Source organism: Procambarus clarkii, chromosome 6, assembly GCF_040958095.1.
Source record: "Procambarus clarkii isolate CNS0578487 chromosome 6, FALCON_Pclarkii_2.0, whole genome shotgun sequence".
NCBI lineage: Eukaryota > Metazoa > Arthropoda > Malacostraca > Decapoda > Cambaridae > Procambarus > Procambarus clarkii.
In genome coordinates this window covers 6958947-7103125 of record NC_091155.1, presented here as the reverse complement: position 1 = coordinate 7103125, position 144179 = coordinate 6958947, and the positions used below count along the sequence as shown (strand labels likewise).

At 46.6% G+C, this 144179-nt stretch overlaps 2 protein-coding genes across 2 annotated transcripts; both read left to right on the top strand.

Annotated features, from left to right (window-relative positions):
• The first annotated feature begins 13358 nt into the window (after positions 1-13358).
• On the top strand, positions 13359-14111 carry LOC123754173 (uncharacterized protein in mobD 3'region-like). The gene has a single exon (XM_045736381.2). It carries the CDS (start codon positions 13359-13361, stop codon positions 14109-14111), a length of 753 nt encoding a protein of 250 aa, XP_045592337.2.
• A 9588-nt stretch (positions 14112-23699) lies between these two features.
• LOC123753482 (probable glutamate receptor) lies at positions 23700-142956 on the top strand. The gene is made up of 10 exons (XM_045735471.2): positions 23700-23908; positions 24059-24148; positions 34385-34547; positions 34735-34927; positions 68399-68520; positions 102962-103057; positions 132317-132448; positions 134582-134709; positions 134952-135112; positions 141204-142956. Exons 1-10 carry the CDS (start codon positions 23757-23759, stop codon positions 141284-141286), a joined length of 1320 nt encoding a protein of 439 aa, XP_045591427.1. The 5' UTR covers positions 23700-23756; the 3' UTR covers positions 141287-142956.
• The last annotated feature ends 1223 nt before the right edge of the window (positions 142957-144179 follow it).

The following is a 144179-nucleotide window of genomic DNA, read 5'->3' as shown; positions in this document are numbered from 1 at the left end:
CTCTCAGCTCCTCTCCGCCTCTCAGTACTCTCCGCCTCTCAGCTCCTCTCCGCCTCTCAGTACTCTCCGCCTCTCAGTACTCTCCGCCTCTCAGCTCCTCTCCGCCTCTCAGTACTCTCCGCCTCTCAGTACTCTCCGCCTCTCAGTACTCTCCGCCTCTCAGTACTCTCCGCCTCTCAGCTCCTCTCCGCCTCTCAGCTCCTTCTCCGCCTCTCAGCCTCTCAGTACTCTCCGCCTCTCAGCTCCTCTCCACCTCTCAGTACTCTCCCGCCTCTCAGCTCCTCTCCGCCTCTCAGTACTCTCCGCCTCTCAGTACTCTCCGCCTCTCAGCTCCTCTCCGCCTCTCAGCCTCTCAGTACTCTCCGCCTCTCAGCTCCTCTCCACCTCTCAGTACTCTCCGCCTCTCAGTACTCTCCGTCCTCAGCTCCTCTCCGTCCTCTCAGTACTCTCCGCCTCTCAGTACTCTCCGCCTCTCAGTACTCTCCGCCTCTCAGCTCCTCTCGCCTCTCAGCCTCTCAGTACTCTCCGCCTCTCAAGCTCCTCCTCCACCTCTCAGTACTCTCCGCCTCTCAGCTCCTCTCCGCCTCTCAGCTACTCTCCGCCTCTTCAGTACTCTCCGCCTCTCAGCTCCTCTCCGCCTCTCAGCTCCTCTCCGCCTCTCAGTACTCCTCCGCATCTCAGCTCCTCTCCGCCTCTCAGTACTCTCCGCCTCTCAGGTCCTACTCCGCCTCTCAGTACCTCTCCGCCTCTCAGTACTCTCCGCCTCTCAGCTCCTCTCCGCCTCTCAGTTCCTCTCCCCTCTCCCAGTACTCTCCGCCTCTCAGCTCCTCTCCGCCTCTCAGTATCCTCTCCGCCTCTCAGCTCCTCTCCGCCTCTCAGTTCCTCTCCGCCTCTCAGTCCTCTCCGCCTCTCAGTCCTCTCCGCCTCTCAGTACTCTCCGCCTCTCAGTACTCTCCGCCTCTCAGTTCACTCTCCGCCTCTCAGTACTCTCCGCCTTCTCAGCTCCTTCTCCGCCTCTCAGACTCTTCTCGCCTCTCAGCTCCTCTCCGCCTCTCAGTACTCTCCGCCTCTCAGCTCCTCTCCGCCTCTCAGTACTCTCCGCCTCTCAGATTCCTCTCCGCCTCTCAGTACTCTCCGCCTCTCAGCTCCTCTCCGCCTCTCAGTACTCTCCGCCTCTCAGCTCCTCTCCGCCTCTCAGTACTCTCCGCCTCTCAGCTCCTCTCCGCCTCTCAGTACTCTCCGCCTCTCAGCTCCTCTCCGCCTCTCAGTACTCTCCCGCCTCTCAGCTCCTCTCCGCCTCTCAGTCTCTCCGCCTCTCCCTCTCGCCTCTCAATACTCTCCGCCTCTCAGTTCCCTCTCCGCCTCTCAGTACTCTCCCGCCTCTCAGCTCCTCTCCGCCTCTCAGTACTCTCCGCCTCTCAGTCCTCTCCGCCTCTCAGCTCCTCTCCGCCTCTCAGTACCTCTCCGCCTCTCAGCTCCTCTCCGCCTCTCAGCTCCTCTCCGCCTCTCAGTACTCTCCGCCTCTCAGCTCCTCTCCGCCTCTCAGTTCCTCTCCGCCTCTCAGCTCCTCTCCGCCTCTCAGTTCCTCTCCGCCTCTCAGCTCCTCTCACCTCTCAGTACTCTCCGCCTCTCAGCTCCTCTCCGCCTCTCAGCTCCTCTCCGCCTCTCAGTACTCTCCGCCTCTCAGTTTCCTCTCCGCCTCTCAGTACTCTCCGCCTCTCAGCTCCTCTCCGCCTCTCAGTTCCTCTCCGCCTCTCAGCTCCTCTCCGCCTCTCAGTTCCTCTCCGCCTCTCAGCTCCTCTCCGCCTCTCAGCTCCTCTCCGCCTCTCAGCTCCTCTCCGCCTCTCAGTACTCTCCGCCTCTCAGCTCCTCTCCGCCTCTCAGTACTCTCCGCCTCTCAGCTCCTCTCCGCCTCTCAGTACTCTCCGCCTCTCAGCTCCTCTCCGCCTCTCAGCTCTCTCCGCCTCTCAGCTCCTCTCCGCCTCTCAGTACTCTCCGCCTCTCAGCTCCTCTCCGCCTCTCAGTACTCTCCGCCTCTCAGCTCCTCTCCGCCTCTCAGTACTCTCCGCCTCTCAGCTCCTCTCCGCCTCTCAGTACTCTCCGCCTCTCAGTACTCTCCGCCTCTCAGCTCCTCTCCGCCTCTCAGTACTCTCCGCCTCTCAGCTCCTCTCCGCCTCTCAGCTCCTCTCCGCCTCTCAGTACTCTCCGCCTCTCAGCTCCTCTCCGCCTCTCAGTACTCTCCGCCTCTCAGCTCCTCTCCGCCTCTCAGTCCTCTCGCCTCTCAGCTCCTCTCCAGCCCTCTCAGCTACTCTCCGCCTCTCAGTACTCTCCGCCTCTCAGCTCTCTCCGCCTCTCAGTACTCTCCGCCTCTCAGCTCCTCTCCGCCTCTCAGTACTCTCCGCCTCTCAGCTCCTCTCCGCCTCTCAGTACTCTCCGCCTCTCAGCTCCTCTCCGCCTCTCAGTACTCTCCGCCTCTCAGTCCTCTCCGCCTCTCAGTACTCTCCGCCTCTCAGCTCCTCTCCGCTCTCAGTACTCTCCGCCTCTCAGCTCCTCTCCGCCTCTCAGTACTCTCCGCCTCTCAGCTCCTCTCCGCCTCTCAGTACTCTCCGCCTCTCAGACTCCTCTCCGCCTCTCAGTACTCTCCGCTCTCAGCTCCTCTCCGCCTCTCAGTACTCTCCGCCTCTCAGCTCCTCTCCGCCTCTCAGTACTCTCCGCCTCTCAGTTCCTCTCGCCTCTCAGACTCTCCGCCTTCAGCTCCTCTCCGCCCTCTCAGCTAAATCTCCGCCTCTCAGTTTCCTCTCCGCGCTCTCAGTCCTCTCCGCCTCTCAGGCTCCTCTCCGCCCTCTGAGTACTCTCCGCCTCTCAGCTCCTCTCCGCCTCTCAGTTCCTCTCCGCCTCTCAGCTCCTCTCCGCCTCTCAGTTCCTCTCCGCCTCTCAGCTCCTCTCCACCTCTCAGTACTCTCGCCTCTCAGCTCCTCTCCGCCTCTCAGCCTTTTCTCCGCCTCTCAGTACTCTCCGCCTCTCAGTTCCTCTCCGCCTCTCAGTACTCTCCGCCTCTCAGCTCCTCTCCGCCTCTCAGTTCCTCTCCGCCTCTCAGCTCCTCTCCGCCTCTCAGTTCCTCTCCGCCTCTCAGCTACTCTCCGCCTCTCAGCTACTCTCCGCCTCTCAGCTCCTCTCCGCCTCTCAGTACTCTCCGCCTCTCAGCTCCTCTCTGCCTCTCAGTTCCTCTCCGCCTCTCAGCTCCTCTCCGCCTCTCAGTACTCTCCGCCTCTCAGCTCCTCTCCGCCTCTCAGCTCCTCTCCGCCTCTCAGCTCCTCTCCGCCTCTCAGTTCCTCTCCGCCTCTCAGTACTCTCCGCCTCTCAGTACTCTCCGCCTCTCAGCTCCTCTCCACCTCTCAGTACTCTCCGCCTCTCAGTACTCTCCGCCTCTCAGCTCCTCTCCGCCTCTCAGTACTCTCCGCCTCTCAGCTCCTCTCCGCCTCTCAGTACTCTCCGCCTCTCAGTACTCTCCGCCTCTCAGCTCCTCTCCGCCTCTCAGTACTCTCCGCCTCTCAGTACTCTCCGCCTTTCAGTACTCTCCGCCTCTCAGTACTCTCCGCCTCTCAGCTCCTCTCCGCCTCTCAGCTCCTCTCCGCCTCTCAGCCTCTCAGTACTCTCCCCCTCTCAGCTCCTCTCCACCTCTCAGTACTCTCCGCCTCTCAGCTCCTCTCCGCCTCTCAGTACTCTCCGCCTCTCAGTACTCTCCGCCTCTCAGCTCCTCTCCGCCTCTCAGCCTCTCAGTACTCTCCGCCCCTCAGCTCCTCTCCACCTCTCAGTACTCTCCGCCTCTCAGCTCCTCTCCGTCTCTCAGTACTCTCCACCTCTCAGTACTCTCCGCCTCTCAGTACTCTCCGCCTCTCAGTACTCTCCGCCTCTCAGCTCCTCTTCGCCTCTCAGCCTCTCAGTACTCTCCGCCTCTCAGCTCCTCTCCACCTCTCAGTACTCTCCGCCTCTCAGCTCCTCTCCGCCTCTCAGTACTCTCCGCCTCTCAGTACTCTCCGCCTCTCAGCTCCTCTCCGCCTCTCAGCTCCTCTCCGCCTCTCAGTACTCTCCGCATCTCAGCTCCTCTCCGCCTCTCAGTACTCTCCGCCTCTCAGCTCCTCTCCGCCTCTCAGTACTCTCCGCCTCTCAGTACTCTCCGCCTCTCAGCTCCTCTCCGCCTCTCAGCTCCTCTCCGCCTCTCAGTACTCTCCGCCTCTCAGCTCCTCTCCGCCTCTCAGTACTCTCCGCCTCTCAGCTCCTCTCCGCCTCTCAGTACTCTCCGCCTCTCAGCTCCTCTCCGCCTCTCAGCTCCTCTCCGCCTCTCAGCTCCTCTCCGCCTCTCAGTACTCTCCGCCTCTCAGCTCCTCTCCGCCTCTCAGTACTCTCCGCCTCTCAGCTCCTCTCCGCCTCTCAGTACTCTCCGCCTCTCAGCTCCTCTCCGCCTCTCAGCTCCTCTCCGCCTCTCAGCTCCTCTCCGCCTCTCAGTACTCTCCGCCTCTCAGCTCCTCTCCGCCTCTCAGTACTCTCCGCCTCTCAGCTCCTCTCCGCCTCTCAGTCCTCTCCGCCTCTCAGCTCCTCTCCGCCTCTCAGCTCCTCTCCGCCTCTCAGTACTTCCGCCTCGCAGCTCACTCTCCGCCTCTCAGGACTCTCCCTCTCAGTTCCTCTCCGCTCCAGTACTCTCCGCCCCTCTCAGCTTCCTCTCCGCCTCTCAGTACCCTCCGCCTCTTCAGTCAACTCCTCTCCGCTCTCAGTACTCTCCGCCTTCTCAGTCCTCTCTCCGCCTCTCAGTACTCTCCCGCCTCTCAGTTACTCTTCCGCCTCTCAGTTCCTCTCCGCTCTCTGCTCAGTACTCGCCGCCTCTCGAGCTCCTCTTCCGCCTCTCAGCTACTTCTCCGCCTTCTCAGCTCCTCTCCGCATCTCAGGCTACTTCTCCGCCTCTCAGCTCCTCTCCGCCTCTCAAGTACTCTCCAGCCCTCTCAGCTCCTCTCCGCCTCGCAGTACTCCGCCGCCTCTCAGCTCCTCTCCGCCTCTCAGTACTCTCCGCCTCTCAGCTCCTCTCCGCCTCTCAGTACTCTCCGCCTCTCAGCTCCTCTCCGCCTCTCAGTACTCTCCGCCTCTCAGCTTCCTCTCCGCCTCTCAGTACTCTCCGCCTCTCAGTCTCCTCTCCGCCTCTCAGTACTCTCCGCCTCTCAGCTCCTCTCCGCCTCTCAGTACTCTCCGCCTCTCAGCTCCTCTCCGCCTCTCACTCTCCGCCTCTCAGCTCCTCTCCGCCTCTCAATACTCTCCGCCTCTCAGTTCCTCTCCGCCTCTCAGTACTCTCCGCCTCTCAGTACTCTCCGCCTCTCAGCTCCTCTCCGCCTCTCAGTTCCTCTCCGCCTCTCAGCTCCTCTCCGCCTCTCAGTACTCTCCGCCTCTCTGCTCCTCTCCGCCTCTCAGCTCCTCTCCGCCTCTGAGTACTCTCCGCCTCTCAGCTCCTCTCCGCCTCTCAGTTCCTCTCCGCCTCTCAGCTCCTCTCCGCCTCTCAGTTCCTCTCCGCCTCTCAGCTCCTCTCCACCTCTCAGTACTCTCCGCCTCTCAGCTCCTCTCCGCCTCTCAGCTCCTCTCCGCCTCTCAGTACTCTCCGCCTCTCAGTTCCTCTCCGCCTCTCAGTACTCTCCGCCTCTCAGCTCCTCTCCGCCTCTCAGTTCCTCTCCGCCTCTCAGCTCCTCTCCGCCTCTCAGTTCCTCTCCGCCTCTCAGTACTCTCCGCCTCTCAGCTCCTCTCCGCCTCTCAGCTCCTCTCCGCCTCTCAGTACTCTCCGCCTCTCAGCTCCTCTCTGCCTCTCAGTTCCTCTCCGCCTCTCAGCTCCTCTCCGCCTCTCAGTACTCTCCGCCTCTCAGCTCCTCTCCGCCTCTCAGCTCCTCTCCGCCTCTCAGCTCCTCTCCGCCTCTCAGTACTCTCCGCCTCTCAGTACTCTCCGCCTCTCAGTACTCTCCGCCTCTCAGTACTCTCCACCTCTCAGTACTCTCCGCCTCTCAGTACTCTCCGCCTCTCAGCTCCTCTCCGCCTCTCAGTACTCTCCGCCTCTCAGCTCCTCTCCGCCTCTCAGTACTCTCCGCCTCTCAGTACTCTCCGCCTCTCAGCTCCTCTCCGCCTCTCAGTACTCTCCGCCTCTCAGTACTCTCCGCCTTCAGTACTCTCCGCCTCTCAGTACTCTCCGCCTCTCAGTACTCTCCGCCTCTCAGCTCCTCTCCGCCTCTCAGCCTCTCAGTACTCTCCGCCTCTCAGCTCCTCTCCACCTCTCAGTACTCTCCGCCTCTCAGCTCCTCTCCGCCTCTCAGTACTCTCCGCCTCTCAGTACTCTCCGCCTCTCAGCTCCTCTCCGCCTCTCAGCCTCTCAGTACTCTCCGCCTCTCAGCTCCTCTCCACCTCTCAGTACTCTCCGCCTCTCAGCTCCTCTCCATCTCTCAGTACTCTCCGCCTCTCAGTACTCTCCGCCTCTCAGTACTCTCCGCCTCTCAGTACTCTCCGCCTCTCAGCTCCTCTCCGCCTCTCAGCCTCTCAGTACTCTCCGCCTCTCAGCTGCTCTCCACCTCTCAGTACTCTCCGCCTCTCAGCTCCTCTCCGCCTCTCAGTACTCTCCGCCTCTCAGTACTCTCCGCCTCTCAGCTCCTCTCCGCCTCTCAGCTCCTCTCCGCCTCTCAGTACTCTCCGCCTCTCAGCTCCTCTCCGCCTCTCAGTACTCTCCGCCTCTCAGCTCCTCTCCGCCTCTCAGTACTCTCCGCCTCTCAGTACTCTCCACTTCTCAGCTCCTCTCCGCCTCTCAGCTCCTCTCCGCCTCTCAGTACTCTCCGCCTCTCAGCTCCTCTCCGCCTCTCAGTACTCTCCGCCTCTCAGCTCCTCTCCGCCTCTCAGTACTCTCTGCCTCTCAGCTCCTCTCCGCCTCTCAGCTCCTCTCCGCCTCTCAGCTCCTCTCCGCCTCTCAGTACTCTCCGCCTCTCAGCTCCTCTCCGCCTCTCAGCTCCTCTCCGCCTCTCAGCTCCTCTCCGCCTCTTAGTTCCTCTCCGCCTCTCAGCTCCTCTCCGCCTCTCAGTTCCTCTCCGCCTCTCAGCTCCTCTCCGCCTCTCAGCTCCTCTCCGCCTCTCAGTACTCTCCGCCTCTCTGTACTCTCCGCCTCTCAGCTCCTCTCCGCCTCTCAGTACTCTCCGCCTCTCAGCTCCTCTCCGCCTCTCAGTTCCTCTCCGCCTCTCAGTACTCTCCGCCTCTCAGTGCTCTCCGCCTCTCAGCTCCTCTCCGCCTCTCAGCTCCTCTCCGCCTCTCAGTTCCTCTCCGCCTCTCAGTACTCTCCGCCTCTCAGTACTCTCCGCCTCTCAGCTCCTCTCCGCCTCTCAGTTCTCTCTGCCTCTCAGTTCCTCTCTGCCTCTCACTACTCTCCGCCTCTCAGTTCCTCTCCGCCTCTCAGTACTCTCCGCCTCTCAGCTCCTCTCCGCCTCTCAGCTCCTCTCTGCCTCTCAGTACTCTCCGCCTCTCAGTACTCTCCGCCTCTCAGCTCCTCTCCGCCTCTCAGTACTCTCCGCCTCTCAGTACTCTCCGCCTCTCAGCTCCTCTCCGCCTCTCAGTACTCTCCGCCTCTCAGTACTCTCCGCCTCTCAGCTCCTCTCCGCCTCTCAGTACTCTCCGCCTCTCAGTACTCTCCGCCTCTCAGTACTCTCCTCCTCTCAGCACTCTCTGCCTCTCAGTTGCTCTCTGCCTCTCAGTACTCTCCGCCTCTCAGTACTCTCCGCCTCTCAGTACTCTCCGCCTCTCAGTACTCTCCGCCTCTCAGTACTCTCCGCCTCTCAGTACTCTCTGCCTCTCAGTTCCTCTCTGCCTCTCAGTACTCTCCGCCTCTCAGTACTCTCCACCTCTTAGTACTCTCCGCCTCTCAGTACTCTCTGCCTCTCAGTTCCTCTCTGCCTCTCAGTACTCTCCGCCTCTCAGTACTCTCTGCCTCTCAGTACTCTCCGCCTCTCAGTACTCTCTGCCTCTCAGTTCCTCTCTGCCTCTCAGTACTCTCTGCCTCTCAGTACTCTCCGCCTCTCAGTACTCTCTGCCTCTCAGTTCCTCTCTGCCTCTCAGTTCCTCTCTGTCTCTCAGTACTCTCTGCCTCTCAGTTCCTCTCTGCCTCTCAGCCTCGCGGACACTTTGCCTCTCAGCCTCGCCCCTCTGCCTCCCAATCCCTGTGTGTCTTTCGGCCCATTTGGGCATCTCACCCCAGCTCTGCCTTTCACCCTATCCGTTGCTCCCAAACTCCTATTACCTCAGATCTCACCACCACTCATCACAGTTAATATTGCAGCTGTCTCTAATTCACAACTTACACCAATAAAATCAAATGGGCAGAATTGCTCTAACAATTCTAGAAAGAGTGTGTTAAAGACGAACCTTAAGTTTTGGTATGCAAATGTTGATGGAGTTATAAACAAAGCAGAGAAAATAAAAGAACCTGATTTAATTGTAATAGCGGAAACAAAATTAAATTATATGATCTCTGATGCTATATTTCCAGGGAAATACTGTGAAGATGTGAATCCCATCTGTTGAGCTCACCCGACCCCATTTCCTGTTCCCTGGTGGAAGGCTGTGATCTTACTGATACCTGTGTTGTTATCTTAATAGACAATTTGTACTCCTCAGAAGTGATATGGATGGTACCTTGGTCGACAAAAGCTAGTTCACCCATGACAGTCCTGAACTCAAGACCTGTTCCAGTGGGAACAAGTTGGCCGAGTCGGTGGAGACTATCAGATGTCTGTGATAACCAGTGAAATGGCTCCAGACCAGAGGCATTGACAAAACTTTCTATATTCTGTTTGGCAATAAATCCTCTAGTCATATAAATCTCAAAATAAACAATACCCAAATTTGTAACAAATTAGATGGCAAATTCCTTGGCATTCTCATTGACCACAAGCTGAATTTCCAGGGACACATTCTAAATATATCAAAAAAAGTTTCAAAAACTGTGGGCATTCTTTCTAAGATCAGATATTATGTACCACGCCCTGCCCTGGTGACTCTCTATTACTCCCTTATCTATCCTTATCTCAACTATGGTATTTGTGCTTGGGGTTCTACTACCCAAAATCACTTACGTCCTCTAATTACCCAACACAAAGCTGCTATTAGAACAATATCCAACTCTGGCCCCAGACATCACTCGGTACCCCTACTCAAATCTCTGAATATGTTAGATATTAAGTCACTGCACATTCTCTCATGTGTATTATACATATATAAAACGCTAAACTATAATGCCAATCCTGATCTTAAAAGCTTCATAGAAGGTTGTAACAGAACCCATGAGCACCACACCAGAAATAAATACAGTTTTGATATTCCTAGAGTACGTCTTAATCAAACTAGAAATGCTCTGCAAATCAAGGGGCCCAGAATGTGGAATGACCTTCCCAACCATGTTAAAGACTGTACCTCTCTCAACCAGTTTAAGATAAAAACTAAACACTACCTAATAAATTCCCTGTAATCTACCTCACTCCTCTATTGTCAACCCATGTCTGTTATTTTCTTTTTTTTTTTTTTTTTTTAATCAACACTGTTTGTCAACCTATTGTATTTGTGCTGCTTTTTCAGTCATGTTCCCCCTTTTTTTATCTTTATTTGTATTTGTTCTCAACACTTTTTATTCTTTATGCTCAATTAGTATTAAGTTCTAGATATTTATGTTTTTCTTGCCCGAAACGCATTGCGTAATAGTGGCTTTAGGCATTGTATGTACTAGCTCTATCTATATATCAATCCATTAATGTAACATCACTTGTATGTATATACCTTACCTGAATAAACATCTGAATCTGAATCTGAAAATATTGGTGATTTTACTGACATATCCCGGGATTGCCAAGTTGAGTTACTAGATGGAATTAACGTCCGTCTGTCCTCTAAGTTAAGGCTTGGTATAGATGAAGCCTTTAGGAGAAGCCAGCCAGTGTGTTATTAAAGACCAGCCAGCATGTTGCTGGAGAGTCGAAGTGGTGTTTTGACACTGGTCAAACACTGAACCACAAACGTTGGCACTGTGGAGGACTGGCTTATGATTTTCTGAGAAAGGTGGACTCGCCGGCAAGAGTACTTGAGAAGAAAGTCTCAGGGAAAGTACATTGAGTGTTGTATGATAGGAGTGAACTCGCCGGTATAGAAGATCGCAAAAGTTCTTTTGTACTGTCCTGTGTGAAAGTGACACCTGCGGTGTTATGTGTTGTATACATGTAGTAAGTGTATATAGTTAAGAAGTTTACGTGGTAATGGTTTTGTTTAGTGTTGTGTACCCCCATTCCGGTTACATTGACCATTACTGCAGTCCTTAATAACTTGCCTATGACTTAGGGTTGGATCTGGACAGAAGAGGCATTAAGGCCCGATAGAAAGTTTGAATGGAAAGAATCCGGTTACTGGCTAAGTGAGGCCGTAACAAATACCAAGTAATAAGGGAAGGAAGAAAACAAAGACTAGGAAGGGAAGCTGCACTCCTAATCAAATAAAAGAAGAAATTTAAATAACTATAAAATCAAAACACAAATAGATACTCAGGCTCTGTCACTGGGATCCAGACAGCAGATGGGAAAAGGACAGTGGTCATGACAATTTACAACCACCCAGCAAGCAACTGAATATCCAGACAGGAATGTGATGACAACAACAGCGCACGCACAGATGAATTGTAGAGAACTGCAACAACAGCACACAGAATGACAACTATACTACTAGTCATGGGGAAACCTAAATCACAAAGAGACCGATTGAGAATCGAGAAATCCCCATGGTGGTGAAGAAACATGGAGAGCAAGGAAAATGGATGTTGTGGAAAGAAACTTCTTAACACAGCATGTAAAGGATGACACAAGAGGGGTACCAAGTCGACAGGACCTGATCTTCCTCCAGAATGAGGAGGATATCGGAAATTTGGAGCATGAAATACCACTAGGAGCCAGTGATACTGGTATTTGACTTCATGATCGAACATAAAAACAATGACCACAAGACATGGGATCAGGGAAAGATTGAAAGAGAAATAGGTTTATTGAGGTATAAATTACACATAAAGAGATGATGTAGCTCAAGCTATTCTCATCCCGTTCAGAACAACGTGTTCATATATATAAACACACATCACAAACAATAAGCATATTATCGAACACTCTGAGTGATAAATATTTACATTTCTTCATTTACACAGATGTTACTACTGCTCGGCTTAGACTCGGTTACAAGTATCTCTGGGAATTCTCATTATTTGCTGATGTAGACCTGACCAAATGCAAACTGTGTCAACAAAATCATTCGCACACCCTCCGTTCCTATGTGATGGAGTGCGAAAAGATACGTGAATTTAGAGACAATTCTATAACCAATGTTCCAGCGATGTGTCAATATTTCATTCAAAATGATCTGCTACCAGAAATGTTAGCCAAATATTCCCAGTTTGCAAACTGTAGGTAGTAACTAAGTGATTGTAACCTATCCACCGCTGCCCACTGGATGGGGGGCGGTGTGCAGGACAAACATATCAATTGTGACACTAGCTCTCCACATATGTCAGTTGCTTAATTTAGAAACTGTACTTGTGGTCGGTCTCGAACCCATTGCTGATGTGACAATATGTATTGAATTTTGTAACTAGCTCATCAAGATTGTAACTTGCTTAGCTAAATGAATTGTGGGGTTCAGTCCCTGAGCCCATTATGTGCCTCTGTAACCCTTTCCTCTACCGCCCATAAGATGGGTATGGGGTGCATAATAAATGAACTAAACTAACTTCTTTTACACATGTAGTATGTTACCAGACGTACACACAAATAATTTTATGACTAGGTACACAGACAATTATCTCAGTGTTTCTATATACATTAATCAACGGGCAATCTAGAACATAATGGGTGAGGGTGTGAAACCTTAACATACCCCATAGTTTACACTTCGTGTCATTACCATTAACACCTATTTCATATTCCCAGTAATATTTGTACCCAAGCCTGAGCCGCATATGTACAACCCTGATCGAGTCGCATATGTACAGAGACACTCCAAGCATTTCTCCTTTTACCATAATGAAATGGGTGTTGTGGTTCACAAACATGTAATGTTGCAAGGTTTGACTTCCTTCATACACTATACCTCTTCTCGCCACTTCTGACTGTGCCTTAATATGTCTTATTTTGCTTCTTATTTGTCTCACTGTTAAAACGCATTCAATGTCAACTTGTAGTTTTTATTAGACTATAGAAAAGGGGATTACATGAATGTAAGAGAGTACCTTTGAAAGTGTGCAATGGAAGGAAGAATTTAGTGGGAAGACAGTCATGGAAATGATGGAGCCAAGTCAAACGGAGATGTAAAGAGGCTGAGATTTATACCAAACAATAAGATAAAAAAGTATGAGAGAATATAATAACCCGTGGGTCAGTAGGCAATAGCAAGAAGCAAAACTAAGAGCAACTATCTTCTTGAGGCTATCGTGAGATGATTTCGGGGCTTTTAGTGTCCCCGCGGCCCGGTCCTCGACCAGGCCTCCACCCCCAGGATGCAGCCCGTGACAGCTGACTAACACCCAGGTATCTATTTTACTGCTAGGTAACAGGGGCATAGGGTGAAAGAAACTCTGCCCATTGTTTCTCGCCGGCGCCTGGGATCGAACCCAGGACCACAGGATCACAAGTCCAGCGTGCTGTTCGCTCGGCCGACCGGCTCCTCCACCGGAGCAGGAGGAAGTGTAATGAATACAGAGCTCAAATAACAGAAGAATCATAATAGATGCAACTGGGGAAGGTACGCATAATACATAAATATAAGAAGTGTGTAGAAAGTAAATTATGAAAGTGATATTGCTTCTAAAGTAAAGAAACAACCAAAACGCCTACATAATGTTCATATTCTCCTACATAAGAAGGAAGATGACAGTGAACGACTAAGTAACTAGGTTACGAAAAGGGAGAGGTTAATATATAGGAAATGATAAGGAAATTTGTGAGAAACTCAATGCCAGCTTCCTTGTAGTGTTCACAACTGAGCCTGAACAACTTCCAGTGCTAGAAAAGGAGGTAACCCAAGATGAGAGACTGTTAAATATTGAAGCAACAACGGATGAAGTAAGGAAACAACTAAAATCACAAGACGAAACTAAACCTATTATACGAGATAATGAATCGCTATGAATGCTAAACGAAGCGGTGCAGGTCCTCAGTGTACCCCTAGTATTGAGACCTTTAATGAGTTACAAATGGTGAATAACCCAGATGCGGTCCCGCATGGAAGCTTTCTAATATGACATACGTTGTTGATGCGAATAATTGACTTTGTGGATGAATCTTCCTGATGATGATCTGACTATGGATGACCTTCCTGATGATCATTTGACAATGAATAACCTTCCTGATGATGATCTGACAATGGATAACCTTCCTGATGATCATCTGACAATGGATGACCTTCCTGATGATCATCTGACAATGGATAACCTTCCTGATGATCATCTGACAATGGATAACCTTCCTGATGATCATCTGACAATGGATAACCTTCCTGATGATCATCTGACAATGGATGACCTTCCTGATGATGATCTGACTATGGATGACCTTCCTGATGATCATCTGACAATGGATAACCTTCCTGATGATCATCTGATAATGGATAACCTTCCTGATGATGATCTGACAATGGATAACCTTCCTGATGATCATCTGACAATGGATAACCTTCCTGATGATGATCTGACAATGGATAACCTTCCTGATGATCATCTGACAATGGATGACCTTCCTGATGATCATCTGACAATGGATAACCTTCCTGATGATCATCTGACAATGGATGACCTTCCTGATGATGATCTGACTATGGATGACCTTCCTGATGATCATCTGACAATGGATAACCTTCCTGATGATGATCTGACTAAGGATAACCTTCCTGATGATCATCTGACAATGGATAACCTTCCTGATGATGATCTGACAATGGATAACCTTCCTGATGATGATCTGACAATGGATAACCTTCCTGATGATGATCTGACTAAGGATAACCTTCCTACATCTATCGTTGCATGCTGAGCACCTGTGAGGGAATGTATATACATTATGTTGCTGTGATATAATAGTTACAAGGATTGAGTGTCAGCTCGACATTTATTCTGTTCATCTCCTTACTAGGAAAAATAAAATTTATATCAAGAAATTTATTTCAAATCAATACAACTGACGGTGTAAAGTAAATAACGATTCATTTTCACATCGTTTCTATTTGATGAGAAAAATTAATCTAAATATATTAATAAAAACTAAGATTTATAGATATATTAAGGAATTTAGATTATGCGAACTGCCGATGAGAAGTGTTTCTTAATGTTATCCAAAGTATCGATAAAGTTAGGTTGGGAATTTATGCAAAATAGATGATTGATCAGGTATTTAGTATAGCGTGCGTAAGCTGGAGCTACAGATGAGGGGTGAGAAGGAGTCAGGTGTGCAGGTGAATCAGAAGAACTGGTTGGAGATAGACTGGATAGGCGGGGAGGAAATAGATTGAAAAGGCCGGGTTTGATGGTGGGTGGAGTGAGTGACAATGCTAAGAGTCCGCTTGACTCCAGCAGGAGGTACAGTTGGTGAGCGTGCGGGGGAAGCAGCAGACACTCTGCTCTCGCTACACACACTGCTTACCTCACAGTGATCACGGAGAAGTGAGGTCTAGCTCTCTATTCTTCTAGCTCTCTATTCTCCGCCTACTAGCCTTCTACCTGCTGCGATATCATTTAACTATTCTAATATTCGAATTATTTCTGGAGTCTGGTCTTACAGTTGTGGATGGTGGTGACTTCCACAACTTTGAGTGCGTTCCATTCGAGAAGTCAAGGATGACAGTGAAACTATACCCGTAGAGGGTATTAGTATTTCACAACATTTTTACGACTCATTTGTGTTTGCAGCTTTCACTTGTGCCCTCACGTTCTACTTTCTCAAAATTTAAAGAGGCTCTCTTTGTTCACATTGTCAATTCCTTTCAGTATGTTGCGATCAATTAAGTTCAGGTTCAAGTAAGTTTATGGGAATAATATAATCCAAAAGGATAGAGAAGGTTAGGCTATTACTACCATACTCTGTTTAATTCAGGTCCCTCAAGGGGCTCACAAATCCATACAGTACACAATTAATAATCATATTGTATATTACACATTCATTTACACTAATTAAAAGTCCTCGCATAATACATGCAAATTATATTACAATAATTTTAGTATTATATTCTTTGGGTAAAGTGTTTAAACCTCCTAAGAATTGTCCCTATCATATTATTATCACACATCCAATAAATTTGCTGTGGTACACTACTAATTTCCAAATTTTGTAGTGATCAAGTAATTTATTATCAAATATAGTTATCTAGCGTGTGCATACCTGAGTTTACCTGAAAGCCACTAACACTAGTGGCCTCGACAAGGACAGGAAGCCGGCGGCTTGTCGAAGTCCCCTCATTTGCATTGATGATCTTTTCTAGCTGTACTTTAAAAGTTAACAGAATTTTGGAATTTGCGGCTTCGTCGGGTAGGCGGTTCCATTGATTAATAACCCTATGCGTGAAAAAGCATCTATTGTTCTCAGTCCTACATTGTGGCTTGTTGACCTTGAAATCGTTGCTCCTTGTGTGTGTTATATTTGACCTTTTGAAGAAATTTTACAAATCAACATTCTCCAAATTGTTCAGTATTTTTACAGTTTCAATAAGATCCGCCATGTCATGCCTGGTTTGCAGTGTTATTAGCCCTGTGGCACCTCAATCGTTCCTTGCACGTGAGTTGACTTTGCTCTGGACTGATTTTTATTGCCCGGTGTTGCACTTTCTCCAGAACAACTATGTCCTTCTCAAGATGAGGTCTCCATGCTTGGATACAGTATTCCAAATGGGATCGCACCAGAGATTTATACAGTTGAATCGCTACCTTCTTTTCACTAAAGTCAGAGGTACGCTTGTTTATTCCAAGTGTTTGGTTAGCTTTTTTGACTGCCTGGGCAACTGCCTGCTGTGCAACTTTCACTGAGTGGTGGATTTTGACTCCGAGGATCTTTCCTTCATCAATCTCTTGTAATGTAATGTTAATAGTTTGGTAGTTTGGCGTGGGCTATTATGCCCCACATGCAGGGTCTTGAATTTGTCAATATTAAAAAGTATTTGGCAGTCTTCTGACCATTTTTGGAGTTCATGTAGATCTCTTTGTAAGGCTTCAATATCATTATAATTTCTCACTTTACCATATATCGTTGTGTCATTGCATATTTGATGATGTGATTTGTAATATTCTCATCTGTCACTGATAAATATGACAAAAAGGTTTTGCCCCAAAATGGACCCCTGTGGTACCCCACTTACCCCATTTCTCCAATCAGATTCATTCCCATTTATCACGACCATTTGTTTTCTTTGTTTTAACCATTGTTTTACTTATTTTTATTTTTTTATGTATACAAGAGTTCTTACATTTTTGTACAACTACTGGCACGTATAGCGTTTCGGGCAGGTCCTTAATCCTAACATTCCCCGGATTACGACCTGCCAAATCGCTTAACAATCAGGTACTTATTTTACTGTTGGGTAAACAGAGGCTACAGTTAAGGATTGGCGCCCAGTAAATTCTCCTCGGCCAAGATACGAACCCAGGCCAAAGTGCTCGCGAAACGCCAGACGAGGGAGGGAGGGAATTATCAAGGGAAAGCGCCAAGCTATTACGACTATATAGCACTGGGAAGGGATCAGGATATGGATTTGGGATGGGACGGCGGGAAAGAAAGGTGCCCAACTACTTCAATGGTCGGGGATTGAACGCCGACCTGCTTGAAGCTAGACCACTGCTCTACCGTCCAGCTCAAGTGGGACGCTAGGCGAGCGTCTTACCACTACGCCATGGGGACTAGATTAAGTTATTAATTCTAGTATTCTTCCATTTATTCCATGGGCCTGTAATTTCCTTACCAGTCATTCATGTGTTACTTATCAAAGGCTTTAGCAAAATCCATTTATACTACATCAACAGCAAGTCCTTTGTCTGAGTAGCTGGTTACCGTTTCCAAAAATGTAAACAGATTTGTAAGGCAGGATAATGTTTATCAAAATCATGTTGTGTCGATTTTACAAGATTGTTCACTGAAAGATGGTGAATGATTCCCTCACTTAAGATTCTCTCCATGAGCTTGCAGGAGTGTGATGTCAAGCTGATTGAGCAGTAGTTCTCCGCTGAGCTCTTTCTGCCTTTTTTTTTTTAAATAGGGGTGACACTTGCATATTTCTAATCTAGAGGGACTATCCCATGGTCCAGAGACTTTGTGAAAAGTAATTTCAGTGGAAGGCAAAGTTCTTCTGTCAGTTCCTTCTATGACTTTGGATTGTATTCCATTCACACCTGCGGGTTTATGAATATATTAGTTTGTCAATGTTCTTCCCGGTTATGTCGCATGTTATATTGTGCCATCTTTTACCATCCTCGAGGAAAACTCTGGAGCTGGAGCCCCGAGGGGCAGTTCGTTGTGTCCTTCAACCTCGTTCTGACAGTTCCCGCAACAGCACTGGAACCAATCGTATTGGCGTTTGCCTTTCCATTGGAGACTTTCGGCGCCGTGGAGAGGGGTGACCTGGTGCATGGGTGACAGCTTCTCCCCCGTATGAACCTACCCTGGCTTTGCACCCCGGAGAGGTCTCTCCAGACCAACAACCATAGCGCAACTCCATAGTCTCTTGAGACTGATGGTTGTATACTTCTATGGTTATATTCCTAAATTCATTCTGTTCACCTCCTTGAAACATTTGTGTGGGTGATGGGATGTCATATAACTTTTCTAGTGTGAACACTGATGTAAAATATTAATTTAGAGTGTTTGCTGCCCCCAATCACCTCCCTGTAGGAAATGTTTTGCAGTTCCTTTCTCATTCCTTGATAGTTACCTCAATGGTAATCTAGAAATTCATCATCAAGGCCCTTTATATGGGTTCCTATATTTGTAGTCCATCTAAAAATATTGAGACAGAAGGGGTTAGCTTTTCCCCTTCCTAAATTTTGAATCATACCGTCTTCTGATGTTAGCACAAGGTCTAGAATGCTGCTACCCCGTGTGGGCTCAACCACGTGCTGTATGAGAAAGGAGTCCTGTACCAGGTCTGGAAATTGTTCTTCCTCTGCTTGTGACGTTAGACTTACACAATATATGGTCTCATGGTTAAAATCCCCAATTATTAGAGTTTGGGTTTTGGATGCAACATTGATCACATTATGCAAACAGGAACATCCTCAGCGGCTGCTGTGTCAGCCGTGTAGCATACTCCCACAGTCATTTTGCCACCATCTTAAGTTAGTATGTTGCACCATACAGACTCTGAGGATCCCACAGTGTTAGGTTCCTTATTATTTGTTGTATCTAGGTCCTCTTACACGTACAGCATTACCCGCCTGCTCTTGTTGATCTGTCCTTTATGAAAGGTGGGATGGTATCCCGGGAGATGGAATTCCCCCTTCAATTATGTCCTCTTGTCTCCATGTTTCACTGATGCCAGTGATGAAGGGATTTTCATTGGCATCAGTGAAAATAACGGTTTCAAGCTCAACAAGCCAGAGTGTAGGACTAAGAACAGTAGATGCTTTTGCGCCCATAGGGTTATAAACCCATGGAACCGCCTACCCACCGAAGACGTAAATGCCAAAACACTGCTAAATTGTTGATCAAACCACACACAAGAAAGTAAAGGGAAGACGACGTTTCGGTCCGTCCTGGACCATTCTCAAGTCGATTGTGACCTTTGACCTCTGGAGAGGTCACAATCGACTTGAGAATGGTCCAGGACGGACCGAAACGTAGTCGTCCCTTTACTTTCTAGTGTGTGGTTGGTCAAAATATTTCAGTCACGTTATTGTGACTCCTCGACTGCTAAATTATAAAATCCAGCTTGAAAAAATCCTCAGGGCAAATTGGGAGACCTTTGACAGGTTTCCGGCTTCATCCCCTCCGTGGTGCCTCCTTGCCGTGGTGAGGGGCTCACGTACACCTCCCTGGGACCGGTTTGGGTTGCCTGTGCCCCCTCTTTGGGTGGTGTACATGCTGAAGGGTACCATGTAGGGGCCTTGTGAGCCATCGGACCACCCGCTGGAGGGGTCGCCTGTCAGAGGCCGCCCTGAGTGGATAGTTGGGTGTCCAGGCTGGGGCGATAGGGGGGACTGGGGTCTTAGCACCAGTGTGGGAGAATGGACGAAGTAGTAGGACTCTCCTGTTGAAAAGGGGGAACACCGCTGGGGACGACGCACCCTTCTTGCACTGGCCCGCACTCAGCCTCCCTGGCTGCCCTGGTAGGTGGTATCCCTTGGTTCCAGGTCCCATTCTTTAGATATTGGTTTGCTGCATGGATAACGACTTGACTTCTCTTACCCAGGCTCATGGGGTGGGCGACCAGGCACCTTAGTCGGACCGTCCTGGAAGACCGGGATCTGTAGCCCCCACTACAGGACCCGGTTTAGGCCCAGACCAGACTCTTCCTACCTGCTCCCCTCCCTCCTCTGAGGTTGGATCGAGCCCCAAGCCTGCTGTGGTGACCGTCTCGTCCCCTTGCACGGCTCCATCTCTTCTTGTGACTACTGCACCTTTTGACCCATCTCTTTCTATAGGTTCTCATCGCCGTCCCCACCATGGCCGCTCTCGTATGCTCCCTTCCCATACTAATTCATTCCATGCTTTGTTTGAACCTGCTCCGTGGACTAAGTACTTTGACTTCCATCCTTTGGATTCCACTTCTCCTGATGATTTTTCCCTTCAAATGCATCTTGTTGATTCCATAGTTGCCTCTGTCACCTTCAACCCCACCCGTCTTGGTACCCGTGTCGTTGCTGCTCCCTCTCAGGATGCGGCCTCCCGCTTGGCTGCCTTATCCTGCCTTGGCGAGACCCCTGTTCGGGTCTCGAAGAACGCTCAGTTGAATGCCAGTGTTGGCACTATTCTCCTCCCGCACCATGTTGTGACCGGTATTAGGGATCTCAAGGACTGCCACGAGGATATCAAGCATATCCTCGAGGCCCAGGGTCATTCTGTCCTCCAGTTGGATACATTTACTCGTCCCCCTCGTGGTCATCGCCGTCTGCCCCTTCGGGTTGTGAAGATTACCTTTGATGGTAGGACCCTTCCGCCCTCTGTCATTTTTGCTGGTGCCAGATGCTCCGTTCAGGAATATATTCTATCTCCTCGGCTCTGCAGTAAGTGCTGGAGCTTTGGGCATGGTGCCCTCAAATGTTCTAGTTCTGTCTCTCTCTGTCCCTTGTGTGGAGGCGAAGGTCACTCTAAGTTGGAGTGCATTTCTCCCCAGGCCCACTGCCTCAATTGGGGTGAGGCCCACCCTACCTTCTCCCGTACGTGTATTCATTACAAACTTGAGGCGGCTGTCCTCAACTTGAAGCACAGGGACCGTTTGTCTTTTCCTGAGGCTCGGCGCCAAGTTCATCGTCTTCCCTCTTTTGCTGGCTTCTTCTATGCTCGCGTGGTGCGCTCTTCCTCTCCTCGTCATTCCCACCTTCCTCAGTCTCACAACCGTTTTCAAGCCTTAGACCCCGACACGCCCACCATCACCTCCCCCGTTTCCCTCCATTCTGTCCCGGAGGGTCCCCCTTCCTGGTTCTCTGTCTAGGGCTCCCCTTCTTTCTACCCAGTCTGTCACGTCTCCTATGTCTTCTTTCTCCTCTCCCTCTGGTCCTCCTTCCCGTCATTTTCCTCCATCTCTTGGCTCTCCGCGCCGCCTGACTGTGCGGGCCGACGTCCATCGCTCTCCTGGTGGTCGTGTTGTTCGCTCTCGCTCTTCTTCTCCTATCGAAATGCTGGAGTCTGTTGCCCAGTACATTGCTGCTGGGACGCCTATCTCTTTGTGTCAGAAGCGGAAACCTGGCTCCTTTCCTTCCTCCTCCCTAGTCGGTAAGAAGGCTTCACTTTCTTCTTCACCCCCTATCTCTGATTCTATCGTTCCTTCCCCTCCCGCTTCGGTGGTGGGGCCCCCTGTTCCTACTGTGGGGGTTTCTTACGCCCCCAGTTCCATCTCGGTTACTGCCCTTGCTGAGGTGTGCTCCCCTCTTTCTGCCCCTCCTCTTCCTCCTCCAGACCCTGCTCGTTCACCTCTGGTCCGTCCTCCCGCTTCTTTTCCTCCTTCTTTACTCAGTATTACCATGCCCCCTAACCCTGACTTTGCAGACCCTGATCCTGACCCTGTGCTTTTTTAACGTGCTGTTTTCCTTCTTCATCTTTGTTTTTTTCTTTGCTCTCTGTTGCTCTCCTCTCTCTCTTTGCCGATGTCTATTCTTCAATGGAACATTCGTGGATATTACGCCAATTTCCTTGACCTCCAACTTCTCATTTCACAGTTTTCGCCCCTTTGTGTCTGTCTCCAGGAGTCGATGCTTGGTGCTCGTCCTGGTCGCTTCTGTGGCTATTCTTTTCTCTCCCACCCCCTAGCTGTTGCTGGGGCCCATAATTCTTCTGCTCTCTTGATTCGCTCCGATGTTCCCTTTGTCCCCTTACTTTTTTCATCGCCTCTCCACTGTTCGGCTGCTCGTGTCTTTGTGCGTAGATGGTACATGGTTTGTTCCATTTATCTCCCCCCCCCACTGTCCCACTTTCTCTTCCCGATCTTAAACACCTCCTAAACTCCTTGCCGGAGCCTGTGCTCCTGCTGGGTGATTTCAATTGTCGTCATGCCCTTTGGGGTGATGTGCTGACAAACACCCAGGGTCGCCTCCTTGTACCTTTCATCCTCTCTTCTTCCCTGTCCCTTCTTAATTCTGGTGAGCCCACTCATTTGGACTCTCGGACTCGCTCTCTTTCTTGTCTCGATCTTTCTCTGTGGTTGTCTTCCCTTTCCTTCGATTTCGGGTGGCAGGTCCTTGATGACCTCCATGACAGTGACCATTTTCCTATCCTTGTTACTTTTTTCTCTTTTCACGCTCCTCTCTCCTTCCCTAGGTGGCGGTTTGCCGAGGCTGACTGGCGCCTCTTTACTCTCCAAGCTACTATTTCCGATCTCTCCGTTCTGCCTCTCCCTCGTGCCCTCCTTGTTTTTCATGAGACTGTCTTTGACGCTGCCCTCCACTCTATTCCTTGCTCTTCCTCTCGGGGAACGCGGAAGTGCGTTCCCTGGTGGAATGTGGACTGTGCTCGGGCTGTCCACTGTAAGCGTGCAGCCTGAAAGAGACACCGCCGCCGGCAGACGGTTAAGTCTTTTCTTTTGTTTCGGAATGCGAGTGCTGTGGCCCGTAGGACCATCCATGCGGCTAAACGTGCTTGCTGGAAGTCTTATGTCTCCTCCGTTACGTCCTAAACTCCACTCCCACTGGTCTGGAAGTGTATCCGCAAGATTGCGGGTAAGTTCGTTCCCGATGTCTCACCGGTCCTTCGCCTCAATGGTGCTCTTGTGGCGGACCCGTTGCAGGTCGTGACCAAACTGGGTTCCCATTTTTCATCTGTTAGTTCTGGTTCTCATCTTCCCCAATCCTTCCTTCTTCGTAAGCCTATTCTTGAATCTCATCCTTTAAATTTCTGTACTTATCTTCGCCTTCCCTATAATGATCCCTTCTCGCTCTCTGAGCTTCAGTCTGCATTAGCCCTTTGCGGTTCTACCTCAACGGGCTCTGATGGCATTCATTATGAAATGCTTCGCATCTCCCTCCATGCACGTCTCAATATTCTGTATAATCGGGTCTGGGAGTCGTCGTCAGTCCCTGAAGACTGGCTCGATGCTGTTGTCCTCCCTGTTCGGAAACCAGGGTCTCTCGGGTCATCCCCCAAGGACTTCTGCCCTATTGCCCTGAACCACATCAAACGTTCGTTTGATATGGTTCTTACAACACTATCACCACCTCTCCCCTTCTCAATTTGGTTTTCGCAAGTGCCGCGGCACAACGGATGTCCTGGTGAACTTGGAGGTCTATGTTCGTACTGCTTTTGCTGCGAAGACCTCCGTTGTTGCCGTCCTTTTTGACCTGGAAAAGGCTTACGACACTACCTGGCGGTATCATATTCTGTCTCAACTTCATTCTTTTGACCTTCGTGGAAATCTCCCTCTCTTCCTCCAGAGCTTCCTTGTGCCATGACTTTTACTCGGAAGCATGTAGTTCTTCGTCCCTCTTTGTCGCTTTATGGTCATCCCCTTGTGTACAGGGATTCCGCAAAGCTTTTGGGGTTAGTCTTTGACACTCGTTTGTCTTGGTCAGCCCATATCTCTTACCTCCGAGTTGAATGCTCTAAGGCTCTTAACCTACTTAAGGTTTTGTCCCATACTTTTTGGGGAGCAGATAGGCACACGCTCCTCTATTTGCACTCCTCTCTCGTCCTGTCTAAACTCGATTATGGTTGCCCTGCATACTCTTCTGCTATTCCTTCTACTCTTCGCCGTCTTGATGCTTTGCACCATACTGGGTTACGTCTCAGCTCTGGTACCTTACCTTCCGGCATCATGTCTTCGTCGATGCAAGTAATGAGTTAGTGGCCCTCAGATAAATTCAGGTAAGTAACGTTTGGGGTTAAGGAAGACTACTGTTGGGCGACTCGGAGGACTGCTGAGTTGCGTTTTCCTTGTCATTTTATGTATATATATCTAATGTACTGTTTGTAAATCTTAAATAAAATAGAGAAAAAGTTAGGTGGTAGTGTGGGCATCGAAGCAGCCAGCAGAGCCAGCAGTGAGCCGGTGTGATGTATGAAGAGAGCAGAGTGCATCTGGTGGTAGGAGCCGAGCAGTGGGTGCCCTGGCTGCGCATCACAGAGCACCCGGTCACTAGGGAACTCACCTACTCAGGAATCATGTACAACCTTCTCCTCGCTCTCTCTCAGACCATGAATTTCACGTGAGTAGAACTGTCTCCTGAAATACGCACGGTAACAACTTGACAAATATGTGATTAAATCATTCGAAGCTTTTCGTTTTGGACTATTGATGGTTCAATAATGGATTTGCTTAGACTCTGATTATGGTTAATGTATTTTTTTTCTGTCAGGTATGAGCTGAGGCGACCTGCAGACGGACTGTGGGGCGTGGGGTTCCCCAACGGGTCGTGGAGCGGCATGCTAGGCATGGTGAAGAGGGGGTAGGTTGCATCCCTCTGCTGTTCGAGAGAAAAAGCTCTCAACCTTTCTCTCAGCGACCCACAGCGGAAACAGGCTTCCCTTCCTGTCAGACTCGGGGCCTCAGCATTCGTACAGCAACACAAATTGCTATACCAGCGTTCCTGTCCTCTTCAGTGGCGTCTGACAACCTGGTGAAGGAAATCCTACCTGAATACCTAGGTCAACAAGCAGGGGGTACATGATTCCAGCGGTACAGACTGCACCACCAAATGGGTATCTCTCTTACAGGACCAGCACCCCAACCACTACTTTCTGAAGCCCAGAAGCAATCCAGCTGGGATCGCCCCATTGCTGACCAAGAAGCTGCGACATTGCTAGAAACTGCAACAACACCATATGACACTGCTTGACTTAAAGCTGTAGCAGCTCCCCATGCAGGGGACTTCCTATTAGCAACCCCAATGTCAGCAACCGGCACTTGTCTCACACTGCAGGCTCTTCGAATTGCTGTGGCTCTCCGCCTCGCTGCCCCAATCCACACCGAATACAGGTGTAATTGCGACGAGGCAGTGACCAACAGGTACGGACGGCATGACCTTCTATGCCAAAGGACAGGAGGATGGCATGCAAGACAGGGGTGAGGTTAATGACATTATTACGAGAAGTCTTACTACAGCCGGTTGTCCAGCAAAGCCTCTCATTAGGTAATGAGAGAGCCCCATTACCTAATGCCCCGCAACTCTAATGAGCCTGTCGGTCGCCCAGATGGGATCAAGGTGAACCCCTGGAAGAATGGTAGACAGTTGGTGTGGGACTACACTTGCGTTTCAACTTTAGCCAATACCTATGTTGCTGTCAGTGCTGCACAGGCAGGAGGTGCTGCCAATCACCGAGAAGCAGCCAAGTCACGAAAATACAGAGACCTTGATCACCACTACAATTTTGTCCCCATTGCCTCAGCAACTCGTTCTCGCAATTTCGTATAGTCAATATTGACTTATTAAATACGTGCATATGTGACATACTAAACATGTGTATGCTGCCATATACCTATTATAGGTATAGGTTAAGTAATAATTGAAATTACGAAGCAATAAGATGCTTATCTTAACGTACTAAGAAGGTTAGGTAAGGTCGGTGTTTTCTATGAAGCTTTTCAAGGTAAACTAGTATGTTTAGTATGTCACATATGCACGTATTTAATAAGTCAATATTGACTGAAGGAAGTGCGAGAACGGGTTGACCTCAGAGACACTTGGTGCCTGGGGTAAAAGTGCTACTAGTTTTTTGAAGGAGCTGGGGTTCAAGCTAACTGAAGCAACTAGAGAGCCTCCAGTTTTCTCTTTCAGCGCGTTAGTGTGACGATCCTGAGAGAAAATGCTCTCTGCATCAATGGTTTCTGTCTGCCATCTGAGGAGCTGGAGGAGGTCTACAACCTGTGACAAGTAGCTTTGTACCCTGCATGTAGCTAATGTTGTAACCCTTTTTGTGCAATGAAATTTTAAAATAAAGTTAGATATATATACACACATACAAAAAGAATTGGCGTGGTAGGGGAAGAAAATATCAGTGTTCAGTGAGGATCCACAAGATCTTCTCTGAGTACTCTTTATTTTCTTCTCCGAGGCTATATAATATATATATATATATATATATATATTAAATATATATATATATATATATATATATATATATATATATATATATATATATATATATATATATATATATATATATGCCTAAGGCATATATATGTATATAAGGCATATATAAGGCATATATATCTAAATACTCCGAAATTACCATCTCTTTTAAGGGTCTGAGTGGGTGGTGGAGCGGGTTAAGGCGTACCTGTTATGCCAGTTGCTGGAAGGCTTCTGTGCTGGCTAGGGTTCGAGTCTCCTGGTGGGAAAGTGTTCTAAAGTTGTATATATATATATATAAATATATATATATATATATATATATATATATATATATATATATATATATATATATATATATATATATATATATATATATATATATATATATATATATGTCGTACCTAGTAGCCAGAACGCACTTCTCAGCCTACTATGCAAGGCCCGATTTGCCTAATAAGCCAAGTTTTCCTGAAATAATATTTTTTCTCTATTTTTTTTCTTATGAAATGATAAAGCTACCCATTTCATTATGTATGAGGTCAATTTTTTTTTATTGGAGTTAAAATTAACGAAGATATATGACCGAACCTAACCAACCCTACCTAACCTAACCTAACCTATCTTTATAGGTTAGGTTAGGTAGCCGAAAAAGTTAGGTTAGGTTAGGTAGGTTAGGTAGTAGAAAAAACATTAATTCATGAAAACTTGGCTTATTAGGCAAATCGGGCCTTGCATAGTAGGCTGAGAAGTGCGTTCTGGCTACTAGGTACGACATATATATATATATATATATATATATATATATATATATATATATATATATATATATATATATATATATATATATATATATATATATATATATATATATATGTCGTACCTAGTAGCCAGAACGCACTTCTCGGCCTAATATGCAAGGCCCGATTTGCCTAATAAGCCAAGTTTTCCTGAATTAATATACTTTCTCTAATTTTTTTCTTATGAAATGATAAAGCTACCCATTTCATTATGTATGAGGTCAATTTTTTTTATTGGAGTTAAAATTAACGTAGATATATGACCGAACCTAACCAACCCTACCTAACCTAACCTAACTTATCTTTATAGATTAGGTTAGGTTAGGTAGCCGAAAATGTTAGGTTAGGTTAGGTTAGGTAGGTTAGGTAGTCGAAAAACAATTAATTCGTGAAAACTTGGCTTATTAGGCAAATCGGGCCTTGCATAGTAGGCTGAGAAGTGAGTTCTGGCTACTAGGTACGACATATATAAATATAAATAAATAAATAAATGAATATATATATATATATATATATATATATATATATATATATATATATATATATATATATATATATATATATATATATATATATATATGTCGTACCTAGTAGCCAGAACGCACTTCTCAGCCTACTATGCAAGGCCCGATTTGCCTAATAAGCCAAGTTTTCACGAATTAATTGTTTTTCGACTACCTAACCTAACCTAACATTTTCGGCTACCTAACCTAACCTAATCTATAAAGATAAGTTAGGTTAGGTTAGGTAGGGTTGGTTAGGTTCGGTCATATATCTACGTTAATTTTAACTCCAATAAAAAAAATTGACCTCATACATAATGAAATGGGTAGCTTTATCATTTCATAAGAAAAAAATTAGAGAAAGTATATTAATTGAGGAAAACTTGGCTTATTAGGCAAATCGGGCCTTGCATAGCAGGCCGAGTACGACGTTCTGGCTACTAGGTACAACATATATATATGTATATATATATATATATATATATATATATATATATATATATATATATATATATATATATATATATATATATATATATAGATATATATACACATGTATAAAATAAATCTTCTCGACAGAAGTGGCGAGGGCGTGCCTCTGGAGCCTTAAAACCAGCTGCTCCAGGTAGATGAGACTCGATAGCCTGGGAAGGCAGCCCATCTAATGGAAGGAAAACCCTGATTTTAAGCCTCCGCTGCCTTTCTGCCATACCCCTTTTTTGAGAAAGGCTTCAGGAGTCAACCTCGAGGAAAAATCCGGAGTAGGAGCCCCTAAGGCAGTTTGTTGTTGACTTCGACCTCGTTCTGGTAGCTCCTGCGACGGTGCTGGAACCATGTCTATTGGGATTTGCCTTTCCATTGGATAATTTCAGCAAAGTGGAGAGGGGGGGGGGGGGGGAAAGAACCTGCTGTATGGGTACCAGCTTCTCCTCCATATCTACCTACCCAGGCTTTGCGCCCTGAAGAGGACACTCAGCGTCGCCTCACAGCGTCGAACCAATACGGGAAGCGACAGTCTACCGGTTTTAAGTCTTCTGCTCGATTGGCGAAGAGTGTGACGCCAGGGATTGTTTCGGACAGTGGGAGGGGTTATCGCGCCCCACTGGGCAGCTACAGGTCGCCTCAAGCTGGGCAAACCCCAGCAAATAAGGTGTTGCCTCGCCACGGTCCGTTAACCTCACTGGGTGCGTAGGGTTTAGGATGAAAACTGACAAGCGGCCCGACAACTTTGCACCAAGCAATATTAAACCTAAAAAGAAAATATCAACTGCCCTAAAGCTGGGTACATGGAATGTCAGGACACTGACACCAGGTTTCTCTGACGACCTGCAAAAAATCAACGACGCCCAAAAAACAGCAATCATCGATAGGGAGCTGAGCAAACTGCAGATGGATTTTGTTGCTCTCCAAGAGACCAGGCTTCCAGGATCAGGATCTGTGAGAGAGAGGGCCATCTCTTTCTTCTGACAAGGAAAACCTCCAGATGAGTACAGAGAACATGGTGTGGGATTTGCATCAGGAATGCACTGTTGGGATACATTATGCCACCGATGGGGGAAACCAAACAAATTCTGTCTCTGCAACTGCACTCCCAAACAGGACCAATCAATGTAATTAGTACATATACACCAACCCTGACTTCTCCAGCAGAGGCAAAGGAAAAATTCTACGATGACCTCAACAGAGTCATAGCGAGAATCCCTGTAAAGGAGCCACTGCTCATCCTCGGCGACTTCAGCGCCAGAGTGGGTGCCAATCACAACTTTTGGCCCACTTGTCTGGGACAATTCGGCATAGAGAGGATGAATGGAACAGGCAACGTCTGCTAGAATTCTGCTGCCTTCATGGTCTCTGTGTCACCAACACGTTCTTCGGCACAAAGCCTCAACACCGAGTATCTTGGAGACACCCCAGATCCAAGCACTGGCACCAGCTTAACCTGATTCTTACCAGGCGTGTAAGTTTACCTAGCGTTAAGATTACGCGTAGCTACCAGAGTGCTGTCTGTGACATTGACCACTCCATGGTATGTAGCAGGGTCAAGATGCAAACAAAGAAGATTCATCACTCGAAAAAGGAGGGCAGACCTCGCATTGACACCACCAAGACCCGCAATAAGGAAAAGGTGGAAGATTTTGCAAGTGTGCTCGAGGAAGCTCTCCCTGGCCCAGCCGGGGTCACTGCCTGTAAAAGATGGGATCACTTCAGAGACGCTGTGTTCAACGCTGCTATTTCCATTTTTGGGGGGCATGAGTTCCTGAATTCCAAAAAAATGCATTAAATGAAATGTAGTTCGATTTCAATCAAACTTTTTTGACTAATTGTATATGAAAAGGGTTTCATCTGGTCCAAGTCTCAGCATCGTAGCAAAAATAGGAAGGGAGAAAAAATATTGAAGTAGGTGTCCATTCCAAATAATTCCAAAATGGTCAAAAACGATTATCAAACACAAGTGTCAACTGAAATCATATCTATGACTCTCAGCTATCACAATAGCATATAGTAAAAAATATTATAATTAGTTTATTAGAAAAATAATTAAGTAAAAGAAAAAAATGATATTTTTTTTTTCATTTTTTTTAATCGGACGATTTGCATGAAACTTATACACCTGACTGCACATAAGCCTATCTGTAAGGTTGCCAATTTTGGAGAAAACTGGTTGATGTCAACCTCAGCCACAGATGGCAGCACCTTAGACTTTATTTTTTCTTATTTATTTTCAATATTTTCAAGTAACATAAACGTTCAAATATCTCTTTCATTTTTTATTTAATTTACATGAAACCTACACCTTATATGTAGAGTTTATGTCTCCAAAATCTCTAGTAAGCGTTTTTTCCTAAGTTCATTTATTGATTTTATAATAGCAATAAACATGACATATTTGCATAATTTTGGGGGGAACTTTGACTATTTGTATTAGGAAAACTAAAGATGTTTTGGAAATTCCATAACTCCATATCCTTTATTATATACTAATGTGTCAGAAAAGTGTCATATAATGATTATATCTGAAAGGTGTGTTTGCTTATTTACACTTGAAAATGTGTAAATTCGCTGAAAAAAATATAAAAATAAAAATCTCCCTTTCTATTTATGCTACAGTACTGAAACTTGGAACAATTGCAGCCCTTTTCATATACAACTAGTCAAAAAATATTGGTTGTTATTGAACAACTTTTCCAAAACCATTCAAATGGCTCCTGCATCATAACTGCAAAGAAAATCCCGAATAGGGTTGGAGCCAGTACGCAGCCCTGCTTTACTCCACTTCGGCTGTCAAAGGCGTCTGATGTTAGGCTATCAAAGACCACGGTGCCCTTCATGTTCTCATGGAAAGATCTGATGATGCTGAGGAGCCTGGGTGGGCATCCGATCTTGGGGAGGATCTTGAACAGGCCATCCCTGCTGACGAGGTCGAAGGCCTTCGTCAGATCTATGAAGGCTACGAAGAGTGCCTGCTTCTGTTCCCTGCATTTCTCCTGCAGTTGTCTGAGGAAAAAGATCATGTCGATGGTGGACCTGCCAGCTCTGAATCCGTATTGTGATTTTGGATAGACTCTCTCTGCAAGTACTTGGAGCCTCTTTAATGTGACTCGAACAAACAGCTTTCCGACAATACTGAGAAGTGATATTCCACGGTAATTGTTGCAGTCGCCCCTGTCACCTTTATTCTTATAAAGCGTGACGATGTTGGCGTCCCTTATGTCCTGTGGCACCTCTCCTTCTTCCCAGCAGAGGCAGAGAATTTCATGCAGCTCCATGAGCAGGCTACCTCTGCAGCACTTCAAGGTCTCAGTAGGAATGCCGTCTTTTCCAGGAGCTGGGACATAAGCAAGGGAGTCTAGAGCCTCGCTGAGTTCTTCGAGAGTCACTTCACTGTCGAGCTCCATTAACACAGGCAGGCACTCAATGGCGCTCAGGGCGTTTTCGGTGACCACATTCTCCCTGGCGTATAGCTCAGAGTAGTGCTCGACCCAGCGCTTCAGCTGCAGTGTCTGGTCCTGAATCACCTCGCCTGTGGCAGATTTCAGAGGAGCGGTCTTCTTCTGGATTGGGCCGAGGGCCTGCTTGATGCCGTCACACATTCCTCTTACATTGCCTATATCCACTGCAGTCTGTATCTGGGAGCAGAGCTGGAGCCAATGGTTGTAGGCACATAGCCTAGCACTCTGCTGCACTTTGCAGCGGACGGCTCGAAGGATCTGTAAGTTGCGCTGACTTGGGCAGGCTTTGTAGGCTGTTTGCACCAGTAAGTGTGTCTCACATTGACAGTGGCTTGACGAAAAACGCAGACTAACCTCACACTTATCTGGTGCCCTCGGGAAGTGGAGATATTTGAGATGTATATATATCTCGAAGTCTCTACTTCTTTTGTAGGGTCTGATGGTGTAGTGGGTTAAAGCGTACTAGTTATGGCAGCTACTGGAAGGTAGTTGTGCTTTCTGGGTTCGAGTCCCACTGGTGGGTGTTGTTCCAAAGATTGTTAATATTTATGCACATATATATATATATATATATATATATATATATATATATATATATATATATATATATATATATATATATATATATATATCTATATATGCATATATATATATATATATGCGAACAAGCCTGAATGGTCCCCAGGACAATATGCAACTGAAAACTCACACCCCAGAAGTGACTCGAACCCATACTCCCAGAAGCAACGCAACTGGTATGTACAAGACGCCTTAATCCACTTGACCATCACGACCGGACAAAATGAGGTGATAGCCGAGGCTATTTGAACCACCCCACCGCCGGCACTCGGATAGTAATCTTGGGTATAGCATTTTACCAAATCACCTCATTCTTTGGGGCACACGTGAGGAACACAAATGCGAACAAGCCTGAATGGTCCCCAGGACAATATGCAACTGAAAACTCACACCCCAGAAGTGACTCGAACCCATACTCCCAGAAGCAACGCAACTGGTATGTACAAGACGCCTTAATCCACTTGACCATCACGACCGGACAAAATGAGGTGATAGCCGAGGCTATTTGAACCACCCCACCGCCGGCACTCGGATAGTAATCTTGGGCATAGCATTTTACCAAATCACCTCATTCTTTGGGGCACACGTGAGGAACACAAATGTGAACAAGCCTGAATGGTCCCCAGGACAATATGCAACTGAAAACTCACACCCCAGAAGTGACTCGAACCCATACTCCCAGAAGCAACGCAACTGGTATGTACAAGACGCCTTAATCCACTTGACCATCACGACCGGACAAAATGAGGTGATAGCCGAGGCTATTTGAACCACCCCACCGCCGGCACTCGGATAGTAATCTTGGGCATAGCATTTTACCAAATCACCTCATTCTTTGGGGCACACGTGAGGAACACAAATGCGAACAAGCCTGAATGGTCCCCAGGACAATATGCAACTGAAAACTCACACCCCAGAAGTGACTCGAACCCATACTCCCAGAAGCAACGCAACTGGTATGTACAAGACGCCTTAATCCACTTGACCATCACGACCGGACAAAATGAGGTGATAGCCGAGGCTATTTGAACCACCCCACCGCCGGCACTCGGATAGTAATCTTGGGCATAGCATTTTACCAAATCACCTCATTCTTTGGGGCACACGTGAGGAACACAAATGCGAACAAGCCTGAATGGTCCCCAGGACAATATGCAACTGAAAACTCACACCCCAGAAGTGACTCGAACCCATACTCCCAGAAGCAACGCAACTGGTATGTACAAGACGCCTTAATCCACTTGACCATCACGACCGGACAAAATGAGGTGATAGCCGAGGCTATTTGAACCACCCCACCGCCGGCACTCGGATAGTAATCTTGGGTATAGCATTTTACCAAATCACCTCATTCTTTGGGGCACACGTGAGGAACACAAATGCGAACAAGCCTGAATGGTCCCCAGGACAATATGCAACTGAAAACTCACACCCCAGAAGTGACTCGAACCCATACTCCCAGAAGCAACGCAACTGGTATGTACAAGACGCCTTAATCCACTTGACCATCACGACCGGACAAAATGAGGTGATAGCCGAGGCTATTTGAACCACCCCACCGCCGGCACTCGGATAGTAATCTTGGGCATAGCATTTTACCAAATCACCTCATTCTTTGGGGCACACGTGAGGAACACAAATGTGAACAAGCCTGAATGGTCCCCAGGACAATATGCAACTGAAAACTCACACCCCAGAAGTGACTCGAACCCATACTCCCAGAAGCAACGCAACTGGTATGTACAAGACGCCTTAATCCACTTGACCATCACGACCGGACAAAATGAGGTGATAGCCGAGGCTATTTGAACCACCCCACCGCCGGCACTCGGATAGTAATCTTGGGCATAGCATTTTACCAAATCACCTCATTCTTTGGGGCACACGTGAGGAACACAAATGCGAACAAGCATGAATGGTCCCCAGGACAATATGCAACTGAAAACTCACACCCCAGAAGTGACTCGAACCCATACTCCCAGAAGCAACGCAACTGGTATGTACAAGACGCCTTAATCCACTTGACCATCACGACCGGACAAAATGAGGTGATAGCCGAGGCTATTTGAACCACCCCACCGCCGGCACTCGGCGGTGGGGTAAAATGCGGATTTGGTAAAATGCTATGCCCAAGATTACTATCCGAGTGCCGGCGGTGGGGTGGTTCAAATAGCCTCGGCTATCACCTCATTTTGTCCGGTCGTGATGGTCAAGTGGATTAAGGCGTCTTGTACATACCAGTTGCGTTGCTTCTGGGAGTATGGGTTCGAGTCATTTCTGGGGTGTGAGTTTTCATTCATATATATATATATATATATATATATATATATATATATATATATATATATATATATATATATATATATATATATATATATATATATATATATATATATATATATATATATATATATATGACCGAAAAAGTAAGATTAATAATTCTAACACGAATTTTCTCAATCTTTCGTACATTTCTTTTCACTGTTGGAGGTAATTCAAAAATCAATTCTCCAAAATTCATTTTTATTTCTAGTCTGACGCGACACTTGAGCGTGTTTCGTAAAACTTATTACATTTTCAAAGACTTTACACATACACAACTGAATAGAACTTACATATCTCCGATTTGTTTATATCTACATTTGAGTGAGGTGGATGGGGTGAGGTGGTATTTAATAGGGTATTAATTTCATCAACATTGTAAAGTAACTATGCAGAACCTGGCGTCATTATAATGCATTACTATGAAAAATTATCTTAGCATATTTTCCCCCCTAATAGTGAAGTGGACTTCGCCCTGGGTCCCTTTGCCTTCAACTGGGAGCGTTACCACTACGCCTGTGAGTTTAGCCAACCCATTTTCGTTGACTATGAGAGCGTTTTTGTGCGTAGGCCGGGGCTGGAGACAGACCTCTTCGCCTTCAGTCGACCATTCCAGTGGCAGGTGATGCTTGGAAACTGTTACACTCACACAATGGATTGCTTCTCTTAAAAACGTTAAAATTCTAATAATGAATTTAATAATTCTTTTGCATTTCTACTCCGTTAATTATTTTGTTTATTTGCTTAAATACAGTAAGTTCATTCATCATAGTTTATATCATTGTGAATTAATACTGTTGTGTGCTCAGGTGTGGCTTGGATTAGCAGTGGTCGTGCTGCTCACCTGGACCATCCTAGAACTTTTCCTCCACCTTAGTCCCTACGAGCAGGAAACAACAATGGAAGATTTAAAGACAGAGGAAGAGAAGATAGGAATAAGGAGGAAGATGACACGGGACCAGTCTAACATCATGTGGATAATCAGGACACTCGTTAATCAAAGTCAGTCCAATTTCCTTATTTTTTAGTGAATGACACATTGCATCCTCTCATGCCAGAAATGCTGCACATAGTTAGTAGCCTTATACAACAAATACTATACCTCCTGAGTGACAACTAATAATATGGCTCTTTGTTTATATCTTATAAATAAAATAGTAATGGTAGTAGTTCAAAGGTTTGATCACTGTTGTAGATGTTGATTTAGGGTAAAATACGATCATAGGGTTGTTACTGTGGACATTTGATAAGCTGTAGCTTTCTTCATTTTACTTTAATCCGTTTTGCATAAATTAATAAAATATGTGTGGTATTATAAAGATTTATTTCTAATCACTGCAATAATGTTTTAGAGTTGAAACACATTAGATGTAAACAATATACGAGTAACAGGACATTTTACACTTTACCTTACCTTACACAATATATATTGAACGACATGCTTAAGTGACGGGCATATCCTTGATTAAGTTAAGGGTCCCAACGAGCATATCCTTTGTTATGGTCAAGGGTTCCCGATGGGCATAACTTTGGGTTATCTTGAGGTTATCTTGAGATGATTTCGGGGCTTTAGTGTCCCCGCGGCCCGGTCCTCGACCAGGCCTCCACCCCCAGGAAGCAGCCCGTGACAGCTGACTAACTCCAAGGTACCTATTTACTGCTAGGTAACAGGGGCATTCAGGGTGAAAGAAACTTTGCCCATTTGTTTCTGCCTCGTGCGGGAATCGAACCCGCGCCACAGAATTACGAGTTCTGCGCGCTATCCACCAGGCTACGAGGCCCCTGGGTAGGTTAAGGAGCTTCCCGAAGGACATATCATTGGTTAGGTAAAGGAGTTTCTCAACGGAAAACTCCCGTACTAGGGAAAGGTATGACTATGACTGTCGGCCATGCAACATTGCAAGCTATAAAATGCAACACTGTAAGGTCATGTTGCACTAGGCTTAAGTTGAACAGGGTTCCATGTAAGAGGGAGGTCAACAAGGCGAGGGTCAACAAGGCAAGGGGTCAACAATGGCACGTGTTGTGGGTTTCTGAGGTGTACGATAATTAAGGAAAAAACTGATTTATTCCAATGCATTTTGGACAGTAACGAGTAGGATAGTTCGTACAGTGAACTGTACTTAGATATTTTATGGTACATCAGCTGCAGCAATATAGAGTGGGCTGATATTATTGTGTTGCAGAGTGTAGATATGTGTTGCAGAGTGTAGACGTGCGTTGCAGAGTGTAGACTTGTGTTGCAGAGTGTAGACTTGTGTTGCAGAGTGTTGACTTGTGTTGCAGAGTGTAGACTTGTGTTGCAGAGTGTAGACGTGCGTTCTAGAGTGTAGACTTGTGTTGCAGAGTGTTGACTTGTGTTGCAGAGTGTTGACTTGTGTTGCAGAGTGTAGACTTGTGTTGCAGTGTTGACTTGTGTTGCAGAGTCTGGACTTGCGTTGCAGAGTGTAGACTTGTGTTGCAGAGTGTTGACTTGTGTTGCAGAGTGTAGACTTGTGTTGCAGAGTGTTGACTTGTGTTGCAGAGTGTAGACTTGTGTTGCAGAGTGTAGACTTGTGTTGCAGAGTGTGGACTTGTGTTGCAGAGTCTGAACTTGCGTTGCAGAGTGTAGACTTTTGTTGCAGAGTGTAGACTTGTGTTGCAGAGTGTAGACTTTTGTTGCAGAGTGTAGACTTTTGTTGCAGAGTGTTGACTTGTGTTGCAGAGTGTAGACTTGCGTTGCAGAGTGTAGGCTTGTGTTGCAGAGTGTAGACTTGTGTTGCAGAGTGTAGACTTGTGTTGCAGAGTGTAGACTTGTGTTGCAGAGTGTAGACTTGTGTTGCAGAGTGTAGACTTGTGTTGCAGAGTGTAGACTTTTGTTGCAGAGTGTAGACTTGTGTTGCAGAGTGTAGACTTGTGTTGCAGAGTGTTGACTTGTGTTGCAGAGTGTAGACTTGCGTTGCAGAGTGTAGACTTGTGTTGCAGAGTGTAGACTTGTGTTGCAGAGTGTAGACTTTTGTTGCAGAGTGTAGACTTGTGTTGCAGAGTGTAGACTTGTGTTGCAGAGTGATGACTTGTGTTGCAGAGTGTAGACTTGTGTTGCAGAGTGATGACTTGTGTTGCAGAGTGTAGACTTGCGCTGCAGAGTGTTGACTTGTGTTGCAGAGTGTAGACTTGTGTTGCAGAGTGATGACTTGTGTTGCAGAGTGTTGAGTTGTGTTGCAGAGTGTAGACTTGTGTTGCAGAGTGCTGACTTGTGTTGCAGAGTGTAGACTTGTGTTGCAGAGTGATGACTTGTGTTGCAGAGTGTAGACTTGTGTTGCAGAGTGATGACTTGTGTTGCAGAGTGTTGAGTTGTGTTGCAGAGTGTAGACTTGTGTTGCAGAGTGCTGACTTGTATTGCAGAGTGTAGACTTGTGTTGCAGAGTGTAGACTTGTGTTGCAGAGTGTAGACTTTTGTTGCAGAGTGTAGACTTGTGTTGCAGAGTGTAGACTTGTGTTGCAGAGTGTTGACTTGTGTTGCAGAGTGTAGACTTGTGTTGCAGAGTGTTGACTTGTGTTGCAGTGTAGACTTGTGTTGCAGAGTGATGACTTGTGTTGCAGAGTGTAGACTTGTGTTGCAGAGTGATGACTTGTGTTGCAGAGTGTAGACTTGCGCTGCAGAGTGTTGACTTGTGTTGCAGAGTGTAGACTTGTGTTGCAGAGTGATGACTTGTGTTGCAGAGTGTTGAGTTGTGTTGCAGAGTGTAGACTTGTGTTGCAGAGTGCTGACTTGTGTTGCAGAGTGTAGACTTGTGTTGCAGAGTGATGACTTGTGTTGCAGAGTGTAGACTTGTGTTGCAGAGTGATGACTTGTGTTGCAGAGTGTTGAGTTGTGTTGCAGAGTGTAGACTTGTGTTGCAGAGTGCTGACTTGTATTGCAGAGTGTAGACTTGTGTTGCAGAGTGTAGACTTGTGTTGCAGAGTGTAGACTTGTGTTGCATGAAAACTTTGCCCAAAAGTATTGGATACGAAAGCTCCAATAAGCCTAACGTTCAATCAGCTAAGTACAGGGAGATGAGATCTTGGGAGGCAATACAACTTTCACTCCATATACTTGTAGCTCCCCCCCCCCTCCCTCATTCCCCTCCACCCCACAACCATAACTCTCCATCACCCCTCCCTAGCACCTGCATCCCCCTATCCCACCATCCTCGTCCTGCACACTCTACCCCATCCTCCATCCATTCCCCACCATCTCCTGCTCCCCTCACCTCCCTCCCACCATTCACTTGCAGCCCCTCCCTCTCCCTCCTTACCTCATCCCTCTTCCAGCACCTCTGCAACAGCTCTGCCGTCATCATCATTGCAAGACGCATGATAACTGTTGTAGAGGGAAGATCTTGTATTTAACGCACCTAATCACAACGTAGCGAATATTGCAAGAGTCAGGTCGCTGAGGAATTGTTATAACCGCTGAGTCAGCGTGCACAGGAAGGAAGGAGAAGTGTGCAGGGTTTGCAACATGCAACAAGCTATCTTAACCCGCAATTTACAGAGGCAATAAATGCCTTCCGCAGCTTTATTTCTGAGACCGGGCCCAATTGCAACATTAATCCCTGGAACAACCATCGTCCTCCACTTGCTCTCACTCTACATCAATCTCCTCCACCTCCTCCTCCACTACCCTCTGCTTCACCTGATATATCACTCCACCTCAACTCCACATGCACCAACATCCTCCTCCTACTCCTCTCGTTCACACAGGAATAACGATCATGGCAGACAATAAACAGTCATATTTATACATTTCCTATTACTCCTTCACACACACACAGGAGGATTAAGACAGAAAGATAGTAGGAGGCTACAAGATGACCAAGACAAACTGAATGAATGACGCAACAAATGGCTGCTAAAGTTCAACCGGAGTAAATGTAAAGTACTGAAACTAGGCGGAGGAAATAGGAAGCCAGACACAAGATACCGAATGAGAGAAGAAGTTTTTCATAAAACGGACAGAAAGAAAGATTTAGGAGTTGATATCACACCAGACCTGTCTCCTGAAGCCCACATAAAATGAATAACATCGGCGGCGTATGCGAGGCTGGCTAACATTAGAACTGCCTTCAGGAACCTGTGTAAGGAATCATTCAGAACTTTGAATACCACCTCTGTAAGACCAATCCTGGAGTATGCAGCCCCAGCATGGAAACCGTACCTTGTCACGCACAAGGCGAAGCTGGAAAAAGTTCAGAGGTATGCCACAAGGCTAGTTCCAGAACTAAGAGGCATGAGTTGCAAGGAAAGGCTGCGAGAAATGCACCTCACGACTCTTGAAGACAGAAGAGTAAGGGAAGATATGATCACTACCTACAAAATCCTCAGAGGAATTGACAAGGTAGATTAGAATAAACTGTTTAACACGGGGTAGGGGGGGGGTACGCGAACAAGGTAACTTATTCTGTACCTTGTTCACCTGTACCTGTACAGGTGGAAACTGAGTGCCCAAATGAGCCACAGAGACGTTAGAAAGAACTTTTCAGTGTCAGAGTAGTTAACAGATGGAAAGCATTAGGCAGTGAGGTGGTAGAGGCTGACTCCATACACAGTTTCAAATGTTCGAGCTCTGTCTCAGGAATCTGTATACCAGTTGATTGACAGTTGAGAAGTGGGACCAAAGAGCCAGAGCTTAACCCTCGCAAGCCCACTAGGTAAGTACAACTAGGTGAATACACACACACACACTCAAATCGGTTTCGAGGCCCCAGTACGAATGAGCGATCACAGTATACTGACGTTTGAGTATCTAGTCGAAGAGGGTTACTGTATCCAATGAAGGGCACAATGAACACCCAATCCAATGTATCCAATGAACAAAAGTCTACACTGTGCAACAAAAGTCTACACAGTGAAACACATGTCTACACTGTACAACATAAGTCTTCACTGTTCAACGCAAGTCTACACTGTGCAACGCAAGTTTGCACTGTGCACAGAAGACTACACTGTGCAACGCAAGTCTACACTGTGCACAGAAAGTCTACACTGTGCAACGCAAATCTACACTGTGTACAGCAAGTCTACATTGTGCAACACAAGTCAACACTGTGCAACACAAGTCTACACTGTGTAACACAAGTCTACACTGTACAACACAAGTAAACAATGTGTAACACAAGTCAATAATGTGCAACACAAGTCTATACATGCAACACATGTTTACACTGTCCAATACAATTATACACTGTCCATGTGCAACACAAGTATACAATATGCATGTGCACCACAAGTCTACACATGCAACACAAGTCTACACATGCAACACAAATCTACACTATGCACCACAATTCTACACGTGCAACACAAATCTACACTGTGCAACACAAGTATACACATGCAACACAAGTATACACATGCAACACAACTATGCACTGTGCAACACAAGTCTACATTGTGCAACACAAATCTTCACTGTGCAACCCAAGTCTACACATGCAACGCAAGTCTACACTGTGCAACACAAATCTACACTGTGCAACACAAGTCTAAAAATGCAACACGAATCTACACTGTGCATCACAAGTTTACACATGCAACACAAGTTTACACATGCAACACAAGTCTACACTGTGCAACACAAGTATACACTTTGACACGCAAGTTTAAACTGTGCGACAAAATTTTACACTGTGCAAAAAGGTCTACACTGTGCACCACAAGCCTACACTGAAACAAAAGTCTACATACATGCAACACAAGTCTTCACTTGCAACACAAGTCAACACTGTGCAACACAGGTCTTTATTTGCAACACAAGTATACCTTTTGCAACACAAGTTTACACTTACAAGACAAGTCTACGCTCTGTGCAATACAAGTATACACTTTGCAACACAAGTCTACACATGCAACACAAGTCTAAACATGCAACAAAAGTCTACACTGTGCAACACATGTCTACACTGTGCAGCACAATTTTACACTTGCAACACAAGTATACACTGTGCAACACAAACCTACACTGTGCAACGCAAATATTCACTGTTCAACAGAAGTCTACACTTCCAACACAAGTCAACACATGCAACATAAGTCTACACTGTGCAAGAAAAATTTACACATGCAACAAAAGTCTACACTGTGCAACACAAGTCTATGCTTGCAACACAAGTCTACACATGCAACACAAGGCTTCCCTGTGCAACAGAAGTCTACACATGCAACACAAGTATACATTATGAAACACAAGTCAACATTTGCAACACAAGTCTACACATGCAATACAAGTCAACACTGTGCAACTCACACATGCAACACAAGTCAACACTGTGCAACACAAGTTTATACATGCAACACAAGTCTTCACGTGCAATTAAAGTCTACACAAATACAAGACAAGACTACACACATGCAACAAAAGTCTACAATGTGCAACACAAATCTACACATGCAACACAAGTGTACGTTGTGCAAAACAAGTGTACACTAGCAACGTAAGTCCACAAATGCAACACCTTACCTTGAGGTTACCTTGAGGTGCTTCCGGGGCTTAGCGTCCCCGCGGCCCGGTCGTCGACCAGGCCTCCTGGTTGCCGGACTGATCAACCAGGCTGTTGGACGCGGCTGCTCGCAGCCTGACGTATGAGTCACAGCCTGGTTGATCAGGTATCCTTTGGTGCATTCATGCAATATAATTCCTCACGTGCAACACAAGTGTACACATGCAACAGAAGTCTACACATGTAAATCAAGTCTACACATGCAACACTAGTCTACACTTGCAACACAAGTCAACACTGTGCAACAGAAGTCTACACATGCAACACAAGTGTACACATGCAATGCAAGTCTACACACAGGCAACACAAGTTTACACATATAACACAAGAAGTCTACACATTGCAACAGAAGTGTACACTCTGCAACACACAAGTCTACACTGTGCAAACCAAGTCTACATGTGCAACACAAGTATAAACTGTGCAACACATGTCTACACATGCAACACAATTGAACATTTGCAACACAAGTCTACTCTGAGCAACATAGATCTTCACTTGCAACACAAGTCAACACTGTGCAAAACAGGTCTTTACTTGCAACACAAGTATACACATACAACACAAGTCTACACATACAAGTCTATGCTGTGCAACACAAGTATACACTTTGCAACACATGGATACACTTTGCAACACAAGTCTACACATGCAACACAAGTCTACATTTGCAACACAAGTCTACACATGCAACAAAAGTCTACACTGTGCAACACAACTCAGCACTTGCAGCACATACGGACACTGCGCCAATAGTCTACACTGTGCAAGGCAATTCTACACTTGCAACACAAGTTTACACTGTGGAATACAGGTCTACACTTCCAACACAAGTCAACACATGAATGCAACGTTTCACCATAATGCATACATACATGCATGCAACATAAGTCTACACTGTGCACCACAAATTTATTTTAAGACATGGATACACTTTGCAACACAAGTCTACACATGCAACACAAATCTACACTATGTAACACAAGTCTACACTGTAAAACACAAGTAAACAATGTGCAACATATAGTACACAATATGCAACGCAAGGCTACACATGCAACACAAATAAACACTATGCAACACAAATCTATAAATGCAACACAAGCCTACACTGTGCAACACAAGTCGACAAATGCAACTCAAGTCTACACTGTACAACACAAGTAAACAATGTGCAACACAAGTCAACAATGTGCAACGCAAGTCTACACATGCAACACAAATCTATACATGCAACACAAGTCAACACTGTCCAACACAATTATACAATGTGCATGTGCACCACAAGTCTACACATGTAACATAAGTCTAAATATGAAACACAAGTCTAAATTGTGCAACACAAGTCTACACATGCAACACAAGTGTACACATGCAACACAAGTCCACACATGCAACACAAGTCTACACAGGCATACCAAGTCTACACTGTGCAACACAAGTCAACACTGTGCAACACATGTCGACACTTGAAACACAAGTCAACACTGTGCAACACAAGTCTACCAATGCAACACAAGTCTACACAAGCAGCACAAGTCTACACTGTTCACAACAAGTCAACACATGTAACACAAGTCTACACTTTGCAACTAAAGTCTACAAATGCATCACAAATCTACACTGTGCAAAGCAAGTCTACACATGCAACACAAATCTGCGTAACATAAGTCTAAATACACATACAACACAAGTTTACACATGCAATACAAGTCTACACTGGGCAACACAAGTCTACAAATGTGCAAAACAAGTCTACATTTGAAACACAAGTCTACTTGTGCAACACAGGTCTACACAGTGCAACATAAGTCATCACATGCAACATAAGTGAACTCTTGCAACACAAGTCTACACTGTGCAACACAAGGCTACACTGAGCAACAAAAGCTTACACTGGGCAACACAAGTATACACATGCAACACAAGTCTACACTGTGCTACACAAGTATACACTTAGAAAGTAAGTCCACACATGCAACACAAGTGTACATGTGCAACAAAATTCTACACATGCAACACAAGTGTACACATGCAAAACAAGTCTACACATGCTACAGAAGTCTACAATGTGCAACACAAGTCTATACATGATACACAATTCTATAATATGCAACAGAAATCTACACATGCAACAAAAGTCTGCACATGCAACAAAAGTCTAACCTGTGCAACATAAGTCTACACTTGCAAGATAAATCTATACTGTGCAACACAAGTGTACACTGTGCAAAACTAATCAACACATGTCACACAAGTCTACACTGTACAACACAAGTAAACAATGTAACAGAAGTCAACAATGTGCAACGCAAGGCTGCACATGCAACATAAGTCTACACTGTGCAACACAAATCTACAAACTCAACAAAAGCATACACTGTGCAACACAAACCTACACTTGCAACAGAAGTCTACACTATACAACACAAGTATACAATGTGCAACAAAAGTCAACAATGTGCAACACAAGTCTACACATGCAATACAAGACTATACATGCAACACAAGTCTACACTTTCTAACACAATTATATGCTATGCATGTGCAACACAAGAATTGTGCTGCATGTGCAACACAATTCTACACTGTGCATATGCAACACAAGAATACACTGTGCACCACAAGTCTACACATGTAACACAAGTCTAAATATGAAACACAAGTCTACACATGAAACACAAGTCTACACATGTAACACAAGTCTAAATATGAAAAACAAGTCAACACATGTAACACAAGTTAAAACATGAGACAGAAGTCTACATGATATAACACAAGTCAACACATGCAAAACAAGTCCACACATGCAACACAAGTCTACACATGCAACATAAGTCAACACATGCATACCAAGTCTACACTGTGCAACACAAGTCGACATTTGAAATACAAGTCTAACAATGCAACACAAGTATACACATGCAACTCAAGTTTACACTGTGCACAACAAGTCTACACATGTAACACAAATCTACACTGTGTAACTCAAGTCTACACATGCATCACAAATCTACACTGCAACACAAGTGTACACATACAACACAAATCTACACTGTGTAACACAAGTATACACATGCAACAAGAGTTTACACATGCAACACTGTGTAACACAAGTATACACATGCGACAAAAGTTTACATATGCAACACAAGTATACACATGCAATACAAATCTACACTGTGCAACCCAAGTCTACACACGCAACACAAGTTTACACACTCAACACAAGTTTACACACGCAATGCAAGTTTACACATGCAATGAAAGTCTACAATTTGCAACACAAGTCTAAACTGTGCAACACAAGTCTAAACATGCAACACAAATCTACACACTGTATCACAGGTTTACTCATAATACACAAGTTTACACATACAACACAAGTCTACACTGTGCAACACAAGTCTACAAACACGCAACACAAGTCTGAACTGTGCAACACAAGTCTTTACATGCAACACAAGTCCACACATGCAGCACAAATTTCCACATGCAACACAATTCTACACAGTGAAACACAAGTAAACATTTTGCGACGCAAGTCCACCCATGTAACTCAAATCTAAACATGCAACACAAGCAACGAAAGTCTACACTATGCAGTACAAGTCTACACAAGCAAAAAGTCTACACAGTGATACTCAAGTCTACACATGCTTCACAAATCTACACTGTGCAACATAAGTATACACATGCAATACAAATCTACACTGTGTATCCAAACCAAAGTCTACACATGCAATACAAGTTAACACATGCAATACAAGTTAACACATGCAATGCAAGTCTTTACACTGGGCAACACAAGTATACACATGCAACACAAGTCTACACTGTGCTACACAAGTATACACTTAGAAAGTAAGTCCACACATGCAACACAAGTGTACATGTGCAACAAAATTCTACACATGCAACACAAGTGTACACATGCAAAACAAGTCTACACATGCTACAGAAGTCTACAATGTGCAACACAAGTCTATACATGATACACAATTCTATAATATGCAACAGAAGTCTACACATGCAACAAAAGTCTGCACATGCAACAAAAGTCTAACCTGTGCAACATAAGTCTACACTTGCAAGATAAATCTATACTGTGCAACACAAGTGTACACTGTGCAAAACTAATCAACACATGTCACACAAGTCTACACTGTACAACACAAGTAAACAATGTAACAGAAGTCAACAATGTGCAACGCAAGGCTGCACATGCAACATAAGTCTACACTGTGCAACACAAATCTACAAATTCAACAAAAGCATACACTGTGCAACACAAACCTACACTTGCAACAGAAGTCTACACTATACAACACAAGTATACAATGTGCAACAAAAGTCAACAATGTGCAACACAAGTCTACACATGCAATACAAGACTATACATGCAACACAAGTCTACACTTTCTAACACAATTATATGCTATGCATGTGCAACACAAGAATTGTGCTGCATGTGCAACACAATTCTACACTGTGCATATGCAACACAAGAATACACTGTGCACCACAAGTGTGTAACACAAGTATACACATGCGACAAAAGTTTACATATGCAACACAAGTATACACATGCAATACAAATCTACACTGTGCAACCCAAGTCTACACACGCAACACAAGTTTACACACGCAACACAAGTTTACACACGCAATGCAAGTTTACACATGCAACGAAAGTCTACAATTTGCAACACAAGTCTAAACTGTGCAACACAAGTCTAAACATGCAACACAAATCTACACACTGTATCACAGGTTTACTCATAATACACAAGTTTACACATACAACACAAGTCTACACTGTGCAACACAAGTCTACAAACACGCAACACAAGTCTGAACTGTGCAACACAAGTCTTTACATGCAACACAAGTCCACACATGCAGCACAAATTTCCACATGCAACACAATTCTACACAGTGAAACACAAGTAAACATTTTGCGACGCAAGTCCACCCATGTAACTCAAATCTAAACATGCAACACAAGCAACGAAAGTCTACACTATGCAGTACAAGTCTACACAAGCAAAAAGTCTACACAGTGATACTCAAGTCTACACATGCTTCACAAATCTACACTGTGCAAAATAAGTATACACATGCAATACAAATCTACACTGTGTATCCAAACCAAAGTCTACACATGCAATACAAGTTAACACATGCAATGCAAGTCTACACTTTGCAACACAAGTCTACATACACATGCAACACAAGTCTACACTGTGCAAAACAAGTCTTCTCATGCAACACAAGTCTACACATGCAACATAAGTCTACAATGTGTAACAGAAGTTTTCACATTCAACACAAGTTTACAAATACAACACATGTCTACACTGTGCAACACATGTATACATTTTGCAACACAAGTCTACACATGTAACACAAGGCTACACATGCAACACAAGACTACACTGAAACACAAGTCTACACACATGTAACACAAGTATATGCTGTGCAACACAAGTCTGCACTTGCAAAACAAATGTACACTACACCAAGAGTCAACACTGTGCAACATATGTCTAAACACATGCAACAGAAGTTAACACTATGCAAGACAAGTATACACTTTGCAGCCCAAGTCTACATATACAACACAAGTCTCCATTGTGTAACACAAGTCAACATTTGAAACACAATTCCACACATGCAATACAAGTCAACACTGTGCAACACAAGTGTACACATGCATCACAAGTCTACACTTGCAACACAAGTCCACAGTGTGCAACACAAGTCTACACATGCAACACAAGTATTCACAGCAATGCAAGTCTACACTCATGCAACCTAAGCCTACACACATGCAACAAAAGACTACACACACATGCAACACAAGTCTACAATGTGCAACACAAATCTACACATGCAACACAAGCCTACAGTGGGCAACACAAGTCTACACATGCAACAGAAGTCTACACTGTGCAACACAAGTGGACACATGCAACACAAGTCTACAATGTGTAACAGAAGTCTACACATGCAACACAAGTCTACACTGCAAAACAAGAGTACAAATGCAACACAAGTCAGCACATGCAACACAAGTCTACACATGCAACATAAGTCTACACTTGCAATTCAATTCAACACTCATGCAACACAAGTCTACACACATGCAATACAAGTTTACACATAGAACACCAGTGTACTTATACAACTGAAGTCTACACTTTGCAACAAAAGTCTACACTTTGCAACACAAATCTACATTCTGCAACACAAGTCTACACACATGCAACAAAAGTTTACACATGTAACAAAAGTCTGCACATACAACTGAATTCTACACTTTGTAACAAAAGTGTACACCTTGCAACACAAGGTAACACAAGGTAACACAAGTATGCACATACAACTGAATTCTACACTTTGCAACAAAAGTGTACACTTTGCAACACAAGTCTACACTGTGCAACACAAGTCTACACTGTGCAAAACAAGACTACACTGTGCAACATAAGTATACACTGTGCAACATCAGTCTACACTGTGCAACACAAGTCACCACATGCAACATAAGTTTACAATGTGCAACACATGTCTTCACATGCAACACAATTCTACACTGTGCAACATAAGTCAATACATACAACACAAGTCTACACATGCAACACAAGTCTACACTTTGTAATACAAGTTGACACATGCAATGTAAGTCCACACGTGCAATACAAGTCTACACATGCCACAAAAGTCTTCACTTGCAAAAAAGTCTGCACTGTGCAACACAAATCTACACATGCAACACATGCCAACACTGTGCAACTCAAGTGTACATATGTAACAGAAGTCTACACTGTTCAACACAAGTAAACAATGTGCAACACAATTCTACACTGTCCATCTTAAGTCAAAACATACAACACAAGTCTACATATTCAACACAAGTCTACACATGCAACACAAGTCTACAATGTGAAACACAAGTGTACACATGCAATGTAAGTCCACACGGGCAATACAAGCATACACATGCAACACAAGACTCCACATGCAACACAAGTCTACAATGTGCAACACAAGTCGTCACATGCAACGCAATTCTACTCTGTGCAACATAAGTCAACACATACAACACAAGTCTATACATGCAAGACAAGTCTACGCTTGCATCACAAGTCTACACTGTGCAACAGAAGTACACACATTCAACACAAGTTTACACATGCAACACAAGTATATGCTGTGCAACACAAGTCTACACAGAGCTATACATATATACACTGTGCAACAAGAGTCCACACTATGCAAGACAAGTATACACTTTGCAACCTAAGTCTACACTTACAACACAAGTCTACGTTGTGCAACACAAGTCAACATTTGCAACACAATTCCACACATGCAATACAAGTTTACACATGCATCACAAGTCTACACTTGCAACACACGTCAACAGTGTGCAACACAAGTCTACACATGTAATACAAGTATTCACATGCAATGCAAGTCTACACCTATGCAACCTAAGTCTACACACATGCAACACAAGACTACACACATGCAACACAAGTCTACAATGTGCAATACAAATCTACACATGCAACACAAGCCTATAATGGGCAACACAAGTCTACTAATGCAACAGAAGTGTACACTGTGCAACACAAGTGGACATATGCAATGTAAGTCCACACGTGCAATACAAGTGTAAGCATGCAACATAAGTCTACAAATGCAACACAAGTCTACAAAGTGCAACAAAAGTCTACACAAGTCAACACATGCAACACAAGTCTACAATGTGTAACAGAAGTCTACACATGCAACACAAGTCTGCACTGCAAAACAAGAGTACACATGCAAAACAAGTCAGCACATGCAACACAAATCTTCACATGCAACACAAGCCTACACTGCGCAACATAAGTCTACACATGCAACAGAACTCTACACTGTGCAACACGTGTGTGACACACGTGTGGGGATGGCCAGGGAGGAATTACTTCAATATTCTCAGGATATTTACGTACCAGTGAGCCCAAAACATAGTTTTTGGTCATATGATGGGTACAGCAATGCAGTGATAATGCAACATAGTGAATTATTATAACGTTGGATAAGAAAAAAAAATGAAAGAGAACGAGTTAGTGGCAAGACGGTGGCACCAGAGGCCTGAGAAGGGAAGAACTTTGATCCCCACGTGGGAGGAGCTCTGGCGGGGACGTCAACAATTAAGGCGGACATCGCTTCATATATCACCTAATTGTGCTGTGGGATGCTTACTTGGAGGTGAGTGCCTCTCAAAGTCAGTCATACAAAGTGTACAGTGTTTTTTTTATATAATAATTAGCTTTGAACATAAGTTAATTAAAATACGAAAAAGTAGCTCAAGAACCTCAGCTTGGTACTAGTTTTCTCACACCTGTGTGTTACATTACATCGCCACGGACTAGCCCCACACCCTCCTCCTCACCATAACACGCCAATGTAAACACACACACACACACACACACACGCACGCACAAACCAGCCTACCGCCATCCTCACCCCTCACCCTCGGGACTGACCTTCCATCCCTCACCCACCTGTTTGCCCTTTTTCCTCTCTCCCCTGCTCTGCCTATTTCCCTCTCTCCCTCGCTCTCTCTTTCTCTCTCTCCCCTGCTCTGCCTATTTCCCTCTCTCCCTCGCTCTCTCTCTCCCTCTCTCCCTCGCTTTCTCTCACTCCCTTTCACTCCCCTTCACTCCCCCTCTCCCTTTCACTCCCTCTCCCCCTCTCCCTTCATACCTCCACCAGTTAACCCCTCCCCCCACCTTGCCACCCCCCACAATAAACACACATGCACACGCACACACAGATACACACACACAGGGCCACACACAGATGGGAGCATTGTAGCCTGGTGGAATGGGGGCCTCGTAGCCTGGTGGATAGCGCGCAGGACTCGTAATTCTGTGGCGCGGGTTCGATTCCCGCACGAGGCAGAAACAAATGGGCAAAGTTTCTTTCACCCTAAGTGCCCCTGTTACCCTAGCAGTAAATAGGTACCTGGGAGTTAGTCAGCTGTCACGGGCTGCTTCCTGGGGTGTGTGGGGTGTGAAAAAAAAAAAAAAAGTAGTTAGTAAACAGTTGATTGACAGTTGAGAGGCGGGCCGAAAGAGCAAAGCTCAACCCCCGTAAAAACACAACTAGTAAACACAACTAGTAAACACAGACACACACACACACACACACACATTATTAGGATTAAAAGTGAGGTATTTCAGCAAATACAGGATGCGGTAGAGAGGCAGAAACAAGAATTTATGCTCTATGTTCAGGAAGAGATTAGGAAGGGAAGAGAGGACTGGGAGAGGGAATGTGCTCGTATCACAAACGAATTAGGAAGGATTAGCAGCATGGCTAAGGATAGAGGAGTAATGGGGGATGGGTTAGTGACTGCGGTTGGGATGGGGAATCCCCAGGGGACAGACTACCAGCATGACAATGAATTACTGAGGAGACGGTCTATTATAATACATGGATTATTCGAATCTAGGGCACCAACAAGACAAGGGAGAATAGAAACAGAAAAATACGAATTGCACGAGATATTGAGGTGTATTGGAGCAGAGATGGCAGAACGCGAGGTGGATATCAATCGACGGGTTGGACCTTACAATTGTACCAAGAATAGACCTGTTCTGGTGCAATTCTCCAATGAGGAGGCAGTGGTGTACATAATGAGGAGCAAGCATTTACTCAGAGGAAGTGAAACCCATTACAATGTGTTTATAGAGAGGTTTATGGCGAAAGATGAGCAAACAGCCCACAAAAATAGATGGCAACAACGACACCGAAATAGTCTATCAGGTAGTCTCACCTCCCAGGTCACATCCCAGGTCACCTCCCAGGGCACCTCCCAGGTCACCTCCCAGGTCGCATCCTCCCCAACTCAGCCCTCCTATACATCCCCCCTGCCTCAGCCTCCCACAACCCCCCTGTCCCTTCCACATTTGCACCTCCACAACGATTCCCCTGCCCCTGCTACATCACACTTGTCAGCGACCCCAGTGGGTCAAGCCATGCCCTCCCCAAACCCACCTTCCCATCCCCCCTCCCCAAATACCCCTTCCCACTCCCCTGCCCCTTCTACCCCATTGACTTCAATTCCATCTACTCCATCCCAGCTTCCACTGCACCCCTCTTCCACTCACCCCCAAACCCCACCCAACCCTCACCCCTCCTATGCACCTCCAGCCCACATTTAACCCCCTCACCTTGTGACCCCCTAACACCTTCCCCCATCTCCCTCTTCCCCTCTTCTACCCCAAAACCCCCACCTACCCCCGATTCCCCCCTAACTAATATACCCTCTCTTCCACTCCCAGCACCCATGCTCCATTCTCATCTCAGCTCTCCGCCCTCAGTATCCCTCTTCCCCCCAACCTCTCAACCTCTATCTGACTCTCAGTCTCACTCTATTTCTCAACCCCCCTATGCTATTCAGACCCCTAACTTTCAGACCCATTATGCCCTTCCTACCCCCCTAGATGCCCAGACCCCATTCGCCTACCAGGCACTCCCAGGCACCCCCCTAGCACCCCCCCACTCACCCCCACAGCCCCCACTTGCCCCCCAGACACCCCCCAGTTCCCCCCAGACCCCTGGTGAAAGGGGGAACTCTGACACCCGAGTTTCCAAGAAGAGTCTCAAGGTTTGGTACACCAATGCTGATGGGGTAGCCAATAAAGCAGAAGAGATAAAAGAAAGAGTTAGTGAGGCAGACCCAGACATAGTGGCAATAGTGGAAACTAAAATAAATGGCATGATCTCGGATGCAATCTTTCCAGAGGGGTACCAGGTGATAAGAAAAGAAAGGACACAGAGACAGGGAGGAGGAGTGGCACTACTAATAAAGCGGAAATGGAAGTTTGATGAGCTGGAAAATCCGGGTACCAATGAAAGCACAAGCTTCATACATGGAACTCTGACAGTGGATGGGAAGAAGATTGTAATCTTGATACTCTACAATCCCCCACCAAACAGTAGAAGGCCCAGGCAGGAGTACGAGGACAGCAACAAGACATGTATGGATGAACTGCAGAGGGCAGCAACTTTAGCGCATAGAATGAGAGCGAAGCTGCTGGTCATGGGGGACCTAAATCACGGAGAGATAAATTGGGAAACGAGGAATCCCCATGGCGGGGAGGAGACCTGGGGAGCGAAGCTGGTAGACGTTATTGACAGGAATTTCCTAACACAGCATGTGAAAGAAGATACTAGGGAAAGAGGAGGGGATACGCCCAGCCTATTAGATCTCATTATCACTCAGAATGTAGAAGACATCGAGCAGTTGGAACATGAAATACCACTAGGAGCTAGTGACCATTGTGTCCTAGTCTTTGACTACATGATGGAGCTTAAAATTGTGACCAAAGGACAAGAGGTCCGGGAAAGGAGACTTGATTACAGAAAAGGGGACTACAGAAGGATAAGGGACTACCTGGGAGAAGTGCAGTGGGAGGAAGAACTTAGAGGAAAAACAGTGCAAGGTATGATGAACCAAGTCATATTGAAATGCAAGGAGGCTGAAGATAGATTTATTCCAACAATAAAGGAAAAAAGCAGGAGGGAATATAATAACCCATGGTTTAATAGACAGTGTCAGGAAGCAAAGGTGAGAAGCAGGAGGGAGTGGAGGAAGTACAGAAGACAAAGGACAGAGGACAACAGGATTAGATGTAACAGAGCTAGGAATGATTACATTAACATAAGACGAGTGTCGGAAAGGAATTATGAGAACGATATTGCAGTCAAAGCGAAAAAGCAACCAAAATTACTACATAGCCATATAAGAAGGAAGATGTCGGTAAATGACCAAGTGACAAGACTGAGGAAAACAGAAGGGGCATATACAGAAAGCGACAAGGAAATCTGCGAGGTACTGAATGCAAAATTCCATGGAGTGTTCACAACCGAGCCTGAGCAGCTCCCATTGTTAGAAGAGATTACCCAAGATGAAAGACTATCGGATATAGAGGTGACAGCAGAGGATGTAATGAAACAGTTGACAACACTGGATGCAAATAAAGCTGTTGGACCAGACAAAGTATCACCGTGGATACTCAAAGAGGCAGCGCAGGCTCTCAGCGTGCCTCTGGCAATGATCTTTAATGAGTCACTTATGTCGGGAGAATTGCCCAGTTGCTGGAAGGAGGCAAATGTCGTACCGATTTTCAAAAAGGGTGATAGGGAGGAGGCACTTAACTACAGACCCGTATCACTGACAAGCATCCCCTGCAAAATACTTGAAAGAATAATTAGGCTAAGACTTGTTGAGCACCTGGAGAGCATTGGGTTTGTAAACAAGCACCAACATGGGTTCTGGACAGGGAAATCATGCCTAACAAACCTTTTAGAATTCTATGATAAAGTAACAAGGATAAGGCAGGACAGAGAAGGCTGGGCAGACTGCATATTTCTTGACTGCCAAAAGGCCTTTGATACGGTACTGCACATGAGACTGCTATACAAACTTGAGAGGCAGGCAGGAGTAAGCGGAAAGGCCCTAGTATGGGTGAAGAACTACCTAACAGGAAGGAGCCAGAGGGTAATGGTAAGGGGCGAAAAGTCGGACTGGCGAACAGTAACAAGTGGAGTACCTCAAGGATCGGTGCTGGGACCAATCCTCTTTCTAATTTACGTAAATGATATGTTTACAGGAGTGGAATCATACATGTCAATGTTTGCAGATGACGCAAAATTAATGAGAAGAGTTGTGACAGACGAGGATTGTAGGATCCTCCAAGAGGACTTAAACAGGCTGCAGAGATGGTCAGGGAAATGGCTACTGGAGTTTAACACCAGTAAATGTAAAGTTATGGAAATGGGATCAGGTGACAGGAGACCAAAGGGACAGTACACAATGAAGGGGAACAGCCTACCTGTAACGATTCGAGAAAGAGACCTGGGAGTGGATGTGACACCTAATCTAACTCCTGAGGCACATATAAATAGGATAACGACAGCAGCGTACTCTACACTGGCGAAAATTAGAACTTCATTCAGAAACCTAAATGAGGAAGCTTTTAGGGCGCTTTACACTGCCTACGTGGGACCCGTCTTAGAGTATGCCGCGCCATCATGGAGCCCCCACCTGAAGAAACACATAAAGAAACTGGAGAAGGTTCAGAGGTTTGCGACGAGGCTTGTCCCAGAGCTACGAGGGATGGGATATGAAGAGCGGCTGAAGGAACTGAACCTTACGACACTAGAGAAAAGAAGGGAGAGAGGAGATATGATAGGGACATATAAAATACTCAGGGGAATTGACAAAGTGGAAATATATGAAATGTTCACACGTAATAATAACAGAACGAGGGGACATGGGTGGAAACTGGAAACTCAGATGAGTCACAGAGATGTTAGGAAGTTTTCTTTTAGCGTGAGAGTAGTAGAAAAATGGAATGCACTTGGGGAACAGGTTGTGGAAGCAAATACTATTCATACTTTTAAAACTAGGTATGATAGGGAAATGGGACAGGAGTCATTGCTGTAAACAACCGATAGCTAGAAAGGCGGGATCCAAGAGTCAATGCTCGATCCTGCAAGCACATATAGGTGAGTACACACACACACACACACACACACACACACACACACACAGGGCTACTATGTAGTGAGGAAAGAGAGAGAAGGGAGAGGAGGTGGTGGTGTAGCTTTGCTACTAAGAGAAGGTTGGAGTTTCGAGGAGATGGTAACTCAGAACTGTGAAGGTTTCAGTGACTACATATCAGGCACCATAGCAACTGGAGGACAGAAAATTATAGTAGTAGTCATATATAACCCCCCACCGAATGTCAGAAGACCCAGACAGGAATATGATAGAAACAACTTGGCCACCATCAATATAACAGAGAGAGCAGCTTCTGTGGCTAGCAGGAACGGATCCAGGCTGCTAATCATGGGAGACTTCAACCATGGGAAGATAGATTGGGGGAACAGAGACCCACATGGAGGACCTGACACATGGAGAGCTAAGCGGCTGGATGTGGCAAGAAGAAGTCAACACGTCAAGGGACCGACAAGAATGAGAGGAGGGGGATGAACCAGCCTTGCTTGATCTGATATTTACCCTAAATGAGTCGGATATAAGGGAAGTTAAGTTGGAAGCCCCCTTGGGAATGAGTGATCATAGTGTATTGAGCTTTGAGTACCTGGTTGAGTTAGCAATTATCACCCCCAAAAAAGAACTGGGAAACGAAGGGCTGGCGTACCAAAAGGGAAACTATGAGGAGATGAATAAATTCCTATGGGATATATATTGGGACACAGAACTCAGAACCAAGTCCGTACAAGACATGATGGACTATGTCACCCAAAAGTGTCAGGAGGCTGTAAGCAGGTTTGTCCCAGCCCGACAGGAAAAAACAGAGAAGCAAAGGAAGAATCCGTGGTTTAATAGGGAATGTATGAAAGCAAAGGAGCTGAACAAAAGGGCATGGAGGAACTTCCGTAATAACAGAACACCAGAAAGTAGAGAGAGATACCAGAGAATCAGGAACGAGTATGTTAGTGTGAGAAGAGCAGCTGAGAAAAGGTATGAAAATGATATAGCTAATAAAGCCAAGACCGAACCAAAGCTACTACACAGTCACGTCAGGAGGAAGACAACAGTGAAGGAACAGGTGATGAAACTTAGGGTGGGCGAGGATAGGTACACAAAGAATGACAAAGAGGTGTGTGAAGAACTCAACAAAAGGTTCCAGGAGGTCTTTACAGGGAGCAGGGCGAAGTCACGGCGCTAGGAGAGGTGGCAGCAAACCAGGTGACCTTGGAAAGGTTCGAAATTACAAGAGATGAGGTCAAGAAGCACCTATTGGAGCTGGATGTGAGAAAAGCTGTTGGGCCGGATGGAATCTCACCATGGGTATTGAAAGAGTGTGCAGGAGCACTTTGCTTGCCACTCTCCATAGTGTATAGTAGGTCACTGGAAATGGGAGACCTACCAGAAATATGGAAGACTGCTAATGTAGTACCAATATTTAAAAATGGGTGACAGACAAGAGGCACTGAACTACAGGCCAGTGTCCTTAACTTGTATACCATGCAAGGTGACGGAGAATATTGTGAGAAAAACCTAGTAACACATCTGGAGAGAAGAGACTTCGTGACAACCCATCAACATGGGTTCAGGGAGGGTAAATCTTGCCTTACAGACTTGATAGAATTCTATGATCAGGTGACAAAGATTAAGCAAGAAAGAGAAGGATGGGTGGACTGCATTTTTTTGGATTGTCGGAAAGCCTTTGACACAGTACCCCATAAAAGGTTGATGCATAAGCTGGAGAAAAAGGCAGGAGTAACTGGTATGGCGCTCCAGTGGATAAGGGAGTACCTAAGCAATAGGAAGCAGAGAGTTATAGTGAGGGGTGAGACCTCAGAATGGCGTGAAGTCACCAGTGGAGTCCCACAGGGCTCGGTGCTTGGACCTATCCTGTTTCTGATATACGTAAATGATCTCCCAGAGGGTATAGACTCATTCCTCTCAATGTTTGCTGACGACGCCAAAATTATGAGAAGGATTAAGACAGAGGAGGACAGTTTGAGGCTTTAAGAAGACCTGGACAAGCTGCAGGAATGGTCGAACAAATGGCTGTTAGAGTTTAACCCAAGCAAATGTAATGTAATGAAGATAGGAGTAGGAAGCAGGAGACCAGATACAAGGTATCACTTGGGAGATGAAATACTTCAAGAGTCAGAGAGAGAGAAAGACCTGGGGGTTGATATCACGCCAGACCTGTCCGCTGAAGCTCATATCAAGAGGATAACATCAGCAGCATATGCCAGGTTGGCTAACATAAGAACGGCCTTTACAAACTTGTGTAAGGAATCTTTCAGAACATTATATACCACATATGTCAGACCAATCCTGGAGTATGCGGCTCCAGCATGGAGTCCATATCTAGTCAAGCATAAAGCTAAACTGGAAAAGGTTCAAAGGTTTGTCACCAGACTAGTACCCGAGCTGAGAGATATGAGCTACGAGGAGAGACTACGGGAATTAAACCTCACTTCGTTGTAAGACAGAAGAGTTAGGGGGGACATGATCACCACATTCAAGATTCTCAAGGGAATCGACAGGGTTGATAAAGACAGGCTATTTAACACAAGGGGCACACGCACTAGGGGACACAGGTGGAAACTGAGTGCCCAAATGAGCCACAGAGATATTAGAAAGAACTTTTTTAGTGTCAGAGTGGTTGACAAATGGAATGCATTAGGAAGTAATGTGGTGGAGGCTGACTCCATACACAGTTTCAAGTGTAGATATGATAGAGCTCAATAGGCTCAGGAACCTGTACACCTGTTGATTGACGGTTGAGAGGCGGGACCGAAGAGCCAAAGCTCAACCCCTGCAAGCACAATTAGGTGAGTACAATTAGGTGAGTACACACACAGGTCCCGCAGGATGGTAAGACAACAGAATGAAGCTGGAGGAGAGGGACAGGACGAGTCACACATGGAGATGATTGCTAAGGCATGGAAGGAAGTCAGTGTGGAATTGAAGGACCTGAGGGAAACTATATGTAAGCTACAGATAGAACTAAGTGCAGCACAAGAGGAGATAAAAAGCCTAAAATCAGGCCCTCCTCAGACTCTGGCCCAGGGGACCAACCCCTAGGTATCAGGAGATGTAGCAATGGCAGGGACCCCTACAATTGGCCCAACCTTTGCTGAAATGCTGAAGAGCCCAGGAGCAATATCGACAGTCAAGGAAGTTGTAATGAAAGCAGTAACCTCACAGGAGGCAGCTAGATGCACAAGCCAGCTAATGGAAAGGAAAAGAGCTGTAGTAGTGGTAGGTGTGAAGGAACAAGAGGGCTCCACAAGGGAGGAATCGAGGACTAAAGACAAAGCTGCAGTGGCAGGGATATTAAAGGAAATAGGAATGGAAGGGGCTGAACGAGACATAGAACAGTTTTTCCGGATTGGCCAGTACAACAGAGACAAAAAGAGATTGATCAAGGTAGTATTCAAGAGCGAGGACATCAAAGAGGACATCCTAGTAAAGAAGAGCAAACTGAGGTATGCAAGGAACTACAAAGAGGTATATGTTCATAGGGATATGACCAGAGACGAGATAGCAGATGCAGGGATGCAGATGCAGATGCAGAGGAAGCAGATGCTAGGCAGCAGATGCAAGGAAAAGGCTCAAGGAGAGGGAAGGGAGCCAGGGAACCTCAGCCTCCAACCCAGCAATCCCAGAGGGGTGTGGGGAACCCCAATCCAGCAACCCAGGAACCCCAGGGAAGGGAATGCAACACCCCCAGCCCACCACCCAATAGGGCCCTCCCCCTTATCCCCCGGCACAAACTTTTCCTTGCCCCTGCACAATGCCCATCATGAAACCCAAATCCTCCCCCTACCCTTACCCCAAGTATCCCCTGCTTTCCCAGCCCCTGGTCTTCTTCCTGCCCCAAGCAGGCCTGAGCAAGACCAAAGCCCTCTATCCCCACTCCACCCTCCCCCCCAAACCCCTGTCAACTACACCGCAGGAGGGCGTGCCCTCTCCCCAAGCAATCCCTGCCACCTCACCCCCAGGACTTCTTCCTGCCCCAAGCAGGCCTGAGGAAGACCTAAGCCCTCCATCCCCCACTCCACCCCCCCCCCTTGAACCCCTGGAAACTACCTCACAGGAGGATGAGCCTACCCAAGTAGCAATGACCATGGAACAACTTCCTACACTTGTGGGGAGTGAGGGTGAAATTGGATATAAGAAAGTGAGCTTCAAGGTAATGTACTCAAACATTGATGGGATTACCAATAAAGCAATTGAACTACCCTAAATGACAGAAGACCTAGACAGGATTTTGATAGGGACAACATGGCAACCATTAATATAATAGAGAGAGCAGCTTCAGTTGCCTGCAGGAATGGCTCAAGACTCTTAATCATGGGCGATTTCAACCATAGAAAGATAGACTTGGAGAATGGGGACCCATATGGTGGTGCAGATACGTGGAGAGCTAAACTCTTGGAAGTGGCAACAAGGAATTTTCTGAGCCAGCATGTCAAGGAACCCACAAGAGTGAGAGGCAATGATGAACCAGCTAGACTCGACTTGATATTCACCCTGAATGAGTCAGAAATAAGGGAAGTCAAAGTTGAAGCCTCCATAGGAATGAGTGACCACTGTGTACTGACCTTTGAGTACTTGGTGGAGGTAGGGATAACCTATCCAAGGATGGGAGTTGAGGGAAAAAGACTCAATTACCGAAGAGGAAAATATGACGAGATGAGGAACTTCCTCAGGGGAATACCATGGGAAACAGAACTTAGAGACAAGAATGTGCAGGTCATGATGGATTTTGTCACCCACAAGTGCCAGGAAGCTGCAGACAGGTTTATCCCCGTCCAAAAGGAGAAAAACGAAAAACAACAGAAAAACCCATGGTTCAACCAGGAATGCAAGGTAGCGAAGCAACTGAGTAAAAGAACATGGAGAAACTACAGAAATAACAGAACACCAGAGAGCAGGGAGAGATACCAGAGGGCCAGAAATGAGTACCTCAGAGTGAGGAGGGAAGCAGAGAGACAGTTTGAAAATGACATCACGAGTAAAACCAAGACCCAACCAAAGCTGCTCCACAGCTACATCAGGAGGAAAACAGCAGTGAAGGAACAAGTGATGAAGCGGCGAAAAGGGGAAAACCGATACACAGAGAATGACTAGGAGGCGTGTGAAGAACTCAACAAGAGATTCCAGGAGGTCTTCACAATAGAACAAGGAGAAGCCCCTGCACTGAATGAGGAGGCGGCAAACCAAGCAACCTTGGAGGAATTTGACCTCACCAGTGATGAGGTCAAAAGGTGTCTGCTGGAGCTGGATGTGACAAAGGCTGTTGGGCCTGACAGAATCTCAACATGGATACTAAAGGAAGGTGCAGAAGCACTAAGTGTGCCACTCTCTATGGTGTATAACAGGTCACTGGAAACAGGAGACTTACCAGAAAGTTGGAAGACAGCAAACGTGGTCCCAATATACAAGAAGGGTGACAGGCAAGAGGCACTGAAACAGGCCAGTTTCCTTAACTTGTATACCATGCAAGGTGATGGAGAAGATCGTGAGGAAAAGGCTCGTAGAGCATCTGGAGGGAAATAACTGTGTAACGCTCCACCAACATGGGTTCAGGGATGGTAAATCGTGCCTCACAGGTTTAATAGAATTTTATGACCAGGCAACAAAAATTAGGCAGGAAAGAGAAGGGTGGGCCGACTGCATTTTCCTGGACTGCCAGATAGCCTTTGACACAGTACCCCATAAAAGGCTGTTAAAAAAGTTGGAGCAACAGGCAGGAGTAAAAAGGCAATTAAGGTGCTCCAGGGGATAAGAGAGTACTTAAGCAACAGGAAACAGCGAGTAACGGTGAGGAGGGAGATATCAGAGTGGCGAGACGTCACCAGCGGAGTCCCACAGGGCTCAGTACTTGTACCCATCCTGTTTCTAATATATGTAAACGATCTTCCAGAGGGTATAGACTCATTCCTCTCAATGTTTGCTGATGATGCAAAAATTATGAGAAGAATCAAGACGGATGAAGATAGACAGAGACTACAGGATGACCTGGATAAACTGGAGGAATGGTCTAGAAAACGGCTGCTAAAGTTCAACTCAGGAAAGTGTAAGGTGATAAAATTAGGCGAAGGGAGCAGGAGACTGAACACAAGGTATCATCTGGGATGTGAAATCCTGCAAGAGTCAAATAGAGAGAAAGATCTGGGGGTTGATATCACACCGAACCTATCCCCAGAGGCCCACATAAAAAGAATATCATCAGCGGCATATGCTAGACTGGCCAACATAAGAACTGCCTTTAGAAACTTGTGTAAGGAATCTTTCAGAACCCTGTATACCACTTATGTAAGACCAATCCTGGAGTATGCAGCTCCAGCCTGGAGCCCATATCTAGTTAAACACAAGACAAAGCTAGAGAAGATTCAGCGGTATGCCACCAGGCTCGTCCCGGAACTGAGAGGAATGAGCTACGAGGAAAGGCTAAAGGAGCTGAACCTCACATCCCTGGAAAACAGAAGAGTAAGGGGAGACATGATAACCACCTACAAAATTCTCAGGGGAATTGACAGGGTGGACAAAGACAAACTCTTCAGCACGGGTGGAACACAAACTAAGGGACACAGGTGGAAACTTAGTTCCCAGATGAGCCACAGAGACGTTAGAAAGAATTTTTTCAGTGTCAGAGTAGTTAATAAATAGAATGCACTAGGAAGTGATGTGGTGGAGGCTGACTCCATACACAGTTTTAAATGTAGATATGAGAGAGCCCAGTAGGCTCAGGAATCTGTACACCAGTTGATTGACAGTTGAGAAGCGGGACCAAAGAGCCAAAGCTCAACCCCCGCAAGCAAAATTAGATGAGTACAAGTCTACACACACGCAACACAAGTTTACACATAGAACACAAGTCTACACATACAAGTGAAGTCTACACTTTGCCACAATAGTCTACACTTTGCAACACAAGTCTACACTGTGCAACCCAAGTCTACACTGTGTAACACAAGTCTACACTGTGCAACACAAGTCTACACATACAACACAAGTCTACACTTTGCAACACAAGTCTACACTGTGCAACACAAGTCTACACTGTCAACGCAATTATACTGTGCATGTGCAACAAAAATCTACAAAGGGCAACACAATTATGCATTGTGCATGCGCAACTCAAGTATACACTGTGCACCACAAGTCTACACATGTAACACAAGTCTAAATATGAAACACAAGTCTACATTGTGCAACACAAGTTTACACATTCACCACAAGTCTACACTGTGCAACACAAGTATACATTTTGCAACACAAGTGTACTCATATAACACAAGTCATCACAGGCAACACAAGCAAAAAAGCCTACACTGTTCAATACAAGTCTACACATGCAACAAAAGTCTGTACATGCAACATAAGTCTACACTTGCAACACAAGTCTGCACTGTGCAACACAAGTCTTCTCATGCAAATCAAGCCCACACTGTGCAACACAAGTCTACACTGAACAACACAAGTAAACCATGTGAAACACAAGTCTACACTGTGCAACACAAATCTGCACATGCAACACATGCCTACTCACGCAACTCAAGCCTTCTCTGTGCAACTCAAGTATACACATGCAACAGAAGTCTAAACTGTACAATACAAGTCAACAATGTGCAACCCAAGTCAACACATGCAACACAAGTCTTTACATGGAACACAAGTTTACACTGCCCAACACAATTATACACTGTGCATGAGCAACACAAGTCTACACTGTGCAACACAATTATACACTGTGCATGTTCAACACTACTGTACACTGTGTATGTGAAACACAAGTATACAATGTGCAACACAAGTCGACACATAAAACACAAATCAACACTGTGCAACACAAGTTTACATTGTGGAACACAAACCTACACTGTGCAACACAATTCTACACTGTGCAACACAAGTATAAACATGCAACACAATTTAACACATGCAACAAGGGTCTACACTGTGCAACACAAATATACACAAACAACACAAATCTACACTGTACGACCCAAGTCTACACATGCAACACAAGTAAGTTTATACATGCAACGCATGTCTACACTGTGGAACACAAGTCTTTACTGTGCAACACAAGTCTACACTATGCACCACAAGTCTACACTATGCAACACAAATCTAAACATGCAACACAAATCTACACTGTGCATCACAACTCTACACAGTGCAAAACTAATCTTCACATGTAACACAAGCTACAATGTGTAACACAAGCCTACAATGTGTAACACAAGTCTACACATAAAACACAAGTCTACATTGTACAACACAAATCTGCACATGCAACACAAGCATACACTATGCAACAAAAGTCTACACATGCAACACAAGTCCACACTGTGCAACACAAATCTATACATGCACCACAAGCCTACACTGTACAACACAAGTAAACCATGTGCAAACAAGTTAACAATAAGCAACACAAGTCTACACATGCAACACAAGTTCACTCTGTGCAACACAAATCTACACATGCAACACAAGCCAACACAAGCCAGCACAAGTCTACACAAGCAACACAAGTCTATACATGCAACACAAGTCTACACTGTTCAGCACAATTATACACTGTGCATTTGCAACACAAGTATACACTGTGCAACACAGTCTACAATGAAAGACAAGTCTAAACATGAAACACAAGTCCACACATGCAACACAAATCTACACATGCAACACAAGTCAACACATGCATACCAAGTCTACACTGTGCAACACAATTCGACACATGAAACACGAGTAAACACTGTGCAACACAAGTCTACCAATGCAACACAAGTCTACACTGTGCACAACAAGTCTAGACATGTAACACAAGTCTACACTGTACAACTGAAGTCTCCACATGCATCGCAAATCTACACTGAGCAACAGAAGTAATACACATGCAATACAAATCTGCACCGTGTAATCCAAGTCTACACACGCAACACAAGTTTACACATGCAACGCAAGTCTACACTGTGCAGCACAAGTCTACAATGTGCAACACAAGTCTACACTATGCAACACAAGTCTACACTGTGCAACACAAGACTAAACATGCAACACAAATCTACACTATTCAACAAAAGTCTAGATATACTACACAAGTTTACACATGCAACACATGTCTACACTGCGCAACACAAGTCTACACTGTGCAGCACAAGTCAACACCGTGCAACACAAGTCTACACATGCCTCACAAATCTACGCTGTGCAACACAAGTCTGCACATGCAACACAAGTCCACACTTGAAACACAAATCTACATATGCAATACAAGTCTACACATACGCTATGCAACACAAGTCTACACATGCAACATATGTCTAGACATACAACACCAGTCTACACATGTAAGAAAAGTCTACACTGTGCAACACATTCTACACTTCCAACACAAGTATACACTGCGCAACACAAGTCTGCACTGAGCAAAACAAATATGCACTGTGCAACAAAAGTCTACATTGTGTAACACAAGTCTACACAAGCAAGAAGAGTCTACACTGTGCAACACAAATTTACACATGTCTACACTGTGCAACAGAAGTCAACATATGCAACACAAGTATACACTTTGCAACACAAGTCTATACATGAAACACAAGTCTACACATGCAATACAAGTCTACACTTCCAACACAACTCAACACGTGTAACACAAGTCTACATCGTGCAACACAAGTCAACATTTGCAACACAAGTGTACACATGTAACACAAGTCTACACATGCAACACAATTCTACAATGTGCAACACAAATCTACATTTGCAATACAATTCTACAATATGTAACAGAAGTCTAGTCATGCAACACAAGTCTACACATGCAAAACAAGTCTACACATGCAACACAAGCCATAACACGCAATACAAGTCTCCACATGCAACACAAGTCTGCAATGTGCAACACAGGTCTTCACATACAACACAATTTCACACATGCAACACAATTCTACACATGCAACACAAGTCTACACATGCAACACAAGTCTCGACATACAACACAATTCTACACATGCAACACAAGTCTACACATGCAACACAGGTCTCGACATGTAACACAAGTCTACACATGCAACACAAGTCTCGACATGTAACACAAGTCTACACATGCAACACAAGTCTCGACATACAACACAAGTCTACACATTCAACACAAGTCAACACTTGCAACACAAGTATACACTCTGCAACACAAGTCTACACTTTGCAACACAAATCTACACTGTGCAACACAATTCTACACTGTGTAACACAAGTCTACACTGTGAAACACAAGTCTACAAGTCTACACTGTGAAACACAAGTCTACACATTCAACACAAGTCTACACATATAAAACAAGTCTAAACTTTGCGATACAAGTCTACACTATACACCACAAGTGTACACTGTACAACACAAGTATAAACATGGAACACAAATCTGTACTGTGCATCACAAGTCTGCACTGTGCAACACAAGTCTATACTGTGCAACACAAATCTGCACTGTGCATCACAAGTCTGCACTGTGCAACACAAGTCTACACGGAGCAACACAAATATACATTATGCAACAAAAGTCTAAATTGTGCAACACAAGTCTACACGTCCACCAGAAGTCTAAACAAGCAACACAAGTCTACACTGTGCAACACAAGTCTCCATATGCAATACAAATTTACACATGCAACACATGCCTACACTGTGCAGCACAAGTCTTCACATACAACACAAGTCAACATGTGCAACACAAGTCTACATTGTGCAACACAAGTCTACATTGTGCAACACAAGTCAACATTTGCAACAAAAGTCCACACAAGCAATAAAATTCAGCATCGTCCAATACAAGTCTACACATGCATCACATGTCTACACTGTGCAACTCAAGTCTAAACATGCAACACAAATCTACGCTGTGCATCACAAGTTGCACATACTACACAAGTTTACATGTGCAACACAAGTCTACACTGTGCAACACAATCTACAAACATGCAACACAAGTCTACCCTATGCAACACATGTCTACACTGTGCAATACGATTCTACACTTGCCACACAAGTCTACACTGTGAAACACAAGCATACACTTGCAACACAAGTATATACTGTGCAACACAAGTCTTCACATTCAACACAAGTCAACACATGCAACAGAAGTCAACACTATGCAACACAAGTTTACACTTTTTAACACAAGTCTACACATGCAATACAAGCCTACACTTCCAACAAAAGTCTACAAAAATACAAGACAAGACTACACACATGCAACACAAGTCAACAATGTGGAACAAAAATCTACACGTGCAATACAAAACTACACTGGGCAACACAAGTGTACACATGCAACATAAGTCTACACTGTGCAACACAAGTGTACACATGCACCGTAAGTCCATACATGCAACACAAGTGTACACATGCAGCACAATTCCACACATGCAACACAAGTGTACGCTTGTAACACAAGTCTACACATGCAACAGAAGTCAACACTATGCAACACAAGTATATACTTTGCAACACAAGTGAACACTTGCAACACAAGTGAACACTTGCAACACAAGTCTACAGTGAGCAACACAGGTCTCCAGTTGAAACACAAGTCAACACTGTGTAACACAGTTCTTCACTTCCAACACAAGTCTACACTGTGCAACACAAGTCTACACTGTGCAACACAAGTCTACACTGTGCAACACAGTCTACACTGTGCAACACAAGTCTACACTGTGCAACACAAGTCTTCACATGCAACACAATTCTACACATGCAACAGAAGTCAACACTATGCAACACAAGTAAACACTTTGCAACACAAGTTTACACATACGACACAATTCTACACTATGCAACACAAGGATACACTTTGCAACAGAAGTCTACACATGCAAAACGAGTCTACACAAGTAACAAAAGTCTACAATGTGCAACACAAGTCTGTACTTGCAACACAAATGTACACTGCAACTCACGTCTACACTGTGCAACACAATTCTACACTTGCCACACAAGTCTACACTGTGGAACACAAGTCTACACTTGCAACACAAGTCTACACATGCAACAAAAGTTTACACTGTGCAACACAAGTCTGCACTTGCAACACAATGTACACTGCACCAATAGGCAACACTGTGCAACACATGTCTACACTGTGCAACACAATTCTACACATGCCACCCAAGTCTATACTGTGGAAGACAAGTCTACACTTGCAACACAAGTATTTCTGCATTTCCAACCTCTGTTTCTCTGCTTCTTATTTAGCCATCTCTAGCTTAGATTCTATCTCTAACTTTAGAATTGCCACCTGGTCACTTGACTCTTCTTCTAATTCCTCTAAACACTCCTCGTCAAGTTTCTCCTCCTCCACCAAGTGTGTGACAATGACTCTTACAAGCTGAGCCTTTAACATTCTCCTGGAAACTGGCAGTTTGAATTTTTCAGCCATGTAAACATCCATGTGAACATCTCAAATATGGTCATCCCCCCATGAGACGCCACGGTCTACCCCCACAGGAATGAACATGCAATAGCATTAACAAAATATTAAATACAGGCACACTACATCATGCTACATTTAAATCAAACATATATATACTGGAACACAACTGGATACAATGTTTTATTTAAATAACTGAGGAAAGAAATAATGGACATACATATTTATCATGATAATGCTAGAATCAAATATATGGATTCATAACAAACACCTATACCCTTAACCTAACCTAACACCTCTTAACGAATGACTACGAACGGCCGCGTGGGGCACCACTCACATAGCTGAGACGGAGTGCCCCACACCACCTGGCAGTTCCGATGGACCACCTGTCCTGGTGTTCACAGACAATCGTTAGTCCGAGATTTCTCAACTGTAGTTTCCATAAGATCACATGTTTTACTTTACTGGGAATGTCTTCATATATAAAACTTTATCATGAAAATCACTCTCCCACCTTATTAATACTAAGAGAATATACATTTATCTTTATTGTGGACAATTAAGGAACTACGTTTCAATGCAGAGTCAGCAAGGAACACAACACACTTCATCTGGACAATGCTAAAGATTTCGGCTTTTACAAATCTACATACTTTTAAAATAATAAATCCTGTCTATGATCTCGCTTTTCATATCAGTTTTCAAATCACATAAAAAATTAGTGATAATTGTTTAGTGTTCAATTTCAAGTTCAAGTAAGTTTATTGATATATAAAATACATCCCAAAAGGATTGAATAGCTTAGACTGTTTCTACCCTTCTATTTTATGGCACTATATATAGGTTTGATTAACAGCTTTGTCTTTCCCCGCTGAAACTTTTCCAAGTAGCTCCTACCAGTAGGCTAATAACAGCCTCATTACCTAACGTTTACAGGTAACCCGTGGCTGCCGAAGAGCGACAGTAGAAGAGTGATAACAGCATCGTGGCTTCTTTCTTGTATTATCTTCATCTCCGTCTTCTCCAGCACACTCACTGCCATGCTCTCAGTGCCTGCGGTGAGTTCCTCTCTCTTCCCTCTACTAGTACAAAAGGTGACTATGGGGTGCTGTTTTAATTTTTTTCTACAGCACCCCTATAGTTTCCTTTTTTTATTCTATGAACCTCGAGAATGTAGTCTCCTAATACTTTTCTGTAGCTGGGTGACTCCACCTCGTAGTCTCATAATATTTTCAATCACTTATTGACTGCTCCCTTCCGTCATATATTTTTTCTAAAGGGAGATTAAAATGGCTCCTTCCCGTCTCCTCCTATTTTTCCTGAGGAGATTAAGCAGCACCCTTCCATCATCCCTAAATTGAGTTAGCTGGGTGACGCATGGGTACAGCTATTCCTAATGTTGAATAACGTCATCAGCCAGCCAGTCGTTATCTTCTTTCAATAAGTTTGTTTTCCATATTTTCATATTTAATCCCATTTTTAAATTATTGCATATATAATCCCATTATTAAGTTTAAATATTGAATCTCCTTTTCAAAGATTATTTCTAGTTAAATAACTGTTTTTCTTATTTTTCTGTGATGGGGACATCAGATCATTTGATGTTCCCATTTTTCTGATGGGAACATCAGATCATTTGGGAACGCATTGGACGATGGAGCGGGGAATAGTGGAAAGGACGAGGGGACAGGAGTGGAGGGATGGTGGGGGAGGACAAGGAGACGGGGAAGGGGGTAATGGTGGGGAGAACGAGGGGATGGGGGAGAGGGGGATGGTAGGCAAGACAAGGGGATGGGGGAAAGTGGAGAATGGTGGGGAGGATAAGGGGACAGGAGGAGCAGGGGATGGTAGGGGAGGACGAGGGGACGAAAGAAGGGGGAAATGGTGGGGAGAAAAAGGTGATGGGGGACTGGGGGATAGTGGGGAGGACGAGGGGACGGTGAAGTGGAGGGATGGTGGGGAGTAGAGAATGGGGACACTGAAACAGTTGTTAAACTCGATTTCAAGAGAGGACGCTATGAGGAACTTAAAAAAAAGTTCATGGGTATAATTGGACAGACTTGTTGTTAGGTAAGGAAGTAAATGAGATGTATGCCATATTTTGCAAAATATACGATGAAGGCACATAAACATTTATACCAAAACAGAGATGCAGACCTAGGAAACAGGATTGGTTCAACAGAAATTGCGAGAGGGCCAGAGACCAAAAGACACAGGCATGGAATCATTATAGGAAGAGGCCAAACCCCCAAACATACCAGCAATACAAAGATGCGAGAAACAACTACACGTCAGTATCAAAAGAGGCAGAGAGGAACTTTGAAAACGGTATAGCAGACAAATGTAAATCAGATCCAGGCCTTGTCTAAAATTCATTAAAAGTAAGCTGCAGGTAATGGATAATATTCAGAGGTTGAAAATGGGGGACAGAGACACGGAATATGAAAAGGAAATGTGTGAAACATTAAACGAAAAGTTCCATAGTGTGTTTGTGCAAAATAAAATCTTCAGAGAACCAGAAACAATAAAAATTCCAGAGAACAACATAGAGCGTATAGGTGTGTCTATAGATGAAGTGGAAAATATGCTAAAGGAGCTAAGTAAGAACAAAGCAGTTGGTCCAGATGGCGTTTCACCATGGGTTCTGAGAGAATGTGCATCTGAGCTCAGCATTCCACTTCACCTGATCTTTCAGGCATCCCTGTGTACAGGAATGGTAGCAGACGTATGGAAAAAGGCTAACATAGTTCCAATCTACAAAAGTGGCAGCAGGAAAGACCCCCTTAATTATAGACCTGTATTATTGACAAGTGTAACAGTGAAAATATTGGGAAAAAAATAAAAAATAAATGGGTAGAACACCTGGAGAGAAATGATATAATATCAGACAGACAGTATGGGTTTCGATCTGGAAGATCCTGTGTATCGAATTTACTCAATTTCTATGATCGAGCCACAGAGATATTACAGGAAAGAGATGGTTGGATTGACTGCATCTATCTGGACCTAAAAATGGCTTTCGACAGAGTTCCACATAAGAGGTTGTTCTGGAAATTGGAAAATATTGGAGGGGTGACAGGTAAGCTTCTAACATGGATGAAAGATTTTCTTACTGATAGAAAAATGAGGGCAGTAATCAAAGGCAATGTATCGGACTGGAGAAATGTCACAAGTGGAGTACTACAGGGTTCAGTTCTTGCACCAGTAATGTTCATTGTCTTCATAAATGATGTACCAGTTGGTATACAGAATTATTTGAACATGATTGCTGATGATGCTAAGAAAATAAGAAGGATAAGAAACTTAGATGATTGTCATACCCTTTAAGAAGACCTGGAGAAAATAAGTATATGGAGCACCACTTAGCAAATAGAATTTAATGTGAATAAATGCCGTGTTATGGAATGTGGAATAGGAGAACAAAGACCCCACACAACCTATAAGTTATGTGAGAAATCTTTAAAGAATTCAGATAAAGAAAGAGATCTAGGGGTGGTTCTAGATAGAAAACTATCACCTGAGGACCACATAAAGAATATTGTGCGAGGAGCCTATGCCACGCTTTCTAACTTCAGAATTGCTTTTAAATACATAGATGGCGAAATACTAAAAAAATATTCACGGCTTTTGTTAGGCCAAATATTATGATGGTTGTTGTTGTTGTTAGTCGTCCTTCCGTCCCTCCTTTCTGACAACCAATCCAAAATTCCGTAGAGTGCTTATTTTTACCAGATCACCCTGGGCGCTTCTGGCACATGGAGAGGGGCTCAGCGTCACAAACTTAAGGGATGCGGCTCCAACACTAGCCTCGTTGTCACGTGCACACACCCACTCGAGCCGCTGTGACTCCCCACTCTCTCCTTATGTGGTATGATCTCTTCAATCCCCTTTTCTTTGATATTACTCCATACTACTCTGTCCACAGCTATGGTTCTTGGTTCTTTCTTTCTCTCTCTCTCTCTCTCTCTCTCTCTCTCTCTCTCTCTCTCTCTCTCTCTCTCTCTCTCTCTCTCTCTCTCTCTCTCAATATATCATATATATAACAATATATCTCCAACACTCTATATTAATGTAGTCAGGTTGCACTCCAATACCATCAGGAATATATCATCAGCTTATCAAGTGGTATCCTAACTTCTGACTCACCACCTAATACTACATACCTCATCATGTAGGTCAAGTCTCATGAGACAATGTTGCACTATCTGCAAGAGTATAAGTACTTATACTTCAGTATAAGTACTTCTTGGCACAAAAATGGTAGTCAATCACTCACCTTTCACTGCGTCTTGCACGCTAATGACAACCAAACACTCTACCAACTCCCTACAAGTAATCAATAAGAACTTCCCTTCCACATCTGGAAGCTCACTACCCTGACATCATCAGGTTCTTCCGGCTTTATGTACCAGGATCCGCTGCAGCTCTCCCAGGCTGCTGCATCATGAAGTCTTCCTTGAGTAACAATGGTGCTTCACCAATGGTATCACAGAGGCATGTGGAACTTCATTCCACTACTCCTTTTCTCACAGCTTAATGCTCTCTTCCTCACTGTACGGCTGCTCTCCCACAGAGCTCAGTACCTTCCACAACCTTGGAGTCTCATCAACTACTCCCTCTCTGCTGGCTTCCAAGTTCTCAGCAACTCCTTCCCCAGACAAACGTGCAACCCATTGACACGCCAATAAAAATGTTTCCCTATAAACACATAAACGAAATAAACCACACAATATGTTTACACCCAACATCTCTCTCTGCTCTCTACATGCTGTGAGTGTGGACTCCACCGTTTGGGCTGGTCCATCCTCCATCCGGCCGGCGGCCCTCGAGGCAGCTGGTGGCCAGGGATGCCAGATTGGGCTACAAGTAGCGAATTGGGCTACTTTTCAGAGCCCCGCGCTCCCAAATTTTTAATTTCGCTACTTGCGACTTTTTGGGCTACTTTAAAAACAAATTGGGCTATTTTGGGCTATTAATGTTAAGAAACTCAATGATGATTTTTATGTTTTTTATAATGTCATGTGTACAAATCACAACCGCGTCCAATCACAACCGCGTCCGCTTGATTGAATAGACCACTTACGACAGGAGGCCAGGTCAGAGACCGACCCCCTGGGGACGTTGATCCTAAGATCTTCCCAAGGAAAAAGTACCCACAAGGCAAGATAATCCTCCCCAGGGGCTATAGATTTCCCAACCTTAATTGCCATTAATACTTCATCCCGGGTACTGTCTATGTTAAGTGACCTCCCACTGTTGCCTACTGTAAATATTAGGTTTCTCTTTAGGTGTTTCCAAGAATCAAATGACTGTCGTTAGAGCGGATTAGTATACAGTGAACTTGGCAGCTTCATCTGTGCTTGCATTGTTAGTGTGGCTCTGACCTCCAGAAGGATAGTTCGACACAAGTTACCGCATATAGAAAAGAAGTTACTGCTGTTACTTTTAGAATTTGCTTAAGTGTTAAGATAAAGAAGTGTAAAATGGGGAAGTGGTCTAAATACCAGGAAGCGTTTCAGATGTCCTGGCTTAAGGATCCGGTGTTTGGAAAGTGGTTGACTGAAGTGAAAGAAGATGGAAATAAGGCATATTGTAAAGTTTGTAGAACTGAGATAAGAGCTCATAGAAGTGGTTTAAAGAAACACAGTGAAACATTAAAACACAGACAAAATATATCGGAGGTAAGTCATCAGCAGATGAACATCAAGTCTGTTCTATCAAAGAAGGGAGATAAACTTACTAAATTTGAATGTCGTCTGTCTGTATGTACTGTCGCTATCTAGAAATCTAACATTATGTTTGTAACTCATCTTGTATGAATGTACTTTTACCTGAATAAACATTTGATTTGATTCGATTTGACTAAACAAAAAATTGGGCTACTCTATTTGCAAATTCGCTACTTTTTGACCGTCAGTTCGCTACTTTTAGCAATTTGGATCTGGCAACCCTGCTGGTGGCTAGCCCCTCAGTTGCCCTCCAGCAGTCGGAGTGGATGGACGTCGCTCCACCCTCCAAGACGTTTCTCCATCTTTACTCTCTTATTTTAGGCCTTCTGCCTTAATAAAATATGCCTAATGTATCAATAAACATTCTCTACGATCGCTGGGCACACGATCAACTATAGGCAATCACTGTAAACTGGTTAAAATTGTGCTTACCACAAAAAGGTCTCCTGCAAGGGAGACTGAGTGTCACGCCCTCGATAGGGCGTGACACTCAGGGCGCCTCAGGCTACCCACAGAACTGCTTTAACTTTCCCCTCAACACCTTCTGCAGTTCCAGACTTGAGTTGACGCGCCTCCTAACTTATTCCTCAGTCGAGACGTCTGTCCACTTCCTCTTGAAGGAATATCAAACAGGGGTTCCTCTCTAGCAGGGGCTCAAACGGAGGACGCTCTCCCCTCACGATTTCTTCAGCTCAAGTGAGTTCAAGCTCCTCTCAAGCGAGCCTCACGCCTCTAGCAAACTCTCCACATCTTATATCAAGTCATTTACTTATTTTCTTATTCACTGCCCACATTCTTAAATTATCTATGAAATCCAACCAATTATTTTAAATAATCTTCATGTCTATATTTCTTTGACCTCCTAGTCAGGTCAGGCCAGATAGAATAATTCTCAAAGGGGAGACTCGTTTTTCAGCTACCTGGGATCATAACACCAAAGTTAGAATATGCAGGAATATGCATATATAATATGTGTGGTGCCCATATCTTAAGAAGCACATCAACAAACTGGAAAAGGTGCAAAGACATGCTACTAAGTGGCTCCCAGAACTGAAGGGCAAGAGCTACGAGGAGAGGTTAGAGAAATTAAATATGCCAAAACTAGAAGACAGAAAAAAGAGGTTATATGATCACTACATACAAAATAGTAACAAGAATTGATAAAATTGATAGGGAAGACTTCCTGAGACCTGGAACTTCAAGAACAAAAAGATCATAGATTTAAACTAACTAAACAAAGCAGCCGAAAAAATATAAGAAAATTCACTTTCGCAAACAGAGTGGTAGACGATTAGAACAAGTTAAGTGAGAAGGTGGTGGAGGCCAAAACCGTCAGTACTTTCAAAGCGTTATATGACAAAGAGTGCTGGGAAGACGGGACATGACGAGCTTAGCTCTCATCCTGTAACTACACTTAGTAATTACACTTAGGTAGTGGGTGTGTGTATATGTAATTACCTAAGTGAAATTACACACACACACACACACACACACACACACACACACACACACACACACACACACACACACAGGAGGCAGTAAACAGGTTCATCCCGGCCCAAAGGGAAAAATCCGAGAAGCAACAAAAGAATCCATGGTATAATAGGGCATGTATGGAAGCGAAGAAACTGAACAAGAAGGCGTGGAGGAACTTCCGGAATAACAAAACACCAGAAAGCAGGGAGAGATACCAGAGAACCAGGAATGAGTACGTCAGGGTGAGAAGAGAAGCAGAGAAAATTTTTGAAAATGATATAGCAAACAAAGCCAAGACCGAACCAAAGCTACTCCACAGTCACATCAGAAGGAAAACAACAGTGAAAGAACAGGTATTGAAACTTAGAACAGGCGAGGACAGGTATACAGAGAATGACAGAGAGGTGTGTGAGGAACTCATCAAGAGGTTCCAGGAGGTCTTCACAATAGAACAGGGTGAGGTCACTGTGCTAGGAGAAAGGGAGGTAAACCAGGCGGCCTTGGAGGAGTTCGAAATTACGAGAGAGGAGGTCAAGAGACACCTGCTGGATCTGGATGTTAGAAAGGCGGTTGGTCCAGATGGGATCTCACCATGGGTACTGAAAGAGTGTGCAGAGGCACTTTGCTTGCCACTCTCCATAGTGTATAGTAAATCACTAGAGACGGGAGACCTACCAGAAATATGGAAGACGGCGAATGTGGTCCCAATATACAAAAAGGGCGACAGACAAGAGGCACTGAACTACAGGCCAGTGTCCTTGACTTGTATACCATGCAAGGTGATGGAGAAGATCGTGAGAAAAAACCTGGTAACACATCTGGAGAGAAGGGACTTCGTGACAAATCGCCAACATGGATTCAGGGAGGGTAAATCTTGCCTTACAGGCTTGATAGAATTCTACGATCAGGTGACACAGATTAAGCAAGAAAGAGAGGGCTGGGCGGACTGCATTTTCTTGGATTGTCGGAAAGCCTTTGACACAGTACCGCATAAGAGGCTGGTACATAAGCTGGAGAGACAGGCAGGTGTAGCTGGTAAGGTGCTCCAGTGGATAAGGGAGTATCTAAGCAATAGGAAGCAGAGAGTTACGGTGAGGGGTGAGACCTCCGATTGGCGTGAAGTCACCAGTGGAGTCCCACAGGGCTCTGTACTCGGTCCTATCTTGTTTCTGAGATATGTAAATGATCTCCCGGAGGGTATCGATTCATTTCTCTCAATGTTTGCGGACGATGCTAAAATTATGAGAAGGATTAAAACAGAAGAGGACTGTTTGAGGCTTCAAGAAGACCTAGACAAGCTGAAGGAATGGTCGAACAAATGGTTGTTAGAGTTTAACCCAACCAAATGTAATGTAATGAAGATAGGTGTAGGGAGCAGGAGGCCAGATACAAGGTATCATCTGGGAGAGGAAATTCTTCAGGAGTCAGAGAAGGAAAAAGACTTGGGGGTTGATATCACGCCAGACCTGTCTCCTGCAGCACATATCAAGCGGATAACATCAGCGGCATATGCCAGGCTGGCCAACATACGAACGGCATTCAGAAACTTGTGTAAAGAATCATTCAGAACTTTGTATACCACATATGTCAGGCCAATCCTGGAGTATGCAGCCCCAGCATGGAGTCCATATCTAGTCAAAGATAAGACTAAACTGGAAAAGGTTCAAAGGTTTGCCACCAGACTAGTACCCGAGCTGAGAGGTATGAGCTACGAGGAGAGACTACGGGAATTAAACCTCAGTTCGCTGGAAGACAGAAGAGTTAGGGGGGACATGATCACCACATTCAAGATTCTGAAGGGGATTGATAGGGTAGATAAAGACAGTCTATTTAACACAAGGGGAACACGCACAAGGGGACACAGGTGGAAACTGAGTGCCCAAATGAGCCACAGAGATATTAGAAAGAACTTTTTTAGTGTCAGAGTGGTTGACAAATGGAATGCATTAGGGGGTGATGTGGTGGAGGCTGACTCCATACACAGTTTCAAGTGTAGATATGACAGAGCCCGATAGGCTCAGGAATCTGTACACCTGTTGATTGACGGTTGAGAGGCGGGACCAAAGAGCCAGAGCTCAACCCCCGCAAACACAACTAGGTGAGTACAACTAGGTGAGTACACACACACACACACACACACACACACACACACACACACACACACACACACACACACACACACACACACACACACACACACACACACACACACACACATACACACACACACACACTTACTCATACATTAAATCCATTACTCATTTGCAATAAGATCATCAAGCAGGCAGCTATATTTGGATTCATTACTCATAGCATTAAAATCTCCAGAACTAGCTGATATCAAAATATTTAAAATGCGAGACTGTAAGACTAAGCAAACCTAACCAAACCTCAACAAGAATATAGGGAACAAACAAGCAAAGCAAAACAAAATTCTAGGACATGCGTTCCAAACGTCATAACAAAATTCAACAGAATTGTACATGTGACAATTCAACAGGTAAGCTTATTGATAGATTAATGATAAAGATTATGCCACCCAAAAGATGGTACGGGCATGAATATCCCGTAATCAGGTAAGCTGTACTCACAGTCATCAAATAGCTGGCCAAATTTCGTACCTCAATTCATACATCTGGAAACTTAGGTGGATGCTAGCCACTATATTCATTGGGTAATCATTCCCTGACCTCGAAAATCATAATCATGCTCCAAAAATCAGCTAACTTGTTTCTAAACCAACAGTCACAAATACATGCATACATACATACATATATACATATACATACACATTGATACATACATACATGCATACATACATACATTAATACATAATACATACTTACATAAATATATACATACAAATACTCTACAACCCATTCATGCCTAGACAATAGACATTTTTTACCACCATTACCCCATTTAGTCAGATGTAATTTATACCATACTAGCGGTACCCGGCCACGCATGTGCGTTGCTGAGCCACAGCAACTATCCTTGTCCCCCAGTCCTCCCCACTATTCTCTCCTCACCCGTCTCCTCGGCCTCCCAACCATTCCCCACTCAACCATCCCTTTTTCCTTCCCACTATGTCCAACTCCCCTGTCCCTTTGTCCTCCCCACCATTCTCCATTCCCCCCAACCCCTCGTCCCCACCATCCCAAACTCCCCTGTCCCTTCGTCCTTCCCTACCACTATCCTCTCCCTTGTCCTCTCGTCCTCCCCACAATCTCTCACTCCCGGCCCCTCGTCATCCCCACCAATCCCCACTCCCTCGCCCGATGCCTTCCCCTATGGTCTGATGTTCACATCAGAAAATTGGGAACATCAAGTGATCTGAAGTTCACATCACTGAAACATAAGAAAAACAGTTAAAAAATTATATGAAAATATTAAAAAATAAAAATTAACTATACTCACGAAATGAAGAGTATGGTAAACAACACAGCTCAATTCCAACACAATTCACACAAAATAATTAAATCAAAATGAAAATAAATAAAAATCTATGAAAATTCAATTTATCAATGCAATCAGAAACATTGAAATGGAATTGTAACATATTTAGTATAACATGTGTGTTGTTCTTACAGGCAACAGATGGCGCTGTTTGTCAAGAAAAGCATAGTTTTACCTGTCACAGGTGTGGCATCTATACTTATACTTACAAAATGAATGGTATGGTAAACAACACAGCTCAATTCCAACACAATGTCACACAAAATATTTCGATAAAAAATAAGATAAATCGAAATCTATGAAAATAAAATTTATCAATGCAATCGGAAACATTGAAATGGAATTCATGACATATTTAGTATAGCGTGTACGTTGCCATTATGTGTAACAGATGGCGCTGTTTTTCAAAAACGCATGTTTTTACCTGTCAAAGGTTTGGCATCTATGTAGTCGGTATAACAAAAAACGCGCCTATTCGAATGCAACGTTGTGTCAAATTTTCAAAGCAATCGGTGAAGAACTTTCGGATATTACAGCGTATGTTGCTCTTACGTCCAACAGATGGCAATGTTTTTTAAAAAAAAACTTGTTCTTTACTGACACACGTGAGGTATGTATATAGTAGATATATAAAAAGACGCGCCTATTCGAATGCATCATTGTGTCAAAATTTCAAAGCAATGGGTTTAGAGATTTTGAAGATTTCCCTCACATGAAAAACATATGAAAAAAACAGTTTTTCAGAAAATACATGTTTTTTATTGTCACAGACATTATATCTATATAGTATGTATATAAAAACCTAGCTGGATGCAAATGGAACATTGTGTGAAAATTTCAAAGCAATCAGTGAAAAACTTTCGGAGATTAGCGATTTTGAACAAACGAACATTTCCATTTTTATTTATATAGATTAAAATATATAAAAATTAACAATACTCACGAAATGAACGGTATGGTAAACAACACAGATCAATTCCAACACAATTCAGACAAAATAATTAAATCAAAATGAAAATAAATCAAAATCTAGGAAAATTAAATTTATCAATGCAATCAGAAACATTGAAATGGAATTGTAACATATTTAGTGTAGCATGTGTGTTGCTCTTACATGCAATCGATGAGCTGCTTGTCAAGAAAAAGCATAGTTTTACCTGTCACAGGTGTGGGATCTATACTTATACTTTCAAAATGAACGGTATGGTAAACAACACAGCTCAATTCCAACACAATGTCACACAAAATAATTCAATAAAAAATCAAATAAATCCAAATCTATGAAAAAAATTGATCAATGTAATTGGATACATTGAAATGGAATTCATGATATATTTAGTATAGCGTGCATGTTGCCATTATGTGCAACAGATGGCGCTGTTTTTCAAAAATGCTTGTTTTTACCTGTCACAGGGGTGGCATCTATATAGTAGGTATATAAGAAGACGCGCCTATTCGAATGCAACGTTGTGTCAAAATTTCAAAGCAATCGGTGAAGAGCTTTCGGAGATTACAGTGTGTGTTGCTCTTACGTCCAACAGATGGCACTGTTTAAAAAAAAATGTTTTTTTCCTGACACAGGTGAGGCATGAATATAGTAGATATATAAAAATACGCGCCTATTCGAATGCAACGTTTTGTCAAAATTTCAAAGCAATCGGTAAAGAGGTTTCGAAGATTTCCCTCACATGAAAAACACGTGAAAAGCACAGTTTTTCAGAAAAAAACATGTTTTTTACCGTCACAGATGTGATATCTATATAGTATGTATATAAAATCCTGGCCGGATGCGAATGGAACATTGTGTGAAAATTTCAAAGCAATCGGTGAAGAACTTACAGAGATTAGCCATTTTGAACAAACGAACATTTTCATTTTTATTTATATAGATTAATCCTGTGATGGACCCCAATGCCATCTACGATCCAGGTGCCGAACTATTGGAGTTGACCCTCCCATTAATCGTAGTTTCCCATCTTCTAGTCGATTGGGCTGGAAGGTAACGACCAACCAGGGACAGAAATGGAAATCAGTGAAGCTGGGACAGGGGAAGAGTATTTAGGTCGACCTGAAGGTGCTAGCCAGTGTGGGCTAGTTGAGTGCGGTGATTGAGCACTGGTGACTTCACTCCTAGAGGTATTAGCCAGTGGGGCTAGTTGAGCGCTGTGATTGAGCACTGTGAACTTCACTCTTGGAAGGTACTAGCCAGTAGGGTTAGGTGAGCGCTGTGGTTGGGCACTGTGGACTTCACTCCTGGAAGGTGCTAGACAGTGAGGCTAAGCAAGCGCTGTGGACTTTGCTGATTGAGTGTACCAGCGTGTGCGCTACAGAAGGGGAGTGCTTGAAGGCTATCACTGCCGCTAGCTTAAAGGCTACTGGTGCTTGGAAAACCTCGTCAGAGGCATATAGTGTCAGTCATCTATGAAGCAAGCTAGCGTGATGGCTAGTAACGCCGCTCTGAATGACCTCACTTTATAGACTTGTACATATTAATGGTGAAGGGTAATAATAACGGGTTATTTTAAGTGCTATTATTTTTACCTTAAACGTTATACTATTTCCACCAAAGTTAGGGTCCTCTGAACCTGAGTAGGATCTGTTACGGTGCCCTCTCCTATTTCTTTCGTTTGCCGGCTTAAAGAGTCATATCAGCTCTCCCTACTGATTCTCTGAGGTTCAGGGAGTCTAATGATATATGTGGCGACCAGACCGGCTGCCATTTAATGGAATGAGGTTATATTATAAGTTGTAAATAAAGGAAAATTGGCGCCCTGGTATAAAATGAAACAGTATCCCCTACGGCAGATATGACCTTGTGGAAGGGACACTATGCCGATCGCGGATTGGCCGACGTAGGTCGCGGGCGACAAATCAGGGCCCGCCATGACGTCACCGAGTGCCCCGGGCGGCGCCAACGTCAGAGTTGTACTGACCGTGGAAGCGACAGGACGCGCCTCGGTCTGCTCTCAAGAATTGGAGGCTCTGCAAGCCTTGTCCAGTGGATTGAGCTGACCATCGCCGCCAACATAGTTATTGGAGACCCTGCGCTTCTGGGAAGCCAAAGAGGAACCAAGTTCAGTGAGCAGAGAAGTGCCCAAACTTGGAAAATAGTCGGCGACGACGCTGGGCGGCGCCGCTGGCTGGACGTTGAGGTCTGGAAGGTGGGCGAGCAAGCTAGCTGTGACTGGGGTCACATCCACTGAGAATCTTGGAAGGACGACACCGTGCCTAGGACAAGGAGCGACGCCCTGTGGGAGAGGCGAGTGTGGGGAAAAAATAGTGATTAGCTCAGCGCCCATCGATGAACCAGGATTGGGGCAGCTGAATCTCAGGGATTGGAACGGCGACGACGCGAAGGCTTCACGACACCTGAGGACCTGTGGAACGCCCTGGATCGTCGAGGATCGACCCAAGGAAGCGTGGGAACCTCACACCATCGCGGGACAGGCGTCGTGAGCCAGGAACGTAAGGTAGATCATTTTCCCTCCCATTACCCCTTGTATGAGTAGGCTAGTTAGGCCACAATATTTACTCGTGTATGTGGCAGCAAGACTTTATTACCTTAATAGTAGAGTAGGCTGCAAGGCAGCTTGTGTCCAGGACTGTCAGAGAGGACAGTGTGTATGGATGGCAGGACAGTGAAGAAGAGGTGCCGACGTGGTGAAGAGGCCCTCCTGTGAGAGTGTGAGACTCCGGTCTTCCTGCCCATTTGAAGGAGTGTTGGAGGTCGTGGAAGAAGAGGCTGACGATCTCCAGACTTATTATCCATATTCCCATATTCATGTATTACTTGTGATTGTGTGTGTGTGTTCATGTAATTTGCGTCAGTAAATCCACACATTTTATTACTGTGTTTGAGTGTGCCTCCATTTGTGATTTTCTCTATGAGCATACATTTCTGGCTACAAACGATATATGATACACCCACTGAACTGCATTGCTGGGGTGCAGATATAATAACCCAGCTGGCGACCTTGCTAAGAGGAAGATAGAGAAGACAGGCAGGAAAGGAGTTCCTGCAACCTTTTTTTGTCTGGCAGGCAAGACTCAGGGAGGTTATGGTTATAGGTAAGCCTGAGTCTTCCTTCACTCCCCCACGGGTCTAGGCCGGAACTGTTAACAGCAGTTTCCCCGTGGTTGACTGAAGGGCTTCCAGGGTGAATCAGTGGCACCCCTTTGTGGTGGAAGCAAAGACCTGCGGAGGTGGGCATTGTTGGTCCTATCTTGTGTGACCAAGGAGACTCCGGTGAATCCAGGGAGTCGGAGGGGCTGAGTATTTGGGCCCTTTGAGCCCCTAGCAGCCGAGTGTTAGCAGAGCCCCGGACCGCCCACCCCCACGTGACAAGAGAACTGGCGACCTTGCCAGGATTCGAACCCCGGTAGCCAAGAACTGGGAACCTCGCCAGGAAGCGTGGATCAAGCTACAGTGTGGACCAAATTTCAAGACAAGTGTTGCCAGGGTACTAATACAGTGTGGCCAGTGAATTCGGTGGTACTGTTACTCAACCGGCTAAGGGACTGAAACGGTGAAATTAGTGCCTACTAACTTGTCTGTGCCGTCGTGTATGCTTGATGATATAGAGATGGAGGAAGACAAAGTAAAGAAATTTATTGACACAAGGGACGAGAGAATTTTGGAGGAGTGTACCAAGGCCCAGCTCCAACAAGTGGCAAACCACTTTGGGATCAGGTTGAGGACGACTAAGGTAGCAGAGCGAAGGATAGAGATCATGGCACAGCTCACAGCTCGAGAGGAAGCGACGGGAGAGGAGCCATCTCAAGAGGAGCCGTCCCGAGGAGAGCCATCGCAAGGTGAACCGTCCCGACTAGGGCCTCCCCAAGCGCCTACCAGTGTGGAGAGAATTCACAGTGAACATGGGAGCAGTGGAAGGTCCAGCTGTAGTAAGAGGAGCCTGCAACTGGAAATAATGAAGATGCAACTGGAAGCCCAGCTGCGACGAGAGGAGAGAGAAGCACGGCTGCAGCTGCAGCGAGAGGAACGTGCGGCTGAGCTGCAGCGAGAGGAACGTGCGGCTGAGCTGCAGCGAGAGGAACGTGCGGCTGAGCTGCAGCGAGAGGAGCGAGAAGCTCGGCTGCAGCGGGAAGAAGGAGAGAGACAACTGCGACTGGAGGAGATAAGGGCAAAGAAAGAAGTCGAATTGCGTCGCGTTGAACGTGGTCTGCCCTCACTACCTGCACGGCGGGATGACCTCAAGGTAAGGGAACGTGACTTACCTACGTTCGAACCACAAGAAGCTGAGGCGTTCTTCGAACACTTTGAACGGATAGCAACTCTGAAGGAGTGGCCGGAAGATGATTGGGCTGCTCTGGTCCAGGGCAGGTTGACTGGTGAGGCCCGGGAAGCCTATAACATGCTGGACCTAGAGGAGTGTACTAGTTATGACGCGATTAAGAATGCGGTTCTCCACTCATTCCGGCTGACTCCGGAGATGTACCGGAAGCGGTTCAGAGAGTGTACAAGAGCGTCGGGAAAGACTTACGCCGAGACCGCCAGGGATATGGAACGGAAATTCCTACGATGGTTGAAGGCGGGGGAAGCGGAGTCGGTGGATGATATCAAACGACTGATAGTGATGGAGAAGTTTATGTCAGTGCTCCATCCTGAGTTGCGAGTAAGGGTGAGAGAAGCAGGTATTAAGGACCTGAAGGCTGCAGCGGATCGAGCCGACATGCTGGAGGAGGCACTACATATCAGGAGGGAGGGGCCGCCCAGACACTCGCCTTACCCCAGGTCGGGAGGGAACTTTAGGAGTTCAGGAGGAGCGAGGACGAGTGGGGACTCTCCCAAGAGTAGTGTGCCCGATGAAGTAACGTGGTTCAAGAGCTCAAGAGACGCGGGGAGGAAGCCCCAAGCTGTGAGCAGTGGACCTAACTCGGGAGCAAGTGCTGCAGTCCCGGATGCGACGTCAGGGAGTCCAAGGAGGACCCAGGGAACGTCTGCAAGTGGTACCGCCAGAGTGACTAGCGAGTGGCCGCCCAGGGGAGGCAGCCGATGCTACAACTGTGGTGTGAGAGGACATTATGCCCGCGAGTGTGAGGAGCACCAAAGGAATGTAGGATTAATGTTGGAAGAGGAGAGAGTGTTTGTTCACACCCCATATTATAGTGGACCCAACGTGAATGGTTGGGAAATGAAGTTGGGTGAACATCCCTTCGTTTTCGGGGCCAACGTGAAGTTTGGAAAGTCAGACCCAGTGGAGGTTGCCGTGCTTCGAGATACGGGTGCTGACATAAGTATGGTGACCAGGAGTATTCTCCCCAAGGAATTTAATGATTCACCTGTGGGAGTGGTGAGGATACGCAGTGTGGGGGAGGAATACAGGTTGCCACTTCACGAAGTACAGCTGATTGCCGACTGCGGAGTCGAGAAAGCTATAGTAGCTGTAGCCCCTAAGTTACCCCTAGAGCATGTACAGATGGTGCTGGGTAATGACCTCGGAGGAGGCAGGATACAACCCGATTGGGCCAAGAGTGCCTATGTTGCAAGCAGCGGTACAACCCTGCCAGGTGAGGTATCGGTAGCTCCAAATAATAGTGAGGAAGCCGAATTCGCCAGGGAAAACGTCGCCAGAGACGACGACAACGAGGGCGAGAGTGCAGAGAGGTCGTCGGAGGTTGTGGAAAACTCCGACGGGGACCTCCGACTAAGCCTGATGATGCGTGTGGAGGAGTGGCGAGGAGCAGCTGTACAAACGCCTGGGGCGGTGAAGAGGCTGCAGACCGCACTCCCTCCATACAGAAACGTAAATAAAGTAAGCTCAGTGGATGAGCGAACGGCAGTGAGGGGCAGAGTGGAGGAACCACGACGCAAGGCACCCTATGCCGGCCAGATGAATAGTGGTAGGTGCAAGACGAACCACCGTGGTGAGGTGAGCCACAGGGAGGTGGATGAGCCCAACCACGAACCGAAGAAGACGTCTGCAGGGAAGAGAATCTCATGGAGGAGTGAAGATGTTCGTCGGGAACGAAGGAGCGAGTGGTATAGGAAAGGCAATACGAAGAAAGCAGGGAATAGGTACACCCAGGGTAGGCGCCAGCCTAACCAGAGGGGCATTGGGCCATCGCAAAAGCCTAGTGTGGAAGAGAGGAAGCTGCTGGATGAAGTACAGGTTACAAGTGCCACTGTGAGGAGACAACGCACCTACGGGAGAAGAGGAACCGAGAAGAGAGAAGATTGGCGAAGAGGAGATCATGGGAGGAAACATGGAGTACCTGTAGGACGCAATGGAAATGCAAGACTATCTCGGAGTGCACGACGCGGTGGAGGCGCTGCGTGCACTGAATCTTACAGTGGTAACGAGCCGTGGGAGTACACCCGTAGCCACGGAGAGGGGATTTCTTGTAGGTGTTCAGGGAACACCCATCACACCCGGTACTATGCGAGGTGGAGATACAATGAGGCAAGTGACTGGCAAGGTGGTACGAGCCACGTCACCAACTGGAGGAGTGACACTTCAGGAACGGAGGGAGCGAGAGTATAGATTGCCCTCTTGAGTGCTGCTCTTCCGATATGACTCTTATTTTAAGGGGAGGGGTATGTTACGGTGCCCTCTCCTATTTCTTTCGTTTGCCGGCTTAAAGAGTCATATCAGCTCTCCCTACTGATTCTCTGAGGTTCAGGGAGTCTAATGATATATGTGGCGACCAGACCGGCTGCCATTTAATGGAATGAGGTTATATTATAAGTTGTAAATAAAGGAAAATTGGCGCCCTGGTATAAAATGAAACAGTATCCCCTACGGCAGATATGACCTTGTGGAAGGGACACTATGCCGATCGCGGATTGGCCGACGTAGGTCGCGGGCGACAAATCAGGGCCCGCCATGACGTCACCGAGTGCCCCGGGCGGCGCCAACGTCAGAGTTGTACTGACCGTGGAAGCGACAGGACGCGCCTCGGTCTGCTCTCAAGAATTGGAGGCTCTGCAAGCCTTGTCCAGTGGATTGAGCTGACCATCGCCGCCAACATAGTTATTGGAGACCCTGCGCTTCTGGGAAGCCAAAGAGGAACCAAGTTCAGTGAGCAGAGAAGTGCCCAAACTTGGAAAATAGTCGGCGACGACGCTGGGCGGCGCCGCTGGCTGGACGTTGAGGTCTGGAAGGTGGGCGAGCAAGCTAGCTGTGACTGGGGTCACATCCACTGAGAATCTTGGAAGGACGACACCGTGCCTAGGACAAGGAGCGACGCCCTGTGGGAGAGGCGAGTGTGGGGAAAAAATAGTGATTAGCTCAGCGCCCATCGATGAACCAGGATTGGGGCAGCTGAATCTCAGGGATTGGAACGGCGACGACGCGAAGGCTTCACGACACCTGAGGACCTGTGGAACGCCCTGGATCGTCGAGGATCGACCCAAGGAAGCGTGGGAACCTCACACCATCGCGGGACAGGCGTCGTGAGCCAGGAACGTAAGGTAGATCATTTTCCCTCCCATTACCCCTTGTATGAGTAGGCTAGTTAGGCCACAATATTTACTCGTGTATGTGGCAGCAAGACTTTATTACCTTAATAGTAGAGTAGGCTGCAAGGCAGCTTGTGTCCAGGACTGTCAGAGAGGACAGTGTGTATGGATGGCAGGACAGTGAAGAAGAGGTGCCGACGTGGTGAAGAGGCCCTCCTGTGAGAGTGTGAGACTCCGGTCTTCCTGCCCATTTGAAGGAGTGTTGGAGGTCGTGGAAGAAGAGGCTGACGATCTCCAGACTTATTATCCATATTCCCATATTCATGTATTACTTGTGATTGTGTGTGTGTGTTCATGTAATTTGCGTCAGTAAATCCACACATTTTATTACTGTGTTTGAGTGTGCCTCCATTTGTGATTTTCTCTATGAGCATACATTTCTGGCTACAAACGATATATGATACACCCACTGAACTGCATTGCTGGGGTGCAGATATAATAACCCAGCTGGCGACCTTGCTAAGAGGAAGATAGAGAAGACAGGCAGGAAAGGAGTTCCTGCAACCTTTTTTTGTCTGGCAGGCAAGACTCAGGGAGGTTATGGTTATAGGTAAGCCTGAGTCTTCCTTCACTCCCCCACGGGTCTAGGCCGGAACTGTTAACAGCAGTTTCCCCGTGGTTGACTGAAGGGCTTCCAGGGTGAATCAGTGGCACCCCTTTGTGGTGGAAGCAAAGACCTGCGGAGGTGGGCATTGTTGGTCCTATCTTGTGTGACCAAGGAGACTCCGGTGAATCCAGGGAGTCGGAGGGGCTGAGTATTTGGGCCCTTTGAGCCCCTAGCAGCCGAGTGTTAGCAGAGCCCCGGACCGCCCACCCCCACGTGACAAGAGAACTGGCGACCTTGCCAGGATTCGAACCCCGGTAGCCAAGAACTGGGAACCTCGCCAGGAAGCGTGGATCAAGCTACAGTGTGGACCAAATTTCAAGACAAGTGTTGCCAGGGTACTAATACAGTGTGGCCAGTGAATTCGGTGGTACTGTTACTCAACCGGCTAAGGGACTGAAACGGTGAAATTAGTGCCTACTAACTTGTCTGTGCCGTCGTGTATGCTTGATGATATAGAGATGGAGGAAGACAAAGTAAAGAAATTTATTGACACAAGGGACGAGAGAATTTTGGAGGAGTGTACCAAGGCCCAGCTCCAACAAGTGGCAAACCACTTTGGGATCAGGTTGAGGACGACTAAGGTAGCAGAGCGAAGGATAGAGATCATGGCACAGCTCACAGCTCGAGAGGAAGCGACGGGAGAGGAGCCATCTCAAGAGGAGCCGTCCCGAGGAGAGCCATCGCAAGGTGAACCGTCCCGACTAGGGCCTCCCCAAGCGCCTACCAGTGTGGAGAGAATTCACAGTGAACATGGGAGCAGTGGAAGGTCCAGCTGTAGTAAGAGGAGCCTGCAACTGGAAATAATGAAGATGCAACTGGAAGCCCAGCTGCGACGAGAGGAGAGAGAAGCACGGCTGCAGCTGCAGCGAGAGGAACGTGCGGCTGAGCTGCAGCGAGAGGAACGTGCGGCTGAGCTGCAGCGAGAGGAACGTGCGGCTGAGCTGCAGCGAGAGGAGCGAGAAGCTCGGCTGCAGCGGGAAGAAGGAGAGAGACAACTGCGACTGGAGGAGATAAGGGCAAAGAAAGAAGTCGAATTGCGTCGCGTTGAACGTGGTCTGCCCTCACTACCTGCACGGCGGGATGACCTCAAGGTAAGGGAACGTGACTTACCTACGTTCGAACCACAAGAAGCTGAGGCGTTCTTCGAACACTTTGAACGGATAGCAACTCTGAAGGAGTGGCCGGAAGATGATTGGGCTGCTCTGGTCCAGGGCAGGTTGACTGGTGAGGCCCGGGAAGCCTATAACATGCTGGACCTAGAGGAGTGTACTAGTTATGACGCGATTAAGAATGCGGTTCTCCACTCATTCCGGCTGACTCCGGAGATGTACCGGAAGCGGTTCAGAGAGTGTACAAGAGCGTCGGGAAAGACTTACGCCGAGACCGCCAGGGATATGGAACGGAAATTCCTACGATGGTTGAAGGCGGGGGAAGCGGAGTCGGTGGATGATATCAAACGACTGATAGTGATGGAGAAGTTTATGTCAGTGCTCCATCCTGAGTTGCGAGTAAGGGTGAGAGAAGCAGGTATTAAGGACCTGAAGGCTGCAGCGGATCGAGCCGACATGCTGGAGGAGGCACTACATATCAGGAGGGAGGGGCCGCCCAGACACTCGCCTTACCCCAGGTCGGGAGGGAACTTTAGGAGTTCAGGAGGAGCGAGGACGAGTGGGGACTCTCCCAAGAGTAGTGTGCCCGATGAAGTAACGTGGTTCAAGAGCTCAAGAGACGCGGGGAGGAAGCCCCAAGCTGTGAGCAGTGGACCTAACTCGGGAGCAAGTGCTGCAGTCCCGGATGCGACGTCAGGGAGTCCAAGGAGGACCCAGGGAACGTCTGCAAGTGGTACCGCCAGAGTGACTAGCGAGTGGCCGCCCAGGGGAGGCAGCCGATGCTACAACTGTGGTGTGAGAGGACATTATGCCCGCGAGTGTGAGGAGCACCAAAGGAATGTAGGATTAATGTTGGAAGAGGAGAGAGTGTTTGTTCACACCCCATATTATAGTGGACCCAACGTGAATGGTTGGGAAATGAAGTTGGGTGAACATCCCTTCGTTTTCGGGGCCAACGTGAAGTTTGGAAAGTCAGACCCAGTGGAGGTTGCCGTGCTTCGAGATACGGGTGCTGACATAAGTATGGTGACCAGGAGTATTCTCCCCAAGGAATTTAATGATTCACCTGTGGGAGTGGTGAGGATACGCAGTGTGGGGGAGGAATACAGGTTGCCACTTCACGAAGTACAGCTGATTGCCGACTGCGGAGTCGAGAAAGCTATAGTAGCTGTAGCCCCTAAGTTACCCCTAGAGCATGTACAGATGGTGCTGGGTAATGACCTCGGAGGAGGCAGGATACAACCCGATTGGGCCAAGAGTGCCTATGTTGCAAGCAGCGGTACAACCCTGCCAGGTGAGGTATCGGTAGCTCCAAATAATAGTGAGGAAGCCGAATTCGCCAGGGAAAACGTCGCCAGAGACGACGACAACGAGGGCGAGAGTGCAGAGAGGTCGTCGGAGGTTGTGGAAAACTCCGACGGGGACCTCCGACTAAGCCTGATGATGCGTGTGGAGGAGTGGCGAGGAGCAGCTGTACAAACGCCTGGGGCGGTGAAGAGGCTGCAGACCGCACTCCCTCCATACAGAAACGTAAATAAAGTAAGCTCAGTGGATGAGCGAACGGCAGTGAGGGGCAGAGTGGAGGAACCACGACGCAAGGCACCCTATGCCGGCCAGATGAATAGTGGTAGGTGCAAGACGAACCACCGTGGTGAGGTGAGCCACAGGGAGGTGGATGAGCCCAACCACGAACCGAAGAAGACGTCTGCAGGGAAGAGAATCTCATGGAGGAGTGAAGATGTTCGTCGGGAACGAAGGAGCGAGTGGTATAGGAAAGGCAATACGAAGAAAGCAGGGAATAGGTACACCCAGGGTAGGCGCCAGCCTAACCAGAGGGGCATTGGGCCATCGCAAAAGCCTAGTGTGGAAGAGAGGAAGCTGCTGGATGAAGTACAGGTTACAAGTGCCACTGTGAGGAGACAACGCACCTACGGGAGAAGAGGAACCGAGAAGAGAGAAGATTGGCGAAGAGGAGATCATGGGAGGAAACATGGAGTACCTGTAGGACGCAATGGAAATGCAAGACTATCTCGGAGTGCACGACGCGGTGGAGGCGCTGCGTGCACTGAATCTTACAGTGGTAACGAGCCGTGGGAGTACACCCGTAGCCACGGAGAGGGGATTTCTTGTAGGTGTTCAGGGAACACCCATCACACCCGGTACTATGCGAGGTGGAGATACAATGAGGCAAGTGACTGGCAAGGTGGTACGAGCCACGTCACCAACTGGAGGAGTGACACTTCAGGAACGGAGGGAGCGAGAGTATAGATTGCCCTCTTGAGTGCTGCTCTTCCGATATGACTCTTATTTTAAGGGGAGGGGTATGTTACGGTGCCCTCTCCTATTTCTTTCGTTTGCCGGCTTAAAGAGTCATATCAGCTCTCCCTACTGATTCTCTGAGGTTCAGGGAGTCTAATGATATATGTGGCGACCAGACCGGCTGCCATTTAATGGAATGAGGTTATATTATAAGTTGTAAATAAAGGAAAATTGGCGCCCTGGTATAAAATGAAACAGTATCCCCTACGGCAGATATGACCTTGTGGAAGGGACACTATGCCGATCGCGGATTGGCCGACGTAGGTCGCGGGCGACAAATCAGGGCCCGCCATGACGTCACCGAGTGCCCCGGGCGGCGCCAACGTCAGAGTTGTACTGACCGTGGAAGCGACAGGACGCGCCTCGGTCTGCTCTCAAGAATTGGAGGCTCTGCAAGCCTTGTCCAGTGGATTGAGCTGACCATCGCCGCCAACATAGTTATTGGAGACCCTGCGCTTCTGGGAAGCCAAAGAGGAACCAAGTTCAGTGAGCAGAGAAGTGCCCAAACTTGGAAAATAGTCGGCGACGACGCTGGGCGGCGCCGCTGGCTGGACGTTGAGGTCTGGAAGGTGGGCGAGCAAGCTAGCTGTGACTGGGGTCACATCCACTGAGAATCTTGGAAGGACGACACCGTGCCTAGGACAAGGAGCGACGCCCTGTGGGAGAGGCGAGTGTGGGGAAAAAATAGTGATTAGCTCAGCGCCCATCGATGAACCAGGATTGGGGCAGCTGAATCTCAGGGATTGGAACGGCGACGACGCGAAGGCTTCACGACACCTGAGGACCTGTGGAACGCCCTGGATCGTCGAGGATCGACCCAAGGAAGCGTGGGAACCTCACACCATCGCGGGACAGGCGTCGTGAGCCAGGAACGTAAGGTAGATCATTTTCCCTCCCATTACCCCTTGTATGAGTAGGCTAGTTAGGCCACAATATTTACTCGTGTATGTGGCAGCAAGACTTTATTACCTTAATAGTAGAGTAGGCTGCAAGGCAGCTTGTGTCCAGGACTGTCAGAGAGGACAGTGTGTATGGATGGCAGGACAGTGAAGAAGAGGTGCCGACGTGGTGAAGAGGCCCTCCTGTGAGAGTGTGAGACTCCGGTCTTCCTGCCCATTTGAAGGAGTGTTGGAGGTCGTGGAAGAAGAGGCTGACGATCTCCAGACTTATTATCCATATTCCCATATTCATGTATTACTTGTGATTGTGTGTGTGTGTTCATGTAATTTGCGTCAGTAAATCCACACATTTTATTACTGTGTTTGAGTGTGCCTCCATTTGTGATTTTCTCTATGAGCATACATTTCTGGCTACAAACGATATATGATACACCCACTGAACTGCATTGCTGGGGTGCAGATATAATAACCCAGCTGGCGACCTTGCTAAGAGGAAGATAGAGAAGACAGGCGGGAAAGGAGTTCCTGCAACCTTTTTTTGTCTGGCAGGCAAGACTCAGGGAGGTTATGGTTATAGGTAAGCCTGAGTCTTCCTTCACTCCCCCACGGGTCTAGGCCGGAACTGTTAACAGCAGTTTCCCCGTGGTTGACTGAAGGGCTTCCAGGGTGAATCAGTGGCACCCCTTTGTGGTGGAAGCAAAGACCTGCGGAGGTGGGCATTGTTGGTCCTATCTTGTGTGACCAAGGAGACTCCGGTGAATCCAGGGAGTCGGAGGGGCTGAGTATTTGGGCCCTTTGAGCATCTAGCAGCCGAGTGTTAGCAGAGCCCCGGACCGCCCACCCCCACGTGACAGATCATAGTTTAAAAACCCTGTTATGAAGGGTTCATAACAAATCCCTAAAATGTTTTAAGAAAGGAGGTTTTGGTAACCCACTAGTGTATTCACCCCAAGTGGTCTTTCATTTTTTTCTGTTAATTCATATTGTTGCATGACAACAGCAAGGTTATCTGGGTTATCTTGAAATCATCTTGAGACAATTTCTGGTCTTAGTATCCTAATTGCGGCTTGGTCCTCGACCAGGCCTCCTTTTTGTTATAAATCTATCAGAAAACCCAACACCATTTACTAATATCCAATACAACAGGCAGATAATATTGTTGCTGTTGTATATATACATTCACCGATAGAAGATGTGGCACAGTGGAATTTTCCATCAATAGAAAAAGAGATATCATTGCCATATAGCGTTATTGTTTTACCAGCTATTATGCTGGGAATTATTCCTAATACAGCAGTCTTTGGACTTTTATCATAAAAACATCTCATTTGAATTAACCTAATTATTAGTACCAAAACAGAGTAAATGTGACCTGTCTATCACTTTTTAATATCTGGAAAAGAGAGCCATGACATCAGTGGTGGGGAGTCAGCCATTATTGCTAGACCAGAGTCTCAGGAGCAAATTTAGCTCCTAGAATTCAACTTTGGACAGCTGTGTCACTGGAGTAAAGTGCTTCTGTTATTGACCCCCCCTCCCTGTCCGGCTCATTGATTGCGTGAGTGGGGCTTGGTGGGTGGCTGCCGAAGTATGATGCTCCATGGGCCAGTCCTCTGTCCTTTTGTGGCCTTGTGCTCCTGCTGCTGTACTCGCAAATTTTGCTGAACACCTTTTCCTTTTCCTTTTATTTCGTTTTTCTCCCTGCCTCTTCTCCTTTCTGATTGTCATTTCCCACTGACCTTGTGCCTGTTTTGTCTTGACACCCTGTGTTTGAGGAGGCGTACTCTTGCACCCGTAGAACTGTAATTCCCAACGTAGAGAGCGAGTGGAACCTTTTATTGTTATACCTCCTTTAGTCACTGAACCCAATCTCGACGGACTGACAGTTCTTAAGGTGGCGTTTGTGGGGTGTATACTCGAGACGCACCCCTAGGGGGCCCTGGTATATTCGGTGATAGCTTCTTGTTGGGTGTCCTGCCTCTAATTGTGGCTCCATGATGGGTGTGGGGGCACGTTCGTGAATGAAAGTGTTACTTCTCGTCTCTGTTTGTAAATGTTCCTCTTGTACCCTCTCAGGCTCATGGGGTGGGCAACCAAGCCTCGAAGTCGGACTGTGTTGGAAGACCGGGTTCTGTAGCCCCCGCTGCATTAGGCCCCAACCTTGCATCTCCTTTTATCCTCCTGACTACTCCCCTCGGCTCCCCTTCCTCCTCTGTGGTTGGGTCGAGTCACAAGCCCCCCAGTGATGACCACCTCGTCCCCTGGCACGGCTCAGTCTCTCGTTGTGACTACTGCACCGTTTAATCCCTCTCTCTCTCTGGGGGTTCTTAACGCCGTCCGCGCCACGGTCACACTCGCTCGATTCCTTCCTGTACTGATGCGTATCAAGCCTTGTTTGGTCCCGACTAATACTTTGGTAGATAGATAGGTGGGCTAAATACTTTGATCTCCTCCCTCGGGATTCTACGCCTCCTGACGATTTTTTCCTCCATAGGCATCTTGTTGATTCCGTAGATGCCTCTGTTACCTTCAACCCCAACCGTCTCGGTACACGTGTCGTTGCTGCTCCTCCTTAGGATGCAGCCTCTCGCTTGGCTGCCTTATCCTGCCTTGGCGAGACCCCTGTTCGGGCCTCCAAGAACGCTCGGTTGAATGCCAGTGTTGGCACTATTCTCTTCCCGCCCCATGTTGCAACCGGCGTTCGGAATCTACAGGACTGCCACGATGATATTCGGCATATCCTCGAAGCCCAGGGTCATTCTGTCCTCCAGGTAGACACATTTACTCGTCCCGTTCGGGGTCGTCGCCGTCAAACTCTTAGAGTTGTAAAGATTACCCTTGATGGTAGGATCCTTCCACCCTCTGTCATTCTTGCTGGTGCCAGGTGCTCTGTCCAGGAATACATTCCCTCTCCTGGGCTCAGTAATAAATGCTGGAGGTTTGGGCATGGAGCCCTCTGCTGCTCCAGTATTGTCTCTCTCTGTCCTGTGTGTGGGGACAAGGGTTACTCTTAAGACGGAGTGCACTTCTTCCCAGGCTCGCTGCCTCAATTGGGGTAAGGCCCACCCTACCTTCTCCCGTGCCTGTATACATTACAGGCTTGAGGCACCCATCCTCAACTTGAAGTACCGGGAGTGTTTGTGTTTTCCTGAGGCGAGGTGCCAAGTTCGCCATCTCCCACCTTATGCTAACGTCTCTTATGCTCGCGTGTTGCGCTCTTCCTCTCCTCATCCTTCCCACCTTCCTCAGACTCAAAACCGTTTCCAGGCCTTAAACCCTGTCACACCCACTGCCCCCTTGTTATAAATGGGAGTCTGTACTATGGGGGATCTAGTATAAATGGATGTAGGGGCAGTAGTTAGCATTAAGAGTTATCAAATATGGGAGATCTAAAAGGCCCGGCCCCCAAAATAAAATATCCACAGTGAATATTAATTTACTACTAAATCATGTCAGTCTAGAGGTTGATCATAGATCTCCTACACAGGAAGAATGGATACTCCTTTAACTAACTTACTTATTTATTAACCCCTTAACAACCCCCCATATACATTCACACCAATAACAATAATAATTACTTTACCACACTATCTTACGTTAAAAGCCTTGGTCCACATAGGCAGGATACAAGGTTTACACTGAGAACAAGCTAGGGTAAAGTACTACTAGTGAAGAACTTGAAGCTTGAGTCAGCTTAGGGTAGGGAGGCCACGTGGATCCACTGGGACTCCCTTAGAATAACTAGGACTATAAACACTAGGAACACCTAATTCATACAAAGTATAATATTCTACACATTAGAACACGCCTATGCCAGGCAATGAAGACACAATACAGTATACTTAACTCGGTAATTAACACATAAATAGAGAAACTAGAGGTAGAGGAGGAAGTTCTTTTCACCACAACGCCAGCTCAGAGAAGCGAGAGCGTCTCCACTCTTCTCCCTCAGTTCACTCGCTGCCAGCAGACTACTCAACTAATCGTACAGCATTCCTATCCCAAGTTTACTCAGGTTTACTTTACAAATGATTAGAAAGTATTAGTAAACATAGTTAGTGCCAATTTTATTATTTAATAATCAACCCCAAGCTCAGTCTTTAAATGCTCTTTGAGAAACAAGAATAGTCTTACGTCTGGCAGGGAAGATACAAACAAATGCAGCTCGCCATGCGTCCAATACTATAAGGTAGTTTATTTAGCTCAATTTTGACCTCTGGTTTCCACTGAGGAACCCAAGGTCGTAACACTCCTCCCCCCTTCAGAGAAAAAAAAATGTGATTACTAGAATAGTAGTCATATTTTTTTGTAAGAGTATACAGAGAATAAAAAGGAAAATTTATGACATAAAAAAAATCAATCAAAAACAACAATTTCTCTGCAAGAAAAGTACAAAGGAATTCTCTGAAAGAAAAAAAACACATATACAAAAAACAGGGAAGTAAATAAATTGGACACGGAATATTTAATGTCACAGGAGAACCTACAAAAAAAAAAATATACTAAAGCATGATAGTTGGTAAATGGCTTCCTGTGGCCCAGATGAATATTATTCAGGCAACCGGAACAGAGCGTCGGCTATCACGTTGAGCCGGCCCGGTAGGTGGGTAATGGAAAGATTGAAGTCCTGTAGGTACAATGCCCACCTGAGGATGCGTTTATTCTTCCCCTTCATCTGATTCAGGAAGATTCGTGGGTTATGGTCTTCCACTTCCACTATATTGCCTGTGAGGTAAACTTTGAACTTTTTACATGTAAACACTAGCGCCAACACCTCTTTTTCTACCACTGAATAATTGCATTGCGCCTTTTCAAATTTTACAGAGTAATAATATACTGGGTGTTCCACTTGATCATCTCCAGTTTGCGACAACACTGCACCAGCACCCGAGTCAGACGCGTCAACATGAATTTTAAATGATCTGTCGAACCTTGGACTAGCGAGCACTGGGGCGGAAGCTAAGATCTATTTCAAATTTTTAAATGCCTCTGCACAGTCTGATGACCACTTAAATTTAACGGCCTTCCGCAACAAGTCTGTGAGAGGAGTGGCCACACTGGAAAAGTTCTGACAAAAGCGTCGATAGTACGCACACATACCGATAAATCTTTGAATGTCCTTTTTCGACTTTAGCACCGGATACTCCAGAATGGCACTGATTTTATCTTTCCAAGGTAACACTTTTCCTTGGCCCACTTCATAACCAAGGTACGTCACTGTGCCTTGGCCAAAATGACACTTTTTCGCATTTAAGGTCAGGTTTGCCTTTTTCAAAACTGTGAACAACTGGCGTAACCTAGTTATGTGGTCAGCCCAATTACTATCAAAGAGCTCAATATCATCTAAATATGCCCGACAATTTGGCACATTAGCGAGCAAAGAGTTCATGAGTCTCTGGAACGTGGCAGGGGCATTACGCAAGCCGAACGGTAACACTTGATACTCAAAAACACCCTCGGGTGTCACGAATGCAGTTAGTTGTTTAGCACGTTCAGTGAGTGGGATTTGATAATACCCCCTCGAGAGGTCGAATTTCGAGACATACTTGGCGTTTCCCAGCTCGTCGATGCAGTCCTCGAGGAGGGGCAGCGGATAGGCATCCACAATGGTCACCTTGTTGAGCTGCCGATAGTCGGTGCACAATCGCCAGGAGCCATCTGGTTTGGGGACCAAAAGGCAGGGCGAGCACCAAGAGCCCTGGCACGGCTGGATGAGGCTGTGCTGGAGCAGGAATTCTACCTCTTTCCGTATGATGGCCTTCTTTTCCGGACTCATCCGGTAGGGTTGAAGGCGAATGGGGGTATAGTCCGTCAACTTGACATCATGGTAAATGGCATCAGTCTGGGTCGGGACCTCCCCGAACAGACTGGAGAATTCATCAAGCAATGACTGCACCTCTTCACGTTGGGTCATCTGCAAATGGGACAGTCCCTCCTCCACAGCATCACAGAACTAGAATTATTGAGAATGAGATTAGTTGGGTCCCCAGAACAATCATCCCCTCCCTCACTGGAAATGGAAACATTTGTTAGTGCAATGGGCCTGGGGCCCTGGAACTTCTTCAGCCAATTCACGTGTACGAGCATTACCTGGTTGCGCTTGTCAGAGTGCCTCACTTTGTACGTGAGGTCCCCAGTCTTTTCTGTCACAATGTAGGGGCCTTCGTTCTTGTGGGACATAGTGTTCCCTAGTCGAGGCTTTAATACCAGGACAGGGTCGCCAGGCTGAAATACCCGCCACTTAGCCTTAGCATCGTTTCGTTCTTTCATCTTTTCTTGGGCCTTCCCAAGATACTTTAGTGCAGCCGCCTTGCAGTCCTTGAGTCTCTGGTGGTGTTGCGCAAAGAAAGCCGAACCTTCGGTTAACGTTACGTTCCCTAACAGATTCTCCTGTAACATTTGCAAGGGTCCACGAACTTTATGGCCAAAGACTAACTCAAAAGGAGAACAACCCAGTGAACTTTGTATAACTCCTCTCTAGCCGCAAGCAAAACATACGGCAAATTCTCATCCCAGAAGGTGTGGGGAACTCTCGCACGATGTCTTCAACATCTGCTTCAGAGTTAGATGGAAATGTTCAATTACCCCCTGACTCTGTGGATGGTATGGGCTGGAAACCTTATGAGTTATTCCATGGTCCTTACAAAATGGTTAAAAAATATCAGACTATAAGTTAGTACCATTGTCAGTTTGCACGACCCGAGGCAGTCCAAAAGTGGAAAAAAATTGCAACATACGAGCAACAACAGTCTTTGCTCGGATGTTCCTTACAGCAAAAGCCTCTGGGTAACGAGTCATGATATACATCATCGTGATTAGGTAAATATTACCAGACTTAGTTCTAGGTAATGGACCAACAAAGTCCATTACCACATGAGAAAATGGTTCCTCTGGCACGACAATAGGTCTTAGAGGAGCTTTAGGTGGAGTCTGGTTTGGTTTCCCAACAAGTTGACAAGCAATACATGCATTACAAAATTTTGCCATATCGCTTTTCAGCTTGGGCCAGAAAAAATACTTTAAGATTTTGTGATATGTAATATTAATACCCTGATGTCCTCCCATAGGATCATCATGAGCAGCTGCCAAAACTCTTTCTCTATAGCAGGTCGGCAACATAACCTGGTGGACTACCTCCCACTCATTTGACAAGGGAGCACTCTGTGGTCTCCATTTTCTCATCAAAATCTGATCATTGTAGTAGTACCCAGTTGCTGCTTCTACAATTTCCTCCCTAGAGCTGGCTAACTCATGACATTCTGCAAGACTGGGGTCAGCTTTCTGTAACTCACTCAAGGAGGCGTCCAGGCCTTGGTCAGATGCCATTGGATGAGGCTCAACAGCGTTCTCCTCCACCTCCCCACTACTCTCGGTAGGCGGCAGTGGCAGGCTCTCCACCATCTCCTCGGCCACGTCATCGAGTCGGGCCATGAATGTGTCCACCAGGTCCACTTGGCTTTCACCACTCGGAAAGTTCCTTGTGTCCTCAGGATTTACCACCTTGGCAAGCACAGGGCTGCCCTTACATTTAAGTCCCATAGACCTGGTCACCGCGCACGCAGGGTACACAACATTATCCTCTGCGGCAGGTGGATCCAGGCAAACCTTAGGGGTAGGCAACATAATAGGCAGTCTGGAGTCCCCTACCTTATCCCCTGCTAAATCATTACCAACTATTACATCAACATTAGGGAAAGGTAGGTACGAAATGACTCCGACTGTACAAACACCCTTGTGGAAATCAGATTCCAGGGTAACCTTATGGAGGGGTACTGCTCGAGTACCACTAGTGACACCCTCGACCAGTACCACCTCTCCAGTGTCGAGAGTGTTGGCACTTTGCAAAGCACTCTCTAAAATTAAAGTCTGGATGGCACCGGTGTCTAGGAAGATCACCACGTCCTTCCGTCCCTCAGACAAAAGTAGTCTCCCTTTCGATAAGAATGAGGTAAGCAAGCCAACCACTGCGGGTTGGAGGTCTTGCTCACTAACCCTTCCGAAGGCCTCAAGCCCTTGTCACAACTAGAGCATTGGGTCTTTTTTCTGGGTACAGTTGCCAACAACGGCTAGTAATTTGGTTTGGACGTTTACAGTGACCACAGATATGTCGGGGAGGAGAGACATTACTAACAGAATTACCCTTCGGTTCACTCTTAGGTATCGGTGGGCTAGACAATTTAACAGGGTTAGTTATGTCTGAAACAGAAGGTGCAGTAGTTAAAGGGTTAGAATGTGCTGGTCTGGACTGGCTGTGGGTATAAGTTTTGCTATTCTGTGAGGTATAATTATTTTTATTGGGCGTTTTGCCCGCCAACTGGTAGTTTTCTGCCATCTTGGCCAAATCCCCTATTTTAGAATCTACCTCTATCCTACCTCTAATAAATTGTGCAACATTCTCTGGCATATTATCTATAAAGTGCTCCATTAAAACTACATTCCTTAGTGCCTCGTATGTTTCGGCTTTCGCCGAGCGAATCCATTTATCAAACAATCTAAATTGATCATTAGCAATTTCAGTGAGTGGTTGTTTGTGAGTAGGCCTAAGGTTGCGATAAGCTTGACGGTGAGCTTCAGGAGTAATTTCATATGCCCTTAAAATTCGCTCCCTGACTTTATCATATTCAAAACACTCGTCGTCAGGCATGGTTATAAAAATATCTTGTGCTTTACCCCTAAGCCGACCCTGCAAGATTTTCACCCACTCTTCCCTTGGCCAGTTCATAGACATGGCTAGTCTTTGAAAATGGTTGAAAAATCTTTCAGGGTCTGACTCTGAAAATTCAGGTAAGTTATGTTTTTTATCAGACAGCCTGAGGTTTGAGTCCCCAGTAGGTGGTACTATTCTTGCACCCTCATTTTTGAGCCTTTGCTCTTCCACTTAAGCATTTTGTTCTGCTACTCTGGCCTCTTGCTCTGCCAATCTTAACTTGGCTAGTGTTAATTCTAACTCTATATTTCTACTAGCTACACTTTCACCTGAACTGGGTTCGCATAAAATTGTATTACTTGGCACTAGTTCTTGGTCTATACAATGCCGTAAAATTTCATTCACCAAGGTCCACTTTTTATCAGTGTCGTTTAACTCGAGACCAAATTCCAAGGCCTAACAATACTAAATTTGCTTTGGTGAGCTTCTTAATCTCTACCACTGAAGGATCCTTTGCCAGTTCCTGCATTTTAGCCTCCATCACTAATTAATTTAGCTCCTAGCCAAAGAAAAAAAAAATAAAGATTGGAAAAAACAAAAATTTGCACGGCCCCTAACACAAGGCCAGACTTACCTCAATCATGAAGAGATCCAGCTAGGTGTCCAGTCAGTAAAAGTAAATCCTTTGCTATATGAGCTGGACCCTAGGCTAACACACAACCGTTCTGTGGAAAACAAGAATTTTTTGTTTTGGCACTCAAGAATCTAATTTTTTACAATTATAATGTTCCTCCCGGACAGGCCCCCACTTGTTATAAATGGGAGTCTGTACTATGGGGGATCCAGTATAAATGGATGTAGGGGCAGTAGTTAGCATTAAGAGTTATCAAATATGGGAGATCTAAAAGGCCCGGCCCCCAAAATAAAATATCCACAGTGAATATTAATTTGCTACTAAATCATGTCAGTCTAGAGGTTGATCATAGATCTCCTACACAGGAAGAATGGATACTCCTTTAACTAACTTACTTATTTATTAACCCCTTAACAACCCCCCATATACATTCACACCAATAACAATAATAATTACTTTACCACACTATCTTACGTTAAAAGCCTTGGTCCACATAGGCAGGATACAAGGTTTACACTGAGAACAAGCTAGGGTAAAGTACTACTAGTGAAGAACTTGAAGCTTGAGTCAGCTTAGGGTAGGGAGGCCACGTGGATCCACTGGGACTCCCTTAGAATAACTAGGACTATAAACACTAGGAACACCTAATTCATACAAAGTATAATATTCTACACATTAGAATGTCTGCCTATGCCAGACAATGAGGACACAATACAGTATACTTAACTCGGTAATTAACACAGAAATAAAGATACAAGAGGTAGAGGAGGAAGTTCTTTTCACCACAACGCCAGCTCAAAGAAGCAGAGCGTTTCCACTCTCCTCCCTCAGTTCACTCGCTGCCAGCAGACTACTCAACTAATCGTACAGCATTCCTATCCCAAGTTTACTCAGGTTTACTTTACAAATGATTAGAAAGTATTAGTAAACATAGTTGGTGCCTATTTTATTATTTAATAATCAACCCCAAGCTCAGTCTTTAAATGCTCTTTGAGAAACAAGAATAGTCGTATGTCTGGCAGGGAAGATACAGACAAATGCAGTTCGCCATGTGTCCAATACTGTAAGGTAGTTTATTTAGCTCAATTTTGACCTCTGGTTTCCACTGAGGAACCCAGGGTCGTAACACCCCTCCTCTGTTCCTTTGAGTTCTGTTCCAGAGGGTCCCCCTCCTGGTCCTCTGTCCTGTCTTAACCCAATGTATGTACTGTCTCAACCCAATGTATGTACTGTCTCAACCCAATGTATGTACTGTCTTAACCCAATGTATGTACTGTCTCAACCCAATGTATGTACTGTCTCAACCCAATGTATGTACTGTCTTAACCCAATGTATGTACTGTCTCAACCCAATGTATGCACTCTCTCAACCCAATGTATGTACTCTCTCAACCCAATGTATGTACTCTCTCAACCCAATGTATGTACTCTCTCAACCCAATGTATGTACTCTCTCAACCTAATGTATGTACTCTCTCAACCCAATGTATGTACTCTCTCAACCCAATGTACCTTATTGTATATACGTAAATAAATATATAATTAGTTAACTATACTTAGGCTTATCAAGGTACCCCCCCTCCCTGTGGCCAAATGCTAACCTTCCACAGGTGGCAACCCATATGTTTATTATTATTATTATTATTATTATTATTATTATTATTATTGTCGATGGAGGCGGCCAGTTTATTGTGCACCCAATACTCATTCCTGTGAATCTTAGTTTATTTAACATCTCATACTCATCTTTGGAGCGGTAATGCAAAAAACTATTATAGAGGGACAAAATGATCTAATGGGATCACAGTGGGTGATCCCATTAGATCACAGATCATTATCATCTGAAACTAATTCGAAATCCTTCTAATAAACAACAGTTTTTTGCTGGGTAAGTAGGGGCATCAGGTGACAGGATATGCCGAACCATTTCATGTCCTGGCAGGGGATCGACCACCAGAGTCTCACTTGTGAGTGGAAGACGTAGACCACTGTGCTATAATTACGATCATATTGCCCTTCAGAGTGTGTGGTGTACATGGTATACCTCACAACAGGGAGTGTGTGAGGTGTGTGCATACACATACATATGTATATATACAAGTATTCATGATGTGAGTGTGGTGATGACTACTGCCCAACAGGTTCGTCAACCCATCGACAGCACAGAGGACCTGGTCAGGCAGGATAAGGTTCCCTGGGCAATCGAGTCTGGTTCATTCCTCTATCAGATCCTATATGTGAGTATTGCCACACCTTTGTCACACCATGGTGTGGCCCGTGCTGTGGGCCACACCAAATTATAATCTCATTTAACTACCAATGTGTACTATAGCTCTGCCTTTCCTTTCAAAATATTTTAACTTTATTTAAAAAAAAAATTCATCTATATTATTGTCTTTTTTTTTCTTTTTTACTCCCTTGTTCCATTGTACACTGGATTTGTCATGTGTCCTCTAGTATAAACTTCATCATCCAGTGTACCTGAGTGTATCTCCATTTAATCTACCTCATTTTGTTTTAGTGTAACTTTAGTATTCAGCTATAGTGTACTTATAATATTATAGTAAGTAAGCTATTTGTTTTATAGATATCTTAATTACTTTTTGACCTTTTATTGGTCTTCTATTGTTATTAATTATTCAAGTTCATTTTTACTTTTCTTAAGTTCCCATTTAAGGTTTTATTACTTAAATTACCATTAAGTTTATATTACTTTAGAATTTTTATTCTACTTTTTCTTTGTAACCCAGGTTGCCTAGCCTCACCACCCTTGTAACCCAGATTGCCTAGCCTCACCAACCTTGTAACCCGGGTTGCCTAGCCTCACCAACCTTGTAACCCAGGTTGCCTAGCCTCACCACCCTTGTAACCCAGATTGCCTAGCCTCACCAACCTTGTAACCCAGGTTGCCTAGCCTCACCAACCCTTGTAACCCAGGTTGCCTAGCCTCACCAACCCTTGTAACCCAGGTTGCTTAGCCTCACCAACCTTGTAACCCAGGTGGCCTAGCCTCACCAACCTTGTAACCCAGGTTGCCTAGCCTCACCACCCTTGTAACCCAGATTGCCTAGCCTCACCAACCTCGTAACCCAGGTTGCTTAGCCTCACCAACCCTTGTAACCCAGGTTGCCTAGCCTCACCAACCCTTGTAACCCAGGTTGCCTAGCCTCACCAACCTTGTAACCCAGGTGGCCTAGCCTCACCAACCTTGTAACCCAGGTTGCCTAGCCTCACCAACCCTTGTAACCCAGGTTGCCTAGCCTCACCAACCTTGTAACCCAGGTGGCCTAGCCTCACCAACCTTGTAACCCAGGTTGCCTAGCTTCACCAACCTTGTAACCCAGGTTGCCTAGCCTCACCAACCCTTGTAACCCAGGTTACCTAGCCTCACCAACCTTGTAACCCAGGTGGCCTAGCCTCACCAACCTTGTAACCCAGGTTGCCTAGCCTCACCAACCTTGTAACCCAGGTGGCCTAGCCTCACCAACCTTGTAACCCAGGTTGCCTAGCCTCACCAACCCTTGTAACCCAGGTTGCCTAGCCTCACCAACCTTGTAACCCAGGTGGCCTAGCCTCACCAACCTTGTAACCCAGGTGGCCTAGCCTCACCAACCTTGTAACCCAGGTTGCCTAGCATCACCAACCTTGTAACCCAGGTGGCCTAGCCTCACCAACCTTGTAACCCAGGTGGCCTAGCCTCACCAACCTTGTAACCCCGGTTGCCTAGCCTCACCAACCTTGTAACCCAGGTGGCCTAGCCTCACCACCCTTGTAACCCAGGTGGCCTAGCCTCACCACCCTTGTAACCCAGGTTGCCTAGCCTCACCAACCCTTGTAACCCAGGTTGCCTAGCCTCACCAACCTTGTAACCCAGGTGGCCTAGCCTCACCAACCTTGTAACCCAGGTGGCCTAGCCTCACCAACCTTGTAACCCAGGTTGCCTAGCCTCACCAACCTTGTAACCCAGGTGGCCTAGCCTCACCACCCTTGTAACCCAGGTGGCCTAGCCTCACCAACCTTGTAACCCAGGTTGCCTAGCCTCACCAACCTTGTAACCCAGGTGGCCTAGCCTCACCAACCTTGTAACCCAGGTGGCCTAGCCTCACCAACCTTGTAACCCAGGTTGCCTAGCCTCACCAACCTTGTAACCCAGGTGGCCTAGCCTCACCACCCTTGTAACCCAGGTTGCCTAGCCTCACCACCCTCGCTCCATTGTGCTCTTGGCTTTGCCTGTGCAATTTTGATCATTAGTGCAAATTACTACCTTCAGTGTACCTGAAAGTAGCTTTAAGCAACCTACCTCATTTTTGTGTATAGTTTTATATACTCTTTTTCTTCCATAGATAGTTCTTTTATAATTGTCTTTTTTGTTTTTCTGTAAAACTGCCCTCTTGTGCAAACTATTATAGACCCAGACCTTAACCTCTTATTAGTATCTATGACAATCATCACTTTAATGATCAAAATTGCAGGTATTATACAGCACATGATGTAAAGAATGTTTTAGCGTGTAATCACAATGTTTCTGTAATTAACTTGAATGTAAGATCTCTAAGCAAACACTTTGATGATGTTAATGCCCTGATTCAAACAGTTGACAACAAATTCTCTTTTGTTGTGCTTACTGAAACGTGGTTAAATGAGGACACTACTCAACTCTACAACATACCTAACTACTCAGCTATTCACAACTGTCGTCCTATACAAAGAGGTGGTGATATTTTTTTTACTACTACCATGAACTGACTTGCTTAAAAGTAATTAAATCTAGAGACCCTTATGGAGAGTATATATTTGCCTGTTTCAGAGTCAAGGGTAACGATGCTGTCCTAACTGTGGGAGCAGTCTACAGGATTCCTAACACTGATGTGACTGAATTTAACTCTAACCTTAGAAATCTAATACTAGAAAACAGACTGAACAAAAGCCACTTAATTATTTCTGGGGACTTTAACGTTGACCTCTGCGAGCCTGATAACTCTCCTGCTGCTAGTTTCCTCAACTGTATGAATTCCTGCTTCCTCATACCCGTAATCAGTAGACCTACTAGAATCACTGACAGTACTGCCACGGCTCTTGAACACATCTGGACCAACATAACCTTTCCACTTACATCAGGGATAATCATCGATAGCACTACAAACCATTACCCCACATTTCTCCTAACCAACATTAACAAACCACCTCTAGAGGCAAGGGAGATAAGCTTTAGGCTGCACAATGAAACTGCTATAGACAATTTTATAGCTGCTGCTGCTAATATCAACTGAGAATCCGAATTAGGTAACATAGAGGACATCAACCTAGCAGTGCAATCTTTTCTTCAAAAAACTCTCAGCCTTTATAACACCCACTGTCCAATGCTAACGAAACAAGTCACAACTAAAAGGCTAAACAATCCTTTGCTTTCAAAGAGAATACTTAAATCCATTAATAAAAAAACATGACCTTGAGAAGAAGTATAGGTTAGGATTCGTCTCCAAAGAATTTTCAAAGAATTACTCATCATTGCTATCTAAAATAATTAGAAGAGCCAAAATTAGATACTACGAAGATAAATTTACCCTCACAAAGGGCAACATTAAGAAAACATGCAGCACAATTTCACAAATATTGGGATCAAAGAAGATTTTAAATAACAAACCAATACTCCTGTCCATTAACGATGGTCTGCTTTCAGCCTCTGATACTGCTATTGAGTTCAATAGTTTCTTCTCTTCCATTGGGTCCTCCCTTGTAAATGATATTCCATCTTCCAGTACTAATATTCAGGACTATCTTACAGGTAACTATCCACAGTCTCTGTACCTAATGCCTACTAATTCCACTGATGTTACTGAGGTAATTTTTCCCTCAAAACCAATTCTAGTGCCCTTGAGGAGATACCAACTGTAATTTACACAAAAGCCTCCAGATCTTTAGCTCCTGACATTGCATTGCTCTTCGACAAGTCACTTGAACTCCAAACCTTTCCATATATTCTAAAAAACAACAACAAAGTAACCCCTGTCCACAAATGTGGTGATCTCACTGATGTCAGCAACTTTAGACCTATATCAATTCTGCCAAACTTGTCAAAAATATTTGAAAAATTAATCTACAAGCAGCTTTACTCTTATCTAGCCAAACTGAATATACTTAGCTCTTGTCAATATTGCTTCAGACCCCGAAAAAACACTAACGACGCACTTATTAGTATGATTAACTTGATACATGCAGCTCTTGATAAAAATGAGTTCCCTGTTGGGTTATTTGTGGACCTGCATAAGGCTTTTGACACTGTCAACCACCAAAACCTTCTTCTTAAATTACATCATTATGGAGTCAGGGGTCACTCCTTGCAATACCTTAAGTCTTACCTTACTGACAGGCTCCAGTATGTTTCTGTGAATAATTAAATTTCAATCACCCTACCCATCAACAGTTGGTGTTCCTCAGGGCAGCATACTTGGCCCTCTCCTCTTTCTCATCCACATTAATGACCTTCCAAATGCCTCCCAACACCTCAAACCAATTCTATTTGCTGACGACACAACTTTCATTTACTCCAGTCCTGACCCCCTTGCTCTAAATGCCACAGTAAATACTGCGCTAAATAAAGTCCATCTTTGGCTAACTGGCAACAAACTCACCCTCAACATTGACAAAACTTTCTATATTCTGTTTGGCAATAAATCCTCTAATCAAATAAATCTCAGGATAAACAATACCAAAATTTGTAACAAAGTAGATGGCAAATTCCTTGGCGTTCTCATTTACCACAAGCTGAATTTCCAGGGATACATTCTAAATATATGAAAAAGTTTCAAAAACTGTTGGCATTCTTCCTAAGATCAGATATTATGTACCTCGCCCTGGTGACACTCTATTACTCTCTCATCTATCCTTATCTCATCTATGGTATTTGTGCTTGGGTTTCTACTACTCAAAATCATTTATGTCCTCTAATTACTCAACACAAAGCTGCTATTAGGACAATATCTAACTCTGGCCCCAGACATCACTCGGTACCCTTACTCAAATCTCTGAATATGTTAGATATTAAATCACTGCACATCCTCTCATGTGTATTTTATATATATAAAACGCTGAACTGTAATGTCAATCTGGACCTTAAAAGCTTCCTAGAAGGTTGTAACAGAACCCATGAGCACCACACCAGAAACAAATACCTATTTGATATTCCAAGAGTACGACTTAAGTCAAACTAGAAATGCTCTACAAATCAAGGGAGCCACAATGTGGAATGACCTTCCAATCATGTTAAAGACTGTACCTCTCTCAACCAGTTTAAGATAAAAACTAAGTACTACCCGCCAAACACACAACGAAACAACGACGTTGCCACAACGTTCGAACAAGTTTTTAACACCTCCTAACCAGTTATAACAACCAATATTGCAAGTTGTACCAACGTTCTAATATGTCATAAACACGTTAAGCCAAGATGTAACAACTTTATTACAAGTTGTACAAGCAGAAAATAGGGACAGTTGCGGTTTGTGTTTCCAGGGTACCTAATTTACTCCATGTAACCTACCCCACCCCTAAAATGTCAACCCATGTCTACTATTTTAAACAATGCTGTTTGTTGTCCAAATTGTATACTTGCTATTTTTTTAATCTCGATTAGTATTAAGTTTTAGTCTTAGTGTTTTTCCTGCCCGAAACGCTTTGCGTAATAGTGGCTTTAGGCATTGTATGTACTAGCTCTATCTCTAAGTCCATCAATGTTTTGTGTCTCACCTTGTATATATGTACTTTACCTGAATAAATATATGATTTGATTTGATTTGTGGTGAGGGCCACACCATGATGTAACACATGCTGTGATGAGGGGCCACACCATGGTGTAAAATAGTGTTTGTGATTTTTTGTGAGAAGTGTTTTTGTTTATGTGTGAGAGAAATTAGTATGTTTGTGTTAACGAGTGTTTGAGAGCTTCTGTAAGAGTTTGAGGTTATGTAAGTTGATATGCATGTTTGTGTTTGTCTGTGTAAGAATGTGAGATTTATGTTTATTTAAGATTATGAGTGAGTATATTTGTAGGGTGTGAAATGAGTATGTTTGTGCAAGTTAATGTCTGAGAGAGTATGTGTGAGTATATGTCTGAAAGTATATGTGATGTTTGTTCGTGAAACGTGCATTTATGTGCTTATGTATGAGTCTGTATTAGTCGAATGAGTGTTTGTGTCTTAAGTAGCATTGTATAAAATTAATGCAGGAGTGTATGTGTTTGAGAAAGAATTTTTGTGAACCAATATGTGTGAGATTGTATAATTGTGAGCGTGATGGACGATTGAGTGTTCATAACTATTTGAGTGTTTGTGTGAGTGGTGAGCATTTGTGTATGAGAGAGTGCTCTTGAGAATTTGTGTAAGTGTGTAGTGCAAGTTCATGTTTGTATGAGAATGAGCATTTGTGATGACTTGAGGTATAACTCGTCCAGATTGTATTTCACCAAAGGAACAAAAGTGGCCTGTTTGAATTCAAGATATAAACATTGATTCTTGAGAAACCTTATTGATACAATGAGACATGAATGGTACTCATATCCGTGTTTACCATAATGATGTATTGTATAACGAAAATATACGGACCTGTAGGAGAATACCCGGACTCTATGTGTAAGTATATGTGGATATGTTTTAAAACTGATTCAGTAATATTGATTAAAGAATACCTGTGCATAAATAAACAGAATTACAACACTTTGGTACTAAGAGAGTTGCACTGGTGAACAAACATTATATATAATCTTACAATGGCGAACTAGTCTCCTCATTTGTAAACTCGTATTGATAAAGAATTCGAATTAAATCTGCGAAACCAATTGAGACATAGAAATATATGCCTCTGCCTTATCTCTCAATCTCTCTCAGTGAGAGAATAACGGCAAGAGTCTCTCAGGCAGCTGAAGACGGTTTTACTCGCCGTCACATGTATTGATATGAGACTATGATATAGACTCGTCTCCCTCCCTGACTGGCTCTGGCTGGCTCTCTGGCTTTCTGGCTGGTTGGCTGGCTGGTTGGCGCTCGCTCGCTCGCTCGCTCTCCCTCTCCCGCCCTCCTCCCTCAAGCGCCGATGACAACTGTACCCTGGCATAGGGAGACTTGCTGACAGTTACATTCTTGGGATGTTGTGAGGTGGTGGAGGTGGAAGCACGTGTGAGGGGTGGAGGTGGAAGCAGGTGTGAGGGGTGGAGGTGGAAGCAGGTGTGAGGGTGGAGGTGGAAGCAGGTGTGAGGGGTGGAGGTGGAAGCAGGTGTGAGGGGTGGAGGTGGAAGCAGGTGTGAGGGGTGGAGGTGGAAGCAGGTGTGAGGGTGGAGGTGGAAGCAGGTGTGAGGGGTGGAGGTGGAAGCAGGTGTGAGGGGTGGTACCTACCTACCTACCTTGAGGTGCTTCCGGGGCTTAGTGTCCCCGCGGCCCGGTCGTCGACCAGGCCTCCTGGTTGCTGGACTGATCAACCAGGCTGTTAGACGCGGCTGCTCGCAGCCTGACGTATGAGTCACAGCCTGGTTGATCAGGTATCCTTTGGAGGTGCTTATCCAGTTCTCTCTTGAACACTGTGAGGGGTTTGCCAGTTTTGCCCCTTATGTGTAGTGGAAGCGTGTTGAACAGTCTCGGGCCTCTGATGTTGATAGAGTTATCTCTCAGAGTACCTGTTGCACCTCTGCTTTTCAACGGGGGTATTCTGCACATCCTGCCATGTCTTCTGGTCTCATAGTGGTGTTATTTCTGTGTGCAGGTTTGGGACCAGCCCCTCAATTATTTTCCACGTGTAAATTATTATGTATCTCTCCCGCCTGCGCTCAAGGGAGTACAGATTTAGGCTCTTTAGTCGGTCCCAGTAATTTAGATGTTTTACTGAGTGGATTCTAGCAGTAAAGGATCTCTGCACGCTCTCTAGGTCAGCAATTTCTCCAGCTTTGAAAGGGGCTGTCATTGTGCAGCAGTACTCCACTCTAGAGAGCACAAGCGTTTTGAAAAGTATCATCATCGGTATAGCATCTCTAGTGTGAAAAGTTCTTGTTATCCAACCTGTCATTTTTCTTGCAGTTGTGACGGCTACTTTATTGTGTTCTTTAAAGGTAAGGTTTTCCGACATGAGTACACCCAGGTCCTTTACATTGCCTTTTCGTTCTATGTTATGATTTGCCTGCGTTTTGTACGTGGTTTCTGTTTTTATATTTTCAATTTTTCCGTAGCGCATGAGCTGAAACTTATCCTCGTTGAATACCATATTATTTTCTGTAGCCCATAGAAAGACCTGATCTACATCTGATTGGAGGTTGTCCGTGTCCTCTATGTTGCCAACTCTCATGAAAATCCTAGTGTCATCTGCAAAGGATGATACAGTGCTATAGGTTGTGTTCTGGTCTATGTCCGATATGAGGATGAGAAAAAGTACTGGAGCAAGCACAGTACCCTGGGGGACTGAGCTCTTCACGGTTGATGGGCTGGATTTTATTTTGTTGACTATTACACATTGGGTTCTGTCAGTCAGGAAATTGTAGATCCATCTGCCTATTTTCCCGGTAATTCCTTTTGAACGCATTTTATGTGCAATAACACCATGGTCACATTTATCAAAAGCTTTTGCGAAATCTGTGTAAATTACATCAGCGTTTTGTTTGTCTTCCATAGCATCTAATGCCATATCATAGTGGTCCAGCAACTGCGACAGGCAAGAGCGCCCTGTTCTGAAACCATGGTGGTGGAAGCAGGTGTGAGGGGTGGAGGTGGAAGCAGGTGTGAGGGGTGGAGGTGGAAGCAGGTGTGAGGGTGGAGGTGGAAGCAGGTGTGAGGTGGTGGAGGTGGAAGCAGGTGTGAGGGGTGGAGGTGGAAGCAGGTGTGAGGTGGTGGAGGTGGAAGCAGGTGTGAGGTGGTGGAGGTGGAAGCAGGTGTGAGCGGTGGAGGTGGAAGCAGGTGTGAGGGGAGGAGGTGGAAGCAGGTGTGAGGGGTGGAGGTGGAAGCAGGTGTGAGGGTGGAGGTGGAAGCAGGTGTGAGGTGATGGAGGTGGAAGCAGGTGTGAGGGGTGGAGATGGAAGCAGGTGTGAGGGTGGAGGTGGAAGCAGGTGTGAGGGGTGGAGGTGGAAGCAGGTGTGAGGGGTGGTGGTGGAAGCAGGTGTGAGGGGTGGAGGTGGAAGCAGGTGTGAGGTGGAAGCAGGTGTGAGGGGTGGAGGTGGAAGCAGGTGTGAGGGGTGGAGGTGGAAGCAGGTGTGAGGTGGTGGAGGTGGAAGCAGGTGTGAGGTGGTGGAGGTGGAAGCAGGTGTGAGGGGTGGAGGTGGAAGCAGGTGTGAGGGTGGAGGTGGAAGCAGGTGTGAGGTGGTGGAGGTGGAAGCAGGTGTGAGGGGTGGAGGTGGAAGCAGGTGTGAGGGTGGAGGTGGAAGCAGGTGTGAGGGGTGGAGGTGGAAGCAGGTGTGAGGGGTGGTGGTGGAAGCAAGTGTGAGGGGTGGAGGTGGAAGCAGGTGTGAGGTGGTGGAGGTGGAAGCAGGTGTGAGGGGTGGAGGTGGAAGCAGGTGTGAGGGGTGGAGGTGGAAGCAGGTGTGAGGGTGGAGGTGGAAGCAGGTGTGAGGGGTGGAGGTGGAAGCAGGTGTGAGGGGTGGTGGTGGAAGCAAGTGTGAGGGGTGGAGGTGGAAGCAGGTGTGAGGTGGTGGAGGTGGAAGCAGGTGTGAGGGGTGGAGGTGGAAGCAGGTGTGAGGGGTGGAGGTGGAAGCAGGTGTGAGGTGGTGGAGGTGGAAGCAGGTGTGAGGTGGTGGAGGTGGAAGCAGGTGTGAGCGGTGGAGGTGGAAGCAGGTGTGAGGGGTGGAGGTGGAAGCAGGTGTGAGGTGGTGGAGGTGGAAGCAGGTGTGAGGGGTGGAGGTGGAAGCAGGTGTGAGCGGTGGAGGTGGAAGCAGGTGTGAGGGGTGGAGGTGGAAGCAGGTGTGAGCGGTGGAGGTGGAAGCAGGTGTGAGGGGTGGAGGTGGAAGCAGGTGTGAGGTGGTGGAGGTGGAAGCAGGTGTGAGGTGGTGGAGGTGGAAGGTGTGAGCGGTGGAGGTGGAAGCAGGTGTGAGGGGTGGAGGTGGAAGCAGGTGTGAGGGGTGGAGGTGGAAGCAGGTGTGAGGGGTGGAGGTGGAAGCAGGTGTGAGGGGTGGAGGTGGAAGCAGGTGTGAGGGGTGGAGGTGGAAGCAGGTGTGAGGGTGGAGGTGGAAGCAGGTGTGAGGGTGGAGGTGGAAGCAGGTGTGAGGGGTGGAGGTGGAAGCAGGTATGAGGGGTGGAGGTGGAAGCAGGTGTGAGGGGTGGAGGTGGAAGCAGGTGTGAGGGGTGGAGGTGGAAGCAGGTGTGAGGGGTGGAGGTGGAAGCAGGTGTGAGGGGTGGAGGTGGAAGCAGGTGTGAGGGGTGGAGGTGGAAGCAGGTGTGAGGGGTGGAGGTGGAAGCAGGTGTGAGGGGTGGAGGTGGAAGCAGGTGTGAGGGGTGGAGGTGGAAGCAGGTGTGAGCGGTGGAGGTGGAAGCAGGTGTGAGGGGTGGAGGTGGAAGCAGGTGTGAGGTGGTGGAGGTGGAAGCAGGTGTGAGGTGGTGGAGGTGGAAGCAGGTGTGAGCGGTGGAGGTGGAAGCAGGTGTGAGGGTGGAGGTGGAAGCAGGTGTGAGGGGTGGAGGTGGAAGCAGGTGTGAGGGGTGGAGGTGGAAGCAGGTGTGAGCGGTGGAGGTGGAAGCAGGTGTGAGGGGTGGAGGTGGAAGCAGGTGTGAGGTGGTGGAGGTGGAAGCAGGTGTGAGGTGGTGGAGGTGGAAGCAGGTGTGAGCGGTGGAGGTGGAAGCAGGTGTGAGGGTGGAAGCAGGTGTGAGGGGTGGAGGTGGAAGCAGGTGTGAGAGTGGAGGTGGAAGCAGGTGTGAGGGGTGGAGGTGGAAGCAGGTGTGAGGTGGTGGAGGTGGAAGCAGGTGTGAGGGGTGGAGGTGGAAGCAGGTGTGAGGGGTGGAGGTGGAAGCACGTGTGAGGGGTGGAGGTGGAAGCAGGTGTGAGGGGTGGAGGTGGAAGCAGGTGTCAGGGTTGTTGGAAATTTCCAACACCGAATACAACACTGTTGTATTCTCATTAATTAGTACTAATTCTACTAATCATTGTAGTAAGTAAAATTAACACAACGTAGAATTCACATGTACTAATAATTTCATCTGTGCAATAGGCTAGAATTCTCACGTCACCCGACGCCAGTATTGCATCAGATTTCATTACAATAAACACATTATATCCAATGTATCTGAGAATTGAATTCGATTCTCTATAACCAAGGCGTTCTGTGTGGATAATTAATTACAGATAAATTGACCTCCAACTAAAGCCGAATAGAGCGTTAGAGTCATAGCAGTTATCTAGTAGTAAAAATTAACGTCACAAGTGAATGCCATGGAGAGACATAAATTCCTCTCCATTATATGTTCACTATCACTGAACTGGCAAATAATAATATTTCACTCTTCTAAATAATAAACCCGTCCTGTCTCGAACATTTCAAGCACAACTGCGAGAAATACTAATATTCATGATAATAACTTGTCTAATGAACGCGAGACGCGGAGCGGGGAAGGGGAGCAAGCCAGTACACGTGTTGAGAAGCTCTCGAGCGGACCTGTTCGCGTCGTGCTCACGAGGAGCCGCCATTACCCAGTCATCAGGGTAAACGCTATCCATCCTCCAGAAGAAAGTCGCCACTGTGAGGCGTGAAAGGCCTTGCAGACAATATCTTCGACTGGTCACGTGAGAAGAATTCACCCAGCTGTCCTCTCCCATGTTAATCCATCCCACTCGTCATCCAGCCGAGCCCAGGAGAATCAGAGGAAGCGTCGTGACTTACACAAAGGAATCGTCATTAAGCTAAGATTCCTTTGTATTCCTTTAATAATTATCTGGAATTGTTTACATGCAGAACTCTTATTTGGATTGACATGTGTTTATTGTGATTATCATTATTATATTCATAATCTATGTTCCCATTAATGGTAATGACATTGATTTCACAATAATTCATAGGATTAGATTATTATATCTTGGATTAGTGAACGAACCACACTAGTTCCTGGACGTACTGAGTTCCAGTAATAACCCCCCAATGTAGGTGTTTAAGGGTTTGATTCATTTAATTATACAGCCCATTAATTATTTCTATGATCATATTCTCTAGTATTTTATCCATAGTTACTGGTTCATCTAGGAATTATCTAATGATCAGAATTTCTCAGTTTCCCTCTTTACTATAAAAGCGGGTGGTCCTTCGTAATTTAATTTACTACATTAATATTTAAATTATTAGATTCAAGCCCCAAATGTCCCACAAGGGTGGAGGTGGAAGCAGGTGTGAGGGGTGGAGGTGGAAGCAGGTGTGAGGGTGGATGTGGAAGCAGGTGTGAGGGTTGGAGGTGGAAGCAGGTGTGACGGGAGGAGGTGGAAGCAGGTGTGAGGGTGGAGGTGGAAGAAGGTGTGAGGGTGGAGGTGGAAGCAGGTGTGAGGGGTGGAGGTGGAAGCAGGTGTGAGGGTGGAGGTGGAAGCAGGTGTGAGGGGTGGAGGTGGAAGCAGGTGTGAGGGGTGGAGGTGGAAGCAGGTGTGAGGGTGGAGGTGGAAGCAGGTGTGAGGGTGGAGGTGGAAGCAGGTGTGAGGGGTGGAGGTGGAAGCAGGTGTGAGGGTGGAGGTGGAAGCAGGTGTGAGGGGTGGAGGTGGAAGCAGGTGTGAGGGTGGAGGTGGAAGCAGGTGTGAGGGGTGGAGGTGGAAGCAGGTGTGAGGGGTGGAGGTGGAAGCAGGTGTGAGGGGTGGAGGTGGAAGCAGGTGTGAGGGGTGGAGGTGGAAGCAGGTGTGAGGGGTGGAGGTGGAAGCAGGTGTGAGGGGTGGAGGTGGAAGCAGGTGTGAGGGTGGAGGTGGAAGCAGGTGTGAGGGGTGGAGGTGGAAGCAGGTGTGAGGGGTGGAGGTGGAAGCAGGTGTGAGGGTGGAGGTGGAAGCAGGTGTGAGGGGTGGAGGTGGAAGCAGGTGTGAGGGGTGGAGGTGGAAGCAGGTGTGAGGGGTGGAGGTGGAAGCAGGTGTGAGGGGTGGAGGTTATGTAGTGATGCTGAATATGTTGTTAAACAGGAAGTCAGAATGATGTTCATCATGCTGTTATGCAGGTATTCAGAATAATGATGAAAATGCTGTTTTGTGGGCAATCAGCGATGCTGAACATGCTGCTATTAGGGCAGTCAAGTGATGCTGAACATGCTGCTATTAGGGTAGTCAGTGATGCTGAACATGCTGCTATTACGGTAGTCAGTGATGCTGAACATGCTGCTATTAGGGCAGTCAAGTGATGCTGAACATGCTGCTATTAGGGTAGTCAGTGATGCTGAACATGCTGCTATTACGTTAGTCAGTGATGCTGAACATGCTGCTATTAGGGCTGTCAGTGATGCTGAACATGCTGCTATTAGGGTAGTCAGTGATGCTGAACATGCTGCTATTAGGGCTGTCAGTGATGCTGAACATGCTGCTATTAGGGTAGTCAGCGATGCTGAACATGCTGCTATTAGGGCAGTCAAGTGATGCTGAACATGCTGCTATTAGGGTAGTCAGTGATGCTGAACATGCTGCTATTACGGTAGTCAGTGATGCTGAACATGCTGCTATTAGGGCTGTCAGTGATGCTGAACATGCTGCTATTAGGGTAGTCAGTGATGCTGAACATGCTGCTATTAGGGTAGTCAGTGATGCTGAACATGCTGCTATTAGGGCTGTCAGTGATGCTGAACATGCTGCTATTAGGGCTGTCAGTGATGCTGAACATGCTGCTATTAGGGTAGTCAGTGATGCTGAACATGCTGCTATTACGGTAGTCAGTGATGCTGAACATGCTGCTATTAGGGTAGTCAGTGATGCTGAACATGCTGCTATTAGGGCTGTCAGTGATGCTGAACATAATGTTTTGTGAACAATCAGAGTAGTGTTGAACATGCTGTTATGTGAGCAGAGTGATGTTGAAAATGCTGTTGAAGTGAGCATAGTGCTGCAGAACAGGCTGTTGAAGGAAAATCTATTTGGTGCTATATTTGAGTGTTAATTTATGGGATTGTATATAATTGTAATTATGACTTCTAAGCCAATAGTATTTTATAATATATTGTCACCAATAAACTTCCCTTCACACATTTTGGGTTGGGTTATTATTTTAATCTTGTGTGACCTGGGCCTCTAGTGTGAGAGTTGTGCCTCCAGGGTGTGACCTGGGCCTCCAGTGTGAGAGTTGTGCCTCCAGGGTGTGACCTGGGCCTTCAGTGAGAGAGCTGGGCCTCCAGCGTGAGAGCTGGGCCTCAAGTGTGAGAGTTGCACCTCCAGTGTGAGAGTTGTGCCTCCAGTGTGAGAGTTGGGCCTCCAGTGTGTGACCTGGGCCTCCAGTGTGAGAGTTGCACCTCCAGTGTGAGAGTTGTGCCTCCAGTGTGTGACCTGGGCCTCCAGTGTGAGAGTTGCACCTCCAGTGTGAGAGTTGTGCCTCCAGTGTGAGAGTTGCACCTCCAGTGTGAGAGTTGTGCCTCCAGTGTGTGACCTGGGCCTTCAGTGAGAGAGCTGGGCCTCCAGCGTGAGAGCTGGGCCTCAAGTGTGAGAGCTGGGCCTCCAGTGTGTAAGTTGGGCCTCCAGTGTGGGAGCTGGGCCTCCAGTGTGAGAGTTGGATCTCCAGTGTGAGAGTTGGGCCTCCAGTGTGAGAGTTGGGCCTCCAGTGTGTGTCCAGGGCCTCCAGTGTGAGAGTTGGTCCTCCAGTGTGAGAGTTGGGGCTCCAGTGTGAAAGCTGGGCCTCCAGTGTGTGAGGTGGGCCTCCAGTGTGAGGTGGGCCTCCAGTGTGTGAATTGGGCTCTAGTGTGTGAGCTGGGCCTCCAGTGTGAGAGCTGGGCCACCAGTGTGTGACCTGGGTCTCCAGTGTGTGACCTGGGCTTCCAGTGTGAGAGCTGGGCCTCCAGTGTGAGAGTTGGACCTCCAGTGTGAGAGTTGGGCCTCCAGTGTCTGACCTGGGCCTCCGGTGAGAGAGCTGGGCCTCCAGTGTGAGAGCTGGGCCTCAAGTGTGAGAGCTGGGCCTCCAGTGTGAGAGTTGGGGCTCCAGTGTGTGACCTGGCCTCCAGTGTGAGAGCTGGGCCTCCAGTGTGTGACCGGGGCCTCCAGTGTGAGAGCCGAGCCTCCAGTGTGTGACCTGGGCCTCCAGTGTGAGAGCTGGGCCTCCAGTGTGAGAGCTGAGCCTCCAGTGTGTGACCTGGGCCTCCAGTGTGAGAGCTGGACCTCCTGTGTGTAACCTGGGGCACCAGTGTGAGAGTTGGGCCTCCAGTGTGAGAGTTGGGCCTCCAATGTGAAAGTTGAGGCTCCATGCAGTGTGTGACCTGGGCCTCCAGTATGAGAGCTGAGCCGCCAGTGTGAGAGCTGGGCCTCCAGTGTGAGAGTTGAGCCTCCAATGTGAGAGTTGGGCCTCCAGTGTGAGAGTTGGGCCTCCAGTGTGTGACCTGAGCCTCCAGTGTGTGAGCTGGGCCACCAGTGTGTGACCTGGGCCTCCAGTATGTGACCTAGGCCAACAGTGTGTGAGCTGGGCCACCTGTGTGTGAGCTCGGCCACCAGTGTGAGAGCTGGGCCTCCAGTGTGAGAGCTGGGCCACCAATGTGTGACCTGGGCATCCAGTGTGTGAGCTGGGCCACCAGTAAATGAGCTGGGCCTCCAGTATGAGAGCTGAGCCTCCAGTGTGAGAGCTGGCCCTCTAATGTGAGAGCTGGGCCTCCAATGTGAGAGCTGGCCTTCTAATGTGAGAGCTGGGCCTCCAGTGTGAGAGCTAGGCCTCCAGTGAGAGAGCTGGCCCACCACTGTGAGAGCTGGGCCTCCAGTGTGAGAGCTGGGCGTCCATTGTGTGAGCTGGGCCACCAGTGTGAGAGCTGGGCCTCCAGTGTGAGAGCTGGGCCTCCAGTGTGTGAGAGCTGGGCCTCCAGTGAGAGAGCTGGGCCACCAGTGTGAGAGCTGGGCCTCCAGTGAGAGAGCTGGGCCTCCAGTGTGAGAGCTGGCCCACCAGTGTGAGAGCTAGGCCTCCAGTGAGAGAGCCGGCCCACCATTCTGAGAGCTGGGCCACCAGTGTGAGAGCTGGGCCTACAGTGTGAGAGCTGGGAGACCAGTGTGAGAGCTGGGCCTCCAGTGAGAGAGCTGGGCCACCAGTGTGAGAGCTGGGCCACCAGTGTGAGAGCTGGGCCTCCAGTGAGAGAGCCGGATCATCATTGTGTGAGCTGGGCCACCAGTGTGAGAACTGGGCCACCTGTGCGAGAGCTGGGCCACCAGTGTGAGAGTTGGGCCACCAGTGTGAGAGCTGGGCCACCAGTGTGAGAGTTGGGCCTCCAGTGTGAGAGCTGGGCCTCCAGTGTGAGAGCTGGGCCACCAATGTATGACCTGGGCCTCCAGTGTGGGAGCTGGGCCTCCAGTGTGAGAGCAGGGCCACCAGAGTGTGAGCTGGGCCTCCAGTGTGAGAGCTGGGCCTCCAGTGTGAGAGCTGGGGCTCCAGTGTGTGAGCTGGGCCTCCAGTGTTAGAGCTGGGCCAGCAGAGTGTGAGCTGGGCCTCCAGTGTGTGACCTGGGCCTCCAGTGTGAGCGTTGGGCCTCCAGTGTGTGACCTGGGCCTCCAGTGTGTGACCTGGGCCTCCAGTGTGAGCGTTGGGCCTCCAGTGTGAGAGTTGGGCCTCCAGTGTTTGACCTGGATCTCCAGTGTGAGAGATGAGCCTCCAGTGTGTGACCAGGGCCTCCAGCGTGAGAGCTGGGCCTCTAGTGTTTGACCTGGGCCTTAAGTGTGAGAATTGGGCCTCCAGTGCGAGAGTTGGGTCTCCAGTGTGAGAGTAGGGCCTCCAGTGTGTGGCCTGAGCTTCCAGTGTGTGAGCTGGGCCTCCAGTGTGTGAGCTGGGCCTCCAGTGTGTGAGCTGGGCCGCCAGTGTGTGACCTGGGCCTCCAGTATGTGACCTGGGCCACTAGTGTGTGAGCTGGGCCACCAGTGTGTGACCAGGGCCTTCAGTGTGTGAGCTGGGCCACCAGTGTGTGAGATGGGCCAGCAATGTATGATCTGGGCCGCCAGTGTGGGAGCTGGGCCACCAATGTGTGACCTGGGCCTCCAGTGTAAGAGCTGGGGCACCTGTGTGAGAGCTGGGCCTCCAGTGTGTGACCTGGGCCTCCAGTATGTGACCTGGGCCACCAGAGTGTGAGCTGGGCCTCCAGTTTGTGACCTGGGCCTCCAGTGTGAGAGCTGGGCCTCCAGTGTGTGAGATGGGCCACCAGTGTGAGAGCTGGGCCTCCAGTGTGGGAGCTGGGCAACCAATGTGTGACCTGGGCCTCCAGTGTGAGAGCTGGGCCTCCAGTGTGAGAGCAGGGCCACCAGAGTGTGAGCTGGGCCTCCAGTGTGAGAGCTGGGCCTCCAGTGTGAGAGCTGGGCCTCCAGTGTGTGAGCTGGGTCACCTGTGTGAGAGCTGGGCCTCCAGTGTTGGAGCTGGGCCACCAGAGTGTGAGCTGGGCCTCAAGTAAGAGAGTTGGGCCTCCAGTGTGTGACCCTGGCCTCCAGTGTGAAAGTTGGGCCTCTAGTGCGAGAGTTGGGCCTTCAGGGTTTGACCTGGGTCTCCAGTGTGAGAGATGAGCCTCCAGTGTGTGAGCTGGGCCTCCAGTGTGTGAGCTGGGCCATCAGTATGTGAGCTGGGCTTCCAGTGTGTTACCTGGGCCACCAGTGTGAGAGCTGGGCCTCCAGTGTGAGAGCTGGGCCACAAATGTGTGACCTGGGCCTCCAGTGTGTGAGCTGGGCCACCTGTGTGAGAGCTGGGCCTCCAGTGAGAGAGCTGGGCCTCCAGTGTGTGAGCTGGGCCAAAAGTGTGAGAGCTGGGCCTCCAGTGTGTGAGCTGGGCCACCAATGTGAGAGCTGGGCCTCGAGTGTGTGAGCTGGGCCTCCAGTGTGAGAGCTGGGCCTCCAGTGTGTCACCTGGGCCTCAAGTGTGAGAGTTGGGCCTCCAGTGTGAGAGTTAGGGCTCCAGTGTGTGACCTGGGCCTCCAGTGTGAGAGCTGGGCCTCCAGTGTGAGAGTTGGGCCTCCAGTGTCAGAGTTGGGCCTCCAGTGTGATAGCTGGGCCACCAGTGTGTGACCTGGGTCTCCAGTGTGTGACCTGGGCCTTTAGTGTGAGAATTGGACCTCCAGTGTGAGAGTTGGGCCTCCAGTGTCTGACCTGGGCCTCCAGTGAGAGAGCTGGGCCACCAGTGTGTGACCTGGGCCTCCAGTTTGAGAGCTGGGCCTCCAGTGTGAGAGTTGGGGCTCCAGTGAGTGACCTGGGCCTCTAGTGCGTGACCTGGGCATCCAGTGTGAGAGGTGGACCTCCAGTGTGAAAGTTGGGCGTCCAGTGTCTGACCTGGGCCTCCAGTGAGAGAGCTGGGCCACCAGTGTGAGAGCTTGGCCACCAGTGTGAGAGCTGGGCCTCCAGTGTGTGAGCTGGGCCTCCAATGTGAGAGCTGGGCCTCCAGTGTGTGACCTGGGCCTTAAGTGTGAGAGTTGTGCATCTAGTGTGAGAGTTGAGCCTCCAGTGTGAAAGTTAGGGCTCCAGTGTGTGACCTGGGCCTCCAGTGTGAGAGCTGGGCCTCCAGTGTGAGAATTGGGCCTCCAGTGTGAGAGTTGGGCCTCAAGTGAGAGAGCTGGGCCTCCAGTGCGAGAGTTAGGCCTCCAGTGTGAGAGTAGGGCCTCCAGTGTGTGACCTGAGCCTCCAGTGTGTGAGCTGGGCCTCCAGTGTATGAGCTGGGCCTCCAGTGTGTGACCTGAGCCTCCAGTGTGTGAGCTGGGCCACCAATGTGTGACCTCGGCCCCCAATGTGAGAGCTGGGCCTCCAGTGTGAGAGCTGGGCCTCCAGTGTGAGAGCAGGGCCACCAGAGTGTGAGCTAGGCCTCCAGTGTGAGAGCTGGGCCTCCAGTGTGAGAGCTGGGCCTCCAGTGTGTGAGCTGGGCCACCTGTGTGAGAGCTGGGCCTCCAGTGTGAGAGCTGGGCCTCCAGTGTGAGAGCTGGGCCTCCAGTGTGTGAGCTAGGCCTCCAGTGTGAGAGCTGGGCCTCCAGTGTTAGAGATGGGCCACCAGAGTGTGAGCTGGGCCACCAGTGTGTGACCTGGGCCTCCAGTGTGAGAGTTGGGCCTCCAGTGCTTGACCTGGATCTCCAGTGTGAGAGATGAGCCTCTAGTGTGAGAGTTGGGACTCCAGTGTGTGACCTGGGCCTCCAGCGTGAGAGCTGGGCCTCTAGTGTGAGAGCTGGGCCACCAGTGTGTGTGCTGGGCCTCCAGTGTGTGAGCCTGGCCACCAGTGTGTGACCTGGGCCATCAGTGTGTGAGCTGGGCCTCCAGTGTGTTACCTGGGCCACCAGTGTGAGAGATGGGCCTCCAGTGTGAGAGCGGGGCCACAAATGTGTGACCAGGGCCTCCAGTGTGTGAGCTGGGCCACCTGTGTGAGAGCTGGGCCTCCAGTGTGAGAGCTGGGCCTCCAATATGTGAGCTGGGCCAAAAGTGTGAGCTGGGCCTCCAGTGTGTGAGCTGGGCCACCAGTGTGAGAGCTGGGCCTCCAGTGTGTGAGCTGGGCCTCCAGTGTGAGAGCTGGGCCTCCAGTGTGTGTGACCTGGGCCTCCAGTGTGAGAGTTGGGCCTCCAGTGTGAGAGTTAGGGCTCCAGTGTGTGACCTGGGCCTCCAGTGTGAGAGCTGGGCCTCCAGTGTGAGAGTTGGGCCTCCAGTGTCAGAGCTGGGCCTCCAGTGTGATAGCTGGGCCACCAGTGTGTGACCTGGGTCTCCAGTGTGTGACCTGGGCCTCCAGTGTGAGAGCTGGGCCTCCAGTGTGAGAGTTGGGACTCCAGTGTGTGACCTGGGCCTCCAGTGTGAGAGCTGGGCCTCCAGTGTGTGAGATGGGCCACCAGTGTGAGAGCTGGGCCTCCAGTGTGAGAGCTGGGCCACCAATGTATGATCTGGGCCTCCAGTGTGGGAGCTGGGCCACCAATGTGTGACCTGGGCCTCCAGTGTGAGAGCTGGGACTCCAGTGTGAAAGCAGGGCCACCAGAGTGTGAGCTGGGCCTCCAGTGTGAGAGCTGGGCCTCCAATGTGAGAGCTGGGCCTCCAGTGTGTGAGCTGGGTCACCTGTGTGAGAGCTGGGCCTCCAGTGTTGGAGCTGGGCAACCAGATTGTGAGCTGGGCCTCCAGTAAGAGAGTTGGGCCTCCAGTGTGTGACCTGGGCCTCCAGTGTGAAAGTTGGGCCTCCAGTGCGAGAGTTGGGCCTCCAGTGAGAGAGCTGGGCCTCCAGTGTGAGAGCTGGGCCTCAAGTGTGAGAGCTGGGCCTCCAGTGTGAGAGTTGGGGCTCCAGTGTGTGACCTGGGCCTCCAGTGTGAGGGCTGGGCCTCCATTGTGTAAGTTGGGGATCCAGTGTGTGACCTGGGCCTCCAGTGGGAGAGTTGGTCCTCCAGTGTGAGAGTTGGGCCTCCATTGTGAGAGCGGGGCCACAAATGTGTGACCAGGGCCTCCAGTGTGTGAGCTGGGCCACCTGTGTGAGAGCTGGGCCTCCAGTGTGAGAGCTGGGCCTCCAGTGTGTGAGCTGGGCCAAAAGTGTGAGCTGGGCCTCCAGTGTGTGAGCTGGGCCACCAGTGTGAGAGCTGGGCCTCCAGTGTGTGAGCTGGGCCTCCAGTGTGAGAGCTGGGCCTCCAGTGTGTGTGAGCTGGGCCTCCAGTGTGAGAGTTGGGCCTCCAGTGTGAGAGTTAGGGCTCCAGTGTGTGACCTGGGCCTCCAGTGTGAGAGCTGGGCCTCCAGTGTGAGAGTTGGGCCTCCAGTGTCAGAGTTGGGCCTCCAGTGTGATAGCTGGGCCACCAGTGTGTGACCTGGGTCTCCAGTGTGTGACCTGGGCCTCCAGTGTGAGAGCTGGGCCTCCAGTGTGAGAGTTGGGACTCCAGTGTGTGACCTGGGCCTCCAGTGTGAGAGCTGGGCCTCCAGTGTGTGAGATGGGCCACCAGTGTGAGAGCTGGGCCTCCAGTGTGAGAGCTGGGCCACCAATGTATGATCTGGGCCTCCAGTGTGGGAGCTGTTCCACCAATGTGTGACCTGGGCCTCCAGTGTGAGAGCTGGGCCTCCAGTGTGAAAGCAGGGCCACCAGAGTGTGAGCTGGGCCTCCAGTGTGAGAGCTGGGCCTCCAATGTGAGAGCTGGGCCTCCAGTGTGTGAGCTGGGTCACCTGTGTGAGAGCTGGGCCTCCAGTGTTGGAGCTGGGCCACCAGAGTGTGAGCTGGGCCTCCAGTAAGAGAGTTGGGCCTCCAGTGTGTGACCTGGGCCTCCAGTGTGAAGGTTGGGCCTCCAGTGCGAGAGTTGGGCCTCCAGTGAGAGAGCTGGGCCTCCAATGTGAGAGCTGGGCCTCAAGTGTGAGAGCTGGGCCTCCAGTGTGAGAGTTGGGGCTCCAGTGTGTGACCTGGGCCTCCAGTGTGAGGGCTGGGCCTCCAGTGTGTAAGTTGGGGATCCAGTGTGTGACCTGGGCCTCCAGTGTCTGACCTGGGCCTCCAGTGGGAGAGTTGGTCCTCCAGTGTGAGAGTTGGGCCTCCAGTGTGAGAGCTAGGCCTCCAGTGTGAGAGTTTGGGCTCCAGTGTGAGACCTGGTCCTCCAGTGTGTAAGTTGGGCCTCCAGTGTGGGGGCTGGGCCACCAGTGTGTGACCTGGGCCTCCAGTGTGAGAGTTGGGCCTCCAGTGTGAGTGTTGGGCCTCCAGTGTGTGACCTGGGCCTCCAGTGTGTGACCTGGGCCTCCAGTGTGAGTGTTGGGCCTCCAGTGTGTGACCTTGGCCTCCAGTGTGAGAGTTGGGTCTCCAGTGTGAGGGATGAGCCTCCAGTGTGTGACCTGGGCCTCCAGTATGAGAGTTGGTCCTCCAGTGTGAGAGTTGGGCCTCCAGTGTGAGAGCTGGCCCTCCATTGTGAGAGTTTGGGCTCCAGTGTGAGAGCTGGGCCTCCAGTGTGTAAGTTGGGCCTCCAGTGTGGGAGCTGGGCCACCAGTGTGTGAGCTGGGGCTCCAGTGTGTGACCTGGGCCTCCACTGTGAAAGTTATGCCTCCAGTGTGAGAGTTGGGCCTCCAGTGTGTAACCTGGGCCTCGAGTGTGAGAGTTGGGAGAGCTGGGTCTCCAGTGTGTGAGCTGGGCCACCAGTGTGAGAGCTGGGCCTCCAGTGTGAGAGCTGGGCCTCCAGTGTGTGAGCTGGGCCTCCAGTGTGAGAGCTGGGCCTCCAGTGTGAGAGCTAGGCCTCCAGTGAGACAGCCGACCCACCAGTGTGAGAGCTGGGCCTCCATTGTGTGAGCTGGGCCACCAGTGTGAGAGTTGGACCTCTAGTGTGAGAGTTGGGACTCCAGTGTCTGACCTGGGCCTCCAGTGTGAGTGTTGGACCTCCAGTGTGAGAGGTGGGCCCCCAGTGTGAGATTTGGGGTTCCAGTGTGAGGCCTGGGTCTTCAGTGTGAGAGCTGGGCCTCTAGTGTGTAAGGTGGGCCTCCAGTGTGGGTGCTAGGCCTCCAGTGTGTGACCTGTGCCTCCAGTGTGAGAGTTGGGCCTCCAGTGTGAGAGTTGGGCCTCCAGTGTGAGAGTTGGGCCTCCAGTGTGTGACCTGGGCCTCCAGTGTTAGATCTGGGCCTCCAGTTTGAGAGCTGGGCCTCCATTGTGAGAGCTGGGCCTCCAGTGTGAGAGTTGGGCCTCCAGTGTGTGACCTGGGCCTCCAGTGTTAGATCTGGGCCTCCAGTGTGAGAGCTGGGCCTCCATTGTGAGAGCTGGGCCTCCAGTGTGGGTGCTAGGCCTCCAGTGTGTGTGACCTGGGCCTCCAGTGTGAGAGGTGGGCCTCCAGTGTGTGACCTGAGTCTCTAGTGTGAGAGATGAGCCTCCAGTGTGTGACCTGGGCCTCCAGTGTGAGGCCTGGGCCTCCAGTGTGAGAGCTGGGCCTCTAGTGTGTAAGTTGGGCCTCCAGTGTGGGTGCTAGGCCTCCAGTGTGTGACCTGGGCCTCCAGTGTGAGAGGTGGGCCTCCAGTGTGTGGCCTGAGTCTCCATTGTGACAGATGAGCCTCCAGTGTGTGACCTGGGCCTCCAGTGTGAGAGTTAGGCCTCTAGTGTGAGAGCTGGGCCTCCATTGTGAGAGCTGGGTCTCCAATGTGAGAGCTGGGCCTCCAGTGTGAGAGCTGGGCCTCCAGTGAGAGAGCCGGCCACCAGTGTGGGAGCTGGGCCACCAGTATGTGAGAGCTGGGCCTCCAGTGTGAGAGTTGGGCCACCAGTGTGAGAGCTGGGCCACCAGTGTGAGAGCTGGGCCACCAGTGTGAGAGCTGGGCCACCAGTGTGAGAGTTGGGCCACCAGTATGTGAGAGCTGGGCCTCCATTGTGAGAGCTGGGCCACCAGTGTGAGAGCTGGGCCACCAGTATGTGAGAGCTGGGCCTCCAGTGTGAGAGCTTGGCCACCAGTGTGAGAGCTGTGCCTCCAGTGTGAGAGCTGTGCCTCCAGTGTGTGAGCTGGGCCTTCAGTGTGAGAACTTGGCCTCCAGTGTGAGAGTTGGGCCTCCAGTGTGTGAGCTTGGCCCACCAGTGTGAGAGCAGGGCCTCCTGTGTGAGAGCTGGGCCTCCAGTGTGTGAGCTGGGCCTCCAGTGTGAGAGCTGGGTCTCCAGTATGAGAGCTGAGCCTAAAGTGTGAGAACTGGGCCTCCAGTGTGAGAGCTGGGCCTCCAGTGTGAGAATTGAAATTCTAGTGTGTGATCTGGGCCACCAGTGTGAGAGCTGTGCCTCCAGTGTGAGAGCTGTGCCTCCAGTGTGTGAGCTGGGCCTTCAGTGTGAGAACTTGGCCTCCAGTGTGAGAGTTGGGCCTCCAGTGTGTGAGCTTGGCCACCAGTGTGAGAGCAGGGCCTCCTGTGTGAGAGCTGGGCCTCCAGTGTGTGAGCTGGGCCTCCAGTGTGAGAGCTGGGTCTCCAGTATGAGAGCTGAGCCTCCAGTGTGAGAACTGGGCCTCCAGTGTGAGAGCTGGGCCTCCAGTGTGAGAATTGAGCTTCTAGTGTGTGAGCTGGGCCACCAGTGCGAGAGCTGGGCCTCCAATGTGAGAATTGAGCTTCTATTGTGTGAGCTGGGCCACCAGTGTGAGAGCTGGGCCTCCAGTGTGAGAGCTGTGCCTCCAGTGTGTGAGCTGGGCCTCCAGTGTGAGAGCTGGGTCTCCAGTATGAGAGCTGAGCCTCCAGTGTGAGAACTGGGCCTCCAGTGTGAGAGTTGGGCCTCCAGTGTGAGAGTTGGGCCTCCAGTGTGTGACCTGGGCCTCCAGTGTTAGATCTGGGCCTCCAGTGTGAGAGCTGGGCCTCCATTGTGAGAGCTGGGCCTCCAGTGTGAGAGTTGGGCCTCCAGTGTGTGACCTGGTCCTCCAGTGTTAGATCTGGGCCTCCAGTGTGAGAGCTGGGCCTCCATTGTGAGAGCTGGGCCTCCAGTGTGGGTGCTAGGCCTCCAGTGTGTGTGACCTGGGCCTCCAGTGTGAGAGTTGGGCCTCCAGTGTGTGACCTGAGTCTCTAGTGTGAGAGCTGGGTCTCCAGTATGAGAGCTGAGCCTCCAGTGTGTGAGCTGGGCCTCCAGTGTGAGAGCTGGGCCTCCAGTGTGAGAATTGAGCTTCTAGTGTGTGAGCTGGGCCTCCAGTGTGAGAGCTGGGCCTCCAGTGTGAGAATTGAGCTTCTAGTGTGTGAGCAGGGCCACCAGTGCGAGAGCTGGGCCACCAGTGTGAGAGCTGGGCCACCAGTGTGAGAGCTGGGCCACCAGTGTGAGAGCTGGGCCTCCAGTGGGAGAGCTGGGCCTCCAGTGTGAGAGCTGGGCCTCCAGTGGGAGATCTGGGCCTCCAGTGTGAGAGCTGGGCCTCCAGTGTGAGAGCTGGGCCTCCAGTGTGAGAGCTGTGCCTCCTGGTCACACACTGGAGGCACAGGTCACTTTTCCATATAACATGCTGTTATATGGGAAAGCCAGTGCTGAGCATGCTTTTATATGGCCAGTCAGAATTATTCCGAACATGCTGATATGTGGGTTATGGTGATGCTGACCATGATGTTATTTGCGCAAAACTATGCTGAACTTGCTGTTAAGTGGGCAGTTAATGTGATGCTGAACATGTTGTCAAGTGGGCAGTATGATGCTGTATATGCTGTTATGGGCAGAGTGATGCTCAAAATGTTAAGTGGGTAGAGTGATGCTGAATATGTTGGTATGTGGGCAGAGTGATGCTGAACACGCTGTTATGTGGGCAATTAGTGATGCTGAACATGATTTTATGTGGACAGTCGGTGTTGTTGAACATGATGTTATGTGGGCCTTCAGATTAATGATGAACAGGCGTTTATGTGGGCAGAATGATGCTGAACATGATTTTATATGGACAATCAGTGATGCTGCACATGCTGTTATCTGGAAAGTTGTGATGCTGAACAGTAGGTGTAATGAAGGTAGGGCGAAGAGGTAGAACGGCCTGTTATAAATAGGAGTAAGTTCTATGGGGGATCTAGTATTAATTTAGAGTAGGGTCAGTAGTTAGCATTAAGAGGTATCAAGTATGGGAGATCTAAAAGGCCCGGCCCCCAATAAACATACAAGAGTAAACTTATAGTGGCTTATTACTGCAATTGTCAGCCTAGAGGTAGATCATAGATCTCCTACGCAGGAAGAATGGATACTCCTTTAAACTAACTTACTTATTTATTAACCCCTTAACAACCCCCCATATACATTCACACCAATAACAATAATTACTTTACCACACTATTTTACGTTAAAAGCCTTGGTCCACATAGGCAGGATACAAGGTTTACACGGAGAACAAGCTGGGGTAAAGTACTACCAGTGAAGAACTTGAAGCTTGAGTCAGCTTAGGGTAGGGAGGCCACGTGGTTCCACTGGGACTCCCTTAGAATAACTAGGAATATAAACACTAGAAACACCTAATTCATACAAAGTATAATACTCTACACATTGGAACACGCCTATGCCAGACAATGAGGACACAATACAGTATACTTATCTTGGTAAACTAGACACAGAAATAGAGAAGCAAGAGGAAGAGGAGGAGGAGGTTCTTTTCACCACAACGCCAGCTCAGAGAAGGCCGCATCCAGCGTCCCATCCAGAGCTCCGGAGTTGTGGTGCCGGGAAGAGCCTAATTGATCGTGCAGCTATACACATTAAAAATCTTCACCGATGTACAATATTGTTTACCTTACTCGTTCTAAGGATAGTTAATAATTACTACAATGTTATACTTAATCCACAACAAGCTCAAGAGTCTGAATGCTTTGTGAGCAACAAGATTCATCCTACGTTTGGCAAGGAAGATACGAACAAATACACGTCGGCAAGCGTGTCAAATATATGGTAATTTATTTAGCTCAGTTTGACCTCTGGTTTCCAATTGAGGAACCCAGGGTCGTAACACGGCCTATTGACATAGCTCGAGTGCTTGGAGGGAGTTGTGTAAAATCCTGGTTTGTGTCTCGGAGAGGCTGCAGGGTTCAAGTAAATTCAGTAGAATTTCTGGTTGCAATTCTTATACCATGTCGTAGCTCAATCGATTAAGGCAGTGTCTGGGATGCTCTCAGACGTAGGTTCGAATCCTCCTCACGGCCCTTGTGGATTTGTTCATTTGATACATCACGCTATTGTGATTTCTGTGTGTAATGGGCAGTCAGTGATGTTGAACATGCTGGAATGGGTGAAGAGTGATGCTGAACATGCTGTTATATAATCATTCGGAATTATGCTCAATGTGATATTTAGTGGGCAGTCAAAGTGATGCTGAACATGCTGGAATGGGTGAAGAGTGATGCTGAATATGCTGTTATGCATGATGTCAGTCAGAATTATGCTCAACATTATTTTTAGTGGTGAATCAGAGTAATGCTGAACATGCTGTTATAAGGCTAGATCGATGCTGAACATGCTGTTATAAGGCTAGAACGATCCTGAACATGTTGGTTTGTTGGCCGTTAGAGATATGCTGAACATGCTGCTATGTGAGCAGTTAGAGTGATGCTAATCATGCTGTTATGTGGGCAGAGTGATGCTGAAAATACTGCCATGTGGGCGTTCAGAGTTATGCTGGAAATTCTGTTATACAAATAGTGATGCTGAAAAGTCTGTTACGCGGGGAAAGTGATGCTGATCATGTTGTTAGTTAGGCAGAGTTTTGCAGAACATGCTGTTTTGTGGGCATTCAGAGTAATGGTGAACATGCTGTTATGGTGGCAGAATGATGCTGAGCTTCTTGTTGTGTGTAGAGTGACGCTAAACATGCAGTTATGTGAGCTGAGTGATGCTGAAGATGCTAGTATGTGGCAGTCAGTGATGCTGAACATGCGACTGTGTGGGGCAGAGGGATGCTGAATATGTTTTTTCGTGAGCAGTCGGTGATGCTAAACAAGATGTTATGTGGACAGAGTGATGCTGAATATGCTGTCATGTGGACAGAGTCATGCAGAACATGCTGTCATGTGGACAGAGTCATGCAGAACATGCTGTCATGTGGACAGAGTCATGCAGAACATGCTGTCATGTGGGCAGAGTCATGCAGAACATGCTGTCATGTGGACAGAGTCATGCAGAACATGCTGTCATGTGGACAGAGTCATGCAGAACATGCTGTCATGTGGACAGAGTCATGCAGAACATGCTGTCATGTGGGCAGAGTCATGCAGAACATGCTGTCATGTGGACAGAGTCATGCAGAACATGCTGTCATGTGGACAGAGTCATGCAGAACATGCTGTCATGTGGGCAGAGTCATGCAGAACATGCTGTCATGTGGACAGAGTCATGCAGAACATGCTGTCATGTGGACAAAGTCATGCAGAACATGCTGTCATATGGACAGAGTCATGCAGAACATGCTGTCATGTGGACAGAGTCATGCAGAACATGCTGTCATGTGGACAGAGTCATGCAGAACATGCTGTCATATGGACAGAGTCATGCAGAACATGCTGTCATATGGACAGAGTCATGCAGAACATGCTGTCATATGGACAGAGTCATGCAGAACATGCTGTCATGTGGACAGAGTCATGCAGAACATGCTGTCATGTGGGCAGAGTCATGCAGAACATGCTGTCATGTGGGCAGAGTCATGCAGAACATGCTGTCATGTGGGCAGGGTCATGCAGAACATGCTGTCATGTGGACAGAGTCATGCAGAACATGCTGTCTTGTGGACAGAATCATGCAGAACATGCTGTCATATGGACAACTGGAACAATTTAATGAATGTGTTAATGTCAACAGTCACATAAAACTGACCCTCCGCCCAAAACCATCACGTTATTTTGATGAAAAAGGATAAAAAAGATAATCAGGTAAATATATGTATTACCACAGGAATATGACACAGCGGCATCGTTCTCTGCTGTTCATGGTATTTGCTTCTCATAGTCACCATCTTCCAGAACCTCTCCTATCCATAACAACACGTTCGTCTTGCAGGAACATGCAATCAGTGAATATTGTATTTTAAATTAGAAAATTAATGTTTGCACTACAATTATTTATTTATTTATTTATTTATTTATTTATTTATGCATATACAAGAATGTACATAAGGAATGTGAGGATACAATTATGGTAATTACAGTCTTGTAAAGCCACTAGCACGCGCAGCGTTTCGGGCAGGTCCTTAATCTAAGAAAATTTTAAGGAGGTAAATACTTGCAAAATTTATAGACAAAAAAATGCTAACAGATTACATGGAATGAAAAAAAAAAAACAAAAAAGATGAGAGAAAATTATAGGTACAGTATATTAAAGCACATAGGTAGCTATGATTGATTGCAATGACAGCTTAAAATGGTAGTTGACAACAAATTGGTAGGCACAATACAGCAGAAACAATATAAGATTGATTGCAATGACAGCTTGAATGGTAGTTGACAAAAATTGGTAGTCACAATACAGCATATGGCTAGCACATAAAAGAAGACAGCAATGAACACAATGATAAGGTTGTTTGATATTACATAAAAATTAGGAGATTGGGTACCACTAGGTACAGAGCAAATTTAAAGCTCAGTGTAGGAAACTAAATAGATGAAGTTAGGTACTTTTTGGTTTTGCTTTTAAATAAGGCAAAAGTTTTACAGTTTTTCAATTCACTAGGGAGTGAGTTCCATAGACTAGGTCCCTTAATTTGCATAGTGTTTACACAGATTAAGTTTGACCCTGGGGATATCAAAGAGATATTTATTTCTGGTGTGGTGATAATGGGTCCTATTACATCTGTCCAGGGAGAGTTTCAGAGCATGGTTTGCATTTAAGAACAGGGTTTTGTAAATGTAGTTGACACAAGAGAATGTGTGGAGGGAGTTAATATTTAGCAAGTTTAGAGATTTAAACAAGGGAGCTGAGTGTTGTCTGAAAGCAGAGTTAGTTATTATTCTGATAGCAGATTTTTGCTGTGTGATGATGGGCTTAAGGTGGTTTGCAGTGGTAGACAATGAGACGCTTGTGTTGTCAGCAAGCTACAGAGGGCATCTACAAGGCGCTGTGGGATGGACACACCGCCAGCATCACTGACTGTTACACTTACCGTCATGACATTGCTGCCGGCAAGTACGCCGCCGTCTGTGACAAGATGACCATGAAGAAGGTGAGGCGCTAATACGTGTGACTGACAAGGGTGAAGGTGAGGCGCCTATACGTGTGACTGACAAGAGTGAAGGTGAGGCGCTGAAACGTATATTACTACATATTGGTACTTCCTAGTGGTCCATCACTACATATTAGTACTTCCTGGCGGTCCATCATTAATTATTGGTACTTCCTGGTCATCCATCATTATATATTAGTATTTCCTGGTGGTTCATCACTATATATTGGTACTTTCTGGTGGTCCATCACTACTTATTAGTACTTTATGGTGGTCCAACACAACATATTGGTACTTTCTGATGGTGTACTAAAACTAATTGGTACTTTCTGTTGGTCCATCACTACATATTGGTACTTTAAATGGTCCAGTATTACATTTTGGTACTTCCTGGTGGTCCATCACTACTTATTGATACTTTCTGGTGGTCCATCACTATATAATGGAATTTTTTGTTGGTCAATCACCACTTATTAGTACTTTCTGGTTGTTCATTACTACTTATTGGTACTTTCTGGTGGTCCATCACTACATTTTGGTACTTTCTGGTGGTGCATCACTACATTTTGGTACTCTCTGGTGGTCCATCACTACTTATTGGTACTTTCTGGTGATCCATTATTATTTATTGGTACTCTCTGGTGGTCCATCACTACTTATTGGTACTCTCTGATGGTTCAATACGACTTATTGGTACTCTCCGGTAGTCCATCACTACTTACTGGTACTTTCTGGTGGTCTATTACTACTCATTGGTACTTTCTGGTGTCTATTGCTACTTATTGGTACTTTCTGGTGGTCCATTTATACATATTGGTACTCTCTGGTGGCCCATAACTACATATTGGTACTCTCTGGTGGTTCATCACTCCATATTGGTACTCTCTGGTTGTCCATTGCTCCATATTGGTACTTTCTGGTGGTCCATCACTACATATTGGTACTCTCTGGTGGTCCATCACTACATATTGGTACTCTCTGGTGGTCCATTACTACATATTTGTACTCTCTGGTGGTACATTACTACATATTGGTACTCTCTGGTGGCCCATTACTACATATTGGTACTCTCTGGTGGTTCATTACTACATATTGGTACTCCTCTGGTGGTCCATCACTACATATTGGTACTCTCTGGTGGTCCATCACTACATATTGGTACTCTCTCTGGTGGTCCATTACTACATAATGGTAATCCATATACATATCTTCAAGATAGTGTGATATCACACTATCATGAAGACTCATTATCACGTTCACTGTATATTCACCAAGCTTAAGTACCTAATGGATTATCATAATACATAATTTACAATTAAATAATTTTTTCAAACATTAACCCCTTATTTCCAGTAATAATTATGCGCAAACCTGAGCCGCAAGTGAATTGAGTCACTTCGTCCTTCTTGATTTAAAATGTAGTGCTTCAAAGGTTCACATTCTAGTTATTTTCCTTTATTATTTTTATTTAATATTCGATATCAATTTCTGGTAGTATTTTAGAATACATTTTGCCAGAGCATCTTTTAAACAAACCTCAATAATGAACAAGAAAACTTAATTTTTACTGTTTAATGAATCAATTCAAATGCCACCTAACTATTAACAAATATAAATACATTAGGTCGTAATTGTCTTCATCCAAAGTAACCAACATTGCTAGCAATTAGAGTTATGTAGAATAAATATTGTTGCAAAGTCTAATTTTTATGTGCTTCCCAGTATGGATCATGGTTGAACTGCTGAGAAAGCTTGCAACGTTCACATTCATTGCATTCCAGGAAGTTTGAATGCCAATAAATCCACTATAAATAATTTGCAAGTCTATATCACCATCTTTTCACGAAAATAATAGCTGCCCTATTTATGATCAAGCAGAATACCCTCCCATATAACCTCCATTAATTTATCATTATTTTAGTTACCTCTTTCACTGCATTTATTTAACTGCTAATTATATTTGATTTTCTCTTCACTTATTTATACAAGTATTTAACTGGTACAGTAAACTGAAAATAATTTTCATTGCTTAAGAGATTTTGCCATTGCTTTAGCACCAGTTGCCAAGTCTCCAAAACGAGAACATTCCATTCCTCACAGTTGTTTGCATGTTAAGTGGTGATTATAATGTAGGTGATGTCGGAGGACTTCAGTGCTACTGGGACATGCAGTTTCTATATGGCGAGGGAAGACTTTATGTCCATGCCCATGGCTCTCGCCTTCAGGCACCGGCACCCCATCTTCCCCAAGGCCAACCAGAGGTGGGTTTCTCCTCATCTACTGTCTGAGATTTACAGTTAATGAAATCTTAGTAAATTAACATATTTACAGTCTGCTGATATCACTAATAAAGAAAGCGGAGAACTATTTAATTACTCTCATATTAATGTTATATTTAATAGATTTCTAATTTAGACGAGGTAATCTGAACAAAAACTTAATAAAATATGGCTAATACTACTCTCCATACCTGCGATTATTCATATAAAAATGTAATTTTCAGAATTCTGGAACTTGTTAACAAGGGGCTGGTGGGAGCGTGGATATCAGATCAGCTGCCCAACAGCACAGCGTGCCTGGGCGCCTCCGGGCCCACCTCCCCGCCCGACAAACACCCGCTGGCACTTAAGGACTATTATGGTCTCTTCACTGTTTGTGCGTTCTGTGAGTTCTTTTTTATATGCTGGATAAGTAATCCAGATAAGAAATGTTTATTATACTTACCCCTCTCAGTGAAATTAAGGATATTGTAAATGTTATCGCATGTATTGTCTGAACTGCCCATGTTTTTCTAACCCCATTGTAGCACTATAGAGTTTTTAGTTAAAGAATTGAGTCTAGCATGACAGACGAAATTGATGGTGACAGGACGTCTGCTGCAAGGCACTGAAAATTCACATGACATGTAAGGTTGCACCTTGACCCAAGAGGTTATGTCTGGTTAACATTTAATGGCCCTGCAGTCAGATACTACGACTCGATAATCTCCCTACGTGCATGTCTCAGTATTTACTGAGTCTGTACAATCGGGTCTGGGAGTCGTCGTCAGTCCCTGAGGACTGGCCAGATGCTGTTGTCCTCCCTGTTCGGAAACAAGGGTCTCTGGAATCATCCTCCAAGGACTTCCTCCCTATTGCCCTCAAGAGTTGCGTCTGTAAGCTCATTGAACGTATGGTTAACGTTAGTTTGATGTAGGTTCTTAGAGCACTATCACCACCTCTCCCCTTCTCAATTTGGTTTTCGCAAATGCCGCAGCACAACAGATGTCCTGGTGAACTTGGAGGTCTATATTCGTACTGCTTTTGCTGCGAAGACCTCCGTTGTTGTCGTCCTTTTTTACCTGGAAAAGGCTTACGACTCTATCTGGCGGTATCATATTCTGTCCCAACTTCATTCCTTTGGCCTTTGTGGGAATCTCGCTCTCTTCCTCCAAAGATTCCTCTCTCGTCGTTCTTTTCGGGTGAGGCTCGGTACCACTCTCTCTCTCTGCCCCTTTTCGGCAATATGAGGGTGTGCCACAAGGTAGTGTTCTAAGCAATACTCTTTTTCTTGTTGCTCTGAATGGTCTTCTTTCCTCCCTTCTTTCCGGCGTCTTCTCCGCCCTCTATGTAGACGATTTTACCCTTTGCTGTCAGGGTGATGATTCGCCTCTCCTTCAACTTGCGATTGATGCCGTGTCGTCTTGGGCCACCGATCATGGCTTCAAGTTCTCTGCGTCCAAGACTTGTGCTATGACTTTTACCCGGAAGCGTGTCATTCTTTGTCCCTCTTTGTCTCTTTATGGACATCCCCTTGTGTACAAGGATTCCGGGAAACTGCTCTAGCAAGGTTGCAGATTGGCCATACACGCTTAACTCATGGTCACTTAATGGAGCGCCGCCCTGCTCCTTATTGTCCAAATTGCGTTGTCCCTCTTACAGTTGGGCATATCCTTGTTAATTATCCTGACTTCCAGGACGTGCGTGTGTCTTGCTTTCCGACCATCCCTTGCGGTCACTTGTCCCTCGATAGAATTCTTGGTGAACCTGATACTTTTGATATCGTTCGCCTTATGTGTTTCTGTTCTCGTATTATCATTCTCGGTGATATTTAGTGCCCCCTCTCATTATTTCGCACTTTGATGGTGCGAGATAGCCTTCCCGATTTAGTGCTTTCTTTTGATAATTACTTACTTACTTAACAAAGACAGCACGGTTGAAAGCCAATCCATAAAGTTTATAACATAATGATGATAAATAGGAGCTGCCTCGTATGGGCCAATAGGCCTTCTGCAGTTACCTTTGTTCTTATGTTCTTATGATGCTAGATCTACCTTTTTCCCTTCATCCCTTCACATCTCTTTTTACCCCTTATCCTCCTCCTCCTTACTCCTCATTCTTTTCTTCAGTGCCTTATTCTCTTCCTGGACCCAACTATGGTCCCTATATTCGCTTATCATTCCCTTCCCCTTAGATTTTAGCTCCTTTTTATCTATTCCCCCTTATTTCCTTTGGTTCCTTCATCTCCCCTTAACTATCGTTCTCTCTCTCCCTCTCTCTCTCTCTCTTTCTCTCTCCCTTACTATCATTCCCTACATATGCCTTCTCTCTGCACCCTTAACCACCGCTACAGGCATTAGCTGCACAGAGGACTTACAGCTACAGGTCAAGTCCCTGTAGTTAAAGTCCCAAAAGTTAAGAAATACCAGAAGGCAGAAAACCATAATGTTCAAATTATAACAGTGTGAGAGTTGACACCCTCATAACTCAAATTTATTGCTTTCATAAGTGCTTGCAATCTAACTTTGTTAGTTGATATCTGAAGTGTGTCAGGTAGGATGTCACTGAACTCGTCTCTACGAGAGGAATCATGTGAGGTAAACAATTGTGACCTGGGTCATCGGGATCTGTAGCAATGGAGTCGCAACAGCCAACAGATAATGCTTGGAGTACCAGTACCCTGCGGGTACCCATATGAAGAAAATTATGCTACGCAGTGTGGTGGTTGGTGTGAGAGAATGGCCTCCCCTCACAATGACCACCGCTTGTTCTGTGACCACAAATCCTCCCTTCCCCCTCAGAGAGAGTGTCCCACTATCGGGACACTCTAGGCATGACATCACGATGTGCCGCGATACCGCTACCAATCCGAGGAGTTCACAGGAAAGGCGGGAGAGGCCTATGACTGTGATTAGTCAACAGTCGATGACGTCACAGCATCGTGGAGGTTCCTCGAAGATGCAGGAGAAACCATTCGGGAAAGGAGCGCTCAAGGGAAAGGTGACTGTTTCACAAGCTCTGAGACAAGGTCTCTTGGCCCTAGGTCCTGGAATAACAGTTTACCTTAACACCAATAATACACCAGATCTGAATCACTGAGGCATTACAGGTGTTGAGAGGATTTATCTGCATCAGAATGCTACAGGAATTATGACGTTACGGCGATTCAAGGACAAGCCAGCTCACGTGTGTCGTACGCAAGGTGTAGTAATGTGAAATCCCTAAGTTAGGAGTTGCGAATACTTTCAGGGGGAAATTGTTGAGTAATCCGATAAGGCAAACAACACAGTATATCATGTGGGGCTCGTAGGGGATTCAAAGTGGTAAGATGTGGAGACGTCAACGTGGAGATTCAGTGGAGGTGATTGTCTATTCTGCAGTGAGAAATCTTTACGGACAATCAAATGTGAAAAGCTTTTGGTGGTAGCGAACAAGTGGTGTTTCGCTATTCAATGGGGACGAGAAGGAGTGAGGAGTACCTCTCTTGCGCGAGGTGTGTGCATTCATAGCCACGCGGCACAGAAAACTGGAAGTTTGGGCGCGCTTGTGTGGGAGAGCGCCAATTAAATTCTCACCGAGTGGGGTTTATTGTATATAATTCTAATAGACTGTTGAGTGAGGGTAGTAATTTACGCTAGAGCTATTGATGGTCGTGTCAAAGTGATTGACCAGCTGGTGCAACTAGGTTATCTTCATGGATTTACCGTCTGTCATCCAGAAAGCTTGAGGTGGAGCTTTATCCAATATTGAAGGATACGATGCTTGGTTCCCTCGCTTAAATGGATAGTCTGCCTGTCACCTGGATCATCATCAGCGACAGCAGAGAATGAACGTAAATGGTGTGATTGGATGTAAGTACAAAGCCCGGGTTATTTTAAGTGTTATGTGCATATTCATTTTGGTGATCAATAGTCACCTAATCTCGGAATCCATCAGAATGTCTCTCGCAACAAGCTTGAGATCCAAGGAGTGTGTGGACCTGTTAAACTGTCAGGTCAGAGAGTGACAGCTCTTAACCTCTCGAGGTCATGTCACTAGTGAGTGACCGATGACGTATGTGTGGGTGAACAATATTATCTAACACATTTGAGATATCCGATTGTTTACCATCAGTTACAGAAAGTGTTGAGGGATTGATGACTACGGATGTCTTAGTGACACGTAAGTGGTGTAATTAGTGGTTGTCTTTGTGATAAGTTTATATTAATTTGTGTTATGCTGTGGTGTCAAGTGACACCTTATTACTGTTTAATTTGTGTGATAAATAATAACTAGTATTGTATAATTATTATAATTATTGCAGTGTTGATTATAATTGACTGTTGACTGTCTGTCTGACCACATTATTAAAATAATTAATTGCTTGTTAACTGCCGGTGTGACAGTGTGGATTAACGTAAACTAATTGATTGTTAATTGAGTGATAGTATTGTTAGTTAATTATCTTTGATTGTTGACTGTCGCTGTAACAGTGATTAACGTAAAGTAGTAAAGTAATTGAGTGTTGACTGTCTGAATTACAGAGTGATGTTACGTAAATTGAGTGTTAATTAATTAATTGTGATTTATTGGCTTGGTGACATTGTTAAATTAAAGTAATTACTTATTATTGTGACTAATAAGTAACAATTACTTAATGTTATTGTTATTTAAGTGTGTAAACTTGTTGTGTTGTTGAATTGTTTTGATACTGCCAGTGGCGAGTGCCGTAATTGCCAAAAATGTTCATAAGGTGTTCAATTAGTTCACTTTTTGTTCATTACCAGTTCAGTGGGTCGAGACTGTTATGTCTATGACACCTGTGAGAGTGATGGGAACTGATTCCTGCTGCTAAGTGGTGTTTTGACAGTTGTTGCGGTGACACTCTTGAGTAACTTAACTATTGTAAGTCACTGTGTATTAGTAAGTTGTTGAGTAAGTTAATTCATTTTGTTACACGTTCCTTTGATGTTATTCCTCATTCTGCAGGTCTGCCTTCCCCCCATATTTCATCACTTGCTACTTGACTGGACTGTGTCATTAATTTTAGTTGGCTCAGGATACAGCCCATTACCTCTAACACTGAATATAAATTCGGTGTGAGAACCCATCTGCTACCTGCTAGATTTTCTTGCAAACAAGTTGCAGGGAGAACGACCTAAGTGAGGAAGGTCTGGTATTGCTTGTGGAATTGAAGACCGCTCTGGCCTTCACCTTCACCTGAAGTACTTAGATCTTTGTCATATTGCTAACGCCTCCGGAGCGTATTCATGTGTTTGTCAAAGGCAAACACTCGAATTCACATCCCAATTACCAGAAATCTCACATCTGGTACTCGGCGTAGTGCCAGACTTGTGTGGGAAAATTAGTCATTTCACATCTGACGTCCAAAGTGGGTCTAAGAAGTGTATAGGAAAAAAAAATATTTTCACAAAGGGGAAGAAACATGGCGATATGTCAAAACTTTCATATAACTAATGATGTAGGAGGGGGTTAGGGGGTCAGACTTTCCCCAAGGGTCAGGGGGGAAGTCTTACCCCTGACCTAAGTCATATCTTGCCTCGTGTTTTAATATAGCGTCTTGGATGTATTCACCTAGTTGTGCTTGCGGGGATTGAACTCTGCTCTTTCGGCCCGCCTTTCAACTGTCAATCAACTGTTACTAACTACTATTTTTTCCCCCCACAACACACACCCACACCCAGGAAGCAGCCCGTGACAGCTGACTAACTCCCAGGTACCTATTTACTGCTAGGTAATAGGGGCATTATGGTGAAAGAAACTCTGCCCATTGTTTCTCGCCGGCGCCCGGAATCGAACCCGGGACGACAGGATCACGCGTCGAGCGTGCTGTCCGCTCAGCCACCGGCCCCTCCATGTGATTATATGCGATGCTATAATGTTGTTAAATCAGACACGGCATCTTTCTGCCTGAGATCGTTGCTCGCTCAATTTAAGAAATGAGCTTGCTCACTTAAATTAATTATTTTATTTATTTATATATATACACGAAGGTACATTGGGTGTATGAGAGTACAAAACATTGATGTTTTTAACATTCTTGTAAAGCCACTAACACGCATAGCGCTTCGGACAGGCCCTTAATCTAACAGATAATTTTAAGTAGGTAATTTGTAGCAAAATTTAAAAATATTAACAGGTTCCTTGCAAGAAAGTTTGACGAAAATTAGTGGTACATTATAGTAAAATTTGAGGCTTATCAATAGGTACATTGAAGCATAATTTGAGGGTTATTTCTATGTACATTGTATTAAAATTTGCGTTCACCATTACAAAATGTATTGTCATAAGATACTGGCAGTGATTAAACGATAATGGTAACTCACTCAAGACATGAGTAACCAGTTTCATTTAAACGTGCTGCTTAAGGCTTGCCAGCCGCTGATGTTTCATGTGCACTAGAATGTTATTTAAAGCGTACCTGCGTCTGACTATACACTGTATACTGTTGGCCAGAGACATACCTTGAGCTCATCTGTGTCGTCTACTTCGTGCAGGTATGGTGGGTTGTGTAGCAGTGCTGGGTGTGGAGATGACAATGGCTAGGTTCGCTGAGCGTCGCCGAGCCACCGAGAGGTGATCCCGTTGGACCACCACCACCAGCTCTGGCTAACAGACATGTGACCCCAGTTAGACTACTACTACTACAACCATCACTGCCGCCACCACCACCACCCCCACCACAACCTCCGACGCCACCACCTCCAGCACCACCACAACCGCCACCACAACCTCCACCACCACCTCCGCCACCACCACCTCCAGCACCCAACCCGTTCTCGCACTTGCTTATAGTCAATATCTTGCTTATGAATAAGTGCATATGTGGCATACTAGTTTATTGTAAATATTTGAGTTTACATTGAAAAGCTGAATAGAAAACCACAACCTAACCTAACCTTCTTAGTATGTTAAGATATTACAATTAGTACTGAACCTATACCTATATTGATATTACAGTTTTATAAAGATAATAAAACAACTAAAATATTTAAATAAATTGTAAAGTACCTCAGGATATTGTCAAAGTTTGTATAAAATCTCTATTGTTTAATAAAACTGAGAGGAAAAGTTAGTGCCTTGAAAAAAATATGGTTTGGAATATGTCACATATGTACTTATTTATAAGCGAAATATATGACTTATTGCTTATAGTCACTAAGTGCTGTCGTGTGCGAGAGCGGGTTTCCAGCACCACAACTAAGAATTACTGACAGAGTTCCACAGAAGAAGATTCGGCTTCATCGGATCTATTTAACTGCTCAATAAGTGACTAAAAGTGTGCGTCTCTCTCTCTCTCTCTGTGAATTTTATGTAAAGAGTTATACCAAGTTTTTTGCACTCCTCTAAGTGCTTTGTCAAGACCTGAGAATGTGGTTAGGAGGTGACTTACATCTCAATGACTAATGAGCACATTAGGGGAATTGGTTGCACGCACTCCGTGGGGTGAGATGGTGGCGCCTGCGCTCTCCCGTCATTGCCAGGCGCTTGTTGTGCGCGGCTGGTTGCTGGTAGTGTGGGGTGGGCCGTGGTGGCAGCTGGCGGAATGGTGTTGTCTTTGGCACAGGTACGGCGGCTGGACTCTGCAGGGATGGAGTTCTCTGGTGTGTTGCCGACTGTTCTCTAGTTGAGGTGATGCTGCTAGATGTGTTGCATGTCGACCTGGTTACCATCTGTGGACTCGATAAGGTCTGGGACCATCGGGTGATCATCAAGTTTACCGCTACCCACAGGGTAATTGTGGACGATTTTGAGGGCTGGGCCATATCGCTGCCTGGGGACACAGTGACTGTTATTGTGTCGGACCAGTGTGTGACGCCCGTCTAGATGAGTGTTCACATGGGTCCCCATCAAATTTCCGGTGGAAGCTCTGCGATCGTGCTTTGGCAGGTTGGGGCCTGTATTGTCCCACAAGGTGAGTGTCCTCCACTCTGCCTCTACACCCCCCTCCCTGGTAAGTTGTCCTCACCTAGCCTCTACACCTGGTATGTTGTCCTCACCTAGCCTCTACAGCTGGTATGTTGTCCTCACCTAGCCTCTACACTTGGTATGTTGTCCTCACCTAGCCTCTACACTTGGTATGTTGTCCTCACCTAGCCTCTACAGCTGGTATGTTGTCCTCACCTAGCCTCTACACTTGGTATGTTGTCCTCACCTAGCCTCTACACTTGGTATGTTGTCCTCACCTAGCCTCTACACTTGGTATGTTTTCCTCACCTAGCCTCTACAGCTGGTATGTTGTCCTCACCTAGCCTCTACAGCTGGTATGTTGTCCTCACTCTTCTGGTAGGTTGAAGGATATTAGGAACGGGGTATGGACCCTGGCAATGTGCTTGACATTTCCAAACCTGCCCCAAGTGCGTTTCCTAGGGTGCCACCTACTTGATTTCTACGGTGACCAACCTCGCACGTTTCCGGTACAGTGAGACCGACTATATTGTGGTGCTGTGCCATGCTCCGCTGACAGGTATTAGGTCCCTGTTTTGTGAGGATGACTTCCCACCTGTGGTGGTCCCGGGACCGCCAAGGCCATGGATACGTTGCCTGCGTGCTCTCAATCTGAAGTGTCTTCTGCTCCGAATGGCCCCTGTTCTGTCTAATCATCCGGTTGTCCTGCCTGTTCCGGAGGTTTCTCCGGGTGAGTTTCCAAGCGCCGTGGAGATGGTGCTTGAGGAGTTTCATCCCGTCCCTGCTGCGGTCGACGTCGAGATGGGGGCTTTGATGGTGGCTGCGCCGACGGATGTGGGTGGAGTCAACATCGTGAAGGCTGTCCCTTGTGCCGTGGATCTGCATTCGTCTATTCCAGTGGCTGGGGTGGTCGCTGCTGCTTCTGAGTCTTCGCGTTCTACCCGTCGAAGTGTGGAATCGTCTGCTCTGAATATCGAGGTCCCTCGTCCTACATGCCGTAAGAGGATGCATGGGTTCGGTCCAGGGAGAGGAGTCCTCCTCTAAAGTTGGTGGAATATATGTTTGGTGATGACTCTGGTTTGGATATGGTGCTCTGGTTACCCCCGTGGGTCCTGGTGATGTCTGGGTGGCAGTTGTAATGTGTCTCTATGGGTGGAGTTGGGGTCCCTGCCTCCCAAGGTGGAGGGTTCTGTGTGGGGGTGGTTACCACTGGTGATGGCGACAGAGGTGTCGCAGGTTTAGTTTGCGGCTCCAGAAGAGGTCCTTAACCCAGCCGTCTGGAGCTGGGGGATGGCGTGGATGTTGATGATCTGGCCATGGGTGATGTAACAGGTTGCGAAGCACGGCCGGGGCCTGAGGGGTTAGGGGGGAATCTTGAATATCCCTCCCGATGGCGCCCTCATTGCTTTCCTCATAAATACCATCCTGACGACCAGGTATCTGTTTCGGAGTGATTTTGTTCTGTTAAAGTGCTAATGATATTGTGGGATGTGCTCATATTATTGTGGTTTGTGGTGTGTGTTATGTTATGTGCCTGCTGTCATGTTCTTTGTTTTGTTGTGGTA

Coding starts and splice junctions, on each gene's coding strand:
- LOC123754173 (XM_045736381.2), top strand. CDS start 13,359: ATGAATCTTCCTGATGATGATCTGACTATGGATGACCTTCCTGATGAT.
- LOC123753482 (XM_045735471.2), top strand. CDS start 23,757: ATGTATGAAGAGAGCAGAGTGCATCTGGTGGTAGGAGCCGAGCAGTGG. Junction 24,149..34,384: donor CTAGGCATGGTGAAGAGGGG/GTAGGTTGCATC, acceptor CCCCCCTAATAG/TGAAGTGGACTTCGCCCTGG. Junction 34,548..34,734: donor GTCGACCATTCCAGTGGCAG/GTGATGCTTGGA, acceptor TTGTGTGCTCAG/GTGTGGCTTGGATTAGCAGT.